The 101218-nt window shown below is 54.8% G+C and overlaps 2 protein-coding genes and 1 long non-coding RNA gene across 10 annotated transcripts; 2 read left to right on the forward strand and 1 right to left on the reverse strand.

Moving 5' to 3' along the window:
* The first annotated feature begins 13336 nt into the window (after positions 1-13336).
* Positions 13337-90095, forward strand: MED15 (mediator complex subunit 15). 8 transcript variants are annotated; one of them, XM_062182588.1, is made up of 19 exons: positions 13416-13483; positions 36071-36316; positions 38369-38456; positions 57382-57433; positions 59160-59189; positions 60602-60814; positions 71881-72125; positions 73140-73457; positions 74683-74811; positions 80337-80456; positions 85995-86131; positions 86232-86359; positions 86523-86657; positions 86733-86796; positions 87629-87695; positions 88119-88279; positions 88372-88538; positions 88846-88944; positions 89420-90095. In XM_062182588.1, the coding sequence occupies exons 2-19, from the start codon at positions 36117-36119 to the stop codon at positions 89554-89556; spliced, it is 2490 nt and encodes an 829-aa protein (XP_062038572.1). In that variant the 5' UTR covers positions 13416-13483; positions 36071-36116; the 3' UTR covers positions 89557-90095. The 8 variants fall into 8 exon arrangements, with proteins under 8 accessions (XP_062038575.1, XP_062038578.1, XP_062038572.1 ...); XM_062182589.1 differs by having other exon boundaries at positions 86043-86131; XM_062182591.1 differs by lacking the exon at positions 36071-36316 and having other exon boundaries at positions 13337-13483.
* Positions 68819-70905, forward strand: LOC133752168 (uncharacterized). Its single transcript, XR_009864894.1, has 2 exons — positions 68819-69156; positions 70132-70905. It is a non-coding gene; the product is annotated as an uncharacterized LOC133752168 (long non-coding RNA).
* Positions 90096-90862: 767 nt separating the features above from the next.
* Positions 90863-94413, reverse strand: LOC133751999 (coiled-coil domain-containing protein 74B-like). Its single transcript, XM_062182283.1, has 8 exons — positions 94155-94413; positions 93558-93602; positions 93192-93251; positions 92334-92496; positions 91396-91585; positions 91258-91318; positions 91095-91167; positions 90863-91001 (listed from the first exon to the last, which is right to left on the reverse strand). Exons 1-8 carry the CDS (start codon positions 94411-94413, stop codon positions 90863-90865), a joined length of 990 nt encoding a protein of 329 aa, XP_062038267.1.
* Positions 94414-101218: the final 6805 nt, after the last annotated feature.

Below are 101218 nucleotides of genomic sequence, written 5' to 3' on the forward strand. Positions count from 1 at the left end.
CATTCAGTAAATGAGTGTGCTTTTCCCTTGTTAATCTGTCTTTTTTTTTTTAATTTTATTTTTGACAGGCAGAGTGGACAGTGAGAGAGAGAGAGAGACAGAGAGACAATGGCCACCGTGGCCGGTGCACCGCGCTGATCCGAAGCCAGGAGCCAGGTGCTTCTCCTGGTCTCCCATGGGGTGCAGGGCCCAAGCACTTGGGCCATCCTCCACTGCACTCCCGGCCATAGCAGAGAGCTGGATGGAAGAGGGGCAACTGGGACAGAATCTGGCGCCCCGACTGGGACTAGAACCCGGGGTGCCGGCACCGCAGGCGGAGGATGAGCCTATTGAGCCGTGGTGCTGGCCTGTCTTTTGTTTTTGTTTTTAAGATTTAATTATTTATTTGAAAGTCAGAGTTATACAGAGAGAGAAGGAGAGACAGAGAGAGAGAGGTCTTCTGTCCGCTGGTTCAATCCCCAGTTGGCTGCAATGGCTGGAGCTGCACCAATCTGAAGCCAGGAGCTGGGAGCTTCCTCTGGGTCTCCCACACAGGTGCAGGGGCCCAAGGACCTGGGCCATCCTCCACTGGTTTCCCAGGCCATAGCAGAGAGCTGGAATGGAAGTGGAGCAGCAGGGCCTCGAACCGGCACCCACATGGGATGTTGGCACTGCAAGTGGCAGCTTCACCTGCTATGCCACAGAGCCAGCCCCTGTCTTGTTACAAGGCCCTCAACCATGAACCTTGCAATAGACAAGAGAAAGACATTTCTCCCCTACTTTTTTTCCACCCAACATGGGCTGGCTAAGACACCACACTCTCTCTCTGGGGCCTGCAGATGAGATCCTCAGATAGTAGACCAAAAGCAGGACAAAGGTAAGAATTTTATTAGTGTCAGCTCTCCTGGCTCTCTGCCCATGGGGCCCAGCCAAGAGTAGGAGCTAAAAACATCTCCTTGTTCCTTCCTTTCCAAACTCAGATTAACAGGAGAAAAACATGCTTTAGGACTGCGTCCCTTGTTTAACCTTGGTTGTGGTTATCTATCCTTTTCCACCCAGAAACAAGCTTTCGCTCTTTCCTGTCGGAGCTGTGTGTCCCTGAGAGCTTGATTTAACGAGCAGAGACTGTTCTTGGTCTCTGCCAGCAGGGGGCGCAAGTGTTGATTCCCATGAGGCAGCTGGAGGAACCCATTATCGGCCCTAGTCCAGAAGGGACGTTTGTCTTCTCTGCCTTTGTCTTGGTTGGTCACCCGCCTACCCAGTGTCTGTCTTCTAACTGTTAAATATCTTAAGATCTGTTTTCAGCAGTCAAGATTCCCAGCAGGAATGAACAGTTTGTCTCATTTTTCTCCTTTTGAATCAAAGCTACTGGAACTGGCATTGTGGTACAGTGAATTAAGCCGCTGCTTGCACTGCTGGCATCCCCTATGGGAGTGCCAGTTCGAGTCCCAGCTGCTCTACTTCCGATTCAGCTCCCTGCTAATGCACCCAGGACGGCAGCAGATGACCCCAAGTCCTTGGCTCCCTGTCACCCCAGTGAGAGATACAGATTGAATTCCTGGCTCTGGCTTCAGCTTGACACACATTTGGCTGTTGTGGACATTTGTGGAGTGAACCAGTGGATGGAAGACCTCTGTGTCTCTGCTTTCTCTGTAACTCTGCCTTTCAAATAAATAAATAGATTTTTAAAAATCTTCCAAAAATCAATCAAAGATACCTACCAAGTGCCTCAAACCCTAAACCCATAAGCGTATCATAGATGAACAGTTCTGAAAGAGACCAGACAGGGGCTGGCACTGTGGTGCAGTGGGTTGAAGCCCCCAGTCTGCAGCGTTGGCTTCCCATAGGGACGCCAGTTCAAGTCTCGGCTGCTCCACTTCTGATCCAGCTCTCTGCTATGGCCTGGGAACGCAGTGGGCGTTGGCCCAAGTAAGTCCTTGGGTCCTTGCACCCCCATGGGAGACCTGGAGAAGCTCCTGGCTTCGGATCGGTACAGCTCCAGCCATTGAAGCTATCTGGGGAGTGAACCAGCTGATGGGAGACCTTTCTCTCTCTCTGCCTCTACGTCTCTGTAACTCTACCTTTCAAATAAATAAATAAATCTTTAAAAAAGAGAGAGAGAGAGAGAGAGAGAGAGAGAGACCAGACACCCTCAGCCTCTGGTGGAAACTATACCCTTCCTTTCTTTGGCTGTATCTGCTACTGGTACTGGATCTCTTTTGAGGCTGTCTCTCTTGTCCATGGTTAAGTCATCAAAGGCTTACTGTTTTAGGGATGGAAGATCTTTGTCTCTTTGCCTTTCTTTTTTTTTTTTTTTTTAAGATTTATTTATTTTTCTTGAAAGTCACAGTTATAGGCAGAGAGAGAGAGAGAGAGGTCTTCTTGGTTCATTCCCCAGATGGCCACCTCGGCCGGAGCTGCGCTGAACCAAAGCCAGGAGCCAGGAGCTTCCTCCGGGTCTCCCAGGTGGGTGCAGGGGCCCAAGGACTTGGGCCATCTTCCACTGCTTTCCCAGGCCATAGCAGAGAGCTGGATCAGAAGTGGAGCAGCCAGGTCTCGAACCGGTGACCATATGGGATGCCGGCACTGCAGGCGGCAGCTTTACCTGCTACACCACAGCACTGGTCCCTCTTTGCCTTTTTTTTTTTTTTTTTTTTTTTGACAGGCAGAGTGGACAGTGAGAGAGAGAGAGAGAGAGACAGAGAGAAAGGTCTTCCTTTTGCCGTTGGTTCACCCTCCAATGGCCACCGCGGCTGGTGCGCTGCAGCCAGCGCAGCGCGCTGATCCAAAGCCAGGAGCCAGGTGCTTCCCCTGGTCTCCCATGGGGTACAGGGCCCAAGCACTAGGGCCACCCTCCACTGCACTCCCTGGCCACAGCAGAGAGCTGGCCTGGAAGAGGAGCAACTGGGACAGAATCCGGCGCCCTGACCAGGACTAGAACCCAATGTGCCGGAGCCGCTAGGCGGAGGATTAGCCTAGTGAGCCGCGGCGCCGGCCCCCTCTTTGCCTTTCAAATAAAATGACATAAATATAATTTTAAAAACATAATAATTATGCTTTAATGTATTTTTTAAAAATATTTATTTATTTGAAAGGCAGAGTTACAGAGAGGCAGAGAGAGAAAGGTGCATTCCATCCACCAGTTCATTTTCCAGATGGCTGCAACTGTGTTGATCCAAAGCCAGAAGCTTCTTCCAGGTCTCCCACGCGGGTGCAGGGGCCCAAGGACTTGGGCCATCTTCTACTGTTTTCCCAGGCTGTAGCAGAGAGCTGGCTTGGAAGTAGAGCAGCCGGGACTTGAAGTGGCGCCCACATGCGATGCCAGCACTTCGTGCCAGGGCGTTAACCTGATAAGTCACAGTGCTGGCCCCAGCAGTACTGCACTTCTCAGGATGAATTTTTTTGTTTTTAAGATTTATTTATTTGAAAGACAGAGTTACAGATAGAGATCATCCGTCTACTGGTTCACTCCCCGAATGGCTGCAACAGGTCTCCCACGTGGGTACAGGGGCCCAAGCACTTGTGCCATCCTCTGCTGCTGCTCCTGCTCCTGCTAATGTGGACCCTGGGAAGCTGCAGTGATTAGGTTCCTGCCACCCACAGGGAAGAAGCCTGCACCGAGTTTCTCACGTCCTGACTTCTGCCAGCCCAGCCCTGGCCTTTGGGAACTTCTGAGGAGTGAACCAGTAGATGAGCGCACAGACTTTCTCTCTCTCTGACTCTCAAATAAATAAGGTAAAAAAAATTTGGTAACTTGAAGCCTTAATGTTATGCTAAATTAAATTAATTAATAGTATTTAGTAACTGTATAACTTTTTTAAAGATTCATTTGTTCAAAGGCAGACTTAGAGAGAGATCTTCCATCTGCTGGTTCACTCCTCAGATGGCCACTGCAGCCAGGGCTGGGCCAGGCTGAAGCCAGGAGCTTCTGTCACCTGGGTGGCAGGGGCCCAAGAACTTCCGCTGCTTTTCCTGGGTCATTAGAAGGAAACTGGATCTGAAGTGGAACAGCCAGGACTCAAACTGGCATCAGTACAGGATGCTGGCATCATAGACAGCTGCTTAACCTGTAGGCTACAATACCAGACCCTGGTAACATAAAACAATGAAATAGGGCCAGTGTTGTGGCTTAACGGGTTAACCCCCTCAGGCATCCCATAGTGCAGTGCTGGTTCTAGTCCCAGCTCCTCTGCTTCTGATCCAGCTTCCTGCTAATGTGCCTGGGAAGGCAGCAGACAATGGACCTCACCATCTGTGTGGGAGACCTGGATGGAGTTCCCGACTCTTGGCTTCAGCTTAGCTCAGATGTGACTGTTGCGGCCATTTGAGGAGTGAAACAAATAGATGGAACATCTCTCTGTGTGTAGCTCTGCCTTTCAAATAAATATTTTTACAAGTATGGAAATATTAGGGGCCGGCGCTGTGGCGCAGTGGATTAAAGCGCTGGCCTGAAGTGCTGGCATCCCATATGGATGCCGGTTCTAGTCCCGGCTGCTCCTCTTCCCATCCAGCTCTCTGCTGTGGCCTGGGATAGCAGTAGAAAATGCCTAAGTCCCTGGGCCCCTGCACCCACGTGGGAGACCCGGAAGAAGCTCCTGGCTCCTGGCTTCTGTTCGGCAAAGCTCCAGCTGTTGTGGCCATCTGGGGAGTGAACCAGCGGATGGAAGACCTCTCTCTCTGTCTCTACCTCTCTCTGTAACTCTGTCTTTCAAATAAATAAAATAATAAAATCTTTTTTAAAAGTATAGAGATATTAATTACAGAGCAGAATTTATCTAATTTTAATTTCTTAATTTTTTTAAAGTTTTATCTATTTGAAAGTCAGAGTTATAGGGAGGTAGAGAGACCCTTCCATCTGCTGGTTCATTCCCCAAATGGCTGCAATGGTCAGGGCTGGGCCAGGCCAAAGCCAGGATCCAGGGGCTTCTTCGGGTCTCCCACATGGATGCAAGGGCCCAAGCACTTAGGGCCATCCTCTGCTGCTTTCCCAGGCCCATTAGCAGGGAGGTGGATCAGAAGTGGAACAGCCAGGACTGGAAATGGCATCCATATGGGATGCCAGCACTGCTTATGGTGGCTTAACCCACTATGCCACAACGCCGGCCCCCAGTTTCTTCAATTATACCAAAAGGCAAAATATGTTTCAGTCTGCTAATAAACACGTGAACTTATACTATGAGGAAGCATATATTTCTAGCAATCACGAAAGGATGATCGGAATGTCACTGTGTTACAGTTCACAGTTGCTGAGGATCAAAACAATAATTAAAATTAAAATAATGTAACTAAAACTACTAGAAATAACAAGAAAAACACTCTATGCCAGATATACAGGAAAGTAAGATGTCTCATGAGGGAAGGAAAGTCCTGAGACATGAGGCTATATTTTCTGCTAAGGGAAAAGAAGTAATTAATTCAGAACTAAAGCAGAATTACTGGTTTTTCCAGAATGAGAAAGAAAGACATGTAGGAGGAAAAAAGCTTGTTGGATTAAAAAAGGTGGCAGAAGAACTGTGGGAAAGAAACATTATCTTTTTGCAAACATTTATTTACTTATTTGAAAGGCAGAGAGAGAAATCTTTCATCCTCTGGTTCACTTCCCAAATAGCCACAACAGCCAGGGTTGGCCCAGGTGGAAGGTAGGAGCCAGAACTCCATCTGGGTCTCCCATGTGGGTGCAGGGACCCAAGCACTTGGGCCGTCTTCGGCTGCCTTCCCAAGTACATTAGCAGGGAGCTGGATGGAAAGTGGAATCCGGGCCGGCGCTGCGGCTCAATAGGCTAATCCTCCGCCTGCAGCACCGGCACCCCGGGTTTTAGTCCCGGTCAGGGCGCCAGATTCTGTCCTGGTTGCCCCTCTTCCAGGCTAGCTCTCTGCTGTGGCCAGGGAGTGCAGTGGAGGATGGCCCAAGTGCTTGGGCCCTGCACCCACATGGGAGATCAGGAGAAGCACCTGGCTCCTGGCTTTGGATCAGCACAGTGCACCGGCCGCAGGGGCCATTGAGGGGGTGAACCAATGGAAATGGAAGACCTTTCTCTCTATCTCTCTCTCTCACTATCCACTCTGTCAAAAAAAAAAAAAAAAAAAAAAAGTGGAATCCGAGCTTTGATAGAGGTGTTGTAATCTGTGGCTTAACCCACTGTGCCACAATGCCAGTCCCTGGAATCTTTTTTTTTTTTTTTTTTTTTTTTTTTTTGACAGAGTGGATAGTGAGAGAGAGAGACAGAGAGAAAGGTCTTCCTTTTTGCCGTTGGTTCACCCTCCAATGGCTGCCGCGGCTGGCACATCGGGCACATCGTGCTGATCCAAAGCCAGGAGCCAGGTGCTTCCTCCTGGTCTCCCATGCGGGTACAGGGCCCAAGCACTTGGGCCATCCTCCACTGCCTTCCTGGGCCACAGCAGAGAGCTGGCCTGGAAGAGGGGCAACCGGGATAGAATCCGGTGCCCCAACCGGGACTAGAACCCGGTGTGCCGGTGCCGCAAGGCGGAGGATTAGCCTGTTAAGCCACGGCGCCAGCCAGTCCCTGGAATCTTTGTGTGGCTAGAATTGTATGGATTTATTTGTAAGCTTTATTAAAATTAGCTTTCATAGACTTCATGAGAGTCTCTGAGCCAGAAGCAACCACTCCTGAATCCCCAACTGACAGCAACCGTGAAAAAATAATACATGTGGGTTATTGTTTCTGCTTGCTAATATGAATCAATGCAAACTCTGAAGCTGCAAAAACACAAGAGGGCGTTTTGGGGGGGACTTAGCAATTGCAATCTGAGACCCAGATTCAGTGAGTTCTGACTCGGGATTCAGAGGACGGCAGGAAGAGTGGGAGCTCGTGTGTTGGGAAGGAGTGGGGCTTTTGTGTCCAACAGTGGAGTGGAAGTCTCCGTAAAACAAGACTCCAGGAGCCTCTTGCTGCACGTCTTGAACCTGTAGGCACAATGTGATTGTCCAGTTATTCAGGTCATTCCGCGTGCCTGTGGTCAAAGGGTGAAGGTGAACGAAGTTCGCAGTCCTGGGAGCAGCAGGCAGTGTGCGTGAGCGTTGCTTTCTGCTGGCGTCCTGATTCCATTTGGAATTTAGCGTTAGATGACTGATGCAGAGGTCACACCACCGTAGCCATTAGCAGTTAGCCCGGCGCTGTGGCGCAGCAGGTTAAACTGCTGCCTGCGATGCCAGCATCCCATATAAACATCGGTTCGAGTCCCGGCTGCTCCACTTCTGATCCGGCTCCCTACTAATGTGCCTGGGAAAAGCAGCGGAAGGTGGCCCAAGTGCTTGGGCCCCTGCCATACACATGGGAGACCCAGATGGAGGTCCTGGCTCCTGACTACAGCTGGCCCAGCCCTGGCTGTTGCAGCCATTTGGGGGAGTGAACCTGCAGATAGAAGGTATCTCCCAGGGCTGGCGCTGTGGCGTAGCAAGTAAAGCCTCCATCTGTAGTGCTGGCATCCCATATGGGCACCGGTTCAAGTCCTGGCTGTTCCACTTCTGATCCTGCTATGGCCTGGGAAAACAGTAGAAGATGGCCCAAGTCCTTGGGCCCCTGCACCCATGTGGGGGACCTGGAAGAAGTTCCTGGCTCCTGGCTCCTGGCTTCAGATCGGCGCAGCTCCGGCTGTTCCGGCCAATTGGGAAGTGAACCAGAGGATGGAAGACCTCTCTCTCTCTCTCTGCCTGTCTATCTCTCTCTGTGTAACTCTGACTTTCAAATAAATCTTAAAAAAAAGAAGAAGAAGATATCTCTCCCTCTCTCTAACTCTGCCTGTCATATAAATAAACAAATCTTTAAAATTAACTAAATACATGTAAAGTACCTCTCTACCAGCCAATTCTAGTTCTGTGTACCTATATTGGAGATGCTTCAGAGAGAAACAGCATAATAAAGGATACTTATTGGGCCGGCTCTGTGGCTTAACAGGCTAATCCTCCACCTTGTGGCGCCGGCACACCGGATTCTAGTCCTGGTCGGGGCACCGGATTCTATCCCGGTTGCCCCTCTTCCAGGCCAGCTCTCTGCTGTGGCCAGGGAGTGCAGTGGAGGATGGCCCAAGTGCTTGGGCCCTGCACCCCATGGGAGACCAGGATAAGCACCTGGTTCCTGCCATCGGATCAGCGCGGTGCGCCGGCTGCGGCGGCCATTGGAGGGTGAACCAACGGCAACGGAAGACCTTTCTCTCTGTCTCTCTCTCTCACTGTCCACTCTGCCTGTCAAAAAAAAAAAAAAGAAAAAAAAAAGGATACTTATTGTAAAAACACACACATACATAATTTTTATTTATTTGAAACAGACAGGGGCAGGCAGACAGACAGAACTGCTAGTCACTGGCTCACACCCCCAGATGTCCACAACAGCTTGGCTTGGGCCAGGGCTGAGGCTGCGGCTGGCAGCTCAGACCTCAGCCCGGGTCTTCGATCCAGGTGGCAGAAGTTCAGTTCCTTGAGTCATCGGTGCTGCCTCCCACGGTCCCCACTGGCAGTATGCTGGAGCCAAGAACCAGAGCCAGGCCCCCACGGTGTCTCAGCACTCTGTGTGGGACGTGGGCATGCTGAGTGGTGAGCTGGACGCCTGCTAGAACTGCAGTGCGTTTTTCATTGTGAAGAGGCAGAAGTGAGTGTCTTTAAATAAACTGGTGCATGTGGACTGTGCAATGAGCTTCACCCAGCAGGTCTAGGGGCCCTGTGGAAGATGAAGTACCAAGGAGAAGTTGCAGAAAGACACACACCTCGCCATAGGTGGAAACCAGCCAGAGCATTGAGGATGGAGATGTCCCCCTGCCGTCAGCTCACCGTCTTCACTGAGATTAGCATGCCGGGGAGCTGTGCCGCCGTCACAGCATAGCTGAGTCTGGGCAATTTATAAAAGGCAGACATGTATTCCTTACAGTTCTAGAAGCTGGGAAGTCTAGGTTTGTGCTGCTGACATTGGTGAGGGCCTTCTTCCTGTGTCCCCACCTGGAGCAAGGGAAAGACAGAAGCAACTTCCTTTCTCGAGGGCTTTACAAGCACACAAGGGACTGGTGTGGTGGTGTAGTGGGGTAGACCCGCCACCTGTGATGCCGTTGTTCTAATTCCCAGCTCCCTGCTAAGGGCCTGGGAAAAGCAGTGGATGATGGCCCAAGTGCTTGGTCCCCTGCCACCCATGTGGGAGAATCTCCTGGCAGTCTAGCCGAGCCCTGGACATTGTGGCCATCTGGGGAGTGAACTAGCAGATGGAAGATATTCTCTCTCTCTCTCTCTCATTCTCTGTGTAACTCTTTCAAATAAATAAATAAATCTTTAGAAACACAGACACAGATACACACACACACAATCCCATTCATGAGGGAGTTCTCTTGAGTTAATCACTCCTTAAAGATTCCACCTTTTTTGTTGTTAATATTTACTTTTATTTATTTGAAAGGCAGAGCTGAGAGAGAGAGAGAGAGAGAGTTAGAGAGAGAGAATCACCCATCAGCTGGTTCACTTCCCCAGAAGGCTGCAATAGCCAACTGGGACACAGACAAGCGCCTACATAGGATGTCAGCATCATAAGTGACGGCTTAACCTGCTGCACCACAATGCCGGTCCCAAGGGCCCACCTCTTCTTCTTTTTTTTTTTTTTTTTGGTTAAGATTTATTTATGGCTGGCGCCGTGGCTCAACAGGCTAATCCTCCGCCTTGTGGCGCCGGCACACCAGGTTCTAGTCCTGGTTGGGGCGCCAGATTCTGTCCTGATTGCCTCTCTTCCAGGCCAGCTCTCTGCTGTGGCCAGGGAGTGCAGTGTAGGATGGCCCAGGTCCTTGGGCCCTGCACCCCATGGGAGACCAGGATAGGCACCTGGTTCCTGCCATCGGATTGGCGCGGTGCGCCGGCTGTGGCGGCCATTGGAGGGTGAACCAACGGCAAGGGAAGACCTTTCTCTCTGTCTCTCTCTCTCTCACTGTCCACTCTGCCTGTCAAAAAATAAAAAAATAAATAAATAAAAAATTTATTTTTTTTTAGCCTTTTTTTTTTGACAGGCAGAGTGGACAGTGAGAGAGAGAGACAGAGAGAAAGGTCTTCCTTTTGCCGTTGGTCACACTCCAATGGCCGCCGCGGCTGGCACGCTGTAGCCGGCTAATAGCGCTGATCCAAAGCCAGGAGCCAGGTGCTTCTCCTGGTCTCCCATGGGGTGCAGGGCCCAAGCACTTGGGCCATCCTCCACTGCACTCCCTGGCCACAACAGAGATCTGGCCTGGAAGAGGGGCAACCAGGACAGAATTCGGCGCCCCGACCGGGACTAGAACCCGGGGTGCCAGCGCCACAGGCGGAGGATTAGCCTATTGAGCCGTGACGCCGGCTCAAGATTTATTTATTTATTTAAAGTCAGAGTTACACAGAAAGAGAAGGAGAGGCAGAACGAGAGAGAGAGAGAGGTCTTCCATCCACTGGTTCATTCATCAGATGGCTGCAATGGCTAGGAGCTTCCTTTGGGTCTCTCACATGGGTGCAGGGGCCTAAGGACTTGGGCCATCTTCTACTGCTTTCCCAGGCCATAGCAGAGAGCTGGATTGGAAATGGAGCAGCCAGGACTTGAACTGGCGTCCATATGGGATGCCAGCACTGAGGGCAACGGTTTTACCCACCACAGCACATCTGGCCCCAGGGCCCACCTCTAAATACTAAGACACTGGCAACACTTGGAAGGGATGCATTCAAACCGTAGTATAGAGATTTGCCCTTGATGTCAATCTATAATGAACATTCCAATTATTGAATGTTAGTGCTTGGGAAATGCTGACTTATGCTATAACATCAGGTTTACAACACAGAATCCAAACGGTAGGTGTCTACAGCATTTTTTAAAAAAGATTTATTTATTTATTTATTTATTTATTTATTTATTTGAAAGTACACAGAGAGAAGGAGAGGCAGAGAGAGAGAGAGAGAGAGGTCTTCCATTCGCTGGTTCATTCCCTAATTGGCCACAATGGCTGGAGCTGTGCCAATCTGAAGCCAGGAGCCAGGAACTTCTTCTGGGTCTCTCACGTAGGTGCAGGGTCCATCTTCTACTACTTTCCCAGGCCATAGCAGAGAGCTGGATTGAAAGTGGAGCAGCCAGGACTCGAAACTACCTGTCCCCGGCAGGAGCTTGGAGGCAAAGAGATGGGTGAGAAGCAGTGCCCAGTAAATCTGCTGTCGATGGGAGAGCTGTTCACATCTTCAAATATTTTTGCTCTCATTTTCCCAGCATTAATTTCTTTTATTCTATTTGGAAAGCAGAGAGGGATTAAGAGCTCTTATCTGCTGGTTCACCCTTCAAATGCCTGCCATAGGCAGGCCTGGGTTCAAGGATCACAAGCCAGACTGCCAATATAGGATGTGGATTCAGGTGGTGTCTTTACCACAGCACCTAGTGCCCGTCCCTCTCCCTCCAACATTAAGTTTTTATTTTTCTTTTATTTATTTGACAGGCAGAGTAAGAGAGGGAGAGACAGAGATACCTTCCATCCAGTGGTTCATTCCCCAAATGACTGAAACAGCCAGGGTTGGGCCGGGCTAAAGCCAGGAGCCAGGAACTCCATCCTGGTCTCCCACATGAGTGGCGGGGGCCCAAGTAGTTGGACCTTCTTCCACTGCTTTCCTAGGCAAATTAGCAGGGAGCTGGATAAGAAGTGGAGCAGCCAGCACTTGAACTGTTGCTTATATGGGATGTAACCAAACACTGGAGTAAGGGAAGGGGTTTATTTGGGAAAACCCAGCAGGCTGGAAGGAAGGGGTGAGGAAGGAAGAGAGAGAAGGAGAGTGTAAGGGAGAGAGACAGAGACGGAGGTCAGGAGGCAGAGAGGAAGAAAGAGAGAGAGAGGAGAGGAGAGAGGAGAGAAGAAGATCAGAGCGAGAGGAGAGAGGAACTGAGAACAGAGAGAAGAGAGTGAGCAAGAGAGGAGAGGGGAGAGAGGAGCCGAGAGAGCCATGTGTTCAGGAACAGGTCCTTTTAAAACTTTGCTGGAGGGCGGGCAGGGAAGCAGAAGCAGTGAATCCCATTAGGATGGGGGTGGAGCTTGACTAGGGGGTTGGGCCATGCGCCCACCTGGCTCCCAGCGATGGTGGCGGGGCTAGAGCCCTGGGTGGTGTCAGGGTGTAGATCGCGCCATAGGCACCAGCCACAATTCCAGCCCTGAACGTTAAGATTGTTCTGTTTTGTTTTGAATTTATTTGAAAGGCAGAGTGACAGAGAAAGAGATCTCCATCTGCTGGCTTACTCCCCAAATGAATGCAATGACCAGGGCTGGGCCAGGCTGAAGGCCAGGAGCCAGGAACAGGAACTACATCCCGGTCTCCCTTGTAGGTTCAGGGACCCAAGCAACCTGGGTCATCTTCCACTGCTGTCCCAGGCACATTTGCAGGAAGCTGGATTGGAAGTGGAATGGCTGGGACTTGAACCAGTGTTCTGACATGGGATGCTGGCGTCACAGGCTACAGCTTAACCCCCATGCACCACAACGTCACCCTTGGCTGTACTTTGTGTCCTCTGATGTCCACACTTGTCCACTTCCAATCCAGCTTCTGGTCCACTCTGATGTCCTCCTGGTACTCATGGACCACGTGGTCTCAGGATTTTCATCACCTCCCCTCCCTTCTTTCCCAGGGGCACAGATAAAACCCCAATGCCATGGAACTTCCACCCTGCTACAAGTATCCCCAGGCCCCTGCAATCCTCCATCCCGACTCCAGATGGCCTGTGTCCACCGAGGTTTGTCTGACATCTTGCGACCATCTGGCCTGTGTTCCAAATGAATGAAGTGGTCGTGGGGGAAGGGTGGCAAGAAAACACATCCCAGACTCCCACAAAATACAGCCAAGGGTGGAATCTGAAATCCCAAAAGTCTAAGAGAGAAAGAAGCGGTGATGAGAGTCTGATCTGGTCACCTTCGGATGCGGGGCTGGCAGACAGGGTCAGGACATGCTGCATTGGCTCAGTAGCTGGCACACAGTAGGTGCTCAAACATAGTGAGAAATTAACGCTCCCAGCATTGCTGTGGACAGCAGGCAGCGTGGCTGGTATCCACCCCCACCCCCCCCCCCACCCCCAAGGATCTGGATCTGAGAGACTATGAGGCCAGCGCACAGCTGGGTCGCAGGGAATGCCGAGAGCCGCCGGAGCTCCATGCAGCCACCGCCCTTGCCTGCCTGGGGTACTTTAGGGGCCAGCAGCGCTGGGAGAGGGGCGCGTGACTCTCCGAACACCTGGGTTCCGGGCGGCGGCAGGATCCAGACGTGGCGCGCGGCCGGAGAACTCCATTTCCCATAGGCCCGCGCTCGCGACTCCATTTCCCACAATTCCGCCTCTACTTCCGGCGTGGCCGGGGAGCTGCGGACGGCTTCCGGGTTTGGGCCTGGCGCTGCGGTTGAGGCAGCATCGGCGGCGGCGGTCGCGGCGGGGCTGAGCGGGACGCGGGTGGAGAGAGTGGCCGCCGGCATGGACGTTTCGGGGCAAGAGACCGACTGGCGGAGCGCCGCCTTCCGGCAGAAGCTGGTCAGTCAAATGTGAGTATGAGCTGGGGCTGGGGTCGGGGCTGGGGCTGGGGGTTTGGGGGCGGGGGGAGCGAGATGGCCAGACCTTCCTCCCTCGCCCGGCGGGAGAGAACGGGGCCGGAGCCACGAGAGACCCCGGGCGTCGGGAACCCGGAGGCGCCCAGGCCCCGCGAGGGTCCCCGGGCGCGGCCCTCCCCCGGCCGCCCCCCTTCGTTCTGGGTCGACAAGGGCTGCTTGTTAGCTTTCCTGGGGCCGAACTCTGCAAACCAACGAGCCCTGCTTATGAGTCATCGTCCTGGGCTTTCTCGTTCGTCATTTGTGTGCCTTGGGTGCAGACTTCTCCCCGCTTCGAATCGCACTGAAGAGAAAGGGAAAGAGGCAGCAGCCCCGTAGCGGGTTCAGCAGAGTTGGGAGCTTCGTGATTTCTCTTCCCGGAAAAGCGCCATCGGGGTGAGAGACGGAGATTGGAGGAGGGGGTGGATGGAAGGGTGAGACCGAGCGGGCAGGTGTTTGGGCTTTGGGGACAGAGGGTCTAACAGGGGTCGCCCCCCGACAGAGTGCACCGAAGGCTGTCTGGAAGAGATCTCGGATTCTGGGGGAGGCAGTGAAGAGCCAGGGTTAGTGCCCCCTCCCAGCGACAGCTCCGGCCTCCCACCGCCGACTGCTTAGTCCAAGTAGCGGTTTGAACTGAGCCTACCTGGCCGGCGTTGGTGGTAGCCGCCGATTTGCCTGCGGAATGGCACTGGCACGCGGGAGAGGCACAGACCTAGCGTCGTCCTGTGGTGTCGCAGGGGCTTAGCTTGAGCAGGCCAGGAGCAGCCTTGGGGAGTCGGTGGGGAATAAATGGGGCCCTGGGAAGGCAGGCAGCAGCGTGAGGGGCACCGTTCCAAGCGGGGGGTGGGTCTTGTTGGCCGAGAGGGCTCTGGGGGTTTGGGGAGTGAGGAAGTGCGGTGATAATGGAACAGGGTGAGCAGGTGCTAGCGCGTCAGTGGTGGGGCTGTGCTGCTAAGGAGTTGAGCTTGTGTTTGGCACCCGGCCTGTTTTGAGGTTTTGAAATGCCAGTGTTGGGAAGCTCCCTGGAGTCCCTGGAGATGGATCAAGCACAGAGAAGAAAGGCAAGCCAGGCCCTTGGGGAGTTCGGAACCGGTGTGGGGGTGGGAGGGACCCGTCCTTTGTCATCCACTGCCTGTCACATGACCCCGTGAAAGGGTTGTGGGTCGACCTGGTCAGGTGGGGGATTATGAGGGCCTGCGTTGGACAGTGGTAGAAATGAAAAGAGGAAGACAGATTCCCGAGGCAGGGGAGCGTGTGGGCAATCCTTGATGACTAATTGGGCGCAGGGGGTGGGGGTGAAGCAGTGTGGAAGGAAGGAGGCTGGGCCCAAAGCCGGGAGCCCTGAGCCCAGCGTGGGGATGCAGAACAGCCCCTGGGAGTTGCTAGGGGTGTTGCAGAGTCCGTGAGCGGTGCTTTGTTGATGCACTTGCGTTATCTGTAGGTGAAATCCTAAGGGATAGCCCGGCGTCAGAGTCCTTAGGGCAAAGTGCAAGGCTCCCTCCTGGGGAGAGCCTGGGACTGGGGACTGAAGAACCGGAAGAGTGAGTTGTCATTCAAAAGGAAGTGGGGGGTGGGGTGGGCCAGGAGGGCGATTGAAGAGCTCCGGGGTGCTGAGACTGACCTGGCTGGTACTAAATAATTCAGCGGCCTTTGCTTCCCTGAGGACTGTTCTCTGCCCGGCCACCCGCCTGTGCATTCCTCTTATATCGCTAAAGAAACAAAGACTGTGAATTACCTCTCAAAGCCACAGGCCAGAGGCTCAGGTGGGCCAGGCTGGGTCCTTGCTTAGGGTCTCAGGAGGCTGAAGTGAGATGTTGGCAGAGGACGTTTCTTTTGGGTTGTTGGCCGAATTCAGTTCCCCTTGTCTGGATGACTGAGGGATCCTCTGTCCTTCCTGGCCGTTCGCCAGGGGTCGGTCTTTGTCGAGAGAGACTGCCTGCGTTCCTCCTCTTGCTTCCCCTGTGGCCAGGTCCTCCTGCCACACCCCGAGAGCTTCCAGCGCCGGCCGAAAGCAGGGGCCAGTCTGCTCTCCCAGCTTGCAGTGAGAGAAAGCGACTCTGGGTTGGGCTGCTCAGGAGAGCTCACGGGCACTGTTTCTGGCCCAGCTCCTTCCTAACCCTCTGTGTCTAACACTCCCACAGCACAGGTGGAAGTGAGGGCGGTGGGCAGCCCAAGGGGCTAACGTCACTGCCCGACTGCAGCCCCGTCGGTGACTCCCCTTAGCGGGAGAACATAACTCCAGATGGCCCACCCTCAGCCCCTCAGCCTGCTCTGCCTTATCATCTCCTGTCTCCCACCCTGTTGCAGCCTCTGGTCTCTCAGCTTCTTGAACATTCCGAGCTCCTTTTAAAGAATTTATTATCAAATATTTAAGGCAGTGAAAAACGGGGCAGGGGCCTGCGTTGCGGCACAGCAGGTTAAACCTCTGCCTGCAGCACTGGCCTCCCATAGGGGAGTCGAATCCCAGCTGCTCCACTTCTGATCCAGCTCCCTACTAATGTGCCTGGGAAAGCAGCGGAGGATGGCCCAAGTGCTTGGGGCCCTGCATCTGTGTGGGAGACCCAGAAGAAGCTCCTGGCTCTGGGTTTTGGACAGGCTCAGCTCCGGCCATTGTGGCTGTTTGGGGAGTGAACTAGCGGATGGAAGACCTCTCTCTCTCTCTCTGGCTCTCCCCTTCTTTCTGTAATTCTGCCTTTCAAATAAATAAATAAATCTTTTAAAAAAATTTTAAAAAGAGGAAAATGAGGTAGATTGTGCCCCACTGTTTTCAGGAGTCCCTTCTCTGTAAGCGTCTGCCTCTGTCCTGTGTTCAGAGGCTCCTTCCCCGCTGTTCTTCCCCTTGCCCCGGCCTAAGTGGGTTTTGTCTTCGCCTTTTTAGTTCTCAGAGAACACGCTGGCTGGGTGAGCTGTCCCCTTACTGCGGTGGCATTCCTTTACCTGAGCCAGTGTGTTTGTGAAACTCTGGAATCCCCCGCTCTCTCCACTTGTTAGCTGACTGACCTTGGGCAGGGTGCTTGACCTTTCTGAGTCATTTCCTTCATCTAGGAAACGGTGTAGGCGTTCCATCTGTCTCACAGGGATGATGGGAGGGGAATTGAAGGGACCTCGGCACAAGCCTTTATTTTACTTTATATTTTCAAAAGATTTAATTATTTTATTTGAAAGGCAGAGTTAGGGAGAGGCAGAGAGAGAGAGCGAGAGAGCTTCCATCTGCTGGTTCACTCCCCAAATGACTGCAACAGCTGGAGCTTCTTCCAGGTCTTCCATGTGCGTGCAGGGGCCCAAGGACTTGGGCCACCTTCTGCTGCTTTCCCAGGTGCATTAGCAGGGAGCTGAAACAGAACTGGAGCAGCCGGGAATCGAACCGGCGCCCATATGGAATGCCAGTGCTGCAGGCAGTGGCTTAACTGGCTACTCCACAGTGCAGGCCCCCCTTAAAGCTCTTGATTGACACCCACGCTCCCTGCAGAGGCCACAGGAGAAGATGCCCCTAGAGCCTCCTAAGGCAACCATTGGGGCTGGGGCCTGCCTTGGGGGCTTGCTGAGTTCAGGTTAGGAACGTCTCTGGTCTGCAGGCTCCTGGAGAGCAGGCTTGGGGCTGTGCCGACAGTGCTGTGCCTTGCATAGAGGAGGATTTCAGAACATACGTAAGCGGCGTATGAACTGAAGGGCCCAGCAGTCATTTCCTCCCGGTTCTTTGTAACTATTCTGCCATTACATTCTTGAGGCTTCTATGCCTCTCAGCCCTCAGCATAGCAGATTGCAACCACAGTGATGAGTGTCCGCCGGGCTGAGCAGAGCGCAGAGTGGAGGAGACACAGGTGAGGAAGGGCAGCCCTGTGTCGGGCCCTGGAAAAGTGCCAGCAGGGACTCCGGGGCAGTGCGCGGGACGTGATCAAGCAGACAAGTTTGGCCACTTCTGGTGAAACCCCCAGGGAGACAGGTGAGCCCCAGCCCCAGGACATAGGCGATGTGGGGAACTTGGTCCAGACTGCCAGCAGAAAGGCAGGTGCTGTTTAACCAGAAACAACAGACAACTCAGCAGGAACTTACAGGGTGTTTCCTTAAACTTGCAGGCCTACCCCTGTCTTTCAAACAAGTGAGAATAAAATGTGAGTTTTTAAATTAAAAAAGAAAGTCCTGAAAACTTCCAAGTCCAGATCCTGCCTAGGTGTCACTCCCTCCGGTGGGGAAACCGGCGAGTCTTGGTTGAATCCTCCTGTAGTCCCCCACTCCCATCTCCCCGGAGCCCTGTGCCCCTCTGCTCTCCCGGCCCTCCCTTTCCAGTGGGAAGGCTGCTGGGCCCTGTTGCCTTCTTCGTAGCCTGGTCGGTGTCCCGGCTTCCTGAGGTCTGTGTATAACCCATTGCTAGAACATCTCTTCCCGAGGCCAGTCTGTTTCTCCATAGGCCCGGTGACTCACAGAGCTGCTCCTGGTGGGCACCAGGGTGGGGTCGTTGAGTCTCCAGTAGGTAGTGACGTGGCTGAAGGGACGTGAGCGCCAGTCGTCTGCCCCAGAGTCCAGGGCCCTCTGCGCAGCAGCACCTGCCGCTGGGAATGCAATGGGAGTCGACTCATCACTTTCCCACGCCCGTCTGTCTGTGGATTACTCCATTTGTAAACAAGGAAACTGAAGCCCCGCTGCTGGTCCTTCTGCATGTTACAGTGATTGGCTTGCTGAGCCATCATAGCACAGCAAGAGAAGCAAACTACCTTTAATCTTACTATGAGAGGCGGAGAGGGGTGGGGTGGGGAGAGGCAGCTGGAACTTAACCCAAGCCAAGTGCACGGGGGGGTCCCAGTACAGGAGCCTGGTAGGCTCCAAACAGTGGAAGAAGGACAGCCAGCGAGCCACAGTCTTTGGCCTTTGCCACAGGCTGCAGCTCCCTTTTTGTTCATGACCCCACCCACGGGCCACAGCTGCAGCCCTTTACAGCCATTCCCACCCAGAGGCCTTTCAGCTGCCACTGCCCATAGTGACCCTGTCGTGGGAGGCCAGGAGGTACCTGCTCCCTTTGTAGCATTCCTTTGGGCAGTAATTTTGGTTAAGTAACTCAGCAAAAATTACAAGGAATTCAAATCAACTTTTAAAAATTCATGGTGCCCCACCCCCACCCCCATTTAGCTCCAGAAGTTACTGACTTGTTTCAGGGGCTCATTCTCCCCTCAATTATAATTATTATTATTTAAAGACTTATTTATGGCCGGCGCTGTGGCTTAACAGGCTAATCCTCCGCCTTGCGGCGCTGGAACACCGGGTTCTAGTCCCGGTTGGGGCACCGGATTCTATCCCGGTTGCCCCTCTTCCAGGCCAGCTCTCTGCTATGGCCCGGGAAGGCAGTGGAGGATGGCCCAAGTGGTTGGGCCCTGCACCCGCATGGGAGACCAGGAGAAGCACCTGGCTCCTGGCTTCGGATCAGCACGACGCGCTGGCCGCGGCAGCCATTGGAGAGTGAACCAACGGCAAAAAGGAAGACCTTTCTCTCTCTCTCTCTCTCTCTCTCACTATCCACTCTGCCTGTCAAAAAAAAAAAAAAAAAAAAAAAAGACTTATTTATTTGAAAGGCGGTGTTATAGAGAGGCAGAGGCACAGGGCAAGGGGGTCTTCCATCCGCTGGTTCACTCCCCAAATGGCCACAATGGCAGGAGCTGGACTGATCTGAAGCCAGGAGCCAGGAGCTTCCTCTGGGTCTCCCACGGGAGTGCAGGGGCCCAAGCACTTGGGCTATCCTCCACTGCTTTCCCAGGCCATAGCAGAGAGCTAGATCAGAAGTGGAGCAGCCAGGACTCAAACTAGCGCCCATATGGGATGCCAGCACTGCAGGCGGCAGCTTTACCTGCTACACCACAGCGCTGGCCCCCCAACCTCCCAGTTATTTTGAGCACAGGTGTTTTAGTGGATGCCCTCTGCCTATGGATTCAGCTGAGTCTCATCCTTTCTCCAGGGTCTGCACCCGCCTGCCTGCCCGCCCCCACCCCCACTCACATGTCCGGACTTCCCGTGCATCCTCAAGTATGAGCCCAGCCCTTCCTCCTGCCTGCTCTGCATCCAGTCTGTTCTGCTGGCTGAGCTGTGCCGTGCCTCCCGCCGCCCCTGTGCTGCCCACGTGCTCGCTGCACATGCTTGGTGAAGAGTCACATTGGCACTTGATTGTTCCAGGCAGGAATTTACGAGCCGCGGAGCCTCAGCAGGGGTGCTGTAGCACATGGGATTCCTGGCACTTCTGAAACCTGCTCCTTTACTGCGGTGATGGGGCTGACCTGACAGGGCGGTCACCCCATGGAGACAGCAGTAACTCCTCCCAGAAGCGCAGGGCTTAGCTGGGGGCGCATGGACGTGTTTTTCTGGGTGCCGTTTGGCAGCAAATGCCGTCAGCTCTCTATACCTGCAGGGTCCGCACTCCTGGGTTCAACCAGTCGAGAATCAGAAATACCTGGGGGAGTAGCTTCTGGAGGTGGGAGTGCGGCCTGCACTTAAGACGCCAGTTGGGACACCCACATTCCATATTGGAGTGCCTGGGTCCAAATTCCAGCGCTGGCTCCTGGCTCCGGCTTCCTGGGAAGCAGTAGGTCTCAAGTAGTTGGGTCCCTGCCACCCATGCAGGAGACCTGGATTGAGATCGTGGCTCCTGGCTTTGGTCTGACCCATTCCTGACTGCGGTAGGCATTTGAGGGAGTGAGCCAGGGGGTGGGAGATATTTCTCTCTGCCTGTCTGTCTTTCTGCTTCTCTCTCTTTTTTTTTTTTTTTTTTTAAATTGCATCTGTGCTGAACACATACAGACTTTTCTTGTCATTTTCCCTAAATAATACAGTATAACAACTATTTACCTAGCATGCACATTGGATTACCTAGAGATGACTTAAAGTGTACAGGAGGCTGTGCATGGGTTATGTGCAAACACTGTACCCTTCTATATAAGGGGATTGAGTATCCACAGATTCTGGTATGCATGGTGGGGGGGGGTGATGTGAGTGATGAGAGAGGACTGTCTGATTTATGCCAGTGACCTTAAAATGTCCATTCTCTGGGTTATTTCCAACAAGGACGTGATCAAGCGGGTGTTGAAACCTGGTGGTGACGAAGATGCTCATTGCCACATCATCTCAGGAGATGATGGGAGCTTGTGGGAGTTGTAGCTGCAGGTCGTGGTTTCTGTGTTGCTGTTGACAGTGATGTGGGTGGCTCCGAGATGCATCAGTAGCCAGCAGGCCATGTGATAAATAGGCTGAGTTTTCTTAAATCGATGTCTTCGGCTGCTTAGCTACGATTTTCATTTTCTTTGTAATTTTCAGCACATACATGAGTGTGTGCTTTTGTCAGGAGTGGATGTACGTTCCTTTTGTTGTCGGAAGTCTCCTGACAAGGGGGACCTTGTGTGGCAGGCTCCTGTGGCACCTGTGCCGTGTGTACAGTGGTGCCCTCCCTCACCTGGCCACTGCAGTGCCTTGTCACCCTGCCAAGGACGGTTTCGCGTTTCCGTCCCCGCAGAGGAGCAGGTGGGCCCTTGCCTTTTCAGCCTGACACTGTCTCCAGTTGGCACAAGAGCCCCGTGCCACACACACTGTACCCTCTCACTGCTGTTTGGCCATTCTTCCTCAGTGGGGCTCTGAACTTGGCCTCATCCCCTCCTGCTGGTCCCTGCTGCCTCCTATTTCCTCTGAGTTTCTGAGTCCTCATTGAGTGCCTCCTGATGTCAGCCAAAGAAGGGAGCTAGTTTTTGCTATTTTTACAGGTGTTTTTAAAAAATTTAATTTATTTGTGGGGCCAGCTCTGTGGTGTGGTGGGCTAGGCCTCCGTTTATTTCACTGGCATCCCATGTGGGTGCCAGTTCCTGTTCCAGCTGTTCCTCTTCCAACCCAGCTCTCTGCTTAAGGCCTGGGAAAGCAGTGGAGGATGGCCCAAGTACATGGGCGCCTGCACCCGCGTGGGAGACTGGGAGGAAGCTCCTGGCTTCAGATCAGCCCAGCTCTGGCCATTGTGGCCATTGGGGAGTGAGCCAGTGGATGGAAGACCTTTCTGTCTGTGCCTCTCTCTGTAACTCTGTCTTTCAAATAAATAAAATCTTTTTTAAAAAGATTGAATTTGTTTGAAAGAGACAGATAGGTAGACAGATCTTCCATCTGGTATTTTGCTTTCCAGATGCCTCCAGTCGCTGAGGCTTTGTCCAGCCAAAGTCAGGAACCTGGAACTCCATTGATGTTTCCCACATGACTGGCAGGAGCCCGGTTACTTCAGCCATCATCACTGCCCCCAGGGTGCACAGTAGCAGGAAGCTGTAATCCGAAGCAGAGCTGAGACTTGAACCCAGGTAGTCCTACGTGGAACGTGGACATCCCAGTGGCGACTTAAGCATTGGGCCAGATGCCCACCCCCGTGGTTGTTACTTTTGCCTTGCTAGCGTTGGGAAGTCCTGGAGTGTGGGACCTGGTCTGATAGCTCCTACCAGTGTCCTGGCTTGGCTGAGTTGCATAATAATTGTCAGGTTGTGGGAAAGCAGTGCTGGCTTCTACAGTTTACCTGGGTTTGCCCCATCAGTGCTGCTTACATTCTGATCTGCTTTCTCTTGCTCTCTCTTTTTTTGATTGAGAATTTTATTTAAAGATGAAGAGAGGGGCTGGTGTTGGGGTGCAGTGGGTTAAACTGATGCTTGTGATGTTAGTGCCCTTTATCAGAGTACCAGTTTAGTTCCCAGCTGCTCCACTTTTCATTCAGCTCCCTGCTGTTGTGCCTGGGAAAGCAGTGGGAGATGGCCCAAGTACTTGGGCCCCTGCTACCCACACAGAAGACCTGAATGGAGTTCCTGGCTTTGGCCTGGCCCAGCCTTGTCTGTTGTGGCCATTTCGGGAGTGAACCAGTGGTTTGAAGATTTCTCTGTCTCTCTGTAACTGCCTTTTTTTTTTTTTTTAAAGATTTATTTATTTGAATGTTAGAGATAAAGTGAAAAAAAGGCAGAGAGAGAGAGAGACAGAGGTCTTCCATCCGCTGGTTCACTCCCCAATTGGCCGCAACGGCTGGAGCTGCGCCAATCCAAAGCCAGGAGCCAGGTGCTTTTTCCAGGGTCTCCTATGCGGGTGCAGGGGCCCAAGGACTTGGGCCATGTTCTACTGCTTTCCCAGGCCATAGCAGAGAGCTGGGTCGGAAGTGGAGCAGCCAGGACTTGAACCAGCACCATATGGGATGCCGGCACTGCAGGTGGCGACTTTTCCCACTATACCACGCCCCGTAACTGCCTTTCAAATAAATGAATCTTTCTTTCTTTCTTTCTTTTTTTTTTTTAAAGAAGAGAGTACAGGGTATTAGTTGACTCTGTTTAATGGATAAGCAAATGAGTACCTAATACTTAAGAGCAGAAGGGAATAAAATGGGGCCAAGCCGTCATCATCTTTAAGCCAGCACCTCTAGGGGAGATGCTCATTTTAGCTTGAATAGTGCATCTCTTTGTAACCTAGGTGTGGGGCTGTTAGGGTCTCATGATTGAGTTCAGTATGTGGAGGCAGAATGAATAACTGACTTGGGGTAGTGAGTTCCTGGAGAAAGCACTTGGCCTTCTCTTTGAGCCCTAAATTGTTTTTTTTTTTTTTTTTTTTTTTTTAAGGAGTTATTTATTTAAGAGGTGGAGTTATAGACAGAGAGAGAGATCTTCCGTCTGCTGGTTTACTCCCCAGATGGCTACAATGGCTGGAGCTGAGCTGATCTGAAGCCAGGAGCTAGAAGCTTCTTCCAGGCTCCCATGTGGGCACAGGGGCCCAAGCACTTGGGCCATTTTGCTGCCCTCCAAGCCATTAGCAAGGAGCTGGATCAGAAGTGGAGCAGCCAGGACTTGAACTGCTGCCCATATGGGATGCTAGCACTGCAGGCAGATGCTTAACCTACTATGCCATAGTGCTGGCCCCTCCCTAAAGATTTATATATTTATTTGAAAGGCAGAGTTACAAAGAGGCAGAGAGAGAGGTAGGTCTTCAGGACATAGCAGAGAGCTGGATTGGAAGTGGAGCAGCTGGGACTCGAACTGGTGCCCATATGGGATGCTGGCACTGCAGGCAGCAGTTTTACCTGCTACACCACAGCACTGGCACCCTAAATGTTTTTTAAAATTAATTTATTTGAAAGGCAGAGTGACGGAGAGAGAGAGAGCCTTTCATTGGTTGCTTCACTCCCCAAATGGCCACGATGGCTGGGCCTAGGCCAGGCTGAAGCCAGGATCCCAGACCTCCATCCAGGTCTCCCATGTGGTTGACAAGGGTCCAAATACTAGGGCCATCTTCCACTGCTTTCCTAAGAGCATTAGCAGGGAGCTGGATTGGAAGTGATGCAGCTGCGACTGGAACTGGCACTCCTACATGGGATGTCAGCATTTGCAGGTGGTGACTTAACCTGCTGAACCTGCTGCTCCACAGTACCAGCCCCTAAGACCCAAGTTTTGAGAATGTTTCAGATGGACAGAGGTTTGCAAGTGAAAGTCCCAGGTCGGGGGCAGGCATTTGGCCCAGAAGTTAAAATGCCAGTTGGGACCAGAGCAGAGTGCCTGGGTTCAGTTCCTGGCTCTACTTCCAGTTCCGGCTTCTTGATAAGGCACACCTGAGAAGCAGCAGATGATGGCTCAAGAGGGTTGTGGGGCAGTTTTGTAGCACCGTGGGTTAAATGCCCGCATCAAACCACTTCAAATGTCCTCATCCCTATCAGAGTGCTGGTTTGAGTTCCGACTACTCTGCTTCTGATCCAGTGATCTAGGAGGCAGCAGATGACGGCTCAAGTGCTTGGGTCCCTGTCACCCATGTGAGAGACCAGAATGGGGTTCTGGGCTCCAGACTTCAGCCTGGCCCACCCCTGGCCATTGTGAGCATTTGCGGAGTGAACCAGTGTGTGAAAGATAGCGCTCGCACTCTTGTTCTTGCTCTCATGTGCGCTCTCCCTCCCTCTCCCTCCCTCTCCCTCCCTCTCCCTCCCTCTCCCTCCCTCTCCCCCTCTCTCCCTCTCTCCCCCTCTCTCTCCCTCCCTCTCCCTCCCTCTCCCTCCCTCTCCCTCCCTCTCCCTCTCTCTCCCTCCCTCTCCCTCTCTCCCCCTCTCCCTCCCTCTCTCTCTCTCCCCCTCTCTCCCTCTCCCTCCCTCTCTCTCTCCCTTCCTTTCTCTCCTTCCCTCTCCCTCCCTCTCCCTCCCTCTCCCTCTCTCCCCCTCCCCCTCTCCCTCCCCCTCCCTCTCCCTCTCCCTCTCTCTCTCCCTCTCTCTCCCCCTCTCTCTCTCTCTCCCTCTTCCTCTCTCCCTCTTTCCCTCTCCCTCTCTCCCTCTTTCCCTCTCCCTCTCTCTCCCTCTCCCTCTCCCTTCCTTTCTCTCCTTCCCTCTCTCCCCCTCTCCCTCTCTCTCTCTCTCCCTCCCCCTCCCTCTCTCTCTTTCTCTCTCTCTCTCCTCCCTCTCCCTCCCTCTTGCTCTCTCCTGCTCTGCCATTCAAGTGGGTGAAAATAAAATTTTTTTTTGTTAGGTCCATGCCACCCACATAGGATACTTGGATTGAGTTCTCTCCTGGCTTTGGCCTGGCCTAGCCCTGCCATTTGGCATATTTTGGTGAATAAATTAGCAGATGAGAACTCTGTCTCTTAAAGAAAGAAAGAAAAAAAAATGGCTTACTCCCTGGGCCAACCCCTCCCTGGGGTGCCCTGGTTGTGTCACCCAGTCTTCTCATGCTGGATAGAGGCAGCTGAGTGCGGTCTTACTTCCTGGGGGCCACCTCTTCCTGGTCCCTGCTCCTTGTTAGCCTTGGCTGCAAATCAGCCCGAGAGGAGGGAGAGGGTGGCCAGCAGGAGTGGGTGTGACTGGGCTGCAGGGCAGCTTTTGGTGGAGCCCCTCTCCTGCTGGAGGGCTGGGGCCCAGAACGCTCCCGCCTGCCTGCGCCTGCTCCGCCCAGCTAGTGTACCTCTTACTCCTTCCTCTCTTGGCTCCTGGGGTGGCAGAGGTTTGGGCACGGCCTCCTCCCTTCACTTCTTCACTTCGCCTTTTCCGCTTCCTTTTAGTCCTCCCCAGAGGTTCCCTTTGAGAAGGTGATCTGGCTGCTCTGTGCGGTGGAATCCCTGTTGTGAATTAGAAAGACTTCCGGATTCCTCCTCAGAAACCCTGATTGGTGACCACAGGCCCCTCAGGTGCTGTCTAGTCTGCTTTGATCTGTGTTGGGGAGGAGTCCTTGCCACAGGTTCTGGGGTATGGATTCAGGCAGGAGGTCCTTCCACTGGAAAAGAGGGCAGAGTCCTAGGGCCCAGGGCCCAGCAGGTCTGTCTTGCCTCATGGAGTGTATGTATCGAGGTACCACATAGCTGTCACAGCGAACAACACCCTTCTTCAGCTGTCTGTTCATGCATCAGTATCCCACAGCCCCCAGCGGGCTCCTCTCTGCCCTTTGCCGTTGCCGACCCATCCCCGCTCCCCGCCTCCCGGCTGCCTATCAGCGGAATCACAGTGTGCGCAGATCTTGTTCTGGCTCCTCTCCTTCAGTGCCATCGCTGTGTAATTTATCCTCCGGGGCAGCCGCTGTTCTTATTTGGGGTATATGCTATTCTGTTGCATTATGCATGCATGCACCAGGTCATTTTTTTTTAAAGATTTATTTATTTATTTGAAAGAGTTAAAGCGAGAGAGGGAGAGACAGAGAGAGATCTTCCATCCGCTGGTTTACTCCCCAAATGGCCACAATGACTAGGGCGGGGCCAGGCTGAAGCCAGGAGTGCAGGAACCTAATCTGCTTTCCCAGGCACATTAGCTGGGAGATGGATCGGAAGTGGAGCAGCTGGGACTGGAACCGGTGCCCATATGGGATGCTGGTGCTGCAGACGGTGACTTAACACACTATGCCACAGCACCAGCCCCACAAGGTCACTTTTGCATTAGGTACTTAATGGAATTGGGTTAGTTCCAGTTGTTGGCTACATAAAGGCAGCTCTAGGAGTGGATTTGATCAAGTCTTCTGGTGGGTGCACGTGTTAACTCTGTGCATGGTTTGCAGGGCTGGGTCAGAGGGTGTGGCCTTTAGCGTGTTTTGCCGAACATTTTCCCCAAGTGGTTCGGTTTTCATTCCCATTACCAGTGTGGAGTTCCACCTGCTTGACATTCTTGCCAGCACCTGCCATTATGACAAGCTCCCTGTTGATTTGGAAGGCGTACTTGACCTTGAGACCCATTGGGTGCCATGATGATAGGAATGAAAAGAATGATTTAGGAGGGAGAGAACCTGTAAGCAAAGAAGCTATGGGATATGGTGGTTCTGTGTGTGTGTGTGTGTGTGCAAGCTTGCAGGAAGAAGGGAGACGGGGATACAACTGTGTCCCACTCTGGGAGAGGACCCCTGACTACATACTGATTTCTGAGCAGTCAGTGCAAGGTGAGGATGTGGGGAGTGGGGAGGGCTGGCTGCTCACCCTTCTAAACAAAAAGTCCTGACAGCCAGTGGGAGGTGCAGGGAGCAGCCCTGGAAGAGCACCCTTCGTGCTGCAGTAGCAAGTGGGCAGGCCACTCTAGAGGCCAGGGTGAAGCCTGTCTGCCCAGGGCAGGTGGCAGAGAGGGCGGAGCCGGTGCCCATAGAGGAGGTCTGTGGTGGGCTGAGCAGACTCGGGGAGGGCTGTGGCTGAGAGCGGGGGCACTGCACAGCCGGGCACGACAGCCTCAGCCCTGTTCTCCCTCCGGTCTTGTCCTGTGACAGGACTTGTGGGTGTAGTGCTTCGTTCCCTGCCAGATAACATTGTAGAGTACTGAAAAACAGGAAGGGATTTTCCATAATCTCTCTGCCCAGATAGGGCTGTTTCTGACGTATTGATGTTTCCTCTCGTGCTGAGTGTGCCTATAACTTTATATGTATGTGTGTTAAATATGTCGATATGCACAGGCATTTTGTAGGTGGAAGCAGGCTGTACCTGGGAGTGCAGTTTTGGGTTGTGGGTTTCTCCTGGTTTACGTTGGGTTCTCTCCCTGGGTGGGCTCCAGCTGGGACCTGTGTGCCTGCTGCCCCGTGTTCTCACAAGATGTGGGCCATGCACTGCTATCCCATGGACTTGAAGACAAGTATTTCACCAATTTTTTTTTTTCTTTTTAGTTCTATTATGGATTTTTCAAGTGTTCCCAGAAGCAGAGATAATAGTCTGCTGAGTACTTAGGAGTTGGTGACATATGGCTAGTGTTGTTCCATCTGCCCCTCCTGAACTATTTTAAATCGCATCCAGACACCATACGATTTCAGTAGTGGGGCCTCCCCTTATATGCCACACCCTGTGTGAGATAAGCATTTTCCTAACGTCTTAGTGTGGCAGAACACGTCCTGGCCACGTGCTTGGCTGGTGGTGAGTGGGACGCCCTCAGGCTAGAACTGCTGATTCTTTGAGGTCAAGCTTTGGAGTAAATGTCACAAGCTCCCGTGTCTCCTGAACCAGCTCAGATAGCAACGTGCCATCTCAAGGGCAGCAGCCTTTCCTTCAGGTCTTTTTTTTCTTTAAAGATTTTTTTTGGCCGGTGCCACAGCTCAATAGGCTAATCCTCCATCTGCAGCACCAGCACCCCGGGTTCTAGTCCTCGTCAGGGCGCTGGATTCTATCCCTGTTGCCCCTCTTCCAGGCCAGCTCTCTGCTGTGGCCCGGGAGTGCAGTGGAGGATGGCCCAAGTGCTTGGGCCCTGCACCCCATGGGAGACCAGGAGAAACACCTGGCTCCTGGCTTCGGATTGGCGCAGCATGCTGGCCACAGCGGCCATTGGAGGGTGAACCAACGGCAAAGGAAGACCTTTCTCTCTGTCTGTCTCTCTCTCACTGTCCACTCTGCCTGCCAAAAAAAAAAAAAAAGATTTTTTAATTTTTTTTTATTTGAAAGGCAGAGTTACAAAGGCTGGTGCTATGGTGTAGCAGGTTAAACTGCCACCTGCAGTGCCGGCATCCCATGTGGGCATCCCATTTTCCCACTTCCCCAATCCAGCTTCCTGCTAATGTGCCTGGAAAAGCAGTGGAGCATTGCCCAAGTGGTTGGGCCCCTGCACCCATGTGGGAGACCCAGAAGAAGCTCCTGGTTCCTGGTTCCTGGCTTGGTCTGGCCTAGCTCTGGCCTTTGCAGCCATTTAGGGAGTGAAGCAGCAGGTGGAAGATCTCTCCCTTAGTGTCTCTCTACCTCTGTCCGTAACTCTGACTTTCAAATAAAATAAATCTTTAAGAGAGAGAGAGAGAGATTGAGCTCATCTGCTGGTTCACTTCCCAAATGGCTGCAACAGCCAGGCAGCCAGCGCTGGGACTAAAGTCAGGAGCCTGGAATTAATTAATTATTTTTAAAGATTTATTCTATTTTATTTTAAAGTCAAAGTGAGAGGGAGAAAAAAAGAGAGGGGGAGAGATAGATAAATCTTCCACCTACTGATTCACTCCCCAAATGGCTGCAATGGCTGGGGCTGGACCAGGCTGGAGCCAGGAGCTTCATCCAGGTCTCCCACGTGGGTACAGAGGTCCAAGAACTTGGTCTCATTAGCAGGGAGATGGATCAGAAGTGGAGCAGGCAGGACTTGAACTGGTGCCCATATAGGATGTCAGCGTTGCAGGCGATGGCCCAACCGTATGCCACAGTGCTGGTCCCAGGAGCCTGAAATTTCATGTACGTCTCCTGGTAGTAGCGGGGGCCCAAGCACTTGGGCCTTCTGCTGCTGCTTTCCCAGGTGCATCAGCAGGGAGCCGGATCAGAAGTGGAGCAGCCAGGACTTGAACTGGTGCTCATGTGGGATGCTGGCATCAAAGACACAGCTTAACCTGTTGCACTGTGACGCCGGTTCCCAGGTCATTTCTTTGATCTTGTTCCCTGTGAGTTGAAAGATCTTGGGAGAAGTAGGAGAGCTTTATCAGACAGCTGAGAAAGTGTGTCAAGTCTTTGGTACTGATAGGATTAGAACATTTGTACAGAACCAAAATATCCATTCCTACATGTAGGTGGATGGTTAAATTCTGAAGTGCATATTTTTGCCTTGTTCAAAAACATTGTATGTTTCTTTAAATAGTCAAACAACCAGAGTGCAGAAGTTTGCTAACAAAGCAATGGAAGAAGTTGCAGTCTGTTTGGGATGAAGTTTGGCAGACTTACACCCCACTACCTGTGAGGTCCAGAGGCCAGGTGTTTGCTGTAGTTACTGTTGGTGACTAAAGCAGTTGGTGTCTCATCATTTCCTGCCTCAGAGATGAAAGCACCTGGCCACTGGGGCAGTGAGCCAGCTGTAGGGTCAGGAAAAGACTGGGTACAGGGGGGTGCTGGTCGGTAGCTCTCTGGAGACTCAGAAGACTGGATGTAAAACCGGGCCCACGCTGGCAGAAAACAGGCAAGGGGCTCATCCAGTTGGGAGCATTGGGAGGCCCCTCCCTCGTCTGGGGGTGCTGAGGGAGCCTGCAGGAGGGCAACTGCTTTGCCAGCACTCACTGGCCTCACTCACCTTGAAATCGTACTGAGTCTGTACTCTGATCGTGGGGCCACTGGCAGCACTGTGGAAGGAATACGTGGTAGGCTTTCTGGGACACTCGTAGGAGTCAAAATTGATGATTCCTGTCCAGTGTTAGCTAAGACAGGAAGGTTTAGAAAGGTGGACGAGACCTTTCTTTAAATTAAAAAACAAAACAAAAAACCAATTGAGAGGCAGAGAGACCGACAGAGAGAGCTCCCACCTGCTAATGCACTCCCCCAAAACCTTCCTTGACCAAGGTGGGCTGCAGGCAGGAACCAGTATTGCAGTCCATGTCTCCCACATGGTTGACAGGAAATCAGTCACTTGAGCCATCTCTGCGCCTCCAGGCTAATGCAGACCCTGGAGTTAGGAGCCAGGAGTCAAACCCAGGCACTTCAGTGTGGGATATGGGCTTCTTAACCACTAGGCTAAGCCCCGGCCCCAGGCCTTTCTCAGTAATAGCTGCTGTTCACCGGGTATTTCTCTAAGACACAGTCTTTACGTGCATTTTGCCATTTAAGTTACTTTCATATCATTGAGGTGATATATGAACATCAGTTGCAAAGATCAAGTAATAATAAGACAAGAATCTGCAGTGATACCCTGTTTGCCCAGGCCTCCCCGAGGCAGCAGGTGCCTTTGGCCCTTGGCTGTTTCCCCAGATCTCAGTAGTGCTCACATGCTGCCTCTGACTCCGCTGGGTGAGTGGTGACTTACCGCCTTGCTCTCTAGCTGCTCCCCAGCCAGGGTCTCTGCTTCTCCCTCATCCTCCCAGTAAATCGGGAATGAATGCTTACGTTTTATTTATTTAAATTTCTTAATTTATTTGAAATGCAAAGTTAGAGAGAGAGAGAGATCGATTGATCGATCTTCCATCCACTGGTTTACTCCCCAAATGGCCGCAATGGCTTGGGCTGGGCCAGGCTCAAGCCAGGAGCCTAGGACTCATCCAAGTCTCCCTCTGAATATAGGGGCCCAAGCACTTGGACCATCTGCTGCTGCTTACCTAGGTGCATTAGCAAGGAGCTGGATTGGAAGTGGAGCAGCTGGGACTGAAACTGGTGCCCTTATGGGATTCAGGCATTGCAGGCAGCAGCTTAACACACTGCACCACAGCACTATCCCCTGGGTGTTTATATTTTAAACCAACACAAATGATATTGACAGCTGGATGTGGTGGTATAGTATAATTATTTTATTTTTCCTCAAAAAAATGCCTTTTAAAAACTGCCCAGCTTTCTGGGCACCAGTTGCTAATTTATTTATTTATTTTTTTAAGATTTACTTATTTATTTTAAAGGCAGAATTAGAAGGAGGGAGGGAAGGAAAAAGGGAGGAAGAGAGAGAGAGAGAGATTGATCTATCTTCTATCCACTGGCTAGGATCTAAGACCTTCATCTAGATCCCCCACCTGTCGGATAGTAGGAGCCCCAGACATTTGGACCATCTTCTGCTGCTTTCCCAGGTGCGTTAGCAAGGAGCTGGATCAGAAGTAGAACAGCCAGGGCTCAAGCCGGCACCCTTATGGGGTGCTGACATTGCAGGTGGAGGCTTAACCTAATGTACCACAATGCCAGCCCCCCCAGTTGCTAGCTCTAACCATATTCTTTAGTCGCCTTTCAGTACAGTCAGTCCCTAGCTTATCTCCAGGCTCAGTGACCTGAGTGACCACCTCAGAGCTAGCTGGCTGTCAGCTCCAGCTCTTTACTGGATGCGGGGAGGACAGTCCCCAGCTGACCTCTTGAATTGCATTCTGCAGACGGTTGCTGGTCTGCATGGGGTTCCCAATTTCCCGTATCCTGTGTCTTGTGGTTTGCTCCTTCATTCTGCCAGCTTCAGGCAGAAGGCCTCAGAGGAATTAGTTTCCTGGAGACCATGGCACATTGGGTGCGTCTAGACTCTTGATGGGACTTATTTCCTGGAGGATTTAGAAGCACATTCCACAGCACTGTGCTGGCCAAAGCCTGGGTGCCTTGCCTCCTTCTCAAACTCGGGTCCTCCCTGTGGGGAAGGTTCTTTAGAGCCATGGTATCCACTTCCTGGCTCATTCTCTTGGGAGAGTGTGGATGTTGGCCGTGCGCTTTCTTTATTTCACTCCTGTTACCCAGCCCTTTGTCTGTTAACTCTGCTTTCTGGGGTGTTTCCTCAATTTTATCTCTGAGTTTTTGCTGCTAATATGCTTTCTTTCTAAAAATTCCTTTTTGTTTTCTTTGTAATCTAGCTTTCCCCTTTTTATAGCACCTGTTTCTGTTAAATGGATGCAGTTTCTGGATGATATGGTTTCTGCATTTTTTTTTTAAGTTTTTTTTTTATTTATTTGGGAGGTAGAGTTACAGACAGTGAGAGAGAGAGAGAGAGAGAGAGGTAGAGAGAGAGGTCTTCCTTCCGTTGGTTCACTTCCCAAATGGCTGCAATGGTCGGAGCTGTGCCGATCTGGAGCCAAGAGCCAAGTGCTTCTTCCTGGTCTCCCACGCGGGTGCAGGGACCCAAGGACTTGGGCCATCTTCTACTGCCTTCCCGGGCCACAGCAGAGAGCTGGATTGGAAGAGGAGCAGCCGGGACTCGAACTGGTGCCGGCCTCATTTTCTGCGTTTTCTTCTTCCTGCGTGCCAGGATGCCTGGGGGTCCTTGGTTGGCGCTCACTCTAAGAGGGGGATGCCCTGAAGCTGTGGTCAGTCACTTGTCAGCTGGTTGCAGCCCTGGAGGCGCACCTGGCTGCAGATTCTGAGTCCTTCCTCCAAAACATGGTCTTCCAACTGGAACCAGCACCCATATGGGATGGCAGAACGGCTTGACTCGCTATGCCACAGAACTGGCCCTGGAAATACACTTTTTTTTTTTTTTTAAAGACTTATTTATTTCTTTGAGAGGCAGAGTGACAGAGAAGTAGGGAGGGAGAGAGAGATTGATTTTCTGTTCACTGGCCCACTCCCTAGATCCCACAGCAGCCAGAGCTGGGTTGGGCTGAAGCCAGGAGCCCAGTACTTGGTGCCATCATCCTCTGCTTCCCAGGCACATCAGCAGGAAGCTGGATCAGAAGCGGAGTAGCCAGGACTTGAACCTGCACTCTGATCTGGCATGTCGGTGTCACAGGCAGCAGCTTAAGCAACTGTGCCATGAAATCTTTTCTCTTTGTTGCTGTCTGCTTCTGGTAGTATGCTTAGGATTACTTTCGTCCTCCTGTGTGACTCTCCTGTTGTCTTTCGGGACCTTAGAGTGTACAGACACTGGGTAGAGTCCACGTGCAGTCCGTAGGCTCCTGTCCCAGGTGGGCGATCAGAACAGATGCCGTCTGCAAACTCAGCTGGTGACGTATTGGGAGGTTTCTGGGTGGGCGGAGGTGGGGCTGCAGAAATCTCTGCACTCAAGTGGGTGTTGTGGTTCTTAAATTAGAAGAAACTCACACAGGTTCCCTTGGACATGTCTGTCACACACACAGATGGAGGCAGCCTCCTGTCTCCTTGGGTCTGTGACCCAGGGAGGAAAGAATTTTCCTGCTTGAGACACCTGCAGAGGGGTCGGCTTTCCTGGAATTCATGCATCCCTGCAGGAGTGGGAAAGGAGGGTGTGGGGTAGGGTGTGGACAGGAGTCATGGAGAGTGAGAGAGCCCTTAGGTGGGAAGCAGGCCCTGGGAACAGGGGGTGGAGTGGAAGGAAGGGTCAGGGAGCAGGAGCAGGCCAGTTTCTCCTTATTATCATCGTACCCATGGCACACCCTTCCTGCCTGGCTGTGGGGCTGGCGTGGGGGGTACGCTTCAGGTGACTCATTGTTCCAGTGGGAGGGCAGCTGTGCTTCGTCATTCTCCTGGGAAGGGGCGCCACTGACGTCGGTGTGCAGTGAGGTATTTTGGGATGCTGTTGTACTTCACAATCAGGCAGGGTGTTCTCTCACCGATTCCTCTAACACATACTTGGTGCTTCCCGCATGCCCTGGACCTTTGAAGAACTGACTGCCAGAGGCCTCACCTGTGTTGGCACAAGTCCACGTGGACCTTCCCTGCTTTACCCTACACTGATTGAGATTACAAGGACTGGGGCTCGATTCCTGCTAATAAACGGAGTCCCCCAAATCGGGGGTGGGGAGTAGGTGAGGAGCCACAGGCTCATGCTGGACAGGAGCTCTGCAGCCCTTCAGAGTGCTCCTTTATGAGGGGGCCATGCTGGAGTGTCTCCCTGGGTCTCCGAGCTGGAGAATGGCCAACCTGGACTCGGAGCCCAAGTCCTTCCTTCTCTGGGTGCTTCTTGCCAGACCCCGCTGCCTGGGGTCTGCCTTTGCCCGGTCTCCCCTACCTGTACCTGCCTGTTCAAGGCTGTTTCCCCGGTGCCTACCATGCTGATTCTCAGTGCTGCTCATCATAGCCCATCAAAATGCATGACAGCCCACCCTTTGTGTTGAAATGGCCAGTCGTCTCGTCCCACATATCGATGACTTGACTGCCTGTTACATGCAGGGTGGATGCTGTCATCTCTGCTTTCAGTGTTCATAGTACAGTGGGGCCCACAGACCGAAACCAGTGATTCCTGCAGGGCATCTGTGAGGCAGACAGCATGGGTACCAGGTAGGCATGAGGTGGGGGGAGGCCCCCAGCAGGGCCAGTGGGGCGGTCAGGGAATATGCAAGGCAGCAGGGTCACTGTCCCCTCCTCCCAGTGCCCTGGGCAGAGAGAACATGGGTGCAGGAGAGAGCTCCTCAGTGGACTCCTGGACAGGCTCCCTGCATGCCTGGTGAAGAGTGAGGCATGTCTTTGAGGCGTTCGGGGACCTAGCCCAGCTGCTTCCCAGTCACTGGCAGTCCCGTGACTTAGAGGGCTGGTGGAGGTGGTAGAGGCAGGAATGGGAACTGGAGAGAGATCCCTTAGAAGGGATCACCACAGTTGCAGCAGGGCAGGAATGAGGGGCAAGGATTTGAACAGGAAGTGAGGGGGTCCTGGTGTTGTGGCGCAGCAGGTTAAGCTGCTGGTTGTGATGCTGGCATCTCATGTGGGCACTGCTTTAAGTTCTGGCTACACGGCTGCACAGGGCCAAAGCTTGCAGCTGGTACTCAATCCAGGTCTCAGGGGTGGGCGACAGGACCCTAGTGACGTAAGCCATCATGGCTGCCTCCCAGGGTCTGAATCAGCAGGAACCTGGAGTCAGGAGCTGTAGCTGGGAACTGAACCCAGATACTGCAGTATGCGATGCAGGCCTCTGAATCAGCAGGCCAGGCAAACACCACCCTTTATAAACTCACGTCATCTCCAAGCAGTCAGTAAGTAATGTCTAATATAAAAACAGGAAGACAAGCCATTTTACTTATACCCAAGCATTGGATTTACTCTCCAGTGTTAAGTAATGGCTTAGAAACCCAGACAAGGCTGGCACTGTGGCGTAGTAAGTTAAGCCTCTGCCTGCAGTGCCAGCATCCTGTATGGAAACTGGTTTGAGTCCCGGCTGCTCCAGGTCCCAGCTGATGGCTTGGGACAGCAGTAGAAGATGGTCCAAATGCTTGGGCCCCTGTACACACATGAGAGACTAGGAAAAAGCTACTACTAATCGGCCCAGCTCTGGGCACTGCAGTCATTTGGGGTAACTCTGCCTCTCAAATAAGGAAAGAGGAGGGGAAAGAAAGGCTTTGTTGTGTTGGGCTCCTTAACCATGAAGTGTTGCTCCGTCAGTTGTGTCCGTGAAGCCACACCCTCCGCTCTGTGTTTGAGGCTGTCTCCTCGTGTGATAGTTTACCTTCCTTTAGTAACAGTCGCTGCCAGGGTTGTTTTCAGGAGACAGAGACAGGAATGGCCATTCCCGTCCAGCTGCTGCGGAGGCATTGTGGGACGGCAAACCCAGCTGAGGGAGAACGGAAGGGACTTTGGAGAGTGAGCTGGGTTGTTTCAAGGTTTCCAAGGTGGAGCCAGGGCCTGGGCAAAGCTTCATATAGCCGGCACTTGAGGTCCCAGCGTGAGGAAAGGGGGGACCCAACCTAAGCATGAGTGGAATGTAAGACTGAGCAGTTGGTTCCCGAAAAACAGGGCCCTGACTAGACGCCAGGGAAGACGGGCCAGCCTCTGCTGGGAACGGTGTGGGAGCCAGGCAGAGGGCAGATCCGCCCAGCTGCACCTCCGTTTCTCTTACAGAGCCTGATCTTCAGAATTACAATCAGGAGCCGAAACATCTTGTAAGATGTGGCTCACAGAACTGGGAACGACCCTCAGGGTGGCGCTGCTCATGCTTCAGCGGCTAAGCGGGCTCTCCACTCAGGCTGTGGCAGTGGTCCAGTGCTGCCCTGCAGAGCCCTGGCACCTGGCTGGAGGAGCACCTTCCTCCTTGGCTCCAAACCTTACAGCATTTGCTGCTCACCTGGGACTGGCTGTTCCTCCCAGGTCAGTCTCCTGCTGCAGAGGCGCGTGTTTGCACACCTCAGAGTACATCTGTTTCTGGTCTCCAGCCCGGCTGATGCTCCTCAGACTCTGAGTCACTAACAGTGGGTGCCCACCCTGTCCACGTCATCTGTGATGTGACCCTGGCGGGATGGCACAGGACTTGTCCACCAGCAAATGCACTGGCGTCTGGTGCCACTTTGCTGTCAGCTCGCCTAGCTTGGGCCTCCTGGTACCTCTCAGCTCCAGCTGTCCGCCGTGTTTCTGGGTGGAATCTGCGTGCGTGTGCCAGCCAGATGCACTGTGTCTGTGTGGGGCCTGCCAGTCTGCTGACCCTGTCTGGACAGACCTGCAGCAGCTCACCAGCTCTGTTCTTAGGAGCTGACTTTAGCCCTCAGTGATTGCTGCTGTTGAGTTCCAAACCCATCTATGCCACTGGGTCCTCCGTCAGGCTCCTGCCTCTTCTCTTCCCTGGGTTTACATCTTGGCCCCTGGCTGCACCTGCAACCACAGCCTTCCTGCTCCGCAGCCAGGCAGCCCCCAGGCTGTGGGGCTCGGCCAGCAAGCGCTGGTCTCTGGCCTTCGTCCCCTGCTGAGTCTCTGTGTGGCTGGTTTGCCTCCTTTAACACAGCTGCCAGAAGGTGGGAAGAGTAACGGGCATTGGTGTGGGGGCACTACAGGTTAGGTAGCCAGGTCTGCTCAGTCTCAGAAATGCCCAGTGACTTATTAGTGTAGCGGGTGACATTAGCCTCAGCACATACACACCGGGTCCTTACTAGGCTCCCAGCCAGCGCCTGCCTGTGCCTCGATTCCCCACGAGTCTAATCTTGTCCTGTGCACTGGCTGGCTCTGTGTTACCCTCCTGCATCCCTGTGGCCCTGCTGACCTCCCTGTCATGTGTTTGCTCTATCCCTTGGCTGCCTGGCTGGTGGGAACTTATTGCTGAAAGGCAGGGTTAAAGAGAGAGGGAGAGCCAGAGGGAGAGAGAGAGAGAGAGCTGTTTTCTACCCACTGGTTCACTCCCCAGATGGCCCTAATGGCCAGAGCTGCACTGATCTGAAGCCAGGAGCCAGGAGCTTCTTCCGGTTCACCTATACAGGTGCTGGGGCCCAAGCGCTTGGGCCATCTTCTACTGCTTTCCCAGACCATAGCAGAGAGCTGGATCGGAAGTGGAGCAGCTGGGACTAGAACCAGCATCCATATGGGATGCTGGCACTGCAGACTACAGCTTTACCTGCTACACCACAGTACCAGTCCCTCCCAGGCATATTAGCAGGAAACTGGTACAGAAGCAGAGCAGCCAGGACTTGGGCTAAGTGTTCCAACACGGGATGCCAGTGTTGCAGTGCCTGACCCACTGTGCCAGCCCCTCCTTTGCTTTTGACAGATGTGCACCTGTTCTTGTCTTGTGAGCGTGGTGGGCAATGCGTGGTGGGCAGCATGGTGCTGCCCTTCAAGGGGAGCTCAGCTTCACTGATGTGCACACCTCTCTGTCCCTGTGGGACTTCAGTGTGATGAAAACCTTCATTGTTAGGTACATGGGTAAATGCATCTTTATAATATTTTTCACATTTGTGTGACCTGCCTTCTCCTGTCTTCAGCTAGAAGCTGTTGGAATTGGGGCCAGTCTCTGGCCCCTTAAGAGAACCTGCACATGGGGACCCTTGCCTTGCAGGGATCCATAGACCCCTTCATTTTACAAAGGAGGAATCTGGAACCAGAGTCTCCCTGTGCTCTCAGTGGTAGAACTGAATGGAGACACAGGCCACCCAGTGGACAGGACTGGTCACAGCAGTCCAGCACACCTGATTTTGTGCTGGTGTTAAACAGTCCCAGTAGACTTCATGGCAGCTAGCATCTCAGGCCTGGCTCTTATTCCCTTACTCAGCTGCCCGTCTGCTCTGCTGAGGGTACCTCCTTTCCTGCCCCTCCCGGACCTCAGCCTGACTGCCATGCTGGGACAGTGCCTTGTCCACCAGAGGCAGCTGCTGGCTGGGGCCCCACACGGTGGACCGGCTCATGGGTGTATACATCTCTTCTCTTTTTGTGTTGCAGTGAGGATGCCATGAGGAAAGCCGGTGTGGCCCACAGCAAATCTAGCAAGGATATGGAGAGCCACGTGTTCCTGAAGGCCAAGACTCGGGTAAGGCCTGCTGGGTGCAGTCCCTGGCAGAGGCACATCCTGGGGTGCCTCTGTGGGTGCAGAGAGAGCGGTGGGGTGGCTGCCTGCTGATTGAAAACCAGCACAGCTGGCTTTGCCTGCAGCACTCTGGGTCATTGCCGGGGCGGGGCGGGGCGGGGGGGGGGCACCACAGGTTAGGTAACCAGGTCTGCAGGTCTGCTCAGTCTCGTCAGAAATGCCCAGTGACTTCTTAGTGTAGCGGGTGACATTAGCAGCCTGTGCATCCCGTGTGCTGGTGGTGCAGGGAAGGGACCAGTGGGCACCTAGGATGCAGGCCCAGCTTTCGGCCCCTTTCACCTGTGGTCAGGGAGCTCGCTCAGGCCTCAGCTGCTCTGTGGAAAGAGGAGCACTGTGCATAAGAACTAGGTCTGTGCTTAGCTTCAGCCCTCTCTGGGGAGTCCTCCTGCAAGCCCTACCAGGGCCCTGATGTGCGGGCCCAGAAGGGTTCCTGTCCATTTTGTTAGGTGAGGAAGGTGATGCTTCTTAAGGTTGAGACCCGGAACATCACGGTGGAGTGGGGAGAAAGATTCCCACTGAGCGGGGCAGGGGCTCGCCCACCTTCCTCTGCACTCTCCCTGGGGTGGAGATGTTTCAGTGGAAGTGAGCTAGAATGGTAGAAATGGAAGGAAATTTTGTAGAAGTGAGGAAGCATGTGTATTTGGAGCACATGTATGCAAGCAGGAGCACGTGTACTGTGGTGAGGTGGGCATGGGCTCTGTGCTGTGGGCACACCACGGGTCTTCAAGAGTTAATAGAAGATGCATCACGAACAAGCAGTGTGTGAGGCAGGCATTGTGGCACAGCGGGTTAAGCTACCACTTTGGCCCCATGTCACCATGTGGGAGAGCCTAATGGAGTTCTGGGCTCCTGGCTTTGGCCTGGTCCAGCCTAGGCCGTTGCAGGCATATGGGGAGTAAAGCAGCAGATGGAAAATCTCTGTCTCTTTCTATCTCTCTCGCTCTTGCTCTTGCTTTGCCTTTCATATAAATAGAGGATTTTTTTTTTAAAAGCAATGAATGGATTTCCAATTTTTGGCACCAAAAGAAGCATCTTTGAATTTCATTTTCCATTGATTTTTTTAAAAAATATTTATTTATTTGACAGAATGACAGGGAGAGGGAGGGAGAGAGAGAAATACCTTTCATCTGCTGACTCACTCCCCAAATGGCCACAATGGCCAGGGCTGGTCCAGGCTGAAGCTTAAAACTCCATTCAGTCTTCTACGTGTTTGGCAGGGGCCCAAATGCTTGGGCCATCCTCCGCTGCCTTCCCACATGTGTTAGCAGGGAGCTGGATTGGACGTAAACCAGCTGGGGCTCGAACTGGCACTTGGATATGGGACACTGAAGTGACAAGTGATGGCCTAATGTGCTGTGCCATAAGGCCAACCTCCCCATTGACTTTGTTTGATGCTCTTTAGAATGTAATCAATATTTTCTTTTCCTTTAAGACTATTATAGAGGTGTAAGTTATATACTATATAATTCACTTGTTTGAAGTGTGGCCTTTTAAAAACTGTTTTATTTTTATTTCTTTGAAAAGCAAAGAGAATGATACACAGGGTAAGATCTTCCATGTGTTGGTTCATTCCTCAAATGTCTGCAACAGCTAAGGCTGGGCTGAGCCGGAGCCAGGACCAGGAGCTGGGAATTCAGTCTGGGTCTCTCACATCAGTGACAGGGGCCCAGCTACTTGAGCCATCACTTGCTGCCTTCTAGGATGTGCATTTCCAAGAAGCTGTGATAGGAAGTGGAGCCGAGACTGAAGCCCAGGCACTCTACTATGGGATGTAGGCCTCCCAGGCAATGTCTCATCCTCTCCAGTGGTCTTTTTTTTAAGATTTATTTATTTGAGAGGCAGAGTTACAGACAGAGAGAGGTCTTCCATCTGCTGGTTCACTCCCCCAAATGACTGCAATGGCTGGAGCTAGGCTGATCCATAGCCAGGAGCTTCCTCCGGGTCTCCCATGTGGGTACAGGGTCTCAAGCATTTAGGCCATTTTCTACTGCTTTCCTAGGCCATTAGCAGAGAGCTAGATCAGAAGAGGAGCAGCTGGGACACGAACTGGTACCCATGTGGCATGCTGGCACTGCAGATGGAGGCTTAACCTACTGTGTCACAGCACTGGCCCCCTTGCATTGGTCTTTAGAATGTTGTGCGATCATTAACACATTAATTTTAGAACATTTTCTGTGAGAGACTCTGTGCCTGTTAGAAGTCATGCCCTCATGCCCCATTTTCCTTTAACCCTTCACAGCCAAGAATATACTTTGTGTTGCTATGGATTTGTCTATTTTGAGCTTTCCCTATAAATACAGACATGTGGTACTTGTTTTCTTGAAACTGGCTTCTTTCATGTAGCATATTTTTCAGGTTTATCCATGAGCCATATTGTAGCGTATGCCTCATTCTTTTTTATTTTTCTTTTTTATTTTTATTTATTTATTTATTTTTATTTTTGACAGGCAGAGTGGCTAGTGAGAGAGAGAGGCAGAGAGAAAGGTCTTCCTTTTGCCGTTGGTTCACCCTCGAATGGCTGCCGTGGTAGGTGCGCTGCGGCCGGCGCACCACGCTGATCCAATGGCAGGAGCCAGGTGCTTCTCCTGGTCTCCCATGGGGTGCAGGGCCCAAGCACTTGGGCCATCCTCCACTGCACTCCCTGGCCACAGCAGAGAGCTGGCCTGGAAGAGGGGCAACCGGGACAGGATCGCTGCCCTGACCGGGACTAGAACCCGGTGTGCCGGCGCCGCAAGGCGGAGGATTAGCCTGGTGAGCCGCGGCGCCGGCTTCATTCTTTTTTATTGCCAGCTGATAATCCATCTGTGGGTGGGTAGATCACATTTTATGTACTCACTCAGTAGTTGATGGACATTTGGGTTGTTCCCACTTTTTGACTATTAAGGAATAATGCTGCGTGGGTGGCAGGAACTCAGGCAGTTGGGCCACTCCATTGCTTCCCAGGAATGTTAGAAGGGAGCTCGGGCTGGTGCCGTGGCTCAATAGGCTAATCCTCCGCCTGCAGCACCAGCACACCGGGTTCTAGTCCTGGTCGGGGCGCCGGATTCTGCTCCTGTTCCTGTCCAGCTCTCTGCTGTGGCCCGGGAGTGCAGTGGAGGATGGCCCAAGTGCTTGGCCCTGCACTCACATGGGAGACCAGGAGAAGCACCTGGCTCCTGCCTTCGGATCAGTGCGGTACGCTGGCCGCAGCGGCCATTGGGGGGTGAGCCAACGGCAAAGGAAGACCTTTCTCTCTGTCTCTCTCTCTCTTTCTCTCACTGTCCACTCTGCCTGTCAAAAAAAAAAAAAAAAAAAAGGAGCTGGATCAGAAGCTGACATAGGATGCAGGTATCCCAAGCAACAGCTTCAACTACTGGGTCACGATGCACAATCCCCTACGTACTAGTTTTTGTGTGGTCATATATATATATATATATATATATATATTTTTTAAGATTTATTTACTTGAAAGTCAGAGTTACAGAGAGAAGGAGAGGCAGAGAGAGAGAAAGGGAGAGAGAGGTCTTCCATCCGCTGGTTCACTCCCCAGGTGACCGCAACCATCAGAGCTGCACCGATCTGAAACCAGAAGCTTTCTCTGGGTCTCCCATGTGGGTGTAGGGGCCCAAGGACTTGAGCCATCTCTACTGCTCTCCCAGGCCATTGCAGAGAGCTGGATCGGAAATGGAGCAGCCGGGATTCGAACCAGCACCCACATGGGATGCCGGCACTGCATGCGGCGGCCTTACCTGCTACACCACAGCATTGACCCCCGTATGTTTTCATTTCTCTTGAATGTGTACCTAGGGGGTTGATGGGTAAGTCTATATTTTTCCTTTTGAGGAATTACCAAACTGTTTCCCAAAGCAGCCGTGCCATTTGAAATTCCTGTCAGCAGCTTATGAGGTTCCAGTTTCACCCCATCATCCTCCCGTTATTGTTTTTTTCCCTAAGAAATTTACATATACACTTTAAAAAATTTTATTTTTTTTATTTTTATTTGAAAGGCAGAACATTGGGGCAGGGGATATTTTCCATTTCCTGATTTATGTCTTAGTTGACCGCAGTAGCCAGGGCCAGGCCCAAGCAGGAGCCAGGAAGTCCACCTGGGACTCCCTTGTGGTAGCAGGAACCCATGTACACTTAGTCACATTAGCAGAGCGGCTGGAGTGGAAGCCGAGCATCCAGGACTCAAACCAGCACCCTGAGATGGGACCACATGACAACAGTGGCTTATGGCTGTGCCACAACACCCACTCACCTCCCCCAACACTTAATATGGTTCTTTTTTATTATAGTCATCATATGTATGAAGTATATCTTATTGTGGTTACAGTTTGTTATTTGCTTGATCAAAAGACGTTAAGCATCTTTCTATGTGCTTATTGATCATTGTCTATTTTCTTTGGAGAAATCTATTCAGATCCTTTTCTAATTGGGTTGTTGGTCTTTTTATTATTGGATCGTAATAGTTCTTTGTACATTTGGATCGAGATTCCTTAATGTGAGAGAGTACTTCCATCTGCTGCAGCTCACTCCGCAGATCCCCGCAGTGGCTGCTACTAGGCCAGGATGAATCTAGGAGCTCTGTCCATATCTCTCATGTGGCAGGGACCCATTAGCTTGAGCTATAACCTGCTGCCTCCCAGGATCTGTATTAGTAGGAGACCAGAGTCAAGAGCCAGAGCCAGGGGCTCATGTTGTGCTGCAGCAGGTTAAACTGCTGCCTGTGACTCCGGCATCCTGTATCAGAGTGCCTGTTAGAGTCCCGGCTGCTGCACCTGGGAAAGCAGTGGAAGATGGCCCAAGTGCTTGTGTTCCTGCCACCTAGATGGGAGACCTAGTTGGAGTTTTCAATTCCTGGCTTCATTCAGCCTGGCCCAGCTGCTGCCATAGTGGCTGTTTTTGGAATGAGCCAACAAATGGAATATCTGTCTCTCCTTCTCCCTTTCTGTCATTCTGCCTTTAAAATAAATAAATCTTGGGTGGGAGTGAGGAGAGCCAGAGAGGCTGTCCCTGTGGTGCAGCGGGTTAAAGCACATATGGGCACCGGTTCGAGTCCTGGCTGCTCCGCTTCCGACCAGCTCTCTGCTATGGCCTGGGAAAGCAGTAGAAGATGGCCCAAGTCCTTGGGCCCCTGCACATGTGTGGGAGACCCAGAGGAAGCTCCTGGCTCCTGGCTTCAGATTGGCCCAGCTCCGGCCATTGTGGCCATTTGGGGAGTGAACCAGCAGATAGGAGACCTCTCTCTCTCTCTCTCTCTCTCTCTCTCTCTCTCTCTCTCTCTCTCTCTTTCTCCCTCTTTCTCCCTCTCTCCAGCTCTCTATAATTCTGTCTTTCAAATAAATAAATTTTTAAAAACAAAAAAAAAGAGCCAGAGCCAGATTTCCAACCCAGGCACTCTGACGTAGGACACATTTGGGACATAAGCATCTTCTACGCTAAATGCCTGCCCCTTGTGAGGGGTTAAAGGCTGAGACCCCAGAACGTGGAGGATGAGGAGGTGTGGTCACGTGTTCCTGGACTCCCAGAGGGCGGGGAGGTTGTGGGTCATGGAGGAGAGAGGCAGGCTTCCCTCCTAATCCTGGCAAGCTTGTGAGTGCAGAGGTGTTGCCCTAAAGGGAGCCAGGGCGCCTGTGGGCTTTCAGGTTGTCCAGTGAATACCCCAAGGCGAGAAGGGCCTTGAATCCTCGTGCCAGAAGGGATTCACCAAATTGCCTGGAGGTGCTCATGCCTCCAGCGATGTTGTTAGCACTGCAGGTTAAAGCCCTTCCAATCCTGATTGGTCGGCTCCAGGTCCCGTGCCAGACCCATTTGCACACTATGAAATGACGTCCCCTTGCAAGGACCTGTGCTCCATGCCTTGTATGTGAACCCATGTGATCCCCACTCAGCCCTGTGGTGTGACACAAGGACACTGAGGCGCACAGTGCCGATTCTCTTGCCCGGGATGTCTGCGGCTGACTAGAGCTAGAGTGTAAACCCTGCTGGGGTGGAGTCAGCCTCCACTCTCAGCCACCTCTTACCTACTCCCATCTATCAAAGCGAAAAGGACACCTGAACCCCCACTTCATTTCCCGAAGACCTTACTCCTGTCTGTGGGACTACAAAAATAGCCATGCCTGAGGCTGGCCGGTGATAGTGACCGCAGTGACTCCAAGGACCCCAGCTGGCCTTCTGAAGACTCAGGAAGACTTGGCGTCCACTGGCTAGGAAGGCAGCCAGGGAGCCTGGTACCTCTGTGTCAACCCCTGTGTAGGCAGTACGGACAGAGGCTTACTAGAACTGGTTGTGTTTCTAGATGTTTGCTCCCTTGGACTTTGAAAGATTAACTTATGTTAAACACACACCACCCGTTTTGCACTTCACAGTATTATACAACATTAGTAAATGTTTCTGTCTGCAGCTTAGATGACTGGTGTAGATCTGAAAGACCCTGGACTAGGGGGCTTCCAAGGTGAGGGTCAGGAGACCAGGGAGGCAAGAGCATCAGCCTGGGAAGCCACCTTGGCCCTTGTCCGGGAGGAGGGCCTGAGTGGAGCAGCTGAGCAGCTGGGATAAAAGGGGAAGGGGAGATGGGCCCTGGCGTGCTCCCCTGGGGACCAGGGAGGAGACGCCGGCTTGCCTCTCGTTAAAGGAGATACTTTCCTGCCTTTCGCCTCCCAAGGGGCTTCGTTCAGTGGTGGTCAGGTTTGTCGCTGACTCGGAATGTGTCCTCTACCGTTCCTGTGTAAGTAAGGACGGTTCACCTGCCCATGAGTTCAGGCACTGGAAGCGTGAAACCTTAGAGCCGAGAAAAACACAGTGTTCCATTACAAGGTGTGGGCCCAAGAGAAGACTAGCGTTAGACAGCTGTTGACATGTCAGGTTGGACTGGGTGCAGCTGCTTCAGAAGAAGGGTCTGGGGTCCTTACTGCCAGCGGTCAGCACTCTTTGTCTCCGCTTAGGGTTAGGGACTCCAGCCCTGCCCTTGGTAAGCAAGCACATTTCCAACGTTCATTTTAAGTTCTAATTGTTTGATTTTTCAGTAGATTATGTTTTTTTTTTTTTTTTAAAGATTTATTTATTTATTTGAAAGGCAGAGTTGTAGAGAGGCAGAGGCAGAGAGAGAGAGAGGGAGAGGTCTTCCATCCCTGAGCTGGCCGATCCGAAGCCAGGAGCCAGGAGCTTCTTCCGGGTTTCCCACATGAGTGCAGGGGCCCAAGGACTTGGGCCATCTTCCACTGCTTTCCCAGGCCATAGCAGAGAGCTGGATCAGAAATGGAGCAGTCGGGATTCCAACCAGCGCCCATATGGGATGCCAGCACTGCAGGTAGTGGCTTTACTCACCATGCCACAGCACAGGCCCTTGTGTTTTTGTTTTTTAAAGATTTGTTTATTTGTCTAAAAGGTAGAGTTACAGAGCGAGAGGAGAGACAGAGTTCTTCCATCTGCTGGTTCACTCCCCAAATGGCCACAATAGCCAGGGCTATGCCAGGCCAAAGCCAGGAGCTTCTTAATCTCGCACATGGTACAGAGGCCCAAGGACCTGGGCCATCTTACTCTGCCTTCCCAGGTGCTTAGCAGGGAGCTCGATCAGAAGTAAAGCAGCCAGGTCGGGGGCTGCGGCTCACTAGGCTAATCCTCCGCCTGTGGCGCCAGCACACCAGGTTCTAGTCCCAGTTGGGGTACCGGTTCTGTCCCGGTTGCTCCTCTTCTAGTCCAGCTCTGCTGTGGCCCAGGAAGGCAGTGGAGGATGATGGCCCAAGTGATTGGGCCCTGGACCCGCATGGGAGACCAGGAGGAAGCACCTGGCTCCTGCCTTCGGATCGGCACAGCACGCCGGCCATGGCAGCCATTTGGGGGGTGAACCAATGGAAGGAAGACCTATCTCGCTGTCTCTCTCTCTCTCTCTCTCTAACTCAGTCTGTCAAAAAAAAAAAAAAAGAAGAAGAAGAAGAAGTAAAATAGCCAGGACTTGACCGACGCTCATATGGAATGCTGGCTCTGCAGGTGATGGTTTAACCCACTCTCCACAGTACCACCTCCTGTGTTATTATTTTCTAGAGATTTATTTGAAAGGCAGATTGACAGAGGGAAAGACACAGAGAGAGATCTCCCATTTGCTGGTTTATTCCCCAAATGGCCACAACGGCCAGAGCTGGGCCAGGCCAAAGCCAGGAGCCTGTAACTCCAGGTCTCCCACGTAGGTGGTAGGAGCCCAAAACTTGGACCATTTTCCACTGCTTTCTCAGGCGCATTAATAGGGAGCTGGATCAGAAGTGGTGCAGCTGAGACTTAAACTGGCTTAGGTATGGGAGGCCAGTATTGTATGCAGTGGCGGCCTAACTGGCTGTGCCACAATGCTAGACCATATGTGTTCTTTAAAGCTTGTTTATTTCATTTATTTGAAAGAGCAAGCAAGAATATGAGAGAAGAATATTGATATTCCATCTACTGGTCAGTCCCCACGTTCCCCTAACAGCCAGACCTGGACTAAGCTGAAGCCAGAAGACAAGGATTCCATCCGAGGCTCCCTGGTGGGTGGCAGGGACTCAGGTATTTGAGCCGTAATCTGTTGACTTCCAAGATGCAGGTGAGCAGGAAACTGATTGGAAAGCCTGGGAGACTTGATCTTAGGTGCTCAGATGTGAATGCCCTATGTGGCAGCTTCACCTGCTGTGCCAGAAACACCCAGCCACTAGGCAGCTGTTTCTTGGAACTGATGCCAAAAGCATTATCAACAAAAGAAAATATAGGTAAATTTGACTTTATCAAAATTAAAAACTTATGGGAGCTGGCATGGTGATACAGCAAGTTAAGTTGCAACCCTACCGGCATTCCACCTCAGAGCACTGGTTCGGGTCCTGGCTGTTCCTCTTCCTATCCAGTTTCTTACTAATGCACCTGGGAAAACAGCAGAAGATGGCCCAAGTACTTGGGCCCCTGCCACCCATGTGGGAGCCGTTGATGGAGTTCCTGGCTCCTGGCTTCGGCCTGGCCCAGCCCTGGCTGTTACGGGCATTTGAGTAGTGAATCAGCAAATGGAAGGTTTCTTTCTTTCTCTGTATTTCCGTCTGTGTCACTCTGCCTTTCAAATAAATAAAATAAAAAATGATAGTAATTCAGTGTTGATCAAGGTCAAGAGAAAGTAGAGCCCTTATACATTGCTGGAGGGAATATAAAATGTTATAACCATCCTGGATAACTGAATGGTGATTCCTCAAAAATGTAAGTGTAGAATTACTATGTGACCCAGCAGGTTTGCTCCTAAATAAATGCAGACACGTATCCATACTGATGTTTGTAGCATCATTCAGGATAGCCAAAAAAATAGCAACATCCCAGATGTCTATCAGTTCATGAAGGAACAAACAGAATGTGGCATAGCCACAGAATGAGGTTTTATTCAGACATAAAGAATAGCAAACTAATAACTGTCACAGCATGGATGATCCTTAATCACATTATATAAATGAAATAAAACAGGAGCCAGTGCTGTGGCGCAGCAGGTTAATGCCCTGGCCTGAAGCACTAGCATCCCATATGGGCACCGGTTCAAGACCCGGCTACTCCGCTTCCCATCCAATTCTCTGCTGTGGCCTGGGAAAGCAATAGAAGATGGCCCAAGTCCTTGGGCCCCTGTACCCACGTGGGAGACCAGGAAGAAGCTCCTGGCTCCTGGCTCCTGATCGGTACAGCTCCGGCCGTTGCGGCCAATTGGGGAGTGAACCAGCGGATGGAAGACCTGTCTGTCTGTCTGTCTGTCTCTCTCTCTCTCTCTCTCTGCCTTTCCTCTCTCTGTGTAACTCTACTTTCCAATAAATAAATAAGTATATTTCTTAAAAAAAAGGAAATAAAACAGTTGAAAACCCTGCATGTTATGTGTTTGCATCTTATTTTTTTTTTAATTTGACAGAGTTAGACAGTGAGAGAGAGAGACAGAGAGAAAGGTCTTCCTTCCGCTGGTTCACTCCCCAAATGGCCGCAGTGGTCAGAGCTGTGCCGATCCGAAGCCAGGAGCCAGGTGCCTCCTCCTGGTCTCCCATGGGGTGCAGGGGCCCAGGCACTTGGGCCTTGTGACTGCATCTTTGTACACTGGAGAAGGCAGCTCTGTAGAGACAGCACCTTAATTTCCTGTTGCTGCTGCCCAGGCAAATCACCAAGAGTGTGGGGGCTCTATCTCTGTGTCCCTGGCTCTGGCCCCTGTGCACAGCTCTGCCCTTGTGGTCATCCTTTCTTCTTCTTCTTCTTCTTCTTCTTCTTTTTTTTTTTTGGATTCATTTATTTGTTTACTTGAAAGTCAGAGTTATACAGAGAGAGAAGGAGAGGCAGAGAGTGACGGAGGTCTTCCATCTGCTGGTACACTACCCAGTTGGTGCACTACCCCGTTGCTGCGCTGATCTGAAGCCAGGAGCCAGGAGCGTCTTCAGGTCTCCCACACAGGTGCAGGGGCCCAAGGACTTGGGCCATCTTGTACTGCTTTCCCAGGCCACAGCAGAGAGCTCGATCGGAAGTGGAACAGCCAAGAAGCCGGGACTTGAACCAGAACCCATATGGGACACCAGCATTGTAGGCAGTGGCTTTACCCGCTAGGCCACAGCGCTGGCCCCCACCCTTTCTTGAAAGGTGACACAAGTTTGCAGCTGTGTGGTTTTATCAGCCTTGGGGAGTCCCATGTATCCTTTGATTTTGTTCATTCTCCGAACTATCTCTGTGGTGTAGCACTCTCAGAACCCTCTGGGACGGCTGCGTGTGTGATGGGGTTGCTGCCGCTGGGTGGGGCTTTTCCACAGTCTTTCCTGTGCCTGACTTGTGGGTGACAGCTGGGGGCTTTCTGAATCCTACACAGCATCTCGTTGGTCCTAGCAAACACCACTTGTTCACTCATCTCCTTGGCCTTCTCTCCAGCACATACTTTCCTAACAGTGACTCTCCTAATTCAGCATTTTGTTTCTTTCCTTTTTTTTTTTTTTTCCTAATCTAAATGGCTCAAGAATTTCCCAAATTCTCAAGTTCAAATTCATTTTTGCATAACAGTTCCGGTCTCAATTTATCACTTTTTCTCTTGCATTTTATTGTAAGCAAAAAGAAAGGAAAACAGGCTGAATCTTCAGCACTTTTCTTGGGAGCTGCTCCACCAGATATGCAGACTCATTGCCTGCAGTCACGCCTTCCCCGCAGCTGTAGGACACCCGGCTCAAGCTGGTGCCGCTGTGTAACAAGTATTTGTCCGATAACGTTCCTCATTTCCTCTGAGCCGTTCCCAGAATTAACCTCTTTTTGTTAGCATAAGATTAATTATTTTTACATATTTGAGAGACGCGCACACACACACACACACACAGCTTCAATCCACTGAGCATGGTCGGGCTGGACTGTGCTGAAGCCAGGAGCCAGGAATTCAATCCAGATTTCCCACGTGGGTGGCAGGGGCCCATCTACATGAAGCTTCACCTGCTACCTTCTGGGGTACCCATTAGCAGGAAGCTGGAGTCTGGACTAGAGCTGGGATGGAAAGCAGACGCTCAGATGCGTGATGCAGGTATCTGAACTGCTAGGCCAAGTTGCTTCTAATATTCATGTGACCTCCAGCAGTCTGTCTTGTTGGTGTATGTATTCCTGAAGATAAGCCAAGAAATCTCTGCTAGTTCCTCACTCTCTTTGAGGCAGAATCTTTAACATCCGTGTTTCTGGTAACAGCCTGGTTCAGGCAATCCAGGTATTTTCCATCCTGCTTCCCAGTTCTAGCTTCTCCTCATTATCCAATTCCAAAGCCACTGCCACATTTTTAGGCACCCCACTCCAGATCTGTATTAGTTTTCTTTGGCTGCTGCAACAGATTACTGCAAACTCAGTGACTTGCTACAATTTCAGAGGCAGGCATTGTGGCGTGACAGGTTAAACTACTGCTCGGGATGCCTATATCCGCTATCAGAGTGCTGACGTGAGTCCTGGCTCTGCTCCTGGTCCAGTTTCTTCCTAATGTGCATCTCGGGGAGGCAACAGATGATGGTGTCAGTACTTTGGGTCCCTTGCTACCCACATGGGAGACCCTAATGGAGTTCTGGATTCCTTGGCTTCAACCTGGACCAGCCCTGGATGTTGTAGGCATTTTTGGAAATGAGCCAGCAGATGGAAAATCGATCTGTCCCCAACCCCTGCCCCACTCTGCCATTCAAGTACATGAAAATAAACAGATAAATATCAAAAAAGGGAGGAGGGTAGTGCCGTGGCATAGTAGGCTAAGTCTGCCTGTACTGTGGCACCAGTGTCCCATATGGGTACTGGTTTGTGTCCTGGCTACTCCTCTTCTAGTCCAGCTCTCCACTATGACCTGGGAGAGCAGTGGAAGATGGCCCAAGTGCTTGGGCCCCTGCACCCACGTGGGAGACCCAGAAGAAGCTCCTGGCTTCTAATTGTCCCGGCTCCGGCTGTTGTAGTGAGAAGTGAACCAATGGATGGAAGACCTTTCTGTCTTTCTCTCTCTCTCTGTCTGTAACTCTGCCTCTCAAATAAATAAATCTTTAAAAAGAAAGAAATTCAGTCTGCCACAGTTCATGAAGCCAGATGTCTGAGCTCAGTCTCACTGTCAGCAGGGCTGTATTCACTCTGGAGGCTCCGGGGGAGACTCCATTGCTTCCAGCTTCCAGCTTGGCACCTGCTGGTGTTTCTTGTCTTGTGACTCGATCACTGCAGGCTTGCAGGCCAGATCATGTGGTAAAATCTCCCCCTGCCTTCTCTCCCCCCTTACACAAGGATATGTGTGACCACATTTAGGAACCAGCTGGATAGTCCAAGCCGGCACCTCCACTGTAAGAGCTATAAAGACCCTTTTCCCAAAGAAAAGTAACACCTGCAGGTTCCAGAAAACAGGGCCTGATATCTATAAGGCCTGTTGTTGAGTGCGTACAGATGGAATGTTGGTCAGTGGCTACCTGGGGCCCCGGGTGCCGTATGGGAATGGCATTTTCCTTGGAGTGATGAAATGTTCCCACATTGGTTGTGGCAATGCCACACGACTGTAAAGATACTGGACCCTGCTGGACATTGGGTGGATTTCATGGTTTGTGAATTGTGTCTCAGTGAACCTGTTTATTTAAAGTGGAATCCCGGAAGGCGATGGAGAACCATCCGAGTCTGCCCATGATGGCCAGGTCAGGTAGTTTGTTTTCCTGGGGTGCAGAGGGGCAGGGGACACTGCTGGGGCTGCCTTGTGTCGGAAGAGCCCCACATAGTTTCTGGTGACTCGTCCAGGGGCCGGGGACCAAAGTCCCAGGAGCCAAGGGTGTACTGGCTTGGGAGGACCCACTCTGGGATCTGATACAAGGGTGCTTCCTAGTGTGCGTGGAACATGTGATCCAGCTTCCTGCTAACCTTGGGAAGCAGCAGAGACGTTGGGTCCCTGCTGCCCATGTGGGGGACTGCACTGAATTCCAGGCCCTTGGCTTTGGCCTGGCTCAGCCCTGGCTCTTGTGGCTATCTGGGGAGTAAACCAGTGGATAGATCTTTCTCCCTTGCTCTGTCTCTTACGCAAATTTAAAAAGAAAAAAATTAGAATGAAGTTCCATTTTGGTACAGAAATGTGAAGTCTTTGCACAGTTTTTTCATAATACGTGTTTTCCACAGACTCTCTGAAGCACCCTCACATATTTTAAAATCTAATTAGGACAGTGTCAGCGGGACATGGAGCACGGAGACATTGCGAGCTCTAAGCCGGCGCCAGCGGTTGCTGCAGTTGGCGGCGCTCCCTTGCCTGTGTCCCTCCTACAGCCCTCAGAGTGCTGTGTGCCTGTGCGCTGTGGAGTGCATCTCCACACGGCGGACACTGCCTGGGCCCCGCCTGGCATGACCTCAGGCTTACGGTGGCGTCGGGGTCGGTCAGTGGGAAGGCCTCCCTCGAGTCTCAACACTTGGTGTGTAATAGGTGGCTTGTCTGACTCAGACCCAAAGCGGGCCTTTTCTGCCTCCGGCCACACTCAGCCTGTTGAGGGAACAGCTCTGCAGTCCCACAGACCCTCCCAAGCTCTTGCCTGCCCCTGCTTGTGTACTGGTGCTGGGTGGGCAGAGCAGAGGGGCTGTGGTCTTGTTAGCAAGAGTGCCCGATGTTCGCGAGGTCCGAGGAGACGGTTGCCCAGGGCTTTGGGGAATGACAGCCTGCCCCTCCTTGTAAGGCTCCGCTTTAGCATCCAGGGCCCCATCTGCTTAGATGGTACTGGTCCTTAATCCTGGCTTTTCTCTGACACATGTTACAGGGAGTCGGTCTGTCAAAACTCGTTTTTTTGTTGTTTTAAATCAGTCAGCTTGCAGGGCTGGGGCTGTGGCTCAGCATGTTCAAGCCACAGCCTCCAGTGCCAGCATCTCATATGGGTGCTGGTGTGAGCCCCGGCTGCTCCACTTCCGATCCAGCTCCCTGCTAATGTACCTGGGAGCGCAGCAGAGGATGGCCCAAGTGCATGGGCCCCTGCACCCACGTAAGACCTGGAAGAAGCTCCTGGCTTCAGCTTAGTCCAGTCCTTTTTGGCAGCCTTTTGGGGCATGAACCAACAGATAGAAGATCCCTCTGTCTGTCTCTCCTTCTCTTTCTCTGTAACTATGCTTTTCAAAATAAATCTTTAAAAAAAAAAAACAACCAGCCAGCTTGCCTGCAACCCTTCTTGCTCAGAACCCCAGGAATGCTGTCTTAGTGATCTTTCTAGATGGGTTCTCCTGCTTTGAAGAACATTTCCAGCTCGGAGCTGTGCCTGTGGTGTGCTTCTGTCTGTTGCCTTCATTCATTTTGATGCTTAGAGGGTTCCCAAGCCCCTTCCTGTCACGCTTGGGCCCTTGTACAGCACTGTGATTCTTTTGTAGCTTGCTGGCACTTAGGGCCCGAATCAGCTCGTCCTCCAAGGGAGAGCGTTCAGAGCAGGCAGCGTGGGTGCTGCTCTGGTCATTGCTTTTGGGCCTTTTAGTACACAGAACGAAGAGCATGTTTTTGAAACAAACACACACCAAAAACATAATTTTTCCTTTCCAGTTCAAATTGAACTTTACAACATTTTCCAGTTCTTTTATTTTATTGTTTGGTTCTGTATTAACTTGAGAGGCAGAGAGACAGGGCTCCCACCCATTGGTTCCCTCACCAGTACCCATAACGGTTGGAGATAGGCCAGGAGCCAGTAATGCAATCCAGGTCTCCTGTGTGGGTGGCGAGGACCCAGCTGCTGGAGCCACTGCTTCTGCCTCCCAGGGTCTGCACTGGCAGGAGCCAGAGCTGGGACTCAAAGCTAGGCACCAGGATCTAGGACATGGGCCTCTTAGTGGTGTCTCACTCACTAGGTCAGTTGTCCACCCCTTCCAGTGTTTCTTTTGGCAGATTTTCGTGTGTATTCACATTCTCCAGGTGTTGTACAAAAAGCGGGGTGTGGTGCAGTGTGGGGTTGTTTTATAAGGAGTGTTCACATTTACCTCCTGCTACTCTGCTTCCTGGAGCTCACCCCCACGGTATGTCAGTGGGCCCTGGTATATCTAACATACATCAAGCAAGTATTCAAACTCTGAGAAGCTTTCTTATACATTTCTGTTATCTTATCTATGAACCAGCCTTAACTCCAACCTAGACTTATTTTTTTTAAGAATTTATGGATTTTTTTTTTAAAGATTTATTTATTTATTTGAAAGGGTTACGTAGAGAAGGAGAGGCAGAAAGAGAGAGGTCTTCCATTCACTGGTTCACTCCCCAATTGGCCACAATGGCCGGAGCTGTGCTGATCTGAAGCCAGGAGCCAGGAGCTTCTTCCAGGTCTCCTACGCGGTGCAGGGGCCGTCTTCTCCTGCTTTCCCAGGCCACAGTAGAGAACTGGATCGGAAGTGGAGCAGCCAGGACTTGAACTGGCACCCATGTGGGATGCCGGCACTGCAGGCTGAGGCTTTACCTGCTACACCACAGCACCGGCCCCAAGCCTGGACTTGTAAAGCTCTGATGGGAGGAGGGGGAGTGCCAGGTGACCTGAGGGAGCTTGATGCTCCTCGGCCTTTCTTGTGCATCAGTCCTGGGACCGTTGGCGTACTCTGGGGTAGGAGGGAGCGCCTCTGTCTGGACAGGGGCTGGGCATTTTCACACCTGAGAGGCCCCTTTAGGTCACCAGTGTCCACAGAAGGTGACAGGCAGCCCCGCTCTGGAGGTCAGAGACACAGCATGGAGACCAGGATTTTGTCCTGTGTAAGGAGCTGTGATGTCTGACCTGCAGGCCTGTTCCTGGACAAAGTGACTTGGGAAGAATATAGGAAATGTGTTCATCCCACAGGAGAGCCCCTTGGCCAGCAGGGGCCAGCTGTGTTCTGTTCCTTTCTTTCATCTGATGTTCGATCCCTCTCTCCTTGTCAGGTCTCCTCACACTGGTTTCCAGGCACTGCCCTGGGCCAGGAGTGGCATCAGGCACTGCAGTGTGTTGATGTCTGGTCCGCTGGCTGCAGGCGCTGGGCCGCTGGTGGGCCTCCCTCAGTCCTGCTCCTGTGCACAGGGTTCTGGGAACGTGTTCCTGAGCCCCTGTCAGCATGACTGTGTCTAAGTAGATGGACGCTGTCACTTGTGAACCCCGTTTCCTCTTGTTTTGCCTTTTATGGCAGTGGAGAAAATTCACCAGTTCTTTTTAAGGTATCGCAGACTTACATGATGGCCTGAGGAGATGTCAGCCGTGGGCCTGACTGGTTCCCAGCGCCCCCCCCCCCCCAAACCCACCCCTGCCTTGTACTTGGCCACCTCGTTTCTCATCTCTAACCTCCTTTGGTCCCACACCTCCCTTCCCCATTCACCGCACTGCCGTCCTTCAAGGCCAGGCATGTTGAGTTTTTTCTTTTAGAAGTTTGTCAGGGCCAGCACTGTGGTGTATCAGGCTAAGCCTCCATCCTATAAGGGTGCCAGCTCAAGTCCTGGCTGCTCCTCTTCCAATCCAGCTCTCTGCTTATGGCCTGGGAAAGCAGTGGAAGATGGTTCAAGTGCTTGGGCCCCTGCACCTGCGTGGGAAACATGGAAGAACTTCCTGGCTCCTGGCTTCATAGTGGCTCATTTGGGGAGAGAACCAGCAGATGGAAGACCTCTGTCTCTCCCTCTGTCTGTGGCTCTATGTCTCAAATAAATTAAAAAAAAAAAAAAACTTTTGTTTTTAAAGTTTTGAATTTTTTATTTATTTGAAGTACAGACAGAGAAAGAGCTTCCATCCACTGGTTTCTCTTCCCAGATTTCTTCAGTAGCTGGGGCCAGAACCAGGCCAAAGTCAGCAGCCTGAAACTCGGTCCAGGTCTCCCATGGGGGTGGCAGGGACCCAGCTACTTGAGCCGTTCGTTACCAGTGCCTCCCAGGGTCTGCATTAGCAGGAAGCTGGATCAGAAGCAGCTGGGACTTGAACCTAAGCACTTCAGTACCGGAGGTGGATGTGCCAGGCAGGGTCTTAACTGCTGCCCTTAATGCCTGCCCCATGCTGTCTTTCTGACCAGGGATCGATTGGAGCAGTTTGAAGTTGGGATGTTGACATGCCCTCCCTGGTGTCCCTTTGTCCAGCAGTGCCTCACTGTCTCTCCCTCTGTCCCTGCCCCTTGGCAGGTGGCTCCTCCCAGCTTCTTCACTCCCTTGGGCCTCTTCCTGTTATACTACTCCAATTATCCTGGCTGAACAGAGATGGCAGGATGGGGCCCGGCACTGTGACATAGTGGGTAAAGCTGCCACATGTAGTTTGAGTCCTGGCTGCTCACTTCCGATCCAGCTCTCTGCTGTGGCCTGGGAAAGCAGTAGAAGATGGCCCAAGTCCTTGGGCCCCCTCACCCATGGGGAGGAGACCCAGAAGAGGCTCCTGGCTCCTTGCTTTAGATCTGTGCAGCTCTGGCTGTTGTGGCAATCTGGGGAGGGAACCAGAGGATGGAAGACCTTTCTCTCTCCCTCTGCCTCTGTCTCTGCTTCTCTGTAGCTCTGCCTTTTAAATAAATAAATAAATCTTAAAAAAAAAAAAAAAGGAAGGAAAGGAGGGAGGGAGGGAGGGAAGGGAAGGGAGGGAGGGAGGAAGAAAGAACGAACAAAATGGCAGGGTGGAGTTTGGAGACAGACCAAGGGATAATAAAGATACAGGAAGTGTCGTTGTGTCCTCATATGTATCAGACGCCACTTCCTCTGTCTTTCCCTTTCCCTGCCGCCTTGTCCGTCTGCTGTCTAGTGGCCTCTCAGTACCACAGTGGCGTCAGAGGGCAGCTGTGGGAACAGGGCAGAGAGCCAGAGCTTTGCCCTCCCCGGGCTGCCTTGCCATCAGGGAGCAGTGCTGCTGTGAAACCAGATTGTCACTTGGGCATCCCTTCGCTGGCCACAGGACAGACTCAGTAGTGATTTCACCAGAACACCCAGCAGTGAACGTCCTTGGGTGGACAGAGGACAGTCGATCTTGGGCAGCCTGGACAGAGGACCCCGGGCAGGGAGTGGCCTTCCTGGCCACCGTTGTATAGTGCTTTGCTGCCCCACTTGCTGCACAGTTAACTCAAACAAACACAGATGCCCAGGAAGCACAGCCAGGGATGCCCCATGGAGATTTGCATGTAGAGAGAGTGTCAGCAGGGAGAAGGCAGCAGCCGGCTGAGGACAGACAGTGCCCAGGTGCCAGCTGCACCTGCTTCCTCCAGGCACGTGACCCCTGCTGAAGCCGGAAGGGTCTCTGTCCCCTTCTTGTTTCTTTGTTTCCATTTGCCTTTTCCTGGCTGGAAGAGCAGAGCCTGAGAGTGCTCCTCTGAGCCAGTGTGGGTCAGTCACCATCCAAGTGAGCCTCAGAGTCCAGAGCCTTCTGGGAAGAACCTCAGCCCGGTGGCCGAGGCGGGTAGAGGGCAGGAAGGGAGTCACCCAGCAGTTCACCTCTACCTGGATTAAACTACTTCCTGTTTTCACTTCTAGGATGAATACCTTTCCCTCGTGGCCAGGCTCATCATCCACTTCCGAGACATTCGTAAGTAAGATTGCACCTTTCTGGTGGTTGTGGTCTCTCTGAGAGGCCGGCCCTGGCTGTGCTTCAGCAGGGGCGTTCTGGGTGGACCCAGCGCCCGAGAGGGAGCCTCTGTGAACTTACCGGCCTGGTGCTGCCTTTGAGCCTGGGCTCCCGGTCCTCCCAGTTCTCCCAGAGCCTCAGCCTCTGGTTCCGACATAATCTAAACTGGACTTGGGCTTTTGCTTATCTGCTCCATCCCCTTCTTACGGCACTGCTGCTTTGACCTCTGGGTAGTTCTTAAAAATGCAGCATACCCTGCCACGGAAGCTTCCTTACCTAAAAGATGGTTTATTCGCCCCGGAGGCCTGAGGTTGGCCTGCTAAGCCCCTGCCCCAGCTCCCTGCCGGGCTGAGGGTCTCTTGCCTTGCACTCTGCCTCCTTTGACTCAGGCCTGCCGTGGTTCTGTAGCAAGGCCAGGCAGCGGCCCTGTCCTTTGGAAGTGAGTTGTTCACGCATCCCGGGGCCAGGGTTCTAGGCACTTTTGTGTGTCATGGGGAGGCACGTAGACACTTTGGAGGAGTGTTCCTTGGGAAGAAAACCGGAGCCGGTGGCTCCTGCCCTCACAGGCCTGGTTGCAGAGCGCATGCTGACAGAATGTGGGCGCAGAGGGAGCTGCAGCTTCCACATCAGCCAGGGAGGGCAAAGGGAGACCTTGAGGGCCCCAGCAGGTTTCAGGTCCTCCCACGCTCACATTTTTTGTTTTTAAGATTTTATTTATTTTGTTGAAAGGCAGAGTTACAGAGAGACAAAGGCAGAGAGAGAGAGAGAGCGGTCTTCCATCCTCTGGTTCACTCCCCAAATGGCCACTACAGCCAGAGCTGAGCCAATCTGAAGCCAGGAGCCAGGAGCTTTTACTGGGTCTCCCATGTAGGTGCAGGGGTCCAAGGACTTGGGCCATCTTGTACTGCTTTCCCAGGCCATAGCATAGAGTTGGATCAGAAGTGGTGCAGCCAGGACTCGAACCGGCGCTCATATGGGATGCCAGCACTGCAGGCGGAGGCTTTACCACAACGCCGGCTCTGCCCATCCACCTTTGCCCAGCATGGCCAGCAAGGCACACAGGACCTCCCTGTCTTTGTGGTGTTGAGGAGGCCCTAGTAGGAAGGAAGGAGATGGAACCACAAGACGAAGGAGCAGCCTGGATGCCTGGATGCCCAGCCTGGCGTCCTGGGGAGAGCTCGCTGCACTCTGCTTGTCGAGGCTTGTGCGGTCCTGGGGGGCTCCAGCTACACTGCCTCCCAGAGCAGGCTGAAATGGACGTGTCGCCGTGTTCCCAGCACCATTCCAGCCACGTTGTGTTGTTCCCTTGTTTGTGCTTCCAGGCTTGGGTTGTGACCTTGGACCTGGAAGGGAGGAAGGAAAGGCAGAGAAGGCAGAGTCCCCTGACCCCACTGTGCCTCAGCCTTGGGGGCAGTTCCTTGAGGCCCCAGAGTCGGTGCTGCCAGGGGTGGACATCCCGCCCCACCCCCAACACCCCTCTTGCCCCCGGTTGTCAGGAACACTAGGAGCTCCTTGGGGTTAATGTTGGGAGCCCTGAGGTCTGTCTGGCCTCCTTTCTAGGCAGGGTCAATTCAGTTTCAGCAAACGACCTCTGGTCAGAGGCCTGCAAAGCTGACTTCACCATGGAGATGTGTGTTTGTATAAGAACTGTGTTTACTTTGGTTTTTCTGTTTCTGCTTTTCTGTAGATAACAAGAAATCTCAAGCTTCTGTCAGTGGTAAGAATTTTCCCTTTTAATAAAATCTTTCCCAGCCTTGTGTGGAGCAGCACAACCAAGAGTGGCTCGACTCTGTGCTGAGGTTGACTTTCGAGAGAAGAGTGGGGACGTGAAGGTGGCCGCGGGCAGAGGCTGGCCCGCGATGGCCCACTGCACCCCTGTAAAGTCAGCCACTGCCCTGTTCCCTTTCATGCAAATGCTAGTTTTGCCCAGCAAAATGACTATAAAACTCGCAAAGCTATTAAGACATTGTCTGAAGATTCTGATCTCTATTCAGTATAATGTCTGTAGTAGCGTTCTTAGAGGACAGCTGAGAATCCACTTTGTTAAGTTACAGATCTTTGTAAGTTTATAATTTCAAAGCTTTCTCATATCAAGGAGTCCTTGTCAGTTTCAGTTCAGCCCTGGTCTCTGTTCACTGAGCCACCAGTGAAGGGGTTAGCAGATCTGGGCTGCCAGCCAGATGCCGGCCTGCCAGGAAGGAACTGAGACATGTCACAGGTCGCTCAACGTGGTCCTCCCGTAGGCGGCAGAGCTGTAAATGGCACTGTCCACACTAGTCTCCGCCATGCCCGCTGCCCCTGTCGAATGGCTCCACCTCGGCCAAAACAACGATAGTCCTGCCGTCCATGTCTGGGTGGGTTCCGAATATGTGGCCAGAAGAATGTCTGGGGTCCAAGGCATTGGAGTGTGGAGTACTGGCAACCGCTCAATTTGGGGCATGGTAACCCTGCTAGGCTCTGCCTGTCTGCAGGTAGCCATTTGCAGTGATAGTCCACGCTGTCATGATGATGGCAGCTAGCATAGCACTGGTCCCTGAGCTGAATCCGCAGACCAGGGGCTTTGGCAAACATGGCCGTCCCGGCCTCTCTGCGTGTCCTGGGGTGCTGATCCTGGCCACGGGGCCAACGCTTGATCAGCATGCTGCAGAGACTGGGCAGCAGCAACAGGCCTCAGTGTGTCCCTGCAGTCTGCCTTGCTTCTAGAAGGGCTGTCACACTTTGTTGTCTCTGGAAGTCCCAGTGATGTGCTCACCAGCAGGGGGGCTGTACAGCCAGGAGGAGCAGAGCCACCACTTTGCACTTGACATTTCAGCCCATCTTCAGTTGAGCTGCAGGCATCAGAGGGGCTGCTGGTCCCTTAAAACCAGGGCCCCTGCACAGGCCAGGGTAGGGGCTTTGGGTGTCTGCCCTGCCCTCGCAGGCTCCCGGTCTAGAAACAGTGACTGACATACCCAGTGTTCTGGCCGCTGGCATTATGGAGGCTCCAGGACTGTGGTATCTTACTGTTTGGGACTTGGGAGGGTCGAGCCTGTAAGTGGGAGGAGGTCTGTGGTCTGGGAACCTCACGCCTGGGAGCGTGCCCTGTTCAGTGGGTGCTCTCCTGGGACACCACTCCCTGTGTTCCCACAGATCCTATGAATGCACTCCAGAGCCTGACTGGCGGACCTGGCGCAGGAGCAGCTGGAATTGGCATGCCTCCTCGGGGCCCAGGACAGTCCCTGGGCGGCATGGGCGGCCTTGGCACCATGGGACAACCGATGCCCCTCTCAGGGCAGCCACCCCCTGGGACCTCAGGGATGGCCCCTCATGGCATGGCTGTGGTGTCTACAGCAACCCCACAGAGTGAGTACGATGCTTCCGGAGCATTCGCTGCTTCTTCACACACGACAGTGCACTTCATTGCTCTGCTCACAGGGATATGGAGAAGAGCATGGGGACGCTCCTGAGAGTTCTGTCCTTTTGTCTGTGTGTGCAGAGCGAAGGCTCCGAACCTGCTTCGAGTAGCCAGAGGGATTAAATGATGATACCCACAGCCTCCTTCTGGCCCTGGGAGACAGGAGGACTCAGAGGAGGTTGGGGACAGCCTGGGCTCCCATCCAGGGGCTCGCGTTCTGTTGCTGAAATGGAAACAGGATGTTTCCAGGGGTTCTCAGCCACAAAGCAGTGCTGTGTCAGCACCCACAGCCCCATGGTCTGCCCCAGGGCTTGGGAGCCGCCTTTTGTGGTGTTGCTGCTTGGTCAGCCCTGGGCCTCAGGAGGTGTCCCTCCCTTGAAGGAGGTGCTTTGTCCTCTTGGCTCTTTTCTGTGGGATGTGGCCGCTCATCCTCTGCAGCTGCCCTCGACAGGTGTCCCAGGTGCTCTCATGGGGAAGCCCAGAGCCTCCTCCCTCTGTCTGGAGCCCTTCTTGATGCTCCTTTGATTCCCATGGACACGGACTCAGTGCTTGGATATGCCAGGCCCGCTACAGAGGGTGTCAGCGCTTCCTCCTTTGTGTAACTGTTCACTTTTCAAGTAGCTTCTGGGTCACAGGAAGTTGTAGAGTGGCACAGAGCTACCCCATGCCCTGTGCTCAGCTGCTCCCAGTGGTACTGTCTCAGTGCATTGTCGCAAACAAGAAGTCAGCGTCGGCGGGGCCCCCACCTCCCACCTCCCACCTCAGGTGGAGATTTGATTCAGACTCCATCTGCATTTTTTTCACACAGTATTGGCCCTCTACATTACAGGGATACGTAGATCTTTCTTTCTTTCTTTGCTTCCTTCCTTCCTTCTTTCTTTCAAGATTTATTTTATTTATTTGAAAGAGTTAGAGAGGTAGAGACAGAGAGAGGTCTTCCATCTGCTGGTTCACTCCCCAGATGGCCACAACAGCTGGAGCTATGCCGATCTGAAGCCAGGAGCCAGGAGCTTCTTCCAGGTCTCCCACATGGGTGCAGGGGCCCAAGCACTTGGGCCATCCTCCACTGGCTTCCCAGGCACGCTAGCGGGGAGCTGGATCAGAAGTGGAGCAGCCAGATCTTGAACTGGCTCCCATATGGGATGCTGGCACCGCAGGTGGTGGCTTTCTTTACCTGCTACACCACAACACCAACCCCACACGTGTAGTTCTGTGAGATTGTATTGTGTGTGGCATCAAGGATGCCTGCATGCACAAGGTCATTGCAGCACCTCCAGCAGCCCATCTTGTGTTGCGTGTTAAAAGTCGTGTGGTCCCGGCCGGCGCCGCGGCTCAATAGGCTAATCCTCTGCCTGCGGCACTGGCACACCAGGTTCTAGTCCCAGTCGGGGCACCGATTCTGTCCCAGTTGCCCCTCTTCCAGTCCAGCTCTCTGCTGTGGCCCGGGAGTGCAGTGGAGGATGGCCCAAGTGCTTGGGCCCTGCACCCCATGGGAGACCAGGAGAAGCACCTGGCTCCTGGCTTCGGATCAGTGCGGTACGCCGGCCACAGCGGCCATTGGAGGGTGAACCAACGGCAAAAGGAAGACCTTTCACTCTGTCTCTCTCTCTCACTGTCCACTCTGCCTGTCAACAAACAAACAGTCGTGTGGTCCCTTGAGCTGGACCCTGGCTTGCACTGCTGTACTTCCCATCTCCGTAGCCGTGTGACTTGGTGAGTGTTACCCAGGGAATCGCACTAGATGGGAGTTTGTGACGTGGGCTCCTTTGCTGGGCATGCTCCCCTTCAGACCCAGGTTGTTGTCCAGGAGGCATCCACGAATGGGTGTTCTGTGGTTTGGTTGTCCACCCACCCCCAGGACATTTGCATTGTTTCCAGTCTTTGGCTGTTAGAAGTAAGCAGCCATGGGCAGGTTTTGGTATTCGGGTGTATTTGTCATGCATCCCCAACAGTAACCCCAGGAGGAGGGGAGCAGCACCACCTCCGCTCCGGGGAGATGGTTGCAGCTGAGAAGTCACATCCCAGGCCAAGAAGCTGTGCTGGAAGCCACCGCCTGACCCCAGCCCCCTGTTGGTGTGGAGCTGCTTCTCCAAGGCTGTGGCAGCCTTGCTCCCAGCACCCCTCCTCATGTCCTCCTCTTCCTCTTCCTGGCTTCTCAGCACCCATCTCAGCGCGCGCTCGGATCTCCTTTTGCTGATACGGGCTCTGCTTGCTTCTGGCCCCAAGCCCCCTCTTCTCTTGTCTTACCTGATGACCCACAGTGTGGGCGTGTGGGAGAAGACGCAAGTGCTGACTTTGGCTCCTTTTTTTGCATTATACTTGAAGAAGTTCTTTTTGTCATAAGCATATGGCTTTACGAAATAATTTAAAAATGTGTGAGTTTAGCGTGCTCACAGGGTTTGCTCCCACTCCTGAGACTTTGTCTTACGGCCTTTTTTGTCCGAAGTTCAGTGGGGAAGCCCTGGCGTCCTGCCCACACCCTCCTTTGGTCTGGCCTTGCCCACATCCTGTGGGCAAGCTTCTGAGGATCTGGTCTACTATGTGCACTGCTTGAAAACTGGAGTGGGTTCTCTGCCTCTGCATCCTGCTGCCACCCATGTCAGAGATCTTCCCTCGCCCTTGACAGCTGGTCTGCCTGAGACAGGCGGCCAGTGGGTGTTGGAGATCCCTCTCCGATGCCTTCTGCGGGAACTCCTGCGTGCCCAGGGCCTGGGCCAGAGGTCTTGCCAGGGACTCTCAAAGGGCAGGCCAGGGGACCCAGGCTAGTCAGAAAATGCTGGAACTTCTGACCGAGTATGACTGGGGCCTACAGTACAGGCTTGGAGCAAGGCTTACATTTCCCTCTCCGGTTTTGTTCCTTGAAGAGTTTTATACCACATTCATGAAAAGCTGACTTTAAAATTGAATCACTCCTACTTCGACCTGTGGCGTCTTGGTGCTAAGGGCCTTATCCCTCCTGAATAGTGAGGTCCTGTTGGGGTACACTTCGGACTGTGGCCTGTGGGAAGTGGGGGTAGCTCTGTGCCCTGCTGAGGCTGGGCCCACTATCAGCAAGGGGAAGGCAAGCCTAGGGTTCCTCTCTCCAGCCAGGATCCGTGCTGAAGCTTGGGGCACCTCTTGGTTGTCCCGTCAGAAGGTAGAGATGGGAGGGGGATGTCCCAGGCCTGTGAGAACTGCGCGGTTAAGGGCAGAGGTCAGCAAACGTGAGAGCAAGGAGAGGCGGCGTGAGAGAGAGCAGAGACGACAGGCAGGTGCAGACTCACTCGGGGGCCACACACAGGACTGGTTCAGACACAAGCTGTGTAGCTCCCTGTGTGTAAAGAAACAAAAGAATTGCAGATGAAAACGCGTTACCAAGAGTGACCGAGCAGGTCTGCGAAGGAGTCAAAAGGAGCTTGTGGAAGTGAGCAGCACAGTCACTAAGGGGACAGTGCTGAGCGTAAGCAGCAGATTCCGTAGAGCAGAACAAAGAGTTTGTCAGTCGGAAGCCGCATTTAAAGAATTTCCAGCATTGTGGTGTAATGGGTAAGCCTCCCCCGCACTGCTGGAATTCCATATGGGCGCCAGTTTGAATGCTGCCTGCTCCACTCCACTCCAGCTCCCTGCTGATGCGCCTGGATAAGCAGCACAAGATGGCCCAAGTCCCTGGGTCCCTGCATCCACGTGGGAGACCCTGCGGATCCTGGCTCCTGGCTTCAGAGGTGCCCAGCTCCAGCCGTTGCAGCAATTTGGGGAGTGAACCAGTAGATGGAAGTTTCTGTGTCTCTCTTTTTCCCTCCTCTCTCTGTAACTCAGCCTTTCAAATAAATAAAAGATATCTTAAAAAAAAAAAAATTCCTAGAATGTAGCTCAGAGAAGAGGACATGAAAATACAGGAGGAGGGCCAAGAAATGTGGAAGATAAGGTCGAGTAGTCTGAAAAAGACCTGGCGGCCCCCAGGCTCAAGACCTCAGAGGCGTCCATGCGGTAAGCTGCTGCTGGGACTGTCAGGACCACAGGGTGTTCAGGCACTGGCAGAGAGGCCTGGGGAAGCAGGCAGTGCCTAGAGTTTTCAGATCAGCAGCTTTTCTGGAGGACACATTCTTGTCTTTGATCCCTTTACGTCTTTCCTCTCAGGCCATCCTGTTTGTTTGTTTTTGTTGTTGTTGTCGTCTTGGTTTTGGTTTTAATTTGAAAAGCGGAGCCAGCAGAGAGGGAGAGGAGACTAGAGAGAAGGGAGAGCAAGTCCGTCCATCTGCTGATTCGCTCCCAAATGGCTTCCGCAGCCTGATCTGGACCATGAATGCCATCTGGTCTCCCACGTGCGTGAAGGGCCCGAATACTTGGGTCACCATCTGCTGCCTTCCCAGTCACATTTGCAGGGAGCTGGATCAGAATTAGAGTAGTGCGGATGCAAACCAGCACTCCCACAAGGGGTGCCAGTGTCCCAGGCAGCAACTTAATCTGCTGTGCCAAAATGCCAGTCGCTCAGGGCATCTTTTTTTTTTTTTTTTGGACAGGCGAGTTAGCCAGAGAGACAGAGAGAGAGTTATAGACAGTGAGAGAGAGACAGAGAGAAAGGTCTTCCTTCCTTTGATTCAGTCCCCTAATGGCCGCCACGACCGGCGCTGTGCTGATGCGAAGCCAGGAGCCGGGTGCTTCCTCCTGGTCTCCCTTGCGGGTGCAGGGACCCAAGCACTTGGGCCATCCTCCACTGTCAGGACATCCTTTTGCAATACAAGGTATAAATGGGAGAAGAAAGCGTGATCAGAAAAGGGAGGGAATGTGTGTAAATCCAAACCAGTGATTCTCAATCATTGTGATTTTATACTGGGGGGACATTTGACAATGTCTGAGACCTTTTGGATATCAGCTGTGAGGGTGCAACTGGCATGTAGCAGGTAGAGGGGAGGATGCTGCTAAACACCTTGTACACACAGCAGCTGTCCCAGGCACATAGCATTATCCTCATCAAAATGTCAGTAGTGGCCAGAATGAGAATCCTTGATGGAAACAGAAATTACCTCTGTAAAGTAACAACCTGCCAGCCCCTCTGTGCCGTCTCTTAATAGTGTCTAATGCAAAGGGTTAGAAGGTAAGCCAGGGAGCCGGCACTGTGGTGCGGTGGGTAGAACCACTGCCTGCAATGCCAGCATCCCGCATAGGCACCAGTTCGTGTCCCAGGGTTGCTCCACCTCCAGTTAGTTCCCTGCTAATGGCCTATGAAAAGCACAGGAGGATGGCCGAAGTGCTTGGGTCCAGCCACGTGGGAGACCCAGATGGAGTTCCTGACTCCTTGCTTCAGCCTCACTCAGTCCTGGCTGTTGCAACCGCTTGGGGAGAGAACCAACCAATGGAGGATCTTTCTCTGTGTGTGTATGTCTCTCTCTCTCTCTAAATCTTTAAAAAAGAAGAAAAACCAGAAATCAGTGGATGCCAAGAGAATAGTATGAATACCAGATCTTAGAATACATGTAAGACATACTTTAAAAAAGAATTATTGGGGCAGGCATTGTGGCTCAGTGGGTTAACCTGTCACTTGGGACACCCACCTCCTATAAAGGAGTGCCTGGGTTCAGTCCCCGGCTCTGGCTCCTAATTCCAGCTTCCTTCTATTGTGCCCCTTGGGAGGCAGCAGGTAATGACTCAAATAATTCTCTGTGTCTTCTTTCCGTCCCTCTGCTTTTCAAATAAATAAAAGTAAGTGAATAAAAAAGATTTTTTTAGGTCAGCGCCACGGCTCAATAGGCTAATCCTCTGCCTGCGGCGCCGGAGTGACACCAATTAGAAGGCAGGAGTCAGGAGCTTCTTCTGGGCCTCCCACATGGATGCACGGGCTCAAGGACTTGGGCCATCTTCCACTGCTTTCCCAGGCCACAGCAGAGAGCAGCCAGGACTCAAACTGGTGCCCATATGGGATGCCGGCACTGCAGACTGAGGCTTTAACCTGCTGCACCAAGACTTTTAAAGTATTAATGCTTTGGGGTAGGAGGTTAAAATATTGATAAAAGCTTTATGCTTTAAGTAAAATGTACATGAGAAAATTGAAAAAAGTTTCAGTTTCTATAACAATAGAAATAATTTATAAATTTCAAACCAGTTGGAAAAACTGGAATAAGAAAAAGAAAAGAGCCAGCACCCAACAAAAATCTAAAAAACAAAGTCAGTCTCACAAAAAGGAGGAAAAGAAACTTAGCAAAGGGAAGATGAACAGAAGTTGAAAAGTGTACGTAATTGTAAATGTGAATAGACTAAACTTTTCCTGCTAAAGAACAGGAAATGTGAGGTTGAATGGAAATGAGACAAAACAGCTGTGTTGTCCTTCCGAGAATCCCGCCCACAACAGAAGATGCAGAAAGGTTTAAAAATAGAGAATGAACAAAGATCTGTTGGGCAGTTACCTCAATTACTTCTCTTGGTTATTGATAGTTAAGACTGAAAATATCCATTTAGAGAATACTTGAACAGCGTAATGAACAGCTTACCGAAGCACACGCATGTTCACAAACGTGAACCCTGAGGCAAGCCTCAGTGGTGCCCGAGAGAGCGTGTGCACCTGCTCTCTGAGCATCGGTGAAGTCTGTCACAGGAAGAGCAATTGAGAATGTCCTTCATCTCCAAACGGCTGCATTAATGACCACGGCAAACTTCCGTCATCCACATCTTACAGGCGAGAACGTGTGACTCAGCAGCCACCCTCTTGGGCATTTATCTCAGAGAAGGGAAAACTTCCCATAAAAACCTATTTGCCGCGCCGGCATACCGGGTTCTAGTCCCAGTCGGGGCACCGGATTCTGTCCCGGTTGCCCCTCTTCCAGGCCAGCTCTCTGCTATGGCCCAAGTGCTTGGGCCCTGCACCACATGGAAGACCAGGAGAAGCACCTGGCTCCTGCCTTCAGATAAGCATGGTGCACCGGCTGCAGCACGGCGACCATTGGAGGGTGAACCAATGGCAAAGGAAGACCTTTCTCTCCCTCTCTCTCTCTCACTGTCCACTCTGCCTGTCAAAAATAAAAAAATTAAAATTAAAAAAAAAAAAAACCTATATGCCAGAGTTCATAGCAGTCACCCTAGATTTTTTTTTTTTTTAAAGATTTATTTTATTTATTTGAAAGAGTTACACAGAGAGAGGAGAGGCAGAGAGAGAGAAGTCTTCTATCCGATGGTTCACTCCCCAATTGGCTGCAATGGTGGAGCTGTGCCGATCTGAAGCCAAGAGCCAGGAGCCTCCTCCAGGTCTCCCATTTGGGCACAGGGGCCCAAGGACTTGGGCCATCCTCCACTGCTTTCTCAGGCCTCAGCAGAGAGCTGGATGGGAAGTGGAGTAGCCAGGTCTCTAACTGGTGCCCATGTGAGATGCCGGCACTTCAGGCCAGGGTGTTAACCCACTGTGCCACAGTGCTGGCCCCTACCCTAGATGTTTGTCTTGTTCTTTAAAAAAAAAAAAAAAAAAAAAAGATTTATTTGACAGAATGATGGAAAGAGAGAGAATCTTCCATCTGCTGGTTCACTGTCCAGATGACTTCAACAGCCAGGGCTGGGCCAGGCTGAAGCCAGGAACCTGGAACTCCATCTGAGTCTCCCACATGGGTGGCAGGGGCCCAAGGATTTGGGCATCTTTCTCTGCTTTCTGGGGTGCATTAACATAGAGGCAGATTGGAAACAAAGTATCCGGGACTCAAGCCGACACTTGGAACTGATACTTTGATATGGATGCCAGCATCTCAAGTCCTGGTTTAACCCACTGCAGCCCAGCGCCCGCCTCCGCCCAGATGTTTTCATCATTCAGTGTCTGACAACAGAATAGGCGGTGCTGAGGAGAAATGGCCAGTCCTATTAGGGCTGTCCAAAAGCTTGTGGGAAATGGAATTAAAAGATAAGCTTAGGGGGCTGGCACCATGCGCAGAAGGTTAATCCTCCGCCTGCGGTGCCGGCATCCCATATGGGCACCAGTTCTAGTCCCGGCTACTCCCCTTCCAGTCCAGCTCTGCTTTGGCCTGGGAAAGCAGTAGAAGATGGCCCAAGTCCTTGGGCCCCTGCACCCACGTGGGAGACCCAGAAGAAGCTTCTGGCTCCTGGCTTTGCAGCGGCGCAGCTCGGGCCATTGTGGCCATCTAGGGAGTGAGCCAATGGAAGGAAAACCTTTCTGTCTCTCCCTCTCACTATATGTAACTCTATCTCTCAAATAAATAAATAAATAAAATCTTTAAAAAATGAATTAAAAAAAAGATAAGCTTAGAAGTAAGTATTTGGCCTTAGTGGTTAAAGCTACTGGTTGGGACACCTGTATCCACTCTATAGAAGTGCCTAGGTTTAGGCCGGCGCCGTGGCTTACTAGGCTAATCCTCCACCTTGCGGCGCCGGCACACCAGGTTCTAGTCCTGGTCGGGGCACCAGATTCTGTCCTGGTTGCCCCTCTTCCAGGCCAGCTCTCTGCTGTGGCCAGGGAGTGCAGTGGAGGATGGCCCAAGTGCTTGGGCCCTGCACCCCATGGGAGACCAGGATAAGTACCTGGCTCCTGCCATCAGATCAGTGCGGTGCACTGGCCGCAGCGCGCCAACAGCGGCGGCCATTGGAGGGTGAACCAATGGCAAAGGAAGACCTTTCTCTCTGTCTCTCTCTCTCACTGTCCACTCTGCCTGTCAAAAAATAAAAATTAAAATTAAAAAAAAAAAAAAAAAAAAAAAAAGAAGTGCCTAGGTTTAAGTGCCAGCTCTGCTCCCACACCCTGGGAGGCTGCAGGTGATGCTCAAGTTCTGGGAGACCTGGATGGGATGTTTTTAAGAAAACAAAAGTATTTTGGTACAAAAAAATGCTGAAATCCATTTTTATGGTTTTTTATAATAATTTTCCATTTCTTGAAAATCTCTTGTGTGGTTCCACATATTTATAACATTTTTTAAATGGTACGTAAATTTTGAAATGACGGGATGTTAGAAATGGAGGACAGAGATTGTTTTTTTGTTGGTTTTTGTTTGTTTGTTTGTTTTTTGACAGAGTGGACAGTAAGAGAGAGAGACAGAGAGAAGGGTCTTCCTTCCGTTGGTTCACCCTCCAATGGCCACCGCGCTGTGGCCTGCGCACCATGCTGATCCAAAGGCAGGAGCCAGGTGCTTCTCCTGGTCTCCCATGGGGTGCAGGGCCCAAGCACTTGGGCCATCCTCCACTGCAGTCCCGGGCCACAGCAGAGAGCTGGCCTGGAAGAGGGGCAACCGGGACAGAATCCGGCACCCCGACCGGGACTAGAACCCGGTGTGCCGGCGCCGCAGGTGGAGGATTAGCCTAGTGAGCCGCGGCGCTGGCCAGGGGTTGCTGTTCTGGAGGAAGGGACTGGGATGGAGGCCAAGCGTCCCAGGTGATAGATTGTGTAGAACTCAGACCACAAGGGCCAGCGTTGTGGTGTAGCTGATTAAGCCACTGCCTGGGATACCAGTATACCATGTGGGTGCCCGTAAGAGTCCCGGCTGCTCCACTCCCGATCCAGCTCCCTGCTGTGGCCTGGGTAAGCAGCACAAGGTGGCCCACGTGCTTGGGCCCCTGCCACCCATGACCTAAATGGAGTTCCAGGCTCCTGGCTTTGGTGTAGCCCAGTCCTGGCTGTTACAGCCATTTGAGGAGTGAACCTGTGGATAGAAGATCTGTGTCTCCCTCGTCTCTGTACCTTTGCCTTTCAAATAAATAAGTCCTTTTTTTAAAGAACTCGGAACACAGCACAGGTCGTGGTTGTGATGTGTTGTGGTTCTGCAAACTGTTATCTTTGGGGGAGACGTGGCCCACGGAGGAGCTGTGGCTTTTGTTTGTTTTGTTGGTTGGTTTGTATTATACTTATTTGAGAGACAGATAGCTGCTACCTACTGGTTCAGTCCTCAGATGTCCACAACAGCTGAGGGTTGAAACTGGGAGCTGGGAGCTCTACCCAGGTCTCCTGCCTGGGTGGCAGATAAAGTAAATTGAGTCCACACTGCTGACTCCCAGAATCTGCATGAGCAGGAAAACAGAGCTGGGAATCAAACCCAGGCACTCCAGCGTGAGACATAGGCATCTTAACTACTAGGCCAAATGCCTGGTCCACTTAAAAAATTAAATTAAAAAAACCTGCTTTATTAAGAGATAATTCTCGTTACCATACAGTTCAGATGTGTGATGTGTATTATGCGGTGATTTTTAGTATATCCACAGAGTCATGGGCTATCAGTACAATCAGTTCTACAATATTTTCACCACCATAAAAAACCTGAATTCCCTATTTTTTTTAAAATTTTGGGATATTTCCATTTTACTTGAAAGGCAAAGAGACAGAAACAGATTATCTTCCATCTGCTGGAGCACTCCCTAAATGCATGTAACAGCCAAGGTTGGGCCAGGCTGAAACCTAGAACCCAGAGCTCAGTCTGGATCTTCCACGTGGACCCAGTTACTTGGGCCACTTTCTGTCTTCCAGGGTGTACATTGGCAAGAGGCTCAAACCGGGAGCAGAGCCGAGACTCAAACGCAGGCCCTGACTCTAGTGCCTGTTCTCACCAGCATTATTCATGGTAGTCAAAGAGTGGACTGACCCCAGTTTCTATCAGCTGATGAATTAGTAAAGCAGTATTGGGAAATTCCTATGTTGCATATTACTTGGCAATGAAAGTAATGCAGATAGAGCTGACACGTGCCAGGACATGGGTGCACTTTGGAAATATTGTGCTAAGTCGAAGCAGCCTGTCACAAAAGAGCACCTACCATCTGAGGCCATTTCTGTGAGCGTCCAGAATAGGCAAATCCATGCAGATAGCAGGTGGGTGGTTGCCAGAGTTAGGCCTTCTTAGCTGTCCCAAAGACCTTTTTTTTCCTGTCTGGTTATTATAGCATAATTCATGCTAGTGAGTTCCTAGTTAACACAGGGCCACTTCATCTCCTGTCTGTGTCTCTGGTAAGTGGAGTCCTGAGATTCCAGCCGCTGCCCCACCTCTACGCCCTTTTTGTCCGCACCGCAGTGGGGGGGGGGGGGGCTCTGCTTGTTGCCGCGGCCTGAGCCTGGTCTCCCCCCCAGCCCAGCTGCAGCTCCAGCAGGCGGCGCTGCAGCAGCAGCAGCAGCAGCAGCAGCAGCAGCAGTTCCAGCAGCAGCAGGCGGCGCTGCAGCAGCAGCAGCAGCAGCAGCAGCAGCAGTTCCAGGCGCAGCAGAGCGCCATGCAGCAGCAGTTCCAGGCCGTGGTGCAGCAGCAGCAGCAGCAGCTCCAGCAGCAGCAGCAGCAGCAGCAGCACCTGATCAAGTTACATCATCAGAACCAGCAGCAGGTACCTGGGCCCCCTCCACCGTGCTGAGCCTGGGGCAGCCTCTGCGGGGCCAGGCAGGAGATACAAGGTCCTGTGACAGCGCCCAGTCAGGTCCGGGGTATCTGGCTGCGGACGCGCTGTGTGCTGACAGGGCTGTGAGCGGTTCATGCAAGAGTTCACGGAAGCAGGCAGTGAGAGCCTGGGGATCCGTGAACCAAGCTGCTCCGTCTCCGTCTCAGTGGCTCTTGGAGGGTCCCTTCCCAGAGGTTGCTGAGTCTTCAGCCCCACTCGTCCTCTCTTCCTGAAGGAGGACATCGCTGACACGGACCATCCCTTTGAGGCACAGACTGATGACCCCTGGTAATCCTAGCCTCGCTGGGGAGGCTTCAGATGTCCAGTTGCCCGAGCTGGTGGCTTCCCTGGGCTGCGTCGTACTGTGCCTTCTACGTACTTTCCCTGAACCATCCCAGGGATGTGTCCTCGAGGGCGCAGAGCCCTTCTGTGGCAGGTGCTCTCCTCCCCACGTGAAAGGTCAGCCCAGGCAGCCCTCCTTGGAGGCTGTAGTGGTGTCCCACTGGGCTTCCGGGGCAGAGCTGGCACCCCAGAGGCCGGCAGAAGGTAACTGAGGCCGGCGACGCGGCTCAATAGGCTAATCCTCCGCCTGTGGCGCCGGCACACCGGGTTCTAGTCCCGGTCGGGGCACCGATCCTGTCCCAGTTGCCCCTCTTCCAGGCCAGCTCTCTGTTGTGGCCAGGGAGTGCAGTGGAGGATGGCCCAAGTGCTTGGGCCCTGCACCCCATGGGAGACCAGGATAAGCACCTGGCTCCTGCCATCAGAACAGCGCGGTGCGCCGGCCACAGCGTGCCTACCGCGGCGGCCATTGGAGGGTGAACCAGCGGCAAAGGAAGACCTTTCTCCCTGTCTGTCTGTCTGTCTCTCTCTCTCTCATTCTCTCACTGTCCACTCTGCCTGTCAAAAAATAAAAGAAAAGAAAAAGAAAAAAAGAAGGTAACCGAGCGCTCCCTGTGTCTCCAGATACAGCAGCAGCAGCAGCAGTTGCAGCGGATGGCACAGCTGCAGTTGCAGCAGCAGCAGCAGCAGCAGCAACAGCAGGCTTTGCAGGCCCAGCCGCCAATGCAGCAGCCTCAGCCTCCCCCCTCTCAGAGCCTTCCCCAGCAGCTGCAGCAAATGCATCACCCACAGCACCACCAGCCACCGCCACAGGCCCAGCAGCCACCAGTTGCTCAGAACCAACCATCACAGCTCCCACCACAGTCCCAGCCCCAGCCTTTGGTGTCCCAGGCTCAAGCCCTCCCTGGACAGATGCTGTACGCCCAGCAGCAGCTGAAGTTTGTGAGTATCACGCCCCGTGGGGAGGCGCACGCAGCTTCTCTCGTGTCCTGTGCAGCAGTGTCCGAGGTGCTTCAACCGTAGTTACCACGTCCATTCCTTTGAGCAGAAGGCCTCGGCAGCCCAACGCTACCCCACATCCAGCCCTGTGGCACGGCTCCGGGAGAGCCCCTGCATTGCAGGAACTGCTCTTGCACTCTGCTTGGGCTGGTTCGGGCAGTGTCTGAGAGCACCCGCACCCGGTGATTGATAGCATGGAAGGGCGTGGCGGCTCCAGTGTGTGTCCACAGTGCCGTGCTGGCGCTCAGAGGCACGTGCTAAGCCACGATCTCGGAGACCTTGGATTTCCATACTTTTGAGGGAGGTAATCATATATACAATCCTGTTGTCTCCAGCCTCACTGTGTCTCTGCACAAAGTCAGTGGCATTTATACAGAGGACAGAGTGTTGCCACCAGGAGGGAGGTAGCTGGGTCAAGGCACCACGTGGGCATCTTTTTGTCTTTTTGTGGCCTTTTTTATTTGTGATTTGTTGAGTGGAGTAGGGACAGGGACCACGCCAGAACCAAGTACAAGTAGAAGACCCCACAGAAGAAGGCTGGGGAGGTTTGTGAGAGGTTAAGTATAGTCACTTCCCTGTCCTGGGAGCCAGCCCCCCGGGCCCTGGGTCCTTATGTGTTCTGTTGAGATTAGATCTAATGGCTTAGAGGTGGCACCTGTGTGGGCTTGGCCTGAGCCTACCTTGTCTCTCGAGGTTTCTCCACGCAGTGGTCCCACAGTGGCCTGCTTTCCTGCCCGGCTCACCCCTCTAGCTGTGGCTGCTGCTGGCTGGCCAGCTGGCCCTGGTTACCGTCAAGGAGTCGAAGCTCTGAGCAGGGTTCTCTGTGAGCGTGACCCAGAGGACAAGTGGCCTGGGCTGTGTGCTTGGCTTTGGAAGCTGTCTCTTGTGGGTGCTGGTGGTGACATGTATGTGGGGGTCTCCTGGGGGAGGGCCATGTGGCTTCTTGCCAGCTTTGGATGAGGTGCAGCTGTACCCTGCTCACCCAGAGCAGGGTAGGTTTGGGACGTTTCTGGTGGACTTACCGAATCACGCAGCCAGTGAGGTGACATGGCCTGCAAAGTCAAGAAGATTCATCCTTGTCTCAAGAAAAGCTCCATTTTAGAAGTCATGTGTGCTCTGTTCACTGTCCCAGGTAGCTCCAAATTGCATTCTCTCTTCCTCTCTTAAGGTCCGAGCCCCGATGGTGGTGCAGCAGCCGCAGGTGCAGCCCCAGGTGCCACAAGTGCAGCCCCAGGTGCCGCAGCAGACAGCGGTGCCGACAGCTCAGGCTGCCCAGATGGTGGCTCCTGGAGTCCAGGTGAGGGCCTTGGGAGCCAAGGGCATCTGTAGTAGCTAGTGGGTGCGTGTCCACCCGCACAGGGAGCTCTGCGGCAAGGGCCCTGGTCGTGTTGGGCTGAGTTGGTCAAGCGTGGGCTTCCTCTTCATTTACTCTGCAAGAGACCCTCAGGATCCTCGGGGTAACCCACTTCATCAAGCCTGGGACCCCCCAAGCTGTGCAGGGCAAGTCGTCCCCCTTCCTCCGGTGTCCTTTGGCATCCCTGTTCTCTGATACTCTGAGATTGTGCCTCGGTGCAGAGCGTGCCACAGTTTCCTCCTCACCTCAGCTTCGCTGTGGGCGTCTAACTTCAGAGCTGGCTGGGGCAGGGGTCTCTAGAAACCAAGAGGAGGCTGGGAGTGGGGCCCTCGTGCTCAGCAGCAGGGGTAGGAGTGTCCTGGTGCTTGTCCTGCGCTGTGGGACTTCGGGGCGGCGCAGGGAGAAGTGTGCGCCCTCCCTCATCACCACGTCAGTTCACGCCCTTTCTCTGCCTGCTGATGGCTTTGGGGCGCAGGAGGTCTGGCTGGCCAAGGGTAGGGTTTCCGGGTCCCCAGGACTCCTCTGACAGTCCCGCCTCACCCTGGTGCAGGGTGTGGCTGTCAGGGAAACACTCCTGATCCTGACTCAGAGGAGCCAGGATGTGCCAGTTTGTGTGGGCAGCCTGTTGCTGCATCCCAGGCCACATCTGGTACTTCTGCTTCTGCTGTGCTTTGCTGCTGTCACGAGGGCATCAGCTGTGTTCCTGCACCTGCTGGTTCACCTGCTGGGTGAGTGGTGCTGTGTGTCAGGCCCTTCCGGATACGGTGTGCTCTGTTAGTGTGCGGCATCAGCACAGTGGGCAGAGGGCTCAGTACGAGTCCCTCTCAGTCCCCACCACCCGTGTCAGTCCTCTGCTGCTGAGGGCAGCATGGCGACCGAGGCCAACTGAGGGGTTCGGTGCCGCTGAGCTGACCTAGCAGCCTGGGCCCAGGGCTCCCATGTCACCTGCTTCCTCAGAGGTGGCCTTGTGCAAAACACCCCCACGGACTCCACGTTTGTGGCTGCCGGGGCTGACCGCCCGTGGGACAAGGTTAGAGTCTGTCTGCCACCCCCAGTGTCTGGGACCTGCCTCCTCTTGGTCTCCATGCAGAGAAAGCACGTGGCGTGTGTGCAGATCCAGCTCGGTGGCGGCATGCAGTGACCCTCTGCCCTTGCTCTTCACGACCCTCCCTCCACATCCAGAGCAGCAGATAAGGAGACTTCTGCTCCTGAGGTCAGGTGCAGCAGGGAAGAGAGAACTAGAGCTCCCCTCTGATCCCGCTCCTCGAAGTTGGAGAGCAGGCAGCCGTGGGACAGCCCACACTCAGCTGCCATGGGCCCCTGTTCTGCTGATGTCCTGGCTTCCAGCTCTAGGTGGTGTGCGCCCTGGAGCTCCCCTGGCTCCTCACCCCTGCTGCCCACGCAGTCCCCACTGTTGAACCCTGCTCAGGTGCTGCTCTTCCTGCAAGGTGGTCACCGCTGGCTCCTGGTGGGAGCCCCAGTCCAGCCGGCGTGGGGGCCTGGTCCTGGGTACCCATCACCATCGCTGGTTTACCTTCCTGCCACCCTGGAGAGCTGGTGGCCAGTGACGCTAAGGCGGGACCTTTGGGTGAGGACCATGGTGGCTGGCCACCACTTTGTTTCCTGATGGATTTGCTGTTTGGCAGGGAGGGACCGCCTCCAGTTTTTCAAGGACCACTGTCACCTGCCTGCAGCACCATAGGACGAGTGTGGCCAGGTGGTGGGACTGCTCAGGGCAGGCAGCAAAGCGCGCCTCCTACGTTCTCAAAGCCCAGAGAAGGATGTGCCTCCGTGGTGTGCCTTTCAGTGTGGCGGTGACCCTTGGCTCCTGGCCTCTCATTCTGCTGCTTTTCTCTGCACCCATGGTCTTGCTCTGCTGCTGGTTTCCAGGAGGCTGGCCGGCCCCCTGCGTTGTCCTGGAGACGGTGGTCCTGGCTGTGGCTAGGTGGCTTGTGGGCAAGAAGCTCCTTAAAGGGACAGCTTTGGATTTCAGGCCTGCCTTTGAAACCCAGTTGGCGGCCGGCGCCGCGGCTCACTAGGCTAATCCTCCACCTTACGGCGCTGGCACACCGGGTTCTAGTCCCAGTCGGGGCGCCGGAATCTGTCCCGGTTGCCCCTCTTCCAGGCCTGCTCTCTGCTATGGTCCGGGAAGGCAGTGGAGGATGGCCCAAGTGCTTGGGCCCTGCACCCCATGGGAGACCAGGAGAAGCACCTGGCTCCTGCCATCGGATCAGCGCGGTGCGCCAGTGCAGCGTGCCGGCCGCGGCGGCCATTGGGGGGTGAACCGACGGCAAAGGAAGACCTTTCTCTCTGTCTCTCTCTCACTGTCCACTCTACCTGTCAAAAAAAAAAAAAAAGAAAAAAAGAAAAAAGAAAAAAAGAAACCCAGTTGGCTTGGCGGACGAGGCAAGGTTTTAGAACTGTGCTGTAGAAACCCTGAGAGACGTGTGGTGGCTGTGGAAAATAAGAGTGCACACGTAGGGCAGGCGTTGTGGTACGGCACTTAAGCTACCACTTGGGATGCCTGCATCCCATGTCACAGTGCTGGTTCAAGTCCCGGCTGCTCTGTTTCCAATCCTGCTTCCTGGTAATGCATCTAGGAGCCAGTGGATGAGGGCCTGCCACCCACATGGAGACTTGGATGGAGCTCCTTGCTCCTGGCTTTAGTCTGGCCCACCCCTGGCTATTGAGGTCATTTGGAGAATGAACCAACAGATGGAAGATCGATCTCTCTCTCTCTCTCTCCCTCCCCCACCCTCCTCCCCCTCTCCCCCTCCTCTTCCCTCTCCTCCCTCCCTCCCCCTACCTTTTGTGTAGATGGAAATAAATAAAAAACAAACATTAGAAAATGTGAAGATGCGGAATTTGGCATTGTGGCGCAGTGAGCTAAGCTGTCGCCTGTGATGCCTGCATCCCATATGTGAGTGCTGGTTTGAGTGGCGGCTGTTCTGCTTCTGATCCGACTCCCTGCTAATGTGTTTGGGAGAGCAGCAGAGGATGGCCCTTGGTCCCTTGCCACCCTTGTGGGAGACCTGGATGAAGCTCAGGACTTCTGGCTTTGGCCTGGACCAGTCCAGGTCATTGTGGCCATTTGGGGGAGTGAGCTAGCAAATAGAAGCTCTCAGATTAATTCTTATTCTCTCCCTCTCTCTCCTCTGCCCCACCTCCACCCCCATGAATAAATGAATCTTTAAAAACAAACAAAGAAAAAATGCAAGGAAATGTCAGTGAGAGGAGTATCCCAGTGGGGTAGGAAGTTTGCTTGCTTTAGGGTTCCCTCATGTCACCGAGGTCATACCATCCATAAGGTCTTACATGCGGTGTCTTCCCTGTTACTGTAGCAATGGGGTGTGTGTCATCAGAAAGCCTTTTTTGCCCAGAAAGGAACATTCCTCTGTGAGTGTCTCCGGTTGTCCTTAGTGACCTTCTTGGTCTTAGATTTTATTTCCAGTTTTTTTGCTGTCACCAGTTACATATCTGCTGTGTGGCTGAGTTCTTGGTTATTTCCCAAAGCTGCAGAGGTGAGTCCCAGGGCCGCCTTGAGAGTCAGCCAGTCCTGTGAGCAGGACACCAGGGGCACAGAGCGGGGCTCCTCACTTGACCTCAGAGCCCAGGAACCGCGGGAGCACTGCCTGCCGTGGAGTGGGCCAGCCATTCTGTGAGAACGATGCTAGGACTGGGGGCGCTGCAGCAGGCAGCCCTCCTGGAGCGGAACAGAGGCACCGGCAGGGTGGGATTGTTTCAGGACGGGGGCTGGCCCTGGGCTGTGGACGCGTCCCCACAGTGGGATTTTGGACCAACGACTTCTCTTTGTGCCCTTACAGCCTGGTTGAGTTTGTCTCCCATTTCGACATTCCCTGTGCTTTTGTCGTAGAACCTGCTGTTCTGCAGTACAGACGCTTCACCCTAATCTGCAGGTTACTGAGTTGTCCTCAGAGACAGACGTCCACTGTGGGCCTGCGTGTGGCAGAGCTGATGTGTGATTGTTGTCAGTGCCGGCCCGCAGGACCCCTGTGTGTGCGCCGGCCGTGGCTCCTCTGCGGCAGTTGGCTGGGAAGTGGTAGAATGCCGTCCCTTGCCGGCTCCTGGCGGGCATGCCCGGCGCTCGTCTGCCTGTGTGTGCACTGTCCTCCGAGGTTGCAGTTAAGAGAGAATGAGCTTTGCTTCCAGGAGTTGTGCTTGAAGAAGTCAGTGGCCAATCAGGCTTCAGCTTTTCTTTCCTCGTTACTACTGCCTTCTGGGAAGACATGTGCTGCTCTCACAGCCCCGCGTCCCTGCAGGCCGCCTCCCGGCCGGAAGGCACACCATCAAGTGTCCTGAGTGCAGCAGCAGGGGCCCACGGCACCTCCCCTCGCCGCCCGCCACGCCCCCTCTGCTTTCTGCCCACTCCCAGTGTGGACGGGCTCCCCAGAGAAGCTGCTCCCCTGAAGCGTGCCGTGGCGGGCGCTGGGCTCTTCGGGACCGGGTGTGACACAGCCTATGCCGCCAGGACTGCTTGCTTGCCACGTCCCCAGGAAGGTCCCTCTTAGCCTGGCCGCTGTGTGTTCTGATTGGCCTCTGCTACTGCTGTGGCAGCCCCAGCTAGCAGGGCGCTCTGGCTTTGGAGCCTTGGCCCTGGCTGCCGTCACTGCATGGACGTGGTGGCCAGCAGCACTGCCTGATCTGGGGCCTGGCTTACGCCTCCTGGACTCGGGATTTTGTGTTTTCCATGGGTCAGTCCCTTTGTTCCCAGCGCTGTCATTTTGTCGTGGTTTGTGGCAGTGCTAAATGGACACAGGCCCTGCTCTCCAGGGACCTGGCTTAGAATCCATCCCCCACCTCAGCCCCGAGCAAGGGTGGCCAGGCCCACACCACGGCAGTGCTCAGCCTGCCTTGCTGCCTTTGTAGTTCAAGAAGAGGAGTCCTGGCCCATGCCAAAGTGCTGCTTGTCCCTGCAGGCCTCCTGCGGGCGGAGGCCCAGGCTTCTTCCCCTCTGCGTTTAGTGTACAAGGAAACTCTGGTAGGTACCCGGACAGCAGCCTCAGAGGCCTGGAGGATGGGGGTGGCTTGCAGTCTGCCTCTGTGAGGGAGATTCCGGAATGGGCCTGTGGACCTCGCCTTCTGTTTCAGTGATGGTCAGCCTTTCTCATGGCAAGCTTTGTTGACGAGTCTTCTTTAGAGGTTTGTCCCCCAGAAGTGCCATCCCCTGTCCTTAAAGTCGGATTCTGTGGGCCCTGGGATTGTGATGGGCGCACAGCTCAAGGCGGAATTCAGGACAGCGCACCCAGGAGTGGCCAGTTAGGATAGAAGGGTCTGGAAGCAGCACCGAGGGTGACTCTCCTAGACCGCTGATGCCGTGGGCCTGCGCTCGTTGGCCAGAACTGTCCTGATGCTGGGGGCCTTGCCCTGGCGCACACACCCTCTCCACCTGCCCGCACGCTGCGTCTCTTGTCACAATCACCTTGTCTGTTGTCCCTCTGTCCTCAAAGATGATCACCGAAGCCTTGGCCCAAGGCGGGATGCATGTAAGAGCCCGGTTCCCACTCACCTCCGCAGTGTCTGCCGTCCCGGCGAGCTCCATTCCTTTGGGCAGACAGCCCACGGCACAGGTATTTATGGGACTGCGGACAGGGCTCGGCTGGGAGCTTGGGGTCCCCTGAGAGCCTTTGTAAAGCGCACCTGTCATCTCCGGTGACTGCTTCACGGTGGCTTTCAGAGTGCCCAACCAAGTCGTCCCTCTGGGATAAGGCCAGGCCCAGCGTGTGCCCCCGAGGGGATGTGAGTAAATGGGATGCGATCAGGTGAACCCTGTCACGCCGCTGTCCTGTTCCTGGTAAAATAGGACAAAAGCCAAGCAAACAGCGGGCTTCCTAGAGCCGGGTTGTCTGGTACCGTGTGGCTGCCTCCATTTAAATTGCTGAAAATGGAGAAAACTGCCCAGTTCCTTGGTTGCACCCGTTACAGATGTGGGGCTGGGCTGCTGCATAGGGAAGCTCGTGGCGTCCGTGCTGGACAGCACAGGCCGCAGCCCTGGCCGCAGGTTGTGCTGTGTGCACTGGGCTAGGGCTTGCTGTGTGGGGTGTGGAGCGTACTGCACACATGTGCACACACGACTTCCCAGGCAGGCGTCGACTTCTGTGTGCGTTACATTCTGCAGGGCTGTCGTTACCCTGTGAGGTTGGGCGGCATCCGAAGTCTTGCTTTAACACGTAGTGATCACATGGAGGCCGTGTGCTGGGCACTGTTCTGAGACTGAGGGGAAAACGGGGCTCGAGTTCTCACCCCAGGCTTGGCACGTTTCTCGGCTGTTGTGGAAACCTCAGACGTGCCAGAAGACTCACGGTTCAGTTTCTGTTGGAGGGGAGGCACATCTGCAGTCCTGGCAGGCACGGACCCTGTGCCTCCCCAAGGGCACCGGTGTGGAGCCACCACTCAGCCTGCGAGCTGGCACCTCCGGGAGGCCCTGCCATTTGGGAACACATGCAGTTTCTGCCCTCCCTGAACTCTGACCCCCAGGCATGCCCCAGATGTGTATTGGCACAGCTTGCCACTGACCAGAACCTGGTGACTTTGGCATTGACCTCCCTGAGGCAGGTGGTAGGATATGGGAGAGGGAAGTGGCTGGGATCTGCTGGTGGAAAGAGCCCCTCCTGAGCAGCAGTGGGAGCAGGGGAGGTGGGCGTGGCGAGCGGGGCAGACAGAGCTCCGGAGGGCCCCTGTGTGGCTAGGGAGGGTCTCCTCGCCCAGGTTCCTTCGAGTTCTCGGCTCGGCCCTGGAGCTGCTGCTCTCCCTTTCCACAGCCTTTGGCTGCCCAGTGGGTTCACTGGGCCAGGTGAGGTGGTTAGGTGTGGAGAAGTGGCTTCTATAAAAACAGAAAAGTTCCCAGCACTGAGTGTGTGATGCCTTCTGTGTGGAGTTTCACTGGTTTTCTGTGTAGCGTTTGGCCCCTGTCACAGATGGAGAGGGCCTCGGGGGGCTGCTGGGTTGAGGATCAGGGACTTGGATAAAATACACCAGACAGGTCTTTCTGCCCACAGCGTTAGGTGGAGGGGAGGGAAAATGGAGGAAAAGACAGAGGAAGCCAAGATGAAGGCAGTAGCTGGAACCAGTGCTCCAGGAGTCCGTTGATCCTGGTTGCATTTTGTGAGGTCAGTGCTAGAGCCTTGTTTGGAAGATGCCAGCATGGACTCACCTGTCTGTGAGCACTGCGGGGGTGGGATCGTGCCCTTGGCCCTTGGGGTGGTACTGTTTTGAGGGCAAATAAGCAGCCTTTAGCAAATACCCCTTGTCCTGACCCCCCCAAAAAAAAAAAAAAATTAGACCCAAGGATTTCTGGGAAGGAAGGATGGGTGGAATTCTGCAAGGTTCTGGTTTTGTTTGGTTTTGTTTTTTAAAGCAGGATCATTTTTGCTTGCCATCTGAGAGGAAGACGACCCTGAAACTGTTTAGACAAGGGGGGAAGCTGCCTGAGGAGAGCCTTGGACGGGGCTGTCCCCACTGCTAGAGCAAGGCTTTGCAGTCTTGGCTGACCCTGGCCTCCCGTCAGAGCACCCCCTCCCCCGGCCAGGTCCTGAAGCACTGGGCAGAGCCCACCTCCCTCCTGCAGCCTCTCGCACACCTGGTGGGCTGACCTTGGAACAGAGGAGCTCAGACTCGTGTCCAGGGGCCTCAGAGACACTGTGGGCCCCCGCATGCTCTGGACATTGCACTGGCCACACAGGTTGCTTCCAGAACCGGTGCAGCTGCTTCTGTGTCCATATCTGTGTGGTCCAGTCCCTTTTCAGAAATGAAAGCTTACCCCAGGAATGTTTGAGGGCACTTCCAAAAGTTCATGGGGTCTTCAGGAAGCTCATGAGAAATGCATACGACAAGAGAGCATGGGTTTCCTTTTTTTTGCATCAAAGTAAACATCTTTAATTTCATTTCCTTGAACTTTTTGAAGCATCCTCATAGTTTTCAGATCTTTCCAGGAGCTGCCCCACTGCTTGTCTGGCAGTGAACGTGCCTGGGGCCTGTGCTCCGTAGGCGCTCTGCAGCCAGTGCCTGCTCCCTCTCAGCGTGTCCACGTGTGTGTCCTGTGGCTGCTGTGCTGTCCCAGTCACCCCCACACAGCCCGTTCAGCATCTACAGTGCCTGTCTGGTTTGCCCTTTCCCTGCGACCACAAACTGGGTTCAGAGAGGCAGGTGGATCAGGCTGTGGAAGGGGGAGCAGCTCAGCTCCCTTCCCTGCGCCGTCTGTCCCGTGTCTCACGTTGGATGCCTCTTGGTCTCAGACCACCGCAGCCAAGCAGGGTTCTGTGCCGGGGAGGTGCCCAGCGCAGAGGTCCAAGGGGGAGGCGTGGGCTCCTTGACGCAGTGCTCCCCTGACAGGTGTAAGCAGGCGACGCCACAGTGTGGACCCACGTTCCCCTGCGCTCTGCAGAGTAACCGCGGGGATTGTGTTGTGGGTGGCCGTGCCGGCAGGCCAGAGCGCATGGTGCCGCCACCCTTTCCTGAGCTTTCCCTGTAGGGTGGAACTCCAGGACTAGCTGCCTTTTTCTGCTGCCCCATGGTGTGGCTCTGCCTGCCCTCTCTGCCCTCCTGCCTCTTCCTCTCCCCTCCTTGTGTCCCCCCAGCCCCGTGTGGCCCCCTCATCCTCTCAGAACTGGGGAAGACATCCTGTACAGGCCGTCAGGGCTGGCGGGTGAGGTGCCTTTCCCAGGGAAGCAGGTCGTGCCGTCGCTGCTGAGGTGTGGACACTGAATGTGCCTGGGCTCCCCGCCACGCACCAGTCCCCTCCCTCCGAGCTCCTGTGTGTGCACCTGTGACACGTGGGTGGCAGGTGGAGTACACGGCGCGCCGTGACACGTGCTCAGAAGCACCTGCTTGGGAGGTGCGCCGTTCTCACACTGTGCCTTTTCTAGCATCTGTGACAGACCACTGCCTAGTCCACAGCAGAGGTGACGTGAGACAGCACATCCATCCCCCGTCCCCTTCAGGGCACCCCCAGCCCCAGGGCCAGGTGGGGCGGCCTCACTAGGTCAGCTCTGTCTTGAGGGGCCTCCGGGGTGGGGAGCTCCTCCCCTGCCCCCCTGGGCTCTCTGAGGTGCTTTGGGACTCGGCACTGCCCGGCGCTGACGGCAGAGGCTCTCAGGTGGCAGCGCTGGCTCCCTGCTCTTGAAAGTGCGAGGGTGCCCTTGGTTGGTTTTCCTTCCTGCCCGAAGCTGCCTCCTGCCTCACGTCGTTGGGGCAGCTGAGGAGTTGAGGTGGAGCTGTGGGGCTGTGGGGCTGCAGCGGCTTACCTGCGTGCCCAGCCTGGTAGCCCAGGCGACCTGGCCACTGGGCAAAGTTCAGGAGGAAGCTTCTAGGCCAGGTTAGTGGGAGAGAAGCGGGATGCGTGGGGCCAGGCTCCTGTGAGCATCCAGGATTGGGGGGGGGGGGGGGGGGGGCGGGGCCAGGTTGCCCAGGAGCCACCAGGGAAGTCACAGAGAAAGGAGCTGTGTGCGGCGGGACCTATGGGGATGTGAGGGGTGGGGCCAGAAGAGACCCCACCACAGGATGATCAGGCCCACGCCCTGGCCTGTGCCCTAGGACCTTTGTTTCTGGCTCCTTGGCACTCTGTGGTTCTGCGTGGAGCTTCTTGGTCTTGGGATTTCCTAGAGCACGTTTTCCAGTGTGGGCTCCCCACCCCCGCCCCTGCCCCTGGGACTTACAGCGCACCCTGGTTGCACTTGTTAGCTCCACCCCTGTGTCGGATCTTGCTGACATCAGTGTGGATCACCCTGGACCATTTCACTGCTCTTACTGGAGTGAGGAGGCCCAGCCACCCAGGCCTAGGGTCTTGTACTCCTGTCCCCCCAGCAGGCACGTCTTGGTCACCAAGTGGCAGGAACAGTCCCTTTTATCATCAGTGGTGAACTGAATCACAGCTTTGGTTTGGGGCCCCTGACCCAGCTCTGTTGGAAGCACCATGATGTGGTTGGTGCCCCTGCCATCCCAGCACCCTGTGCAACACCTCCTGCCAGACTCAGGAATGGCGGAGTGAGGAGGGAGGAGCAGGAGAGAACCATTCCGCTCCCTGAGCCTGGTCTGGGTGGTCCTGAGAGGAAGGGCCCCACCTGCCTGGCCAGTGGGGGAAGGGCAGGTGTCCTGCTGCCCTGGTGGGATCGGGCCTGTTCCCCGACTGCAGAAGCTGAGAAAGCAGCAGCCCCCCAGAGCGGTCCTCACCCTGCATTTCCTGCGCCCCGGGGAGGCGTGTGTGGGAGGAGGCGTGGTGCTGGGGCCCCAGGTGGCCGTCAGCATCAGGAACCCTGGGAAGTATCCCGAGTCTGTGCAGCGCTGGGCGAGGGTCCCGGGCACTCAGTGTGCAGGGGACTGAATACTGAGGACCTTGGGTCGCTCTGGAACGAGCAGGACCTTCATGAAGGTCCTGGACCAGATAACACTGCCGTCAGCAGCCCTGGGCAAGGTGGCCTTCCCTCTCCAAGGCTCCTTCGTGGAAGGCATCTGTCACCCCATCTGAAACTCAGCCATGCTGCCCCTGGAAGGGGCGGGCACTTCACACAGCTCTGTCCTGACGCCTGGATTGTACTCTCAGCCCTTGGAGTTCCCAGGAGTCTCTGGTGCTGACGTGGTGTGGTTGTCCCCAGTGTGGCCTGGGGGCAGAGAGCAGCCCTGCTCTGCACACAGCGCCAGGGCCTCTGAGGCGTCGAGATCTGTGCACCTGTGTGACAGCACCCAGCTCTGGACCCGAGGATCCCTGGTGTTGTGTTGCTCACCTCTCCCAGTGGGCTCTGCCAGTCCAGTCAAGACATTGGTGGAGGGCCAGGGGCAGAGAACCTCCTGCGTGTGTCAGGACAGGGGCCCTGGGCGGCCATGCATGTCCTCAGCTGAGGCCTGGAGGGCTAAGGGTCCTGGAGTCCTGCAGGAGGACAGTACCACTGGTCAGCAGAGTGGGGTCCCTCGTGCAAGAGCATCATGGGCGGGAAGGGCAGGCCGGCTGATGCCAGCCAAGCGGTCACCTTCCCAGGCCTCCGTGTCCTCCTGTACCTCAGGAGCCAGAGTGGGGCCTGTGCCTGTGTGTGTGTCTGACCAGCATCTGGAAGAAGACAGGTGTGTCAGGAGGCTGAGTGTGTGGCAGTGAGCCCGCTGAGCCCCTCCTCTTCCAGGTCAGCCAGAGCAGCCTCACCATGCTGTCCTCGCCGTCGCCCGGCCAGCAGGTGCAGACTCCGCAGTCCATGCCCCCTCCCCCCCAGCCGTCCCCGCAGCCTGGCCAGCCCAGCTCACAGCCCAGCTCCAACGTCAGGTAGGCTGGGCAGGGTGGGAGACGGGTTAGCCCTCCCTGCCTGGCCCCCGGGGCGGGCGGGCTGGGTGTCCCAACTCCAGCCCACGCTCTGCCCTTGCAGCTCTGGCCCAGCACCGTCCCCCAGCAGCTTTCTGCCTAGCCCCTCCCCGCAGCCCTCCCAGAGCCCAGTGACAGCACGGACCCCACAGAACTTCAGTGTCCCCTCACCGGGACCTTTAAACACCCCTGGTAAGTCAGGCCTGGGGCTGGGCTGGTGTGGCTGAGGCCTGGAGCACCATCGCGGGCCCTGGCTGCAGCCCTGAGCCTCGCCTTGGCAAGGCCTCCACGGCAGCCCTCCGAGCCTGAGCGCCCCGTGGACTGGGGCCGAGCCCTCGCGTTCTGTGTCCTGCAGTGAACCCCAGCTCCGTCATGAGCCCCGCTGGCTCCAGCCAGGCCGAGGAGCAGCAGTACCTGGACAAGCTGAAGCAGCTGTCTAAGTACATCGAGCCCCTGCGCCGCATGATCAACAAGATCGACAAGAATGAAGGTGGGCCCGGGGCCGGGGCCGGGCTGGGGCCCTGGACTCCTGGGGCTGTGTCTGAGGCTCCCCTCTCGTGTCCAGACAGGAAAAAGGACCTGAGTAAGATGAAGAGCCTCCTGGACATTCTGACCGACCCCTCTAAGCGGTGAGCTTTGCCCCAGGGCTCTGGGGAGCACAGTGCCGTGCTGGCCCCTGGGCCCCCGGGGCTCAGCGAGCGTGTGGGTCTAGCAGAGGGGCTGCGTGGGTGGGCTGCTGGGGCTTCTGGCCTGACTTCACCTTGCCGGCACCCACTCCGGGCTGCGGCGGCCTCGACCCTGCAGCCGTCAGTCGGGCCTCACAGGCCACTGTCCAAGTCTCAGCGTGCAGAGCTCTCGCTGTCAGCCGGCCACACTGGGCCTGAGTCTGACCTTGAGCCAGTGACCTTGGACAGGCAGCTGTCTCAGTCTCCCCAGCTGCAACCCACATGTGCCGATCATGGAAATGAAATGAGGGAGTGCCCAGGAAAAGCACATGGAAGGCACCCCCTGGTGCTCAGCCCCTCCCCTGCTCACCGCCTGCAGCTGCTGCGAGCCCAGCGCAGCCATGACACGCTGTGCACCAGGCTGGGCCGTGGCGTCCGTGCCCTCGCGTCTCCTTGCCCCAGCTCATGCTCTGCTCCCCTTCCAGAAGGTTCTCCCTGTCCCTGCTGAACGGGCCTGCTGGAGCTAGACGGCCTTCCAGGGCCTGTTGGGGTTATAGGGCCAGGGGCTCCTTCAGGGACTGAGGCCTTCCCTGCCTGCCCAGGGCCCTGTGTCTGTCCTTGCCCTAGACCCACTGCACTGCCTTGTTCTGCTCACCTGGAATGGGCAGCTCCTGGGGCCGGAGACTCCCTTGCCTTAAACTCCATCTTGAAACAGCTGGTCAGCTGACGGGGGCTCCTGCAGAGGTTCCCGATGGCCAAGGCCAGGGAACAACAGCCCCTGTGCCCTGTCCCGCAGCTGCCCCCTCAAGACCCTGCAGAAGTGCGAGATCGCCCTGGAGAAGCTCAAGAATGACATGGCGGTGGTGAGTGGGAGGGGCCGGAACACAGCTGGGAGGAGTCTCCGTGCTCAGGGCAGGTGGGGCCGCACCACTCAGCCCGCGACTGGGCTTCACCTGGGGACCCCGGTCCGGAGGCTTCTTTGAGGCCAGGTCTGTTGGGGGATGTGGGGAGCTGAATGAAGTCTCTCTGCACTCACAGCCTCCGTGGGCTTCTCCTCCACCCTGTGGAGCCTGCAGGCCCAGCACGAGGCCTATCTGGGGGTGGGACGTGGGTGGGAACGAGGCAGGGGCAGGGACTGTGTCCAGGGTTGGCCTCCATTGTGTGCACAAGGGTGGAGGCTGTGGGTAGAGCCTCAGGAATCTGGGCCTGAGTGAGATCTGGAAGTCCTCTCAGTGTGGGCAGGACTGCGAGCCCCGGGCTGCTAACCCCAGCCGTTCTGTCCCCAGCCCACGCCCCCACCACCTCCAGTGCCACCAACCAAGCAGCAGTATCTGTGCCAACCACTCCTGGACGCCGTCCTGGCCAACATCCGCTCCCCTGTCTTCAATCATTCCCTGTACCGCACGTTCGTGCCGGCCATGACAGCCATCCACGGCCCACCCATCACGTACGTACAGCCTGCACTGGGTTCGTGGGGCCGGCAGGCCAGGGGCCATGCATGTGGCCAGTGTGGTCACCATGGCCATGGGCCTCCTCCAGGGCCCCGGTGGTGTGTGCCCGGAAGCGCAGATTGGAGGAGGATGAGCGGCAGAGCATCCCCAACGTGCTCCAAGGGGAGGTGGCCAGATTAGACCCCAAGTTCTTGGTGAACTTGGACCCTTCTCACTGCAGCAACAACGGCACCGTCCACCTGATATGCAAGCTGGGTGAGTGTCCAGGGAGGGCGCGGGCTGGCACCAGGCGAGCCTGTGCCAAATGACACCAAGTACCTGGGCCTGCCAGACACGCACACCCTCCCCAGAGCCTGCCCTGCGCTCACACAGCCCTATCCCTTCCTTCTCACAGTGCTCGGCCGTCTCCAGCCCCGGGCTCTGGAGGCTCTGGGGCGGGACCCCTGGGCATCCTACGCAGGGCACTCTCTGGCCCTTCCAGGGTGTGAAGAGCCCTGTCCAGAGCAGGCCGTGTAGCAGGCAGGGCTTGGCCGGGTCCCAAGTGCAGCTGCCTGTGTTGCAGATGACAAGGACCTGCCGAGCGTGCCACCGCTGGAGCTCAGCGTGCCTGCCGACTACCCCGCCCAGAGCCCGCTGTGGGTCGACCGGCAGTGGCAGTACGGTGGGTGAGCCCCCTGTGTGCCCTCCCCACCTGCTGTCCCTGGGTAATCAGCAGTCACCTGCAGAGGGAAGGGCCTCTGCCCTGACTGTCCCCCGCCTCCCCCATGGCTCTGTACAGAAGGCCACAGGTGTGACCCGCTGCTCCTGGGCGCCACCATGTGGCTGTGTGAGGCTGATGCAGGCACCACCAGTTGGGTTTCATGGAGACCATCTGGGTGACATGGCGCCAGAGACAGCTCCGTGGGTGGAGGTCAGCCCCTCTGAGGCTGAGCTAGGGCCTGGCACGGGCAGGACTACCTCCCCAGGAGCACCACAGAGGGAAAGCTGGGGTTTCCGGTTCCGACTCACTGCAGGCTCTTCTCCAAGGCCACGGGGTGTGAGGGGCCGAGGTCAGATTAGGCGATCAGGTCGCGACCCAGGACGGCCCCTTCCCGGAGGTGGAGGGCGTGGTGCTCACTGCCACTGCTCCGTTGCAGATGCCAACCCCTTCCTGCAGTCGGTGCACCGGCGCATGACCTCGAGGCTGCTGCAGCTCCCTGACAAGCATTCAGTCACAGCCCTGCTCAACACCTGGGCCCAGAGCGTCCACCAGGCCTGCCTGTCGGCCACCTAGCTGGGGCCGTGGACAGGCCTCCTGTCGGACGAGGTGGGCAGCGGCTCCCTGCGGGGCCCGGGGTTAGGTTAGCTTTCCTGCTTCTATCTTCCGCCTTGGGGACCTGCCACGCATTTACCCCAGCTGTACAGTCCCGGCACGGGTGGCCGGGAGCTGGGAGCCGGCCGTGTGGGCCAGTCAGCTATCTTCCAGAGAACATCGTCCACAGGACTTGCTCCAGGAGTCAGACACTTCCCACGGCCCCCAGGCTCCGCGGCCGCTCTCAGCAGCATGGGGGAGAGCTCAGGGCCCTGCTGAGGCGTCCTGTGTGTGCTGGGGGCGTGGGTGGCCTGGGAGAGCCCTTGCGCACACAGCCCTCAACACAGTGTTGGGGCACGTGGGGCACACCGCGGGGAAGGCGCCCGCCGTGAAGGGTGAAGAGTGACCAACTGGGCACTGTCCTCGGCCACGCGGGAGCCGGCGGCCCCTCGTGGTGAGAGGTCCCCTTTTTATATGTGCACTACCCCGTCATGTGGTTCTTACAATAAATTTATTATTCCTGTGTTCGTCAGGAGTTCGTCACTGTGTCCCCTCCTCCGGTGGGGCCCGCTGCCCGCCAGGGACACTGTCAACCTTGCAAGTGTCCAGGGTGGCCCTGGACGCCCCGACCTCCCCTCGTGTGCCACAGCTTCCTGTTCCTCGTGCTGGCTTGTCTCCGGGTTCCCAGCTGAATTCCCGCCAAAGCTAACGGGGTGGGGGACAGTGCTGCCCTGGCAGGGCAGGCTCGGCCATCGCGAGCGTGGGGCCGTGGCTTTTCCGGGCAAGAGCGTCCTCCACTGGCCGTGGCCCTCCAAGGAGGAAGGCGGCTCCGCGCGCCGCCCGTCAGCAGCCTGGGGCACTGAAGCCGAGGAGGACAGCAGCTTGGCCGGGAGCGTGGAGTCGGCCAGAGCGGCCCTGCACGTGGAAGGTGGCCGCCAGCCGGGGAGCAGGGAGACTGCCTGGCCCCCAGGGCCTTTCCTCTTCTGGGAGCCCGCAGCGCCTGGCACGCGTGGGGAGCTGGCGTCGGGACCACCCTACAGGCCGTGAGGAGGGAGGCGTCCGCTCCGAGAAGCGAGCTTTAGTTTGTCTTCGGCAGGTAGGATCGTACTTCACCAGCGTGCTTGTGTGTGGCTGCAGGGCTGCAGACGGACAGCGAGAAAACACACAGCTCCCCGGTTCCGAGATTAAGTGCTTTATCCTGGCACTCAGCTTGGCTTTAAAGTATTAGAATTCTGTTTTACAATGCTATGGCTGGGGGCTGGGCTTAGGGCTGCGGCGGGGGCCTGGCTCAGAGCACCGGGCGGTGCAGGCGCCGGCTCTGCACCACCTGCAGCCGCCTCTGCCGCTCGGCGAAGCTGCTCTTCAGGGTCTGCTTCAGCGCGGGCAGGATGGAGCACTCCGCCATGGGCACGGGACTGAGGATCAGGCTGCGGGGAGGGGCGGTCATCGTGGGCGCTGCCGCCGCCGCCGCTGCCGCCGCCCCCAGGAGGCCGCTCTGCGCTCCCCTCGGGGAGACTCACCACTTCTTAGAGACGCCCTTGGAGGTTGACAGCTTGGGGAACTGTGCTGCCTCCTGCTCCCTGGGGAAGGAAGAGTCCACAGTGAGCCGGGAGAGCGGCTCCTCTGCGCGGGGCGGGGCCGGCGCAGGCGCAGCAGGCACTCACTTCGGGGAGCTCGGCTCCACCTCGTCCGCGGCAGCCTTGGCCCCCTGGTTCCCTTCCAGGAGGGACCTGAGGTGCTGCAGCTGCAAAGCAGGGAGAGGAGAGATGGGCGTGGTGGGACCCGCGGGGCGCAGCCCCCCACCCTCCCCCCGGGCCTCACCTCTTGGGCCTGCAGGAGGTTGGCGTTCCACAGCTGTCGGATGACCACCTCACACTGCTGCACCGTGGTGGGCTTCCGCAGGTGCGGGGGCAGGCTCGCCAGGGGGCCCGCCCCCACTGCCTGCCTGCCTTTGTGCTGGCTGCCCCCGCGCAGGGCGGCCCCCGGGTTCCAGGGCTCCACCTCTTCGTCTCTGAAACAGGTATTGCGGCAGCCCCAAGGTTTCCTGCCCGGATCACTCACCGCCCAGCCGCTGCCCCCACCCCGGGCAGTGCCCGTGCCAGCTCAGGGCTCCTGGGGATGAGGCCTCTACCCAGCTTCCTTCTCCCGCTGACCAGGGTGCTGTGGACAGCAGATGGGAAGTCCGGGCCCAGCCATGACCGAGCCTGTCCCCTCTCCCCTTCCCGCTCCCCAAGGTCACTGAGGGCCCGAGGCCAGAGTCCTGGGGGTGGCCAGCAAGCTGCCAGGCTGTCCTTGGTCCTGACCCCACACCTGAGGGCTGGCCATGGGGCGATCTCGGCTCTGCAGGTTGCACTGCCCAGACTGCTCTGCAGTGTCCCAGGGACATCCCAGAAACCTGCGTCACCAGAGCCTGGTCCTGCTCTGGGCTGCCAGCCCCGTGCCTCCCCGAGGCCGCAGCCAGGACCCTGTGCACGGCTGTCTCGGTAAAATGCGAGTTCATGTGGAAACCACTTGCCTTTTTCATTTCTCTGCGAAAGCAGTTTAGGGGCTGCTGGTGGTCCCTTCTAGGGGCTCAGCTCGGCACAGGGACCCTGCAGGGGCGCCCCCGTAGGAGGGGAGGAAGGCGGTGCCCACCAGGTGGAGCCTGGCTGTCAGGCGTCCATGAGGCCTGCTCACGTTGCAGACAGGCCCACGGGGAAGGGAGCACAAAGCAGCTTCCTGGTTCCAGAGTGGAGTGCCTCTGGGTGCCGGCCGCCTACCTGGCCTGCCCCTGTGCCCCAGGGACTCTGTCCGGCTTGCTGCTGTGAAACCCAGGGGTGTTCATGGGCTCCTCGTCCAGGTCCGTCTTCTGGAAGGGGTCAGCTCTCGAGTCCTGCTTCTTGAAGGAGCCAGCCTGGAGCCTGGCTTTGCTTTGGGAACCAACTGTCAGGGAGACCCAGGAGGGCCAGTCACCGCAGGCTCGAGACGTGCCGCGTGTGCCCCAGCAGGCCCTGGTCCTCGGGAGGGGGAGCTGGGAACAGCCTGCCTCGCAGGACTGCTGGGGGGCGTGACAGGGTCCCTGGCTAGCCTGTGGGCGGTGTCTGCTGACTGCTGGGCTGCCGTTGTGGGCGGGGTGGAGCAGAAAGGTTGGGATCCAGTCTGCATGCACCATTCAAAGACAAGGCCACTGCCTGCCTGCCCGGGCCCTGCACAGAACGGGGAGCCCTCTGCGCCCCTCGTGCCCCTCGTTCTGCTAAAGACACCCCGGGCCCATGGCCGTCAGCAGGGCCATCCCACCCCCGTCCTGCCTGCTGGGGGGACAAAGGCCCAGCCCCTGTACACACTGTGTCGGGAAGGCCACCCAGGGTGGCCCAGTGGGAGTTCAGAGACTCTTGGCCCACCTGCTCATGTCCCTGCCCTAGGTTGTACCTGCCATGAGACCTTGCGGCCCTGTGCTGGCCGCAGGGCCCTACCCCGCTTTTGTGGCCTCCCTCGGGCCAGCCCGTGGTCCTGTCCCAGCCCACATCAGCCTCCTGGTGGCGTTAGCTCGTGGGGCTACCACCATGGCTCCCTTCAGCTGTTCCTGCTTCTGGCCCCCAGCAGGGCACCCGGCATGTGGAGGCTGCCGGCCAACTCACCCGACACCGTCGAATTGGAGAGGGACTTGTTGGACTGAAAGCTCAAAGTGGAGATGCTACCTGCGAGAGAACAGGGGTCAGCCCAGTGTGGCACAGAGTCCCCCACCATGCCTGCCTCCCGGCCTGGCAGGGCCCTTGCTGCTGCCCTTTCGGGAGCTCAGCTCAGAAGAGGGAGGGTCTGCGCAGTCTCCTGGAGCAGCCCCAAGCCGCCTGCCACTGCCCCGCACCTCCAAGAGGCCCTGGCTGATAGGCAGTGGCACCTGGCCAGGTCCCCTAGAGCCCAAGCCCACTGGGTTCACATGTCGGGGCCGAGGGACTGCTCTGGACGGCGGTAGCCTCTCAGACACGGAAGGGCCCTGATCTTACCTTTTTTCGGTGGCTTCTGATTCATTATGAGCTTATAATGGAGATCTGAAAGCAAACACAGGCCCTCCTGGTCACTTGGAAAGAGCAGCAGTTTGGCCTGCTCTGCCCACTGCCTCCCAGGGGGTACTGGCCCATGACTCCATACTGGAGTCAGCCCTGACTCCATCGACGATGCCTGTAGGGCACCCTGTGTGCCGGCTGCCCTTGGGCTCCAGGGGTACAGAGGTGAGTTAGGGTGACCCAGCCCCCAGCCCTGGCTGTGGATGAGCAGGTCTGGTCAGCAAGGATCGCGTGGGCTGGGACTCTGGCCTGGGCATCCAGGGCTGGGGAGGAGGAGCCGACTTAACTTATGCCCGGCAGTAGGATACTTGGCACGCGCCAAAGGTGGGGGGAGAAACTGAGGCAGCAGGCCTGGCTGTCCTGGGGAGGGGGCTGCGCCTTCCGCGGGGGCTTCACTGGAGGAAGGCTCAGCACGCCGCACCCTCGCACTTGTTGGGTTTTACCTCTAAAGCTTTGAACACCGGTGGACCTGACCCTGCCTAGCGCGGGCGGCGGCTGGGCAGCAACCCCCGCCCCCGCGGCCGCGCCCGGGCCCACCCTTGTTCTCCCGCTTCAGGTGCTCGATCTCCTCGTGGAGTTTGACCAGCGTCTCCGAGTGCTGCTGCTGCAGGAACTGCAGGCTCTTCTCCAGGTCCAGGACCCGCTTCTGCGCCTCGCTCAGCCCGGCCTGCGCGCCCTGCGGCCCCGCCGCTGGCAGCCCCGCAGGTGGGCGCGCGCGCGGGCGCGACGTGCCCCGGGAGCCCGGGGTGGCCCAGCTCGGGGGCCGCGCCCCCGCCGCTATCCCCACCCCGCTCATGTCGCTGCACACCAGCTCAGTGACCGGCCGGCCTGGCCTGGCTCCGCGTCGCCATGGAAACGGGCGCGTCCCAGGGGCGTGTCGGGAGGCGGGGCGGGGCTTGCCCGCATTCTCTGCGGGGGTGGGGGGGTGGGGGGGGCGGATTCTCCCGCTGCGCTGCGGGGGCGATGCAGGGCGGGCGTGGAAGACCCCACCTGCCTTGGCGGGACGCCTGACCGCCTCCAGCTTCCAGGCAGGCAAAAGTGATTGTCTCAAGTCCTGAGCTCTGTGCAGCCCAAGGCACAACAATAAACTGAAGAGGAGGGCCATTCTCTGATTTAAATGTCAAAGTCCTGTGCCTTTACAGTTCTTTGGGTTTTTAAGATTTGTTTATTTGAAAGGCAGAGTTACAGAGAGGCAGAGAGAGAGAGAATGAGAGGGGCCTTCCTATCTGCTGGTTCAGTCCCCAAATGGCCCCAATGGCTGGAGCTGGGCTGATGCAAAGCCAGGAGCCAGGTGCTTCCTCCTGGTCTCCCATGCTGGTGCAGGGGCCCAAGGACTTGGGCCATCCTCCACTGCTTTTCCAGGCCACCGCAGAGAGCTGGACTGGACGTGGGGCAGCAGGGAGCTGAAGCCCAGATCTCCCACGTGGGTGGCAGTGGCCCAGCTACTGGAACCATTGCTCAGTGCCTCAGAGTACAGGGGAGCGGAGCCAGAACTGAAAACCAGGCAGCGATACGGGGTCTGCAGTCCCAGCCAGCGGTTTGGCTGCGTTTACCACAGACACCTGCCCCTGCTTGTTGTGTTGTAATAGTTCACTTTGTAAAATAATTTCATCTTCCTTTATAGTTGCAAACCCTAAGCGTGTTTTTACAGTGTTCCGGGAAGTCATGAAAAGTCTGTTTGGGGGCCTGGTGATCGGTGTTGCTCATCACTTGTCCCGTCCCCTCCCTCTTCCCCTCTTGACTTTTGGGAAGACGTCCTTTCCCACCTGCTTAAGGGAACGCCTGCTTCGCGCCTGGGGTCTCCCCACCTGGCCCAAGCCAGGGCACTCCAGCAAGAGAATGGCAGGCTCACGCTGGGCTCGCGACCCTCGCCAGGCCAGGCAGGGCCTGGCGCAGATGTGAGAACCAGGGCGTGGGTTCTGGCAGAGCAACTCCCCCACTAGTGCCGTTGATTTGGGAGACGGCGCTAACAGCTCCATGCTGGAAAATCGAAGTCTGCACTTGCAATAACTCGGCATTCTCCTGCAGAGCTGGCCCCTGTGCTGCGGGGGGGCACGGCACAGGGGGTGAGGGCTGGGGGCAAACAGCTGCCCTTGCCCACAGGGCTGCAAACAGGAAGCTAGAACTTCCCCTCAAATCCTCACAGGCCCTCACCCGTGCACGTACACACGTGCTCGATGCTGGGGAGCCACGCCCCAGGGTCACGTGCTGCCCTCCCCAGGAGACAAACGCCTCGGTTTCCTGTTTAAACCCCTCAAGGGCCACACCTCGTGAGTGCAGACTGTTCCAGAAGGAAGCGAGTGGCCCTAGGACTGGGGGCAAAATCCGAACCCACCTGCCCTAAATGATGCCGAGGCCTCTGCCAGTGCATGGGAACCAGCGGCTGGGAAAGTCGGCCACAGACAGGCAGGTGCACATCAAGGCTGGCTGAGACAAGACGCAGGCCACAGGAGCACATGTGCGGACAGTGATGGGGTGAACAGGAAACTGCTTTATAGTGTCTTTTAAAAAAGGATTGCTGGGGCCAGTGCCGCGGCTCAACAGGCTAATCCTCCGCCTGCAGCACTGGCACCCCGGGTTCTTGTCCCGGTCGGGGCACCGGATTCTGTCCCAGTTGCCCCTCTTCCAGGCCAGCTCTCTGCTATGGCCCGGGAAGGCAGTGGAGGATGGCCCAAGTGCTTGGGCCCTGCACCCGCGTGAGAAACCAGGAGAAACACCTGGCTCCTGGCTACAGATCAGCATGGTGCGCCGGCCACAGCGGCCATTGGGGGGTGAACCAATGGAAAAGGAAGACCTTTCTCTCTGTCTCTCTCTCTCTCTGTCCACTCTGCCTGTCAATAAATAAATAAATAAAAGGATTGCTGGGACTGGCGCTGCGGTGCAGTGGGTTAAGCTGCAGCCTATGATGCCAGCATCCCATATGGGCGCTGTCTCGAGTCCCGGCTGCTCCACTTCTGATCCAGCTCTCTGCTGTGGCATCCCATATGGGCGCTGTCTCGAGTCCCGGCTGCTCCACTTCTGATCCAGCTCTCTGCTGTGGCCTGGGAAAGCAGTAGAAGATGGTCCAAGTGCTTGGGCCCCTGCACTGATGTGGGAGACCAGGAAGAAGCTCTTGGCTCCTGGCTTCAGATGGGCACAGCTCCGGCCGTTGTGGCCAGTTGGGGAGTGAACCAACTGATGGAAAACCTCTCTGTCTCTCTAACTCTGCCATTCAAATAATTAAATAAAATCCTTGAAATAAAGAAAGCAAGCCACAGGAATGCCACATTACTGTAGTAAATAATCTAAAAAAGGAAAAAATGAAACTCTGGAAATTTTGTGAACAATTGGGATGGATCTATGCATAAATACTTGAACAATTCATGGAAAATGGAATCTAAAACAAATGAAAGGTATCGGGGTCAAATGGAGTTGCCTGTGTCCACCCTGACGAAGAGAACCAAAACCAAAGCGCTGATGAAGAGTTCTTGGGCCCTGCTGCCCTGAGAGACTGCCCTCCTCTAACAGCGGCCGGTCCCCGTCTCCACTGGCAGTGCGCGCTGGCTCGCTCATCCTCTGACTCCCGTTTGCTGTGTCATCTGGCTTGGCATGCAAAACCAGTCTGAAATCCACGTGTGTTGTTTTTATAACACACATTTTCCATGAGTTAGTTATTTAGAAAACGTTCTTGAAAAAGAGCACGCTTCCGGCTGCTGGCTCACTCGCCAAACACCCACAGCAGCCAGGGCTGGGCCAGGCCAGAGCCCTTAATCATCCTTGTGGGGTGGACTATTCTATTAAAAGTTAGCTCAGTGCCGTGACGCACTGGGTTAATCCTCCGCCTGCGGCGCCGGCATCCCATATGGGCGCTGGTTCTAGTCCCGGTTGCCCCTCTTCCAGGCCAGCTCTCTGCTATGGCCCGGGAAGGCAGTGGAGGATGGCCCAAGTCTTTGGGCCCTGCACCCGCATGGGAGACCAGGAGAAGCACCTGGCTCCTGGCTTCAGATCAGCGCGATGAGCCGGCCGCAGCAGCCATTGGAGGGTGAACCAACGGCAAAAGGAAGACCTTTCTCTCTGTCTGTCTCTCTCTCACTGTCCACTCTGCCTGTCAAAAAAAAAAAAAAAAAAAAAAATTCTACCTGTCAAATAAACAAAACGCTGTGGGGCAGCTTTCAGCAGGTCCCCAGGAGGGGTCTGGATGGGCGTCAGAACAGACCTTCCGTGGGGGCAGAGGCCGCGATGCTCCTGACCTTGGCCCGGTGCAGGTCTAGACTGCTCAGTGTGTGTGTATGTGTGTGTGTGTGTCTTAGTTTGAACCAAAAATTTTAAAAGCACAAAAATGTAAAAATAGAAAAATCTAGTTAGATGCAGATTTTTTTTTTAACGTATCTTTATTTTTGACAGGCAGAGTAGATAGTGAGAGAGAGACAGAGAGAAAGGTCTTCCTTTTTGCCGTTGGTTCACCCTCCAATGGCCGCTGCGGCCAGTGCACTACAGCCGGCGCACCGCGCTGATCTGAAGACAGGAGTCAGGTGCTTCTCCTGGTCTCCCATGGAGTGCAGGGCCCAAGCACCTGGGCCATCCTCCACTGCACTCCCAGGCCACAGCAGAGAGCTGGCCTGGAAGAGGGAAAACCGGGATAGAGTCCGGCACCCCAACTGGGACTAGAACCCGGTGTGCCGGCGCCGCAAGGCAGAGGATTAGCCTAGTGAGCCGCGGTGCCGGCCCAATGCAGATATTTTTAAAGAATGCTTTCACACTGTTGCACAATGTGTGTTTTAAGCTAAGTCAAAGGTTTCTAAATATTGCAAGTTTATATAAAGTAAAAACGTTACAGGAAGCAAAAGCTGATTTGCAAAGGACAAGAACTTGAGCAAACTCAAGTTGCGTGCTGTTGGGTGTGCCGTGGCCATGTCGTCCGGCTCTCCCTCGTCACCCTGCCACCACAGCACCCTCAAGCCCTACGCAGGCGAGCCACTTTTCAAAACTGTTACACATCTATTTCACTGTGCCGTTATGTCTAGGTAACAGCCATCTGTCAGGATCACCTGCAGCACTCTGCAGTAACCCACTCGCTACTTTGTCACTTAATTTTCATTTTGTTTGAAGGGGACGGTTCTTCCATCTGCTGGTCCACTCTCCAAATGCCTGCAACACCTGGGGCCGGGCCAGGCTGAAGCCAGGCGCCCAGAACTCCATCCGGGCCTCCCACGTGGATGGCAGGGCCCAGGTACTTGAGACATCCCCTGTGGCTGCCAGGGTGCACGTTAGCAGGCAGCTGGAACCGGAAGTGGAGCCAGGCGCTCTTGGTAATGGGCCCCTGGGTCTCGAGTGGCAGCTTAATGGCTGAGTGCCCACGCCCACAGAGACCATCTCCATTTCCATCCTTTGGTTCTGAGTCCCCGCCTCTCTGCCTGCAAGGCCAGTCTTGTTCCATGTCGTCTGCTGTTGCCTCCCGTGCCCTTGGCAAGTGGCTTGCAGTGTTTTGTTCTGCATGGAGGGGGCCTGGCCACGAGGCTCCCGGAGTTGCTGTTGTAACTGTGGGTGTCCGAGGTGTCTCCGTCGCCTTCATAAACAGGTTCTGCTGTGCTGCTGAGATGGGGGGAGGAGTCGTCCTGGGTAGCAGCCCGGGCAGCCCTGGTGCAGGAGGCTACGCGTGGGCTGCAGGGCGTCCACCTGTCTCCTGACACCAGCAGGGTGATCAACAGGATTTGTGGTTATCACCCGGTGGTATATGCTGCACGTAACTGTATATGCTCTGAGTTTTTAAAAAAGTATTTATTTGATAGCGTTGAGTGAGATCTCCCATCAGCTGGTTCACTCCCCGAATGAACACAGCAGCCAGGGCGGTCCCAGGCCAAAGCCGGGAGCCAGGAACTCCATCCTGGCCCCCGACACGAGTGACGTGGACCCAAGTATTGGGCCATCACCTGCTGCCTTCCCAGGAGCTCAAGCACAAGTGGAAACAAGCAGTCTCAGCCTGCCCCCAGTGAATGACATAATTTTATTAAGATTGTATTAAAATTGTGATTTTACAAAGGGGGGAGAGAGGAGAGATGGATGCCTACAATAGCAAGGGCTGGGCGAGATGGGGCACAGGCGCCAGGAAGTCCATTCGTCTCCCACGCGCGCGGCAGAGGTTCAGGAACCGGAGCCGTCAGCTTCTGCCTCCCAGGGTGAGCATGAGCAGGGAGCTGGGTCAGAAATGGAGCAGACTCCAGGATGGGAGGCAGGCACCCCAGGCGGCAGTTAGAGCCACTGCACCAAACACCCACCCCACTGAATCGTACTGACGCAACACAAGGACTTTTTTTCCCGTTTTTGGGAGATTTATTTGAAAGGCAGATCTTCCCTCCGCTGGTTCACTTCCCATCTGGCTGCAATGGCTCAGACTGGGCCTTCACTAAGCCAGGAGCCGGGAACTCCATCCAGGTCTTCCACGTGGGTGCAAGCCTGCAAGCTCTGGGCCTTTGCAGGTGCATTAATAGGGAGCTGGGTTACAAATGGCGCAGCCAGGACTTGAACCAGCACTCACATGAACACTGGCCCCACAGACTTCAATACGAGTCTACCCAATGCAGTTAGAATGAGGGTTTTTTCCTCTTCAGGTTCAATCCCAAGCTCCAGCCGCCTACAAACACAGACCCTGGCAGGTGGAGGTGATGGCTCAAGTAACTGGGTCCCTGCCACCCACACGGGAGACCCAGACTCAAGTTCCTTGGCCCTGTCCAGGCCATTATGGGCAACTGGAGTGACCCAGCACATGAGTGCTCTCTCAACTTCATCTCTGCCTCTCCAATGAAAACTGTAAGCGCCAAGTGAAGCCCTAAAGCTGACCGGCGGATCTGTGAGCAGGTGGGGCATGGCCCAAGGGTGATTGCACTGGTGACTCTCCCAGGTCAGTGTCTTGAGATCCTCTGCCTTGAGCTGCCTCCCACCTGGGTGTGGCAGTGTCTGTGAGACAACACTGAGGGTCTCAGACCCTGGTTTTTCCACCAAGGGTCTGCACACATCCCTGACTGCACGTGGGCCGTGGGCGATGCATTCCACCACGTCCAGCAGGCAACCCTCCCAGAGAGGCCACCTCAGCGGGGCGCAGGCTCCACAAACACAAATGCAGGCCGCCCCACAAGGTTTGGAGCTCAGACAAGTCAACTCCTCCCATGTAAGTATATCCCAGCCTCTCAGCCTTAGCTTGTCTTCTTTTTCTGCCTTTATTTGAAAGGCAGAGTGACAGGGAGAGACGGAGCTCTTCCGTCTGCTGGTTCACTCCCCAGCTGGCTGCCCACAGCCAGGCCAGAAGCAGGACCCCAAACTGCAGCCCAGCGCCGGTGAACGGCAGGGATGTCGGTCAGCGCTTCAGCCGCTGCCACCGCCTCCCAGGGGCGTGAGAAGGAAGCAAATCGGAAGCGGAGCCAGGACAGGAACCAGGCACTCCTGCGCAGAAGGTGAGCGCCCCACGCTGCAGCTTAGCCCCATGTGCCACAATACGTGCCCCTCGGGTTTTTTCTTGGTTTAATCATCTATTTTTCAAAGACTTACTTTATTTGAAATAGAGGGAGACAGATTTTCCATTCACTGGTTCACTCCTCAAACAGCCACGGCCACCGGAGCTGCTTCCA

This window comes from Lepus europaeus, chromosome 23 (genome assembly GCF_033115175.1).
Source record: "Lepus europaeus isolate LE1 chromosome 23, mLepTim1.pri, whole genome shotgun sequence".
NCBI lineage: Eukaryota > Metazoa > Chordata > Mammalia > Lagomorpha > Leporidae > Lepus > Lepus europaeus.

Bases quoted from the DNA above. Each gene is read 5' to 3' on its own strand.
- MED15 (XM_062182588.1), top strand. From the start codon at position 36,117: ATGTGGCTCACAGAACTGGGAACGACCCTCAGGGTGGCGCTGCTCATG. The intron at 57,434-59,159 runs GTAAGTAAGATT...GCTTTTCTGTAG, and splicing joins CATCCACTTCCGAGACATTC to ATAACAAGAAATCTCAAGCT. The intron at 72,126-73,139 runs GTACCTGGGCCC...CTGTGTCTCCAG, and splicing joins ATCATCAGAACCAGCAGCAG to ATACAGCAGCAGCAGCAGCA.
- LOC133751999 (XM_062182283.1), bottom strand. From the start codon at position 94,413: ATGAGCGGGGTGGGGATAGCGGCGGGGGCGCGGCCCCCGAGCTGGGCC. The intron at 93,252-93,557 runs GTAAGATCAGGG...GTTCTCTCGCAG, and splicing joins TCAGAAGCCACCGAAAAAAG to GTAGCATCTCCACTTTGAGC. The intron at 91,319-91,395 runs GTGAGGCCCGGG...CCTGCTTTGCAG, and splicing joins ACCTCCTGCAGGCCCAAGAG to CTGCAGCACCTCAGGTCCCT.